A 144,179-nucleotide genomic window follows, 5' to 3' on the forward strand; every position below is an offset into this window, starting at 1 on the left:
CCTTCTCAGAAAATATTTGTGTTTTAAAGCAGTGACCAACAAGTTTCTGTCTCTCAAGTTTCCCATACCTCCAGAATTTTGAATGTCTGATCCCTACTGAATAATTGCACTGCTATGTGTAGTGGGTTGAAGTATTTTCATTTTTCTCAGTGCTTTTAATTGTTGGGAGTTCATTGGTTTATGTTATCCAATGTGATATGTACCTAGAGCAGCTTCCTGTGTATTTATCTGAAGCTGTCTGGAGATTGTATGACCTTGAAAGACGGTTCAGTCTACACAATGAAATCGGAAACCAATGTATTCCTGATAATGTGGTGCAATGTGCTGTGAACGTGTTAGTGACATCTCATGGGTGATACGGATTTAAACAGTTGAGGTGGGACACAAGCCTACTGACGTCATGTGGGCAGGTGAGGTGAGGTGAAATTGGGTTTAACGTCGTGCATGAGAATATTTCGCTCATATGACGACGTGCTTGCATGTGTATGTGTGGCTGCTTGTACTAGCCCAGACTTGAGCTGGTTTTATAGTGCTAGTCCACTGAGATACCATGTCGCAGTGAAGCATGAATACCCCACTCAGACACATTATACTGACTCCGAGCCGACCAGTCCTTGTTGTACCCATTAATGCCGAGCGCCAGGCAGGAACCAACAAGTCACACCACATTTTAACGTGTTTTGGTATGGCGCGGTCGGGGACCGAACCCGCGACCTTCCACTCTCTCGTCATGTTGGCAGGAAACATGATACATCCCACTTCAAACCGTGAGCCAAGGCTTCATCCCTTCTGAGGGGCGGCGGGGTAGCCTAGTGGTTAAAGCTTTCGCTCATCATGCCGAAGACCCGGGTTTGATTGCCCACATGGGAACAATATGTGAAACCCATTTCTGGTGTCCCCGCCGTGATAATGCTGGAATATTGCTAAAAGTGGAGTAAAACCATACCCACTTACTCACTCACTCACTCACTCAATCATCCCTTCTGAATCCTCACCTCTACCTTAGCACTGCATATACAGGGTAGTTACACAAAAACTAATTAACACACATGATAGGGTGAATATTTATATTGGTGCAACATAAGTTTTATTTGGGATAACACTTTCCTAGTAAAGTACAGATTCTAAATTAGTGGGTAAGATAGACTTTGTGTGCTGGTGATAGGTGTTTAGTCTGAGAGTGTGTTTTCAAATCTTGGATGGGACTCAACCCCAAAAAGTACTTGAATCTGTACTTTACTGAGAAGGTATAATCTCAAATATAACATGATGCATTTACTAAATGGCAATGTGAATTCCCATATATTGGTGAACATGTGTAAATTAGATCTCTAAGACAGACGAATTGTTGATTTGTAGAGTTGCGTTTGGTATTAAAACTGTCATGCTGTTGTCAATATGATGACCAGTGAAATACCTCTAGTAAGGGTGTATATTGACATACTTGAGTTACAGAATGACACCTGAAGTTTTTGCAGTCATGATGATTGTGTTTAATGTTAATGACAGATTAATGTTGGGCAGGTAAATACTATCAGATCCTTCATGATAGACAGGTACTGTTAATTAACTATTACAATGGGATGGTATGGGGAAATGGATACAGAATGGAGATACATTGCTTTTGATATTGTATCCTGAGGTCTGAAATAGGCAGGCAGATACCTGCTAGTGGATTTGAATCACGGATTACTGTGATAATGTTTCAAGGCTTGTGAAAACCATATGGTTTGGGGTTTTACTGAAGTGGTAGAATATTCGAGACCTGCGTTACAACCCATGTCAAGCTGGCTTACTGTGACATATCTGAAATACTGTTCAAAATGGCATTACACCAAATTCTGCTCTTTCAGTAAGCATGGGATAAACATATGGACCCATTCTGCTCCAAACTACCATGTTAAAGAACTTAGTAACAGGTTAACTATATATTTTGTTCAGGCAAGAGTGTATATACAAGAAGAATTATGAATATTTATTCATGGCGGAAAAACATTGTGTTTCATTATAGTGTAGTAGGTGAGTAGTTTGACTGACAAACTATATATCAATGTATGAAATAAGGCCCATCCGGCCGCCCGAGACAGGCTAGAATTCTGCCGGACGGTCTAATTTTACAGCTAGCCAGCCCGACGGATGGGTGAAAAAAACATGTTCAGATAACATGTCCGTTGGCACTGTCTATTTAGTATTTAAGATGGACTGGTTAAATCTCTTCTGGGCTGGGTTTTTGAAGTTACCAGCCCAGATGTCTGGCTGGGTTTTTGTCTTATTTCATACACTGTATATATGACATTACATGTCCAGTATAGCATGCAGAATTCATGGCAAAGGAATTTTAATATTTCTTATTTAAAAATAAACAAGTCTGGTTAGACAAGGATATGGTTGGCATTTATTGAGCTTATTTTATCAATTTTTATCCGGTTAACATATTCTACAAAAACTGTTGCCTCCATTAACTGTACTTGGGCTTGTGTCGTGATTGGGGCACAGCTAAATGTTCTGGTCTGGTTGGTCACTTGTATCATGTGTATCTTGTATCCCTTTCCGATGGCATACTCCCAGTAGTCCTCTTTGTACAAGTCTGCTGCTCAACCAGCATGTGTCTCAATACTTGCACAGATGACTTCATAGGGATTGTAGGGGCGGTGGGGTAGCCTAATGGTTAAAGTGTTGGCTCGTCACACCGGAGACCCGGGTTCGAATCCCCACATGGGTACAATGTGTGAAGCCCATTTCTGGTGTTCCCCGCTGTGCTGTTGCTGGAATATTGCTAAAAGCGGCGTAAAACCAAACTCAGTCAGTCAGTCATAGGGATTTGTACTGCTCTGTGACTGAAGTCTCATGACAGTGTTTTATTGGATTGAAAGAAACAGTTGCAAGAGCAACTGATGTCATCAGTGCTCTTGTAACTCAACATTTTTATATCCAAAGGTACAGTCACTTGTCCTGAATCATTTTCAAGGTTAATACAGCTGATGTTGAAATGTGAACCTAAAACTGAACAGTTAGTGGTTAAGCTGATATGGGGATCTTTTTTAAATTAAGGAAAATACTTGGTTATAGAAAATATTAGAAAAATTACATTGGTTTGGAAAAATAAAATAGATACTGAACCAGCTAGGACTGACAGCACAGGTGTAGAGGTTCACAGTGTAGTGCTGTACTGGAGCTGTGGTACCCAGAAACGTTACCTGAAACAGCAGGATACCTGTGTGGAGTTATGGTAGTTCCATCATGTTGGCCTTCATTGTATGGACATTCTGTAAGATGGACTTTCATCCGACTTTTACTGTTTCTTTGTTCTCCAACATGTATATTTTGCTGCGGGGTTAAGTTATGGTTTATATTTATTGATGTACATTTGATTATTTTCAGGCATTGGTTCTTGAGCAATTTCTATGAATAAACCCATCCTTCACAGACTATGTTGTGTTGTAAATATACTCTTAGAAAATAGAGACACAATGTATTGGTGTGAGAAGCAGCTGGACATGTATTGCATCTGAACTCTTCTTGAGTGATGACGAAGCAAGCAGTTGATGCTAGTTCGTGATGAAGATATGTTTTATGTCCAGCATGTATACAGATCATGGTGAATATTAACCCATGTCATTTGTGTATCAAATGCAGTCTTTTGGCTGCCATTCGAATTAAGTTGTTGGCCTCATCCTAACCTGTTCCGTAGTTGTCTTATTCACTTCACATATGACTGGAGTTATTTAGCATCTTGTGGAAGATGAGGTCTACACCTATCTTGGTTCACGACAAGCTCCAGGATGCCCAAATTCAAGACAAGCTTTGGGCCAAGTATATATCGTGCTCAAAGAAAATCTGGAGCTCAGAGCTAAATGCTTGAAACAAGGTCAAAGCCACAAAAGCCATTGCTGTTCCAGTCATTTCCTATTCCTTTGGAGTAGTTGATAGGACATCCAGAGTCTTGACCACCTGACAAGAAGGATCATGTTTGATAACAGCCCACCACCCTCAGTCCTCTCTTAATCGTTTATATATGGGGTTTGATTAATGTGGAGGCTCTTCATGATAGAATTCAGTTATCCTCTGGTGATGCATGTCAAGACTCATGATGAAAGCAAGCAATTCCACAGCTATTTTAAGCGAGCCAAGGTTTTTGGACAGAATCTCGAATTTCCTTCACCAAGTCTGCCCAGAGTCGGTCATTTGTGGAGAAACTTTCAGAGAAACGATCGCATCGTGTGTACATGCAGTGTGTGGAACAGAACAGTTATTCAACCGTGGTGAACACTTGGTGAAGGACTTTATTACTCCCATAGGCCAGTCACTTCCCACTCGCAATCGCCAAAATGTGATTCTTAAAGAAAATATTTATATGAAATGTTGACTGTGCATTGAATTTACAGAGAGTGTCCAATACCTTGTCAGTGGATACCCTTCCTTGGCACAATCCCTTTATCTTAAAATGGCATGGCTCATTACCTCTATTGTCGTTGTGCTGTGCCTATGGCTTTGACTCTGAGGTCCATCCATGGTACGACCGTCTTTGGAATAGGCCCACATACAGCTTAAGAAAGATTCCTGCCAACAAACCTGATCAAATATGCGGACCTCGCCTTTGTCTCTCTTGCATCCCAAGTACACTGTCGCCACTCGCCAGGCTCCCCATTGTTCTCGGTGCCCTTGCTTTGGTACCTCCTGATCTCTTCGCCCAGTTATGAGCACACCTATCACGTAAAGACGGATATGATTCTACTTTCCGTTTGGAAAAAAAATGTATTTCAACAATATCTTTTTGTTCAACCTTTCTCTGTAATTCATAGACAGAGCTCCGAGAAGGCGTGTTCAAACCAATCTCATTGAAATCATAATTGTGAAGGTGTGATTTCGAAGTGAAACATCTGATTTTTAACCACAATAAGTGTCTGTACTCACTATACAGGGAGATTTGTGATGGTCAAATAAACACAACTGCCAACCCCATGCTTTTGCTGTCCTAGGACACCCAAGTGTCGGCCGTTGTCCACAATATAAATCACAGGACCGCTTTGTCCACACTCGGATAGCTACTTGCCGCGATTATCTATGTGGCACATTGCTGAGAGGGTGTAAAACACCAAACATTAAGTCGGGGTTAGAGAGTGGTGCGTGGTATCGTCAGCCCCAATGGCGTGGTTTGTTGGTCATACAATATATTAACAACTGTTCTTCCAATACAGACCCGACCCGTGAAGATCCGGGTTAGAAATGATCTTCAGTAACCCATGCTTGTCGTAAGAGGTGAGAGGTCATGCAGGCTCGTTGACTCGCTTGACACATGTCATCATATCCTAATGGCGTAGATCGATGGTCATGCTGTTGGTCACTGGATTGTCTGGTCCAGACTCGATTATTTATTTGTGGTGCAGGGCTGCTGTTTTAACAGATTTTACTTTTCCCCGTATAAAGTGACGGACGTCAATGTGTCTACCGACGCCTTGGGAAGCGTTATGTCAACGCCATGGGGAGGAATCGTTTTGGGTGTGGTTCCGTGATGATTTAGGGTGCGATAAGTGCACGTCTGAGAACCACTTCACTTCTTGTTCAGGGCAGTTTGACAGGTGTGGGCTACAGAGATCAGATTCTTGGGCCAGGTAATTTCGTCTCTTCAACGTCATGGTCCAGGATTGGCATTCCAGCAGGATAATGCCCGTCCCCACACAGCTAGGGTGGCTACGGCTTTTCGCCAGCAACACAGTGTTCAAGTAATGTCATGGCCTGCAAATTCATCCGATCTTACCCCTATACAGCATGTTTGGGATGAATTGGGGAGACGTCTTCGCCGTGTACCAAGCCAGCCAAATAATGTTCGTGCCTTGGCATCAGAGTTGCAGATAATATGATAAGCAATTCCAAAAGTCATTACGCCCATTTGATAAACTCTGCGGGGCATACCCGTTATTGACTTTCAAGTTTGTGACATTGCTGCTTGACCTGTGACTCGTAACGTCAATGTCATGGACAGAACTTGACTGACTGAGTTTGGTTTTACGCCGCTTTTAGCAATATTCCAGCAACATCACGGCGGGGGGATACCAGAAATGGGCTTCACATATTGTACCCATGTGGGGATTCGAACCCGGGTCTTCGGCGTGACGAACCAACGGTTTAACCACTAGGCTACCCCACCGCCCCTCATGGACATGACGTTCTACCGCCTTCTGATCTCAATACCCACCTGGTAAAGTGTACTTGGAAACTTTTCATTGTTCTTATAATTTTAAATTTGGAAATGATTATTAACAATACACGGTTTCTGTTTTTGTGGCAAGTAGATTGAATACCGTGGTGTAACATAACAACACATAACACAACAACGTATGGTATGGATTTACAACTTCTTTATTATTTTCAACTTACAACTTTTTAAATATTTACAACACGTTTCTGGGCTACAGAATCCGTAGCCAGAAAAGTCCTGTTGTAAATAATAAAGAAGTTGTAAATCCATTCCATACGTTGTTATGTAACATCCAACTTCTAAATCACCATCAAGCATCTGAACCACACTTTCTATTATCTTAAAGATGGGTACATTGTGTATCCAAATAAATGGTTTGTGAAGGATTCCTGATTCCACAAGTGTAGGATCTGCTTGTTGTAAGAGGCGACTAACGGAATCGGGTGATCATAACATAGTTGACACGTCATCGAATCCCAATTGCATTGATCGATGCTTATGATGCCAATCACTGGTTTGTCTGGTCCAGATTCGATTATTTACAGACCAGACCAGACCAGAAACGTCGTCTTTAAATAATACAGAAGTTGCACATCCATTTCAAGTGTCTTGTATCGCCGGCATATAGCTGGAAAATTGCCGAGTGCAGCGATAAACCACAAACAAACAACAACAAGACTTAAATTGTTACTGAACAGCGTTGTCCTTCAGTCTAAATCGAATTGTGGGAACTTATTTCTGAATTGAATTATTCATAATGATGACATAGGTTCTAATTTAATGGTATACGAGTCTGTATTTCAACTTAGCTGTGTGGGATTTTAAAATGTGGAAAGGGCATGTGGTATCAGTCTAATTATTCACATAGCGTGTTCAACATAATGTATTAGAGTATTGCTATCATTTCGAAACTATCTCGAAATAAATATATATGAAATTGAACACAAAACATAACAGTGTGGTTTGAATTTGAATTTCAACATGTTTTCCAATTCCTGAAATATGTTAAAAACACATACAGTTGTCCCCAGAATAATCGGAGATCTTACAATAGAGATAGGTTCAATGTTCGGAATTTATCGAACATACAACTGCGTCAAACCAAATGTTTATTCTTATCTCATGAACACGAGAGGTTCACAAACGAACTTGATGTTCGGGTCAGAGGTCATGGAGGTCAATATTTTCTAGCGGAAAATGAACATTGCTTTGACAGGTCCTTTCTTAACAGTGATTAAATGGAAATAAATAGTTTGACGCCGAGGCAAGTTAAGGAGGGCGTGAAAGTATAGTAGCGTTATTCCTAAAATGGCCATATATAAACTGACCTTATAATGTGAGGCAGTGTTATACGTAATAACGAACAAAACAAAATACACGCCTGGTGATTTAATTTAAAATGTGAAAAAAATAAAATAAAATAAAACACCCTAAAATATGTTGAAAATTGTGTTCTTTCTTCTGTGCGTCAGTTTACATCAGTCTCCGTTAAGTCCTGACACTTCTGTTTCTTGACATATACATCGATGCTGAGCTGGTGATAAAACAACCCCTTAAAAACAATTTACGAAAATAGACTGAATCGCAAACCCCGGATTTAACAGCGAAACAGCCGCGACCAGTCGCTCTGACACCTCGTGTGTTCAATGTCGTCAACGCTCGTATTTATCTGTCTCCAAATTGTTTAACTTCTGTCCGGTACTGGTTAATGTATTGACATTTGGTGAAAGACATTTATTCCACTGAGCAAGGCAATTCCACAAATCTATGCCTTCTCTGTGTAATGGGGGCAGAATTTGTCTGTATGCTCAATCTGTTGACGCTGTTGAAGAACAGAGGTGTCTCTGGTGAAACAATGAAGTGTTTGTTGATGAAAGTTTAAAGCAGAATGTATAATTTACTGTTTTGAGAGCGGATGCGATGTTTGTTTCTCGTTTTAAAATTGCCGTGGTGTAGGAGTGCCTCATTGAGATCTTACACCTTTGTAAGTCTTTATTTACACCATATGCTTAATTTACAAATATACAGCAAAGCATTTGAGTGCGTGTGTGTGTTTGTGTGTGTGTGTGTGTGTGTGAGATAGACAGACAGACTACAGCAAAATGTCGACAACGGACACCTGAATTGTTGGTTGTTTAACGCTGAGCTCTGCAATATTCCAGCTATATTACGGCGGCCTGTAAATAATGGAGCCTGGACCAGCCAATCCTGTGATTGACATCATGAGCATCTATGGATCCGATGTCATGTATCAACCAAGACAGCAACCTCACCGCCCGATCCCGTTAGTCGCTGGTTATGACAAACATGGGTTCCTGAAACCCTATTTTAACCCGAAACAGACAGCGGGTTAGTGAGTGAATGAGTGAGTGTGTTTGTACACCGTTTCCGTAAGATTAGCGCAGATGACACCAATGTGAGTGAGTGTAATTTGAAGTGGTTTCGGCAGCAGATCAGCAATATTGAAGCAGGAAACACCAGATGGTTTTCAGCCGAGATGATATATACATCGTATTTTTAAAAAAGCATGAGATGGGGTATTTATAGCATAAATTGTGATGCCTGTGGTAGAAGTGAGTGGGGATGTTTTGTATGCCCTTTGAGAAAACATTACGACAGGAGATACCAGGGTGAGTGAGGGAGAGTGGTCATTTGTGCCGTTTTAGCACGCTTGGGAGCTTTTACTCCCACTGAAAGAGTTTGGGCAGGTACTCGCGATTGATTCTTCTCAAATGTTGTGGTTTTATATATTACTAGTACTTCGATATACACCAATCAGATTTACCTTATAATAAAATAAGGCCCGAAGACAATGTTCTCATGACAAGTATCTGTCTCAAAGGGCATTTCCCTTCATCTATAAAGATTTAGGAAGAGAAACCAGAAATTTTGGAATTAAGATTCACCAATTTTCCAAAATATATCACGGCTGTTCTAATGTAAGGAGTCGAACAGGGTCCTTGGTGTGAAGAGTGAATGATTCACCCGCTAGACCATCATAACTTATCTTCTTTACCCTTCCTACTGTACTGTACTGTACTGTACTGTGTTGTGCCACCGGAAGTGAAGTTATCTGTCTCATCATCTCATTCTCCCCAAGAACGCTCAGAAATTTCCCCTTTTCGACATATACATGTACTTGCAAGTTGATAGCACGTCGATTTTATGGCGTTGTGTCATTCGAATTAGACTCAACGTATTTCTTATGAAGTATATGCGAAATGAAACAGTGATGCGTTATTGTCCTACATGGCAGAAGAAAGTACCTGTAACTGTAAAATCATTTTAAAGAAAGTCTTCAATTTGGGCATTTTTTAAGAATTGTAACGTCTCAGTTACTGGATGATGTTTCAGATTCGCGGTTATATAAAAAAAAATTGATCTCCTGTAATGTAATGTGGAATCGTCAGAGTTAGCGGAGTCGGGAGAATCTTGCGAAGACGAGGGACAATAAAGAGAACCAAAGTTTACATTATCGAGATGGTGCCCTCTCCACACTATCATCATCTGCTTTGGCATAGTTGCTTAGAATAGTTGCCTAGCAACCTAGTTTGTGGATTGGATGGTCATGATCATTGCCGTGCCATTGCTCATTAAATCAATCACTGGTATGTCTGCTTCATTATATCTAGGCCACCTTTATACAGCTGGAATGTTGCCGAAAGCAGTCTTCAACAAAACTAACAAAACTTAGTGGAGATGGTTCTTGACAATTTCAACTCAGTCATATATATTCAAGTCGCTATTTCAGGTCGAAAAGTTTGAAATCCGGTTCGTATCGGTACCATTTGTACTTTACACATGTGATAGTTGAAAGATAGTACTTCTCCAGTACAACGGACGAAGACTGAAATGTTTCGCGTTATCAGACACAGTTCAATGACAAACCCTCACATCTGAGGGATTCCAGGCGTACGAGCACCTCACCACAGAGAGAAACAGGGGTGGCAAAAAGAACATTCTGGCGAGACAGACTAATTCCAGACAAACCTTTGATCATTTCTAGAAAGTCTAGCTTGGTTTGTACTGCAGGTAAATAGACTGTAGATCTGCAGTGTATGTTTGGGTTTGGACAGCCAACCTAAGTTAAAGGCCCATTCATGTCTTCAGACAGAGCGATTGGCTTATTTAATGCATGCGCTATGTGTGAAAGTAATCTTTATGTAAATTTGTATATGTGTGCAAGTAAGTCTAAGTCACGTGGGATAAACTCGGTGGTCTAAATAGGGACGCTATGGATTACTTAATATTACGCCATTGCAATATGTGGAGGCAAGTCTATCTTTCCTTTCCTCGTTGGATGTGCGAGGGCAAATTTTAATTTTGTTGCGTGGATGTATAATATTATGAAAATGTGCTATCAACTACCAGACCATATATCGGTTTTGCCAGTAGAATCAATTGTTGGGGCCTGGGGACCCAGTCGTGCGCCGTGGATGTACTCATTTGCATCGCATCGACACGACAGACATCTATAATAATGGGTTCGAATCCCTGAGTCGTCCTGACTATGACGATTGTCATCCCTATACCCTTGTCCACACATGAAATGCTGCATCCCATCAGGTATCCCAGCAGCATCCAGCTGGGGGGAGGTAGACTAATGCTTAGTATGAATATATATAATTTTGATAGTAACAAACAAACCTATTTAAATTGAAAAGGAGACCAGAGATTCAGAACCTGGGGAAATCTAGACTTGCTTTATTTAGGGCTTTGCAGAGAGGGCTTGGCAGTAGGGAAAATAGTGTGGTTCAGGGACTGTGAGACAGACTAGGGGTGAGGCTGCATTACTGATATACTGTTCCATGTATATTAACCAAACACACTCAGTAATTATCTGCGTTCATTGTGATCATTAGTTTTCTAAATAGACTGCTTCTCAAGGGAAAGTATACATTTGAAAATTATATATGACAAAAGAAATTATAAACTCGTCAGAGACGATATACCGATATATGGTCACTGATGTCATGAACACGTTTATAGGCTGAACAGTCCGCGAAACACTGCAAACTAATGGTTTACACGTAACTATGAAACTCATGCACATACCTATACAAGAACCATTTTAGTTTATTTATGGCGTTGGTTCGTGGGTGGGTCAGAATTGGTTGGCACCAACAAATGGATCGGAAGATGTTATTTGATCAGTTGGAGATATCAGAAATATATGTGTTTTCAATACTGTATTCAACATTACTCAAGCTTAATGACATAGGACAGTAGGTTATCGAATCTGGCCCAGACAAACCAGTGATGTATTTGATAAGTGTAGGCTGAAAGGACAGAATAGTGTGGAATAGAATATGGGTGATATGTTTGAAATATATATGCTCTTGGGTCAGCAAGAGAGACTAAGGCAATAACGTGGATCAATGTGTTGAGACAGGTCACATGTCGTCCATTTCCGTTTATAGTATACTGAAGTACTGATCTAACAGGGTGAAACCAACCTCACCCACTCACTCACTCACTCAGATGCTGTTGTTAAAGCCCAAAACAGGTTCATCTCAAACTGTAGAGGAATGACCGTAGGATTCTGTGATTATGCAATGAGGATCGAGTAATCGGCAGGGTGACCTGGTTAATCGTGTGCTATCTACTACCCCCACCACACCGAACTTGTTCTCAGTACGTTCTTGAAAAATGTTCGGATCCGGCTCGAACAGCGTGCGAACGGACTGGGCGTAATGACACCTTTTTACAGTCTGTTTAAGAACTTAAACACGGGCTCGTTCGGACTAGGGACCGGGGGGTGCTCCAGAACGTTGAACGTGTCCAACATTCTACCCGTTCTAAAATGGGACGGAGTGACAAGGTACTTAGAACGAGACTGCCGTACTTAGAAACTTCAGTCTTACCGGGGACGTGTGCGGACGTAGTGCAGCCGGGCATCAGTTGCAATATACGTTTGTAGTTTCCACCACGTCCAACCCGTTCGCAGACATACCTAACTCGACCCCATTAAGTCCTTAGTTAGTTGCTATTCTGTGCAAATGTGTTGAAAACAAGATGAATGAATTGTTCTGAAGAAGTTCGTACTACGTTTCTACACGGTTTTTAAAGTTCGCGATGGGTTCTCATTACGTTCTACCCCTTGTTAGTACGTTTATGTAGTTCTCACGCAGTTCTTACTACGTCAACACCGTATGCCGTACGATATGACAGGGTAGGGTATAAATACATGCGTCTTTTACATGCGTCTTTAACAAGTTCGTCATTTGGGATAGAGATTTCTACCCGTGAAACAAGTTTGTAACTGTCAATATGCTGGATGCTGGTTTCCTGTAATTTTTATTGGAAGCAGAGCAAGAGTACGAGTTGGTAGAGCAAGAAAGGAGGAAGAGAACAAGAACTTGTTGGGTGAGAAACTGGCTCAAACCTGAGAGGCGAATAGCTATGGGAACAGGAATGAGAACATGCTGGGTACTTATAGAAATCTGGCCAGGACGTGATTGCTACTACTATTGTGCCTCTGGAAAGGGAGTGAGACATGCTCAACGTTCTGGAGCACCTTCCGTCCCTAGTCCGACCCAGCCGATCCATACAGTTCTTAAACAGACTGTAAACAGGTGTCACTACGTTGTTCGCACACAGTTCGAGCGGGTTGAACATACTGAGAACGAGTTTGGTGTGATGGGGGTATTATGCCTTCACTGTTTTCTCAATCACTGCTCCATGGGTTGAGATGATTATTTACTGTCTGCTGTGACTCCACTGCATGGAGATATATGGACACAATAACGAGAGAAAATACACATTCAAAGTAATAACATCATTTATTCAGAGATTACTTACATCCAAACACTTGCAGATGTATTCATCTTGGAGTTGGACACAGTGCTGCTACTGGCACAGGCATGTATCAAACACAAGACAAAATACAACCAAACAAATAATAGTAGTTAAAAAGTTTATAAATATCTCTATACATAATATTTACTCCAAAGAAGTCAAAGAACGTGTGACTCTTTAACATTACCATGGTAATTAGTAAGTCATGATGAATTTACTATAGAATATGAAGGAATCAGCTGTTCTAAAACTCTGTAGAGTAGCATAACTCTATTCTGTGCTATACAATGTGCTATCTTATAGTAATGCCCAGGAATACCATTTTTTGCTAAAAGATCATACATAATTTTTTTGGTTTCAATGAAATGGATTGTATACATGAGGTTGCAATTTAGACCTATGCCAAACTTGCTTTACTCACTTAAAAGACATTTGTAGTTATAAATAATAAAACCAGCATACCCCAACCTCTTAAAGATCCACTTGAAACTACTGTGTATTGTTCACAAACCCACACAGTTTCTGTGTAAGTCTGCACATGGTAATTCTCAGGGCTTAATGAATGGACGGAATTATGGGATGAAAAAGTGAAAAAATATATACAACTTGTCTATGAAACAATCATACATCAATGTGTAATATAATAAAATACATATATACAACTAAAATTATATATTACAACTGGAATGGAAGGATTTCTGATATCCATGATTATGTTTTAAAGTGAGGACTCACAAATGCAAAACAATTTATTACATAGGCAGTGATCTCTTCACAATGTCATTTATAATTAAATAAGATCAGGGTATGAAGCTCCCAAAAAATTCAGCCTGACCATAGGGCTGGTTAGATGTAAAACTTGCCAGCCCTCACCAAAACTTACCTGCCCACAAAATATATTCATATACATGTCTAAATTTTAACCCGACCGGCTGGCAGGTGAATTTAAGAATCTGGCAGTCTGTGTTGAAAATAACCAGTCCAGGGCGGTCGGGCAGGTAGGTATTTCGAACGCTGATAAAGAGATTAAACTGTCGTTCTACATTCATTATATACTACTCAACTCCGGATAAGGGGTTTATAAGTTTTCATTTCTTCATTCTAAGCATATGATGCCCATACCCATATTAACATCTCATGAGATTTCAAACATTTTTTTCAAACACTGCCTGCGAAGTATGAATTCATGAGAGCATCAAACAATATTACCAGTGTTCAATTATATACATCCTTAAGGTTCATAAATGTTACAATTTTATGTATAACCTCCAAACTAATACACTAACAAAACAATACGCTAACAACGTGATATCCCCCTGATGTCTCGGTGATGCGCTGTCCAGGAACGGGTAGAAGAAGTCGTACGGCACTTTGGCCAGGAAGACAGGCCTCTCTGCTTCGTAGGGGATAGCAGGCTGGGAGACGTCAATGAACGAAACGGAACTAGAGATCTCGATCTTCTGGGTGAGTGTGGACCCGGGCTGGCAGTAGGGTCCCTCACACTGCAGGGCAAATACAGGTCAGATTACAGTGACAGAAGTGAATTGTTTTGAGCGCCACTGCTCACACAGTGGAATTTTCGGAGAGCCCAGAACAATAATGAACAGCCTCTGTGTCCCGCTGGAACTGATGGGACTGTTTTCAGTCTCTGATTTCCCAGAATCACTGTATGCTACTGTCCATTTTGGAGTACACGTTTTGTTTTTGGACTTTAATACCCAAGCAGGATTTACACTATCCCTCAGTGCTTGACCTGATGGCCATTGTCAGCAGGTTTAGCCAAAATTTAAAGCAAACTGTTCTATGACTCAGAGAAAAGTAGTAACATGAGTATTTGTAATAAACATATTGTCAAAAACTGAATAAGCCAAAACAAACTATTTGATGGATTTTTATCCACTACCCCACTACCAAATACAACCCCCTTGCATTATCCTATTGTCTATTAGGGGTGTCACGATACACCAATCTCACGATACGATACTTATCACGATTTTAAAATCACGATACGATACGTATCGCGATACATAATTTTCGAGCCTTTTCATAGCATTACCTTACCGGCAACGTACGTGCTCGCTGATTGGTCCATCAAAATAGTCTAGCCAATCACAAAAGCTGCTAGTTTCCAACCTATTTTTTAAGTAAAGCTAGCTACATCTATTTATCGGAGCGATCTCGTATAATTTTACTATCAAGACTTTGAAGGAGATGGATATAGCATAAAAATTTGAATCGATAAAGTTTTAAAATAGGAATCGATACACGCAAGCATGTATCGCGTATCGTATCGTCGGTAAAAATGTATCGATGCATCGATGCATTCGCGTATCGCGACACCCCTATTGTCTATAGTACCAACAGACATCAAAGGAGACTCAGAACTCACCCTGAAGAACACACTCTGAGGGGCATCATACAGGAAGGAGATGCCAATGATCTTGGGCTGTGGGTTGACAAGGGAGCCGACGTAGGCGTACAACACCTGGATGTGCATCCCCAGAGACAGGAAGCAGTTGGAGCCTGTAGCCTGGGTAGGATCAGTCAAGCATCAGTAGAAGTAACAAACTAGCTTCTTTACCCATGAACATCTGGGTTACGATTGGTCTTTAGTTACCCATGCTTGTTTTAAGTGGTGACTAACAGGTCAGGATTGCTGACCTGATTGACACATGTCATTGTATCCCAAAAAGAATGATGCTCGAGATGTTGATCACTGGAATATCTGGCCCAGACTCGAATATTTACAGATGTCTACCACATAGCTGGAATATTGCTGATTGTGGCGTAAAACTAAAACTTACTCATTCACTATTTGCCCAATCCTACTGATTGTCAAACTTACCTGCAGTTCCTATACATATAGCTTCAGTGGTGTCAGATTCTGGCATGTATGGGAATGGGACATCAACATAAACTGTGTTACAACAACATTCTTTTGTTGCTAAACGCCACAGTCAGCAATATTGCAGCTGCAGGATGCTTGCTTGGAAAAACGTAGAGCCAACAATACAAACACTGATATTATAAGCCATGCACCAACCAAGTCACAATGCCACATTCATTTATTTGCCTCCTATGACCAATACCAGTTCCTTGGGAAATATTTTAATTTATATCCTGGAATCTCCACAGGGTTCCAAGAATACATTAAAATGCCTAGACGCTTGAGGAGTCCCTGAGATGCAAGCAACTTACTGCACTGAGAGTAGGTCGGTTCTGTACCAAGATGGGGGGTCCAGTCACCCACTTTCTTTACGTCTGAGTTGCCGAAGATGGCCACGTAACGGTCAGTGGCGGGGTAGGCGCCTGTAGCAGGGTCATACACCGGCGCCGTGCTGCCCTCCATGGCATTGATGATGGCTTGCTGTATCATCTCACAGTTGTTCGTCACATTCTCCATGGAAATCCTGGAACAAAGAACAGTGTCTGCTAACAGAACACAAGAATTTAATCGGCTTGTATCTTACAAGACACTTTAATTATGAGTTCTCGAGGGATTCTGCAGTCGATGAGACATTTCTTCTTGCCCACAGCTAAACGAAATTGCATTTTGTATTGTTTTGACAGACCAGTAACATTTCAGCGTTTTGGGGTTCTACCTGAGAATCTCAGTGAAATCTATCAACATATTGTGACCAACATACAGCTGTTGTAATTTACTGATATCAAACAAGATTTATCCCATTTCTGATGTTTCATACATTTGTTGCATAGTTAAAAAAGAAATAGTGTACAAAGGCTGATGAGATTTGGGCAATGGTACTTAAATCAATGTCCTACAATATTTAACAAAAACAGTAAGGGCAGCTTTATCTCTACTCCTTTACTGCATCAAGGAATCTCTGAATTAAAGATGCTTATTCTCGTGGATGAAGAATGACTCACTGGATGAAGCATCCCGAACGTGCATCATCCTTGAACTGGACGGAGACCCTGTCCCGACTGGTGTCTGTGATACAGTTGCCGTTTGCTGATGCTCGCACCAAGGTCAGCCACTCGTCACGATTGGAGTTCAGGAGAATTTCCTGTCTAGATCGGTCAAGGTAGGTAACTGGGATGTGACTGATTTAGGGTGCATCTACCTCGCTAAAATTAGCTCATTTACTCTGATGCAATACCTCTGAGGATCTGAGACACATCTGACTTTTGAACCTCAAGAATATATTGTGCAGTTCCAAATGCAAAAACAGAGAAAAATTCCTTGAGATGTTATATTATCCTAGATACTTTCTACATCATGTCATTTCTGAGCACCATGGTACCATAAAGGTTGTACTACTAACAGTCCATTTGTGTTCTATGGCACGTCTTTTGCTTACATCAAAACGTCTGAACCAGTTTGGTAAACTGAAACCAAACTGGTTTAGATGACATCTGATTGACCCATGCATCCTTCATTTTAATGGTGTGGTCAGTGTTTGCTCTGGGTTCACCTGATGCAACTTTCATGTAGATAGGTATTCATGTGAGTAAAAGATGACTTTGTAATTATTAAATTCTCAACCAGACAATTCAGTGATTGATATTATGACTGTCTATCCTTATCTGCTGTTCGGGAGGCAGTGTTATCTGCTGTGCAGCTATTAAGACAATTGGGTGATGTTACCATGTTATGGAGTCTGACGACCTCACCCATTTGATTACAGCGACACTTTGTTATCCCAAGCTTTGGTTTAACTCTGTAATTTTAAGCAACTGCAAACTTATTCTAACTGTACATTATGACTTTAATGATACACAATGTATTTCAAAACCAGGCAAGGATACACCACATTTCCCTCCGTGTCAAGTGTTTCATTCAGCACTCCAGCCATGAGTGGCGCCCCCTGGATATAGCCTGGATTGCCACTCCGGACAAAGGGGGGGGATCGGCTTCACTCAACTGACAAGAAAAGGAAGACATATATCAAGGAACCAAGCTGGAGGTATGAAGTTATGGAATCCAGATATCATTGATCTTTTTGCTCTTGTTTAATGTACTGTAAAATAACATGCAGAGGTGCCATATCACCATCATCATCATCATCATCATCATCGTCATCATCATCAGGACCTATTGAAAACAGGAGTCTCCATGGGAACTTTGATGGAGAAAGCAAGCATTCTTGATCATACCATTAGTACACGTTTTGCTCTGCCTCATGTCACAAATCATGGCACTGTTTACCTACCCCTCTGAAGGAGCTTGAGAAGCGCTGAGTGAAACGCTGGTTTGCAGCGGGAATGTTGGCCAAAGTCAACTGAGCGAAGACAGAAACGATGCCCGATGTTCCATTATGGATGATCCGATAACTGACCTAGAGAAAACAAATACATAGTTAATCTAAAACTGCCAGGATCACTATAAAGTGTTCGGTATCCAGTGTTGCCGGGCACAGGGTTTAAATAAGAAGTGGAACATTTGTTGCCGACAGAAATATGAGAATCTCAGTTACACTAGAATGTAGGTCATGAAAGCCTTTTCACCACATTTCGAGTCTCTCATCCTTGCTATTCCATGTTAAAACCTCAATCACTGTTTGGTGATAAGACATCATTGGATAAGGTATGTAAGAACGAACCCCAGCTACAGTGTTGTTACACTGCAATCCTACTGCATCCCAGGCAGGAACAGGTGGGGTGGTGACACCACAAGGGGAGACAACTCCATCAGGCCCCTCACACAGGACAGGGTCCAGTTCGACTGCCACAGTGTAGGTGTTGTTATACACATCAGTCACCCCGGACAGGTCCACCGCAGCTGGAAGCAGAACAACCTAGGAGGTGAGGTGAGGTGAAGTGAGGGGTCAAGTGAGGTGAGGTGTGAGGTGTGGAGAGGTGAGGTGAGGGGTCAAGTGAGGTGAGATGTGGAGAGGTGAGGTGAGGTAAAGTGTTGAGAAGCAGGGTAAGGTAAGGTGAGGTGAGGTGAGGTACAGTGTTGAGAAGCAGGGTAAGGTAAGGTGAGGTGAGGTACAGTGTTGAGAAGTTGGGTAAGGTAAGGTGAGGTGAGGTGAGGTACAGAGTTGAGAAGCAGGGTAAGGTAAGTTAAGGTGAGGTGCGGTGAGGTGCAGTGAGTTAAGGTGTTGAGAAGCAGGGTAAGGTAAGGTAGGGTGAGGTGAGGTAAAGTGTTGAGAAGCAGGGTAAGGTAAGGTGAGGTGAGGTGAGGTACAGTGTTGAGAAGCAGGGTAAGGTAAGGTGAGGTGAGGTACAGTGTTGAGAAGCAGGGTAAGGTAAGGTAATGTGAGGTGTGGTGAGATGCGGTGAGGTAAGGTGTTGTGAAGCAGGGTAAGGTAAAGTAAGGTGAGGTGAGGTAAAGTGTTGAGAAGAAGGGTAAGGTGAGGTGAGGTGAGGTAGTGTGAAGGGGCATGGTGAGGTGAGGTAAGGTGAGGTACAGTAAAGTGTGAAGGGGTGTGGTGAGGTGAAGATGTGTACACTTGTTAGTGTATGATGACAAGCAGTCGACCATGTGTTGGCCACCGAGTCTGACCACTGTCTTGTTCATTATACAGCAGACACAAAGTACATCTTGAAGAAAATCAGGTTGAAATAAACACAATGAAAGTTATTCCATGGCACTTGATTGGCTAACTAAGCAATGTATTTGTGGGTATGTTTCCATTAAACCCAAAGGAAATAGGCCATGGCAACTAATGGTCAAGTATGTCCAGTTTAACTGACAATATAGTGGGCGGGGCATTCATTTTTTTCATTTATTGTACTAAACCCACAAAAGATGTTGAAGTGAATTCTTAATTAACAGAGACATTTGTCAACAAACACACATACCTGTGTTAAGCGATTGCAGATATATTGTGTCATTCCGGAGGGAATCATTCACTGGGGTGTACCGCTGGAACAAGGCAGGCGTCTGAAATGCAGAACATTGGGATGCTACAGTTGGACATTCAGTTGGACATTCATCATGGAGGCACGATGTCCTGTGTACAGCAAGCTTACAAAACCTGAAGAGTACTCAACACCTATTTACAGGTGATTGAGTAATTTGAAAATTTTAACTATAAATTGTATATTTATATACTTATCCTATCTCACGACTTGCACCTCTCTCTCTTCATTCGACCATGAGTGGAAACGAATTAAAACTTTGCTCCAAGGCCTACCTTGCCCCTCTCCCGTGCTGTGCGTGCCTTCTGTGTCAGTCGTGCTCACTAGTCCATGACAGCACGAGGCATGCGCAGTCCTCACCCACGTGATCACCTCACATACTCATTCTCGATCTTGGAGCCATAAAAGGACAAAACCGGAACGGTGGTAATCTATGTAGTGGGGAGGTAGGGAAGGACTTTATCTCGTGAGATAGGATAAGTATATAAATATACAATTTATAGTTAAAATTTTCAAATTTTTAAACTTATCCTATCTCACGACTTGCACTTATCCCACGGTAGGAAGGTGGGTCATAGATTACCCGAAATTCAAGCGATAACAGCTAAGTGTTATGCCCAAACAACCGTAGGGAAGCAACTACAAGGTAGGCCAATAACTACCAAGTTACTACGCATGAGGGTTAGTTCGAACCCATTGACTTACTAAGCACAATTGCTCCCAGGGACCGGGATTCCGAAAGCAATGTGGTGTTCAGTCACTACCTTCACAAAGTGAAAGGACGAGCTTAACGAAAGTGTAATCAGTCGATCGCCACGATTTCCAAGGTACCCCGTAATAAAAGTCTAACGACTAGTATCGGGCCAGCCCCTGCTTCAAACAACCCCCACAGACACCGCCCCGAGGAGGGTGAAAGAGAAATTGAATCGGTAAAACTCACAATTTTAACGCTCAGTACCACAACATCATCTTATGACTTCCATTACTTACCACAATAAGATCACATAGATGTGTATAGGCACTTAGGAGCATGAACGCCACGGCGTAACACTTCGAAGGACTCACTTCACTGACTTAATTACTCCGTGGAGCAGAGGACAGTAAGTGAGGTGGCGACTCTCTGTAGTCTCAAACAAATGAGAGGAGAAATCTAAATCCCGGAAGACGTAAATCAGAAAAAGTATTTCAGATTTATTCAGATTGTACACAAGCAGAAACGATCGCGACTTGGGATCAACTGCACAGTGGGATCCATATAGCATCGGAGCACAAGGAAGTTCATTATCTGCGATGTTGTGCCGCTGATAACTGCTGGGCAAGGATGAGTGGTCCAAACTGATGAAGGCCTTGAATACCCGTCACCGACACATCTCTGAGGTAATGAGACGAAAAGACTGTGTCAGATCGTCAAAAACAACCCTCCATTATGGCAGTTAACGAGCAGTTGCTATGCAACGCCATAGTAGAAGCCAATGCCCTGGTTTCATGAGGGTTGACTGCCGTAGGTGGTGGCAAACCGGCAAAAGTGTAGGCTCGTAGTATTGTAGCTCGTAGCCAATATGAGAGTGTTGTGCGAGAGACTTCCGCCTTGGAAGCAGTAGACAAGGGTATAAACAGTCTCTTACGCAGACGGCGGCGCTCTTGCGATGCTTTAGGTAACGCTACGAAGTGTAACACTTCGGGAATGACTCACTTCACTGACGTAATTACTCCGTGGAGCAGGGGACAGTAAGTGAGGTGGCGACCCTCCAGCGTCTCAAAAGCAAGACCTGCGATGGTCAGTTCGAACCCATTGACTTACTAACCACAAGTGCTCCAGGGACCGGGATTCCCGAGCAATGTGGTGTTCAGTCACTACCTTCATGCAAGTGAAAGGTTGCAGCTTAACGAGTGTAAACAGTCGCATTACCACGATTTCCAAGGTCTGACGACCAGTATCGGGCCAACCCCTGCTTCGACACAACCCCCACAGACACCGTCCCGTGGAGGGTGAAAGGGTAATTGAATCGGAAACTCACAAGTCCCAGAAGAATCGAAGACACAAATCAGAAATAAAATTCTGAATTTTATTCTGATTGTACACAAAGCAGAAATGATCGCAACTGGTGATCATCTGCGCTGAAAGCTGATGGTTGTCCCGAGTGCCGAACAGGCGATAATGACAATGCTGAATTCCAATTCGTTGTGATGAAGGGCCCTTTCTCCTGATGACCACTGCTAGGCCACTTGATGGAGAAAGTAAGCGCCCCAGCTTGCAAGATGTGCCAACGAATAGGTGTTGAGTCGGTATGAAGGGCACCCTTGAGACTCCAACACAAACATTCCACTTGTTGAGCCACCAACAAAAGACTGAATGTAGTTGAGCGGGAAGACGAATCAACTCCCTGGGGTTGTCGTCCCTGATGTATGGGCACAGAACCATCTGAAGAGGGCAAGCTGCAGCTGGCCCCTGTAAGTCAGCACTTGTGCCGATGCCAACCACCCTAGTAACTTCTGCCACTGGCGAAAAGGTGTGGGTTGGACCAACACTAGTGGTGCGTTGCACTGAATCTTGTCCCACCTCTCCTGGGGCACAAACATCATGACCTGGCGTGTTGAATATTGTCCCAATAAGAAGAAACAGCTGGTCGGTGTTACCCCTGATTGCTCTCGAATTTAGTCGCCATCCTAATTGCGGAGCAACTTGATGATGAACTGTCTGTGGAAGGGAAGGAAGGACGACTGGATCCTGCTGGGCTTAAACTCAGTCGTCGATATTGTTGTCAATTGTCACGCCGACAATGCAGGTAGCTGGTTAACAGAATGGCTATCTGAGTAAAACCCACGGGCTGCGCGATATGCCCATACAGCAGGATCCTCCATTGGTATCAAGGACGCCCCATAAAAGTAAATCGAAGATACTTCCAATAGTCTGGATGTATCCGGATGTGAAGGTAGGCGTCTCACAGGTCGAGGGACTGACTGACTGACTGAGTTTAGTTTTACACCGCCTTTAGCAATAATCCAGCAAAATCACGGCGGGGGGCACCAGAAATGGGCTGAACACATTGTGCCCATGTGGGGATCGAACCGGGGTCTTGGGCGTGACGAGTCAACGCTTTAACCACTAGGCTACCCCACGGCCATCGCAGGTCGAGGGAAATGAGAGGTCTAACCACTCTTGCCTCTGACAAAAAGATATCTCCTGATATAAGAACGTTCAATAAGTCGAGCAACTACGTCAGTTCTGACGGAGTGCTCAATGTAGTATGTTCGGCGCATGGAGATTGTCAGTCAATCTACAGGAACGTTCACATTATAAACAAATTGTAGAAATTCGTAGGATCGGTGACCTCAGGAACGTTTCTTTTGGCCGAACAAAATAATTGTGCGCCAGGTGGAGTGATATAGGTAGTAGATCGCTGCCTGGTGACAATCCTTGCATAATGCAGTGACCTCTGAACTCGGTGCTTGACTAGGCAAACCGTTCATGGGTGTTTCTGTCCGTCACCCTCAATAAGCAGTCTCTCTCGACTGGCTGTCAAAATCCCGACACAGTCACTCTTATCGGAATGGCAGCGTTCGTTGTTACTTGCATTTATAGGCTGGACTTGGTATCCGATTCGTGGGACCAAGAGAATTCTGCAAGGGCACTTCATAGTCACTCTAATCATCAAAATTCCGGTAAACAAACAGTAGTCCGCCATTTGCAAACGTTACACACGAGTGACAGAAAATACGGACAACCTGGTCTTTGGTTAACCGGGCGAGTCGCAACCCATAAATTCCCGGGCTGAGCTATGCTGGCTATTTGACAAAACAGTGCCGGTACCATGCGCAAGAACTTCATCCATTTGTTATCTGTCCAGAAACTTGCTTAACATGTAAAACAAAGGGACGAGCCGTCTGCAACAATTGCACCAAGGGATACACAAACATCTACACCGATAGGGTAGAATCGTTGAACCGAATCATTCATCAAAAGTGAAGATCGGATGGTAGATTAAATCTGGAATGAGATGAGCTCCGGTCACGGAGGACTCTTGAGAACTGGGATCGCCAGGCCGTCAAGTGCCGAGCGTGATATCTCTAGATGACTGCGCTACTAACAACACATGTAAATCAAATCGGCATGGTGAAGCACATAGCTACTACCTCTGTACATTGATCTTGAACGGCCAGGTGAACTGGTTCGACGATAGGGAGCTTTCGACCTGGTGAAACGATACGAGCCGGCTGGTAAATCAGTTCAGGGTGGTGAGCCGGAAAGTTGACGTGATCTGAATCAGTCCGATGTGATCTGAATCGTGACTGATCTGGATCGGTTCGGTAATCCGAACCGGTTAAAATGATCTCAGCTGATGGAGAGATCTAGAACGCTCAGATGAACCAGTGAGGCGAGGTGAAATGTTCCGCCGAGGTGAATCGTTTTCGTTGCTGTGAATTGAATCGATGATGTGAACTGTTTCGGCGATAAGAAACAGTCTTAATATTATGGCAAACTGAGTCAATGTCGTATTCACATACGGCGTGGCGAAATGGTTCGGTCTGGTGAATCCATTCGTGTATGGCGAACCGATTCGGTGTGGCGAATCGGTTCGGTCTGGTGAATCCATTTGGTATGGCGAACCGATTCGGCGTGGTGAACCGGTTTGGCAATGTGATGGTACGGTCTGGTGAAACCATTCGGTATGGCGAGCCGATTGGGTGTGGTGAATCCATTCGGTATGGCGAACCGATTGGGTGTGGTGAATCCCTTCGGTATGGCGAACCGATTGGGTGTGGTGAATCCATTCGGTATGGCTAAACGGGTCGGTCTGGTGAATCCATTCGGTATATGGCGAACCGATTCGGTGTGATTGACGAAGTAGATCGGATGTGTGAGTCAACTGGCAACACAGAGCGTCTTGATGAGGCGAAACCACGAGAAGACATCTAATGATGCGCCCATAAAATTATCACCGTTCGACATGGGAAACTGCGGACGACGAGCAGTTAATACCGGTCGTTAAAAACGGGGGTTTGTCGGGTGATCAACTGTTGAAGTGTAACGAGCTCTGTCTGCCAGCCATCGGGAGCAAGTATGTCTACATGCTCTAAAAACGTCCTTAATAAGGGAGCACATTCCCGACAACGTTTGCTCCAGGAACATGACGATTGGGGATCCGAAGAAGTAAATATTGTTACAGTGTGCGCAAAATTACGCTACTGAGTCTAGACTGACAAGACGGGATATCCTGATTCACCTAAAGTGAATGAGACCGACTTCGAGAATCACTCTGACGAAAACACACCTTACGGCTAGGTGAACCGGTTCGAAATGGCCAACCACCTCGACCAGGCGAGACTGAACGACTACGGGGAATCAAAACGCTGATGGTGTGTCGAACTGAAACCTATGTTGAGGTGAACTGAGTCGGGAATGTGAACCCGTTCGTCCTGGTGAACCCCTTTGAGTACGATAAACAGTACGGCCAGAGGAACCTATTCGACTACGTGAATCAGTTCGATCAACTGAACTCATTCGAGGATGTTCTGGTGAGCCGCCTCGGCCGTGTGAGCCGGTTCGGCAGGGTGAGTCGGTTCGGCATGGTGAGCCGGCTCGGCTGTGTGAGTCGGCTCGGCGATGTGAGTCGGTTCGGCAGGGTGAGCCGGTTCGGTAAGGTGAGCCGGTTCGGCTATGTGAGTCGGCTCGGCTGTGTGAGCCGGCTCGGCGATGTGAGTCGGTTCTGCAGGCTCGGCGGCTCGGGAAAGTGAACGAGACCTAGAACGACTCTTGCCAGCCGTGGAAGAACGCATTCGAACCTTCGCACCAGATGGTGATTCAACTCGTGTGGGTGAATTGTTCCGGTTAGATGAAACCGTGGAATTAGGAGAACGGGTACGTTCCAACCGCGCCGATCCCCGCTTTGACGATGAATGCTTAGAAGTTCTCGAAGTCTGTGATCGTTCCGAAGAAACAGACCTACGAGATAATGTAGATCGCAAACTGGGTGAGGGAACCTCCCCTAAAAGCCGTCTCACGTTCTCAGATAAATAGGAATCTGACGAAGCGTCCATAAAATCTTCGTCAGGCGAGACGGCCGATTGAGAACGGTGAGCAGTGAGGGTGGGGCGATCTAAGCATTGTTTCTTAGCGGGAGATGGACCAGACCCCGCAGAAATAGTCCTAGCCCTATCTGCCAAACGTCTGGCACAAGCACGTTTGTAAGATTTAAACGCCTCAGTAGACAGACCTGAACACTTAGGACAGCGTGTGTCCCAGTCACAAACACCCACACAATCAACACACGATGTGTGAGGGTCCCATGCCCAAAATACTTTATTACAACGGACGCAAAACTTCCGTTTACTGGCCTTAACAGGCTTAACCATTTTGAGCAATTCTCAGACGAAAATTTTTCACGTCCACTCAGTGGAGCGACAAGAAAGAGAATGAGTATGTGAGGTGATCACGTGGGTGAGGACTGCGCATGCCTCGTGCTGTCATGGACTAGTGAGCACGACTGACACAGAAGGCACGCACAGCACGGGAGAGGGGCAAGGTAGGCCTTGGAGCAAAGTTTTAATTCGTTTCCACTCATGGTCGAATGAAGAGAGAGAGGTGCAAGTCGTGAGATAGGATAAGTTTATAAATATAGTGTATATGGAAACCTGTGCAGTACTGATGATGCTAGAGTTACTGTGGTAACTGATATAATAAATACATCCACTTACTGTGACCACCCTGAATCCCTGGTAATAGGTGTTAGCACTCAGTGCCAAGACACTCGTACATTCTGTGGCCAGGTTGGACAGAAGACGCACACAGTCATGGGACTCATCTAGTAGATAGGCTGAAACACAATACAGTCATTTGATCATCTGAAGACTTCTTGAAAATATCTCTACTGATAAATGAACACAATACTCCATTTCACATGAACCAATGAGAATGACCGCATCAGTCATTGAGTCAATAAAAATAGTGTACCTGAATAACTGGACTCCTACAAAAAGGGATGAAATGTGTAAACACAGATCAAATTGAATTTCTACACAGTGTTATGAAACTTAAAAAGCCAGATAAACAAGAGATCACCCTGACATTGTAAGACATGTGACAAAACCCAGAGTTATCTCCCTTGTGGAACTCACCCATTGGGTTGCCATCAGCACAGAACGTTGATGACAGTGACTCCGGCAGTCCTAGCTTCCCCTGCGCCTGGGTTGGAAACACTGTGTAGATTGAATCCCCCGACTGGAACAAAGATATGTCATATACCGTTAAATGAAAATTTTGCACAGGGCCTCTTATAGCTTTAAATCTAGGGTCAAAATGTTACCTAAATTCTAAGAGAAGGCATTAAATGCTTTCATGAAGGGGCTACATGCCATGTATTAGGACCCAAGGGACCCCTTTAATTGACTAACACTCCTCGATATGAAGCATCCTTTCCTTCATCCTCGGACATCAAGGATGTTATACATGTTATACATTCCCCACTGATAAACACCCTTGACATATTTCACATAATAGCTCTTGATGTGTGGGCTACAATGTTATTTCAGTAAAATTACAGTCCATGATTTCTCTTCCGGTTAAGCCAAGAGTTCATCTTATATTTCTTTCATGGTCTTTTTCTATTTTAGTCAAGTTTTGGTAAGGATGTGTTCAAGTGTTACCTGGTAGTAGTCTGGGTAGGATGTTGGAACAGGCGACGCCTGAGGCTGGAAGGTGAAACTTCCGTAGTCGGCCACATACTTGTTGAACGTGGCATCAGTACTGACCAGGGAAGGGTTATAGTAGAAGTTTCGCTGCGCTCCTACAAACACCAACAACAACTTGTACTCCAGTGTAACATGTTATATTTGGGACTAAACTTTCTCAGTAAAGTCCAGATTCTAGTACTTTTAGGTCATTGAGTCCCATCTGGATTTGAAACCACACTTTCAGAGTTAGCCACATAATCACCTGCACACCAGTCACCATTCTTCCACAAAAAGCTATAACTAAAACGTACACCAGGTCGGAGATCTAACCCACTAAGCCACCATTCTTCCACAAAATGCCATAACTAAAACTTACACCAGGTCGGAGATCTAACCCACTAAGCCACCATTCTTCCACAAAATGCCATAACTAAAACTTACACCAGGTCGGAGATCTAACCCACTAAGCCACAATTCTTCCACAAAAAGCTATAACTAAAACGTACACCAGGTCGGAGATCTAACCCACTAAGCCACCATTCTTCCACAAAATGTCATAACTAAAACGTACACCAGGTCGGAGATCTAACCCACTAAGCCACCATTCTTCCACAAAATGCCATAACTAAAACGTACACCAGGTCGGAGATCTAACCCACTAAGCCACCATTCTTCCACAAAATGCCATAACTAAAACGTACACCAGGTCGGAGATCTAACCCACTAAGCCACAATTCTTCCACAAAATGCCATTACTAAAACGTATACAGGAGACTGCAGTCTTTAGTGCACTTATGTCCATTCACTGGTTTGGGGTAAGGCAACATTGAACACTCTTGTGTATCAGCTTGAAGTGGGAGGAAAACATGGTGTTGATATGTACAAAGATATCTGGGAAGAAAACCATGAGTATGGTGATGACACTGACAAATGAGAATGAAGGTGAATCTTTATTTCAAACCACAATCACAGGCTACTGGCATGACTAAGGGAAGAAGTCATCCTTGACAGTGATTTTGCATGAGAAAGAGGTTCTTCTGTTTCATCATCTTCTAAAAGCAATTACTGCATGACAATCAGGCAGTGTCAGGAAATTAACTGAACTGAACCGATAAATGTACTGATACTTACGATTATCAATATATATGCAGAAGAGGTTGTCCGAGGTCACATTTGAGAAATAAGGAGAGTTTTCAAGAAGTATCACTTGTTCTTGAAGGCACAATCGGTCATCAACACTGGAAAGAGATTAATTGATTTTCGTACAACTCAAACAGGCAATGCTCATTATATGGCAGTACGAATATCTATACTAAGAAAATGCTTCCTTCAGAAAGTTTTGATAGTTTACAAACAGGAGCGCCGCTAAGGTAGAAACGTCACCTATTGTGTATTGCACTTCTCACATCCACAGGACACCGAATGTCTTCTCAAACGATTTTATTCAGGACCGTACACACCGCATGCCGCTCGAGAGAGACGCTGTCACAGGAGCAAGAGTGAACTAAGGGACGTAACTATACGTCTCCACAGATGAATAAAGGGACGTAACTCTGTACGTCTTAACTAACAGAATACAATATAGTGCTAATGCACTGGTGGAGGGTTATATACATACTGCAAGGATAAATAACAGTGAGTCACTCGACTTAGAAAACCTCCAGTACAAGACCCCAACAAAGATTTATAGCTGGAATATTGCTGAGTGTGGCGTTAAAACAACAAAGCAACTGACCAACCCAACAAAGATTAAAAGACTGATTCTCTACAGGGGTAATATTAATTATAGAATAGAGATAGAAACGTGATAAATGCTCTGAATCATCAAGAATGAGGTATCATTATTATAATGACAATCATCATTGATTTTGGGCCTTCAGAGAATTTGGTGTATGACAGAATTTTTAAATGTGTGATACAATTTTGATTTTTTTCTTTGCTCAAATTCTATAAATTGGATATGAACCAAAGCTAATAAGATTATAAAGAAAATATACAGGGGTGGAAATAACCCATTGCCCGACGCCCGAGTCCAGTGTTTTTTTTCTGTCGGGCAAGCATATTTGTATATCACACTGTACCAGTGTCCAGTTGACTTTCCAATGTTAATTATGTTGTTTATTTAAAAAATCAACAAGAAAATCGGCGAGTATAGTGGAAAAATTATCAGGGCAAGTGATTTTACTTGTGCCACTGCACCGGAGTACACTAGCAATTTTAAAGTTATTTCCAGCCCTGATATAATGGAATGTTGGAGATGAACAAGGAAGTGTAAGCACTGGTAAGTGAACACAGTGAATTCAAGACAATTCTGCAAAACAAGCAGATCTCTGTCTGTTGAATGATACATATTATTTACCAGGTACGTAATGACTGGTTTCCACTCTACCTGTCTACATTCAAATTAAACTGTAATATGTTCATCATGATTTTCTATGAAACAAGATGGGCAATTAATTGAATTATTATAAATATGTCACTGATCATCATCTTTCACTTTATCTGCAAAATTAACACAGACAATTATTATGATCTTGATCACCTATCACATTCCTGTCTATAGGCGGATCCAGAGGGGGGTGCAGGGGTGCACAACCCCACTTTTGTCCTGAAAGTTTATCAAATGACAATTGAACTCTTGGGAAAATGAAGTGTGCACCCCCCCCTCCCCATACACACACACACTTTCTTAAAAAGGCGTATCCGCCCCTGCTGTTTAAATGCTGAAAAAAATCACTGCTTCCCTTTGATCATTCTCAGATAACATAATGAGTAAGCTGATTGTGAAGATATGTAGGAGTACTAGTATAGGTCCATCTCCTATTCTCACGGTAAACACGTTTTCTGCCGAAATCGCCAATGCGGGACACTTAGTGGTTGTTTACATCACCGACTGGTAACCAGGAAGTGGACTAAGTCTGTGAGTGATCAAAATCTTGCAGTGTCACGAATATTGGGGAGTTTTTACCAACTTGGACATATCATTACTTTTTCCCGCCCTTTCAGGCAGGATTGCTCTTACAAAGTTACATACACTCAAAAACGTTATTTCCTGGTAATACCGCGAGAATGGGAGAAGCCTTGTTTCGTCAATGGCGGATGGCATTGTTTATCACCAGGCTCACGAGTGGTAATTCACCTGATGGATCTGGCAGCTGATAGAAGTAGATGTAAGAGGAGAAGGCCCTTCATTTAAAAACAACAAGCATTAATACGATAAGAATTGTTTGTGTTATTTTTTCAGCCGATATCCGTAAGTACCGCGAGAATAGGAAACGCCTTCCTACCTGTATGAAAAAGGTAGACACTGGCTGAAGGATAGCCTATCATCAGCTGAGCAGTCTGTGTCACAACAACAGTTCACATCACAGGCATTGCCGGTAAGGTCACAAGGACATGTCCCAATATCTGAAAAATCAAGAACTGGTGATGACATGGCCTCATCCAATGGATGACTTCAACTTACAGTTGTTCTCAAGGTTCAACTTTTTGATCTAGGCGGTGTGACATCAGAACATTTGTGGTTTGATTCCCATTACGTGACTGTTATATCTTTTGGGGTATGATATGAAGACTGGACAATATAACTGTATACTGGGTGTAACTTATATAGCAGTAATTGGCCCAGGCAGTCGACTCAGGCTTCACAGATCTTGTGTGCCTCTTCAATAATTCAGATCAGTTGTGTTAGAGCTAGGATAGCCTACCACCAACTCTATCGTTTGCCTTTGGATCCCCTTTCTGCTCATGCACCCCTTTATGATCACATTCTTTCATCAGACTTGGACTTTGGTGGAGCAAACGGTCAAAATGCTCATAAAAGCAAATTATTAAGAGTTGATAACTTGATAAACGAGCACTACATAGTTTTGATTTTTGTTTTGTTCTGGTTCTCCCTTGGACCTGTGTCAGTAAGGTTTAGGTTAATTTGATAAACTCATCTGCTTAGCTTCAATATTAAAATGTTTTATTCCATCATGTCCACACTCATATACTTCATATGCTTAGGGACACCGGCAAATTTACATTCTGGTCATATTATTATACAGTGGGCGCTATGGGAAAAACACCAATACAATAAGTATCAAAGGAGGGTAAAAATAAAACACATAGTGAATGACCTGTGTTTGCCGGTATTTGCGATGGTGGTTGTGTTGGCGCGGGTGTTGTAGTCGTTGTTGGGGCTTGCGTTGTTCCTGGTGTAGAGGTCGGCGGCGTTTCTGATGTGCTTGAATCGTTTGACGTTGTTGCACTAGTAGGCGTGCTCGATTGCGATGTAACCAAAGATACAAAACAAATCAAAGAAACAAATACCACGATAAAACAATTCGTCAGCAACGAGCACCTGCTCGCATTCGAGTGAGCCGCCATGATGTAAACAACAACGGGAAGAATCATGGGAAATACCTGCGCAAATATTTTTTTCAATAAATTAGATATTTCCTATCATATTAAAGATTTTACAAAGACATTACATGATGTGTTTATAAGCATAATATGTTTCACACAAATCCTCATCGGGTATCCGTATGTCACATGCTGTAGCTTCGACGGAATTACCCGAATCGTACAAAACCGGAAAGCGGCAAACAAAGCCACCGGCGTGCTAAGTTTGAGCGTCTCTGTTGTGTGTTTGGTGTGACATGTTCCGCATTACATTTAATAGTTAAAAAGAATATACACTGGCTGGGACATTAAAGGACATATTGTTTGCTTGTTGTTGCTGGGTATGTAACTGCGTAATTGAAATGACTTGCCATGCTTACATTGACGTCTGCTTTGGTTTTCAAATATCGGACCCGACTCAGCACAAAAACATTGTCAGCAGAGCAGTAAAGTCTTCAGTCAGCACATTGACTGTGACAATATGTTTCGTTAAGTTCAGTTACTCCTACAGATTAAATAGATCTCGAATGTTTTGTTCGTTGTTTGTAGCGTTTGGGCTGGTATACATATAGACAAAATCATGGTATGTGTGGAGTTAATTATTATTCATTAGAATGTACATGTTTTCCGGAGATTCATGTCCAGAATGTAAGTTTCAGAGTCCAAATCCACAAGTAACTGTTTGAATGGGAAAAAGGATTGTAGAGTAAAGATTCTGGTTAATTTCTTGATATTCATAAACAGCAGTGAGCATGCTGAATGTGATTTAGTCTTGGGTATTTAAATGTAATTGTGAAATATTATCATTATTCAATACAGAGACGTTTGTCCATATCCCCAATTCATGTACTGGCTAGCGAACAGTTATTGCAGCGTAACAGTTATCGCCAATACATCAGTATCACACATGCGCAGTTCCGGTCACTTACAATTCCGGTATTTTTCCCCACAGTATTTGACAACAATAAAGGACAGCAAAAGAAAATCCTTCATGGCAAGTAACATAAGAGAAAAATTAGAGAAAAACTTATGAAACCTATAAAAACAATTTAACTTAGTCGGGGGGATGTCCCACGACCTATATAATAGCAAGTTCAACTTCAAGTTCACATGTCATTAATTGTTTCATTCCCTATCAACCTACTGTAAAAGAAACACTCAAATAGTCTCACAATCAATTATTTGAGGTTACTGTATGATATCAATATATATTATTTCACGAATGGCATGCGAAATTCTGAATGGCGATAACTGTTACAGTTAGTTGTGAGAAAACAGCTATTTATACTGCCATGATTCCCTTCTGCCGCGTTATGTAAAAACATGATCGGCGGAAGTGAATGGGCTGGACACATCGGTGAATAGCTAATTTAGTATCAGTATTAATTTTGTTTCATTAATGTAACGAACCGCAGAGTAATTTTGAAAATACCACTAAAATATGTCGATAACTGTTCAGTAGCCAGTACAGTATTGGGTAAATGGCTAGTGCTTATTAAAGTGTTTCCCATGTCCTCTTTTAGGCATGGTATTAAGCTTGTAATTGTGTATAGTATGTCCTTTGAAATGTTAATTTCATTTTCAGAATTGATTACTGATTACTAATCCCAGAACAATGCCAGCATCACACTTCGGCTGGTCCAATCGTGCTCAGGTGTTTCAAGTTTTTGGCAATAAACGTAAACATGAGTGGACTGAAGCAGGTGACAGAGAATTGCAGGTAATGTTTCAAGATATCAGGGATTAATTTTGCATTGTGAACAAAATAAGGAGGGAAGCCAGTTTGGAGTACTGCTAATTTGTTCAATGTTATGATGTTTTGAGGCATTTGAACAAACTTATTTTTTCTTATCCTGACTCATGATCTTTTGCTTATCTCCCTTTTCTTTTCGAATGGTAGTGGAAACACTAGACTAAGGCTTAGTCTCTGAATATATATAATTTTGATAGTAACAAACAAGCCCATTTATATTGAAAAGGAGCCCTAGGGAGACCAGAGATTCAGAGACTAAGAACATCTGTATTGGGGCTACATGTGCTGGGGTCATTACCAATTAGAAGTCACATCATACAACCATCAGATAACGCTATAAGTGAAAGGCATATTTATTGGCCCTCCTGTTAAGCCCTGTCCTATCTCCATGCTGTCATCACCTCATGTGGGCCGGTCAAGTGCCCCTACTGCCTAACATTTTACTGTTGGGAAACTTGCAGCCCACAATGTCACTTGGACACTAGATGACCAAGGTGCAAGATCTGTCTGGAACACCAACAGAATTATTTATGAATTGGAACTTATCTCCAAATTCAAAAGTTTCCATTTGTATAATATGCAAAGAGGATATAGATAACCACCTTTTTTTAAACAAACTGTTCAGTGGAAGTGAAAAGGCCAGCGTCTGTCTTACGCTTGAAGATGTTCTGGGTATTTCTAGATACTAGATCATCCTCACTAGATTTCACCTTGCATGCCTCAATCACATCACGAAGGTAAACAGATTTAATTCCGAGATGCTGTGCCTTTTGAATTTGGTTCTTCACGAGAAGGCGACTATATAGCGGAGGTTGGAAAAATAAGATCACAGAAATGACGTTTCGCAGTTCCCATGGGGGGGATACAGGACGTATCTAAGGACAGCTGTTGAATCCACGAAGTGGCTTGACCCACCACCAATCCGTCGGATTCTATAAGCAAAAGATCATGAGTCAGGATAAGAAAAAATATGTAATTTTTCAAGTAAAAAGGTTTTATACTTATCCTGACTCATGACGAGAAGCCCTCCAAACCTCACTGCTGGAAACACTTCGAATTTCACAGCAGATCCAAGTGCATGGGAAGAAAATCAGGAGAGAGTGACAAGTAAGGCTGGTCACATGACTGTTTGCGCGGGAAAGGGCCAAAGGGAGGTAACTCGTGGGTGAGTGTATTTTTACGTCCGCTTCGGGAACTTCAAGGGATTCTGATTCAAGTGTTCCACTACCATTCGAAAAGAAAAGGGAGATAAGCAAAAGATCATGAGTCAGGATAAGTATAAAAATATCAATTTTACTTAAAAAATTACATCTTTTTACATTGCGTCCAACAAAATAATGCAAAATAATTCTTAAATATTTAGGTTTCCTGTTTATTGGTCGTATTACCATTGAAGTACCAGTACAAGTTACGTTTGTCTTAAACCCGTGAAGATCTGGGTTAGAATTGGTCTTCAGTAACCCATGCTTGTCGTAAGAGGTGACTAACGGGATCGGTTGGTCAGGCTTGCTGACTTGGTTGGTATGTGTCATCCTATCCTAATTGTGTATATCGATGCTCATGCTGTTGATCACTGGATTGTCTGGTCCAGACACGATTATTAACAGAGCACCGTCATATACAGTCAGACTTCGTTAATACGAACACTTTGGTTTTTTAAAAAAAACGTTCGGATAGTGAAACGTTCGTACTGCTGAAACCACAGTATATGCACCGAGTTACTTCCCCTTGATATCTTTCCTTACTATTGAGACTCTGAGGTCAGAGATGAAGCCTATATGTTTATGAAGGAAATTATAAGCTTGTAAAACGTTATTGCTACTACATCCCATACACCATTTAAAAGATCTAATCCTACTGTTGATAAATGTGAAGTTTATTTTTATAATGTTATTAAAAAACTATGGCGCTTTTTTTTTTTCCATTTGAGACATGTCATAACATGCCCGTGCCTTTTTTCTTTTTATATTTTCATTTTTACGTCATCAGAAAATTATTATAAAAGATTTCTTAAATAATATGTATGGTCAGCCTATTTCCGATATCTGTGGCTTTCCCGCCGGTAACATGACATAACAACGGAAAATACCTCCGTTTGCCGAGCGTCATTATGAATAACATGGGAGGCGAATCATTTGATGTCGGGTATCGTCAAAGCTCTGAACATCAACAACATCACTGAACCCTTGCCGAGAGTATTTTCACAGTTGTAAGAAGCGATTTTATTGGATAAACATTGGTTTCTAATGACGCTTTTTCGCTACAGTCTGCTATAAGGGTCGTGATTGGTCAAAATCAGACACGTGACCTAAGTAAACGAAAACTTTTAGATTTAGACGAAAGTTTTGGGTAAAATAATGCTATTTTGAACATATTAAGCAAGAAATCGCTACCTATACATAAATTATGGATTTTATTCATTAGTTTATTCAATTTACATCGTTACTTTGCTCTTTGACAATGCTATTGTGGACCCGCTGCCGAAGTATGTGTCCGAGAATCGTTTTCAATAACATTGCGAAAAATAGTTTATAATTTTAATTCGGTACCGAGCATATATTTCTGGATTGAAGTCTTTCCCAAACAGCGTGTTCATCGAAATTTCCCTATCATTTATGATAAAGGGATCAAAGGGATGAGTCGCTAAACAAACAACGTGTCACTTTGGGTGGACCAGTCAGCAGCGCGGTCAACTTCAATCGTTCGGATTAACGCAGCTGTTAACAACTTAATTAGTCCAATCCGTTCCGACTGACCAGCGTTCGGAGGCGGAAGCTGAATCATCGGACTAACGAGGTGTCAATTACATACAATATATAGGGAGATGATTTGGTGCCCGGTGAGTAGCGTTCGGAAGTCGGGGGATTCGGATTAACGAGGACCGGATTACCGCGGCCTGACTGTAGCGGGAATATTGCTCAGTGTGGCATAAAACTCAACTCACTCACTTAAACCATCAACTTCAACAAGAGTCACAAGCTGTTATAACAGCCCATGTATACTACAAGTCACACTTTGCTAAAATTCCCAACTTTACTTAAACATAGATTTATAATTTGAAACTGTATCCATTTAAAACTGGATAAATAATGATATGGTAAATTGGTAACCCTTCTTTAGGCAAACAACTACTTAAATCTATCCTTATGCACTTGATACATGAGTAACCATTAAAATGGTTTTCATGGCACCAATCAACCATTTTGCAAATCATGGAACGAGTCATTGACAAATACACAACACCTCTCAATAGCAGGTATGGGATCCACAAGATGCAGTGACATACTGAAACCTAGGATCCATGCTTACAATAAGCTTAGATATTTAAACCAAATTAGACCCTTCATAGTTTTCTGTTGAATCAATGATTAGATCCTTAGCAAAGTGTGAATAGTATATTTCTAGAAAGAGAGTTGTCTCCTTTACATCTTTACGCTTAGTTGAAACATTTATGATGTACCAGTATGTCATGTTAATCTGTCTTTGAAACAAATATCATCAGTTTGGCATGAGACAATGTAATTTAAGTGAATCAAGGTAACTCAAACTAAAGTTTTGTATCTACTACTTCAGATGGAGGCGTCTTCTAAGCGACAATGTCCTGAACCTACAGAATGTGGAGATGCCATGAATGAAATGTTGGAGATTAATCATAACTCAATCCTGCCCACAGATGCACCTGAACAGGTAATGTACAGGTTTTCTCATTTCAGTCTAAGAAATAACAATGTGACCTGATGAATTGTTTCTTCGTAACTACAAGCTGTAGTTAATGAACAGCTGACAGACATTTTGAAATGACTGCATTATAATGTGTCTTTCTTTGACAGTAAAGAGATGATGCAGAGACTCACTGTCACATGAAGACAAATCATTCTGTAGTATAGTAATGGGACTTACAACAGACAAAGATATTAATACCCATGATTTGCTGGCAGACCAATTAATTTTGAAACAGCAGTATGCAGTGTTTTACCTCGTCTCACAAATATTAGTTTTAGGGGCCCTTGCAGGCAATGTGAGAGTCCTGTGAAGTAACGATGAAGAGAACTGTACGTTTTGATAATTTCTTTAGAGACTGGAATGACTCATTGAGCTTGTGGTCTGGTTTATGAAATGATGCATGTAACTGCTCAGAAAGCAACAGCCAAAACTGTGCAAAGTCATAGATATGTTGTCTGTATGATAAAAGTGTGTGTCACGCAGTGAATTTGTTTTCTGCATCCATACTCTACATTTGTGCGTACTGGACACACATTTATGCGTCACGTAAAACCCTGAGTACGTCATCCTGAGGTTAAAATATTACTTTTATCACTGCATGTGACAATATTGGAGCAGGATACGAATCTGATAAAAATTAAAAGTCACTTAAAACAGCATTTTTAGACCGTATTAATTTTTCCTTATCCTGACTCATGATCATTGCTTATCTCCCTCTTCTATGCGAATGGTAGTGGAACACTTGAATCCTTTGTAGTTCCCTAAAGCGGACGTAAAAGTACACTCGCCCACGAGTTACCTCCCTTTTCCCATGCAAACAGTCATGTGACCAGCCTTACTTGTCACTCTCTCCCTTTTCGCCCAAGCGGATGGTTGGACAAGCACTTGAGTCCCGTATACGGCATATAACCTTTATATTTAGATCCTATTTATCGAAATTACGCTGAGTATGGTATTTGGCTATAACTAACTTGTATTATATGTAAAGAAATTGAAGAAATTGTTTGTATTTTGTGACATATTTTCATTGTTATGTAACTTGTTTACTTTTCATGAAATCTTGCAGTGTTTGCAGGTACCGGCTATCAGTGGCTGATCCTCACCCCCAATGCCCATCGTGCATTAAGCCTTGTTCTTCCACCTTGCGTTGTACTTATTGCAGTGGTTTATCGAATCTACAATTTAATCAATATTTGTCTTAGACGTGCCATGGATCGGGTGAGGAAGTCATCACAAGTCACGGTTGATAAACCTGGAGTAGTTGTCTGTAATGGGGTCGAAAAAGAGGTCTGCTACTAATGAGTTGACGCCCTCTCAGAGTAAGAAGGCTTCTTCATCATCCACCAGAGCTCCAGATAAGATTTAGCTCATGTGGGTACTGTACCCACTGTATCTTTTTGGAGTGGGTATTATGAATGTTGAGTGGGTATTTCATTTTCCGTTACCCACTGCTTTCAAATATGTGCGTATTTCAGTCATTTTACTCACTTAAGTATTATGTCATTGAGTAAGTTTACTAAGCAGGTATGTTCTGCCTCATGTCATTGCTAATCAAAACCAACTTAAATATAATGGAAATGATTTCATAAAAAATCACTCATCCTATACTGACAGTACATCACTAGTTCTATACTAACAGTACAACTTGATAGCAATCGATGTCTTTTTCATTACGCAAGCGATTTTTATAAATATATTCCGTACGCATTTGTTTTAAACTTTTTGCGTATCTAACATTTTAAATGCGTAATTGGTACGCAACAATAATTTTTCAATGCGTAATTGGAAATTTTCTATGCGTATTTTACCCGGATACGCAGCTTATCTGGGCCTCTGATCCACAATGCAGATAAGGGCATCTATAACTAGATCAGCGTAGAAATCAACGCGACCTAGCAAGTCAACTCTTTAGAGGTCATTCAATGAGGAGTTCATCCCACCTCACGAAGCAGAACCACCGTTACTTCTGCCTGAAGTACCTACTAGATCGGCGACGCAGTCGACCTCCTCGACTACTAGATCATCGCTTGCAACTACAACAGCAGGCCAGCTGTTTGACAACCAACCACCAACTTCTCAACGCAGTGAAGTTGAAGCACACAACACCTCAGCGTTCGCGAATGCTTCGTCGACGCCGCATCAGTTCCAGTCTACGCAGAACTTCGATCCAGGCGACTTCATGAGGCAATTTACTACCCAAATGGTGGCCATGATGGAGCGACAGTTGGACGAGGAAGCGAAGGCACGACAAAACCTCATATCAACTGTCAGCGTTCGCAAAACCCTCAGATTTGCGCTAACCAGATACACTTCATAGACTTCTGAAGACAACGTTGGCAAAGATCATCACAGTCTGACGACTCTGTCTTCATGGAGGAAGACGGAAGCTCCGCGAAGACCACTAACTCTATGAGAAATGCGTCTGCGAACCCACAACGTTCGAGAACGCCAAGGAAGCCATCCCCGAGATCCAGCCGTTCCAGATCTAGATCCCATAGCCCTCACAGACGTTCGGAGGAATGTTGAGGAAGAGAAGGTTCGCGAAGGCAAGGTTCGCGGGAAGGAAGTTCACAAAGGCAACGTTCGTGAGACCGGAGTTCGCGAAGGGATGGATCACGAGACAGAGGTTCGAGAAGGGATGGATCACGAGACATAGGTTCAAGAAGGGATGGATCTCGAGATAGAGGTTCACGAAACCAAGGTTCGTGAAAGGAAGGTTCGCAGAAAGAGGATTCGCGAAAGGCATAGCTCTACGGACCAAGAATTATCTGATGAACACGGCGATCACGTCTTCTCAGAAGCGGAGGTTACAGCTTGGATAGCTAATGGACTGAACTTAAGAGTCTCCCTCTGAGGAATTGGATGAAGCTTACACACATAAGATGTGCAAGGAAGACTTCGACTCGGTGACGATCCCTCCTATTGAACCTATATTCAAGGTGCCTTCGAACCTGCGCTCGGCTTTTGAGAAAGCTACTAGATTCCAGAATCAGCATCTGCCATCATTTAATGCGAGGAAATTCCCATTACGTCATATGGACCCCTTTATGCGAGCGCTGGACTTAGATGAGAATATGAAGTTAGCTAGATCTACAAGATGGAGGACAAAAGGTTGGCCCAACTTGATACCGCGACGAGAAGATCCAGAACCCCAGTTCGGAAGAAGATAGAATGATACTATCGGCTCTGCTCACTCAGAAGAAGGACCAATACTTTGTATCGGACCATTTGGCCTCAACGTTGGCAGGTTTCACCTTGATACAGAGACCAGGTCTACTGGCATCATGTTCCTGGAGCGACAGATTTACCCAACTGCTACTTAGAGCTCTTTGGGTGGCGCCCACTGTCTTCGGAGGCAAGATAGATGAAGCAGCTAAGGAAGCTACTCACGATTTAAGGGAAGTTATGATGATCAAATCTATAGACACTCTAGCTAACGTCATTCGTCATACTTCACAGAAGTACAACAGCATGTCGAAATGTTCCGGTATCCAGAAGGCTAAGGAGAAGAAATACTCCAGTTTCAGATCCGGGAAAAGCTCTTTTCGTCGCCCATCCGGAAACTACAGAGGGAACTCAGGGAGAGGACGTACTCCCAGAAGGATCCAGAGGAGCTAGACGCTGAAATTGGGGTTCGGAAACGACTGGATGCTTCCATCCCCAGCCGTTCCTGTAGAACCATCGACAGTGGGTTGACGTCTACAAAGGTACTGGGAAAATTGGGGAATACTGGAGGACGACTAGGTCTCGCAAGTACTACGAGAAGGGTGTAGAGTGCAGCTCAAGGCCACACCACCGTTAACCCTCAGACCGATGGTCTTCAACTATGCCGACGAGCAAGCAGACAAGCTACAAGAAGCCATCAACTCGCTTCTAACCAAGCATGCAGTAGAGAGAATAGATCAACATCATCTCACGCCAGGCTTTTACTCCCCAATTTTCCTAGTACCCAAGAAGAATTCGACACAGAAATTCAGGTTGATTTACAGCATGCGAAAATTCAACCAAGACTATCTACTCAAACCAGAAAGGTTCAGAATGATCCACCTACCTCAACTCAGACTGCTCATCCATCCAGCATATTATATGGCCAGCATTGACCTTCAGGATGCATATCTGCACATCCCAATACATCCGGAATCAAGAAAATATCTACGATTCCTATTCAGAGGTCAGCACTTCCAATGGAACGTCCTACCGTTAGGAATATCGTCGGCTCCGTGGTTATTCACACGAATAACCAAGCCCATAGTCGCCTACCTACATCATCTACGCAGTGCCTTTTACCTGGACTACGGCATACAGGTTAGTCAAAATGCCAATCAACTCAGACATGAGCTGAACTTCACAATCAAGTTGCTCACACAACTAGGATGGCTAGTGAACCTGATGAAGTCAGAGTTGGAACCAAAACAAGATCTTCAATTTCTCGGGATAAGATTCATCATAACGCAGAATCAGATTGTGGTCCCAGAAGATCGTTGGGTCAAGATACAAGCCATGATTCCTCAAGCAATCATCTCTCTGTTAACGCTACGAACATGGCAATGTCTACTCTGTCTACTAACCCTCAGTGCATGACTTGACTTGAACAGGATGATTACAACTACGTCCCTTGCAACGATTCCTGGCAAAACATCTGGACAGCGTCGACCCTATCTCGCTACCAGACAACCTCAAAACGTACCTGCTTTGGTGGACTCGCAGGTCGAATGTTTGCGGAGGGGCCTATTTACAAGAGCTGGCCTTCGACACACATCTTTACATAGATGCATCGCTACAGGGATGGGGTGTGCATCTCAACAGCCAAGTTGCATCAGGGAAGTGGTCGAAAACAGAACAGCATCTTCACATCAATCTGCTGGAAATGAAAGCTGTGATCAACGCCGTAGAACTATAGTCGAGCTTGCTGAACAACAGAATGCTGATGGTCCACACGGACAACTCTACAGTGGCATTCTCCATAAATCGGCAAGGATCAACAAGAACGCCATGCCTACTTTAGCTCCCATTCCAGTTGTTCAACATCACAGAGGATGCAAACATCTGGTTAAAGGCGTGTCACATACCGGGAGCCAAGAACGTACTAGCAGAGGCTGTTTCCCGACCATTTCATCCGTCACCCAGCGAATGGATGCTCCATCCAGAAGCATTCCGGCTCATCATAAGGGAAATAGGACCTGTTCGCCAGGAGGTTCAACAAACAACTACAGACGTTTGTCTCACCAGTACCAGATCCTCAAGCCTGGGCAACAGATGCACTGAGCACATCATGGGCATACGCGTTTCCACCCCCGATATTACTACCGAAAGTACTGTTGAAGATCAAACAGACACAGGCGCTACAACTGACTTTGATCGCGCCCTATTGGCCAGCGAGAGTATGGTCTAGACCTAATAGAAGATTTTGGAAGTCCAACCCTCAAACTACCAGAATGGCCGAACCTACTCAGACATCCGCACACCAAATAAGTACACAGGAACCCAACACTGTTCCAGCTACACGTGTGGACCGTATCAAAACCGAAGATGTCTCTGGCATTCACCAGTTTGGGCCTCTCGTTGTAGCAAAACAACTAACGGTTCCACAAAGGCGTTGAGTTGTAAATCTCACCCTTTATCACGTTGACTTGTTGATAACTTTTACTAGGGAAAAGTATTAGTTTGAAAGTCCATGCGCACAGTCTAGACTAGGCCAGCATGAGTGATTAAAGACCTGTATTAAAACCTGTCTGAAGAAAAGGGATACTCTGTCAGAGCAGCGAAAGCAGTAACCTTAGTGTTACGCAGATCTACTCGTAATTTGTATGATGACAAATGGCAGAAGTTTGAACAATATGCAAGGCGGAAAGGCTTCAAAGCTATGAAAGCTACACCTCCTCAAGTGGCGGAATATCTATGTCATCTTAAATATACAAGCCTTCTGAAAGGTTCGACATTATCCACATATCTGGCAGCAATCAGTACAGTCATCACTATGAAATCAGCCATCAAGTTGACGAAAGTACCAGAACTACTTGCTCTGCTGCAATCTTTTAAACTGGAGGACCAGCAAAAGAAATTCAGAGCACCAGCCTGGGATCTGAATGTAGTTCTACTTCATCTCATGAGTGATGCCTACGAACCTCTAGAACAGACCTTCGAGCGACTCACGCAGAAGACTCTGTTCCTACTTGCCCTAGCCACGGCAGCTCGAATATCTGAGATACATGCGCTGGACTTTGGACGAACAAGATTCGACATGGGGCACCGTGCTGCAGTTAATCTAGGACTTAGATGGGACTTTATTGCAAAGAATCAGCTACCTGGTCAACCAGATAGACAGTTCCATGTACCAGCGTTATCCACAATCCTCAGTCCAGAGGACACCCAGGACTTATCCTCGTGTCCTGTCAGAGCCTTGAAGATATACCTTCAAAAGACTAAAACAAGGATAAGAAAATTCAAGCACCTATTCATCCCCCTGTCGACGGAGACATCAGTGGAAGTCTCAAGAACAACAATATCATTTTGGATGAGAACCGTTATACTAAGAGCTTACAGAGCAGCAGGACTAGAACCTCCAAGAGCTTCCAACCCACATGAAGTCAGAGCGCTGGCGTCAACACTTGCTCTGCATGGAAATTGCTCTATATCATCAATTATGGAGGGCTGCTTCTGGAAGTCCGATATGGTGTTTGCCAACCACTACCTCCGAGACATAGCCACCGAAGATGTCTCTGGCATTCACCAGTTTGGGCCTCTCGTTGTAGCACAACAACTAATGGTTCCACAAAGGTGCTGAGTTGTAAATCTCACCCTTTATCACGTTGACTTGTTGATAACTTTTACTAGGGAAAAGTATTAGTTTTAAAGTCCATGCGCACAGTCTAGACTAGGCCAGCATGAGTGATTAAAGACTGTATGGGTAAAGATCTTACCTGTATGTTAAGGGGTCGCAACTCATTTATGATAAAGATCTTATCATAATCTATGGGTTGTTATAGACAACTAGTAAAAAGAAGATACTAGTATATCTTAAGCCACATGAATCTACAAGATCCGACTTGTCTGAGACTTTAAGTAAGACAAGATAGTCCCCCCCCCCCCCCGAGTTATAAGGGAAGTTGGAAGGGTAGGATCTAGAAAATGCCGTTACGCAGTTCCCATGGGGGGAGATACGGGACGTATCTAAGGTACAGCTGATGAATCCAGGAAGTGGCTTGACCAACCACCGTCGGATTCTATAAGCAGCGATCATGGGTCAGGATAAGGAAAAAATTTAATTTTCTAAGTAAAATTGATATTTTATACTTATCCTGACTCATGAGGAGAAGCCCTCTCAACCTCCCCGCTGGAAACACTTCGGATTTCACAGTAGATCCAGGTGCATGGGCAGAAAAATCAGGAGAGAGTGACAAGTAAGGCTGGTCACATGACTGTTTGCACGGGAAAAGGGAAGTAACTTGTGGGTGAGTGTACTTTTACGTCCGCTTTAGGGAACTACAAAGGATTCAAGTGTTCCACTACCATTCGCATAGAAGAGGGAGATAAGCAATGATCATGAGTCAGGATAAGTATAAAATATCAATTTTACTTTAAAAATTACATTACTGTATAGTGTATAGGGGGGTAGCCAGTGGTTTCAGATATACCTTAAAATCCAATTAGGAGATGAACATGCTATATCTTTAAAGTAGAGCTAGGTTGCCTGTTAATTAAATGATTCTAAACTGAATTTAGAAACAGAAGTGCAGTGTTTCTGGTGTTGGATACTGAGGGTTACAATCAGGATTAAAATCAAGTATTTCCCAAATTCAAATAAAATCAGCTTTTTGAATACTGGCTACAGAGTTTTCCATTAAAGGTCACATGCAACGTAAAACACAACTTTGCAGATTCTGTCACTTTCGGGATGGACTTACCAAAACAAATCATCAAAAATGCAAATTCAACTTAAGTTGAAAAATAACGCGATGAAAAAACCGCACGAAATCGGAGTTCAAATAATTCACTAATTTTCCCCCGACTTTTCGGGGGAAAACTGGTTTCAACAGCTGGGCTGGCTCATAGCACGTGCGCAGTGAAATAGGTTCGTGCAACTTGGAAGCGGGCTGTCCGGTGAATACTCGGTGAAGGCTTTGGTGTGAGCTATTTTCCTAATTTTTTGTTGATATCTCACAGGCGCGAGCTTTTTATATGTTATGGCAGTAAATAAACTGTTTATATAAATTCATTTGTCTATTTCACCACACGTTCTTCTTACCGAGTCACTTTCTCAGTTAGATACTTAAAAGCGATGTCATTATTTACCGTTGACAGAATTTCTAACTGTGATATAGATATGTCGTTGTCACAGACAAAACTCAATGTCTTGTTTTATTGACACCTATGTGTCTGCCTGCCTGTCTGCTAATGACAATATTCAATACACAACTGCGATCACTGACCACATGCAATTTGAACTTAACACCAATCAGGTTATATACCATAAACAAAACGCATTGATTTATGGCCTGAGTTCGGTCTCTGTCAGAGTCACATTATGTAATTACACAGACAGGCAGGTGTGATACTTGAACACATGACATGTTATGATGTCTGTTGATTGCAAAATGTTATACACAAAAAATGAGCATGTATTTACAAAACCCAACATCTCTATATATACACACCAATGAGCTGTGAGGGCATCTGCAAATGAACCAGCCGTTACACTTGAGTGCACACCCACCCGCTCTGACTGGGTTCGGTATCCCGGCTGCTTCGTTTCTTGGGAAGTAAACCCAAGTACACAATATTTAACTTTTGATTTGCGATTGTACGCTTATAATTTTGTTTATATGTTTTTTCATAACCAACAATGTCATGAATAAGTGATAATTGTGTTTTAATTATGTTTGATTTTTTGGTTGCATGTGACCTTTAATGTATAAAGCACAGAACACCTCAGAAATTCAAGGAAATAAGAAGTATTATTATTAGTTGCTGTGGTTTTATGAAAGTACTTGATAAAGCTGGTTTTATGAAAGTACTTGATAGCGGTATCCCTGTCAGTACCTACACCGAAATTGACTATCCATTTCCTTCATGACGCTACTGTTGATCTTCAGGATACAGCACTTACAGAATGTGCAACCTTGAGTCAGGAGCAAATACACCAACTACAGCAGGCCCAACTTCAACAAATTCAAGAGCAGCAACAACAACAGTATATGCAGCAACAACAGCAGCAACATTTTCAGTCACTGCAGATGCAGCAGCAACATCAGGCACAGCAGATGCAGGAAACGTTCAACCCAGAAATACAGCAGGTACATCTGACTGATCAAATCTATTAGCTGTACATGTCATCAACCCATACTTACCGTATATTACCGTCTATAAGCTGAATTTTGAGGATAAAAAAAAGACAGTCTATAGAAGGGGGTCAGCTTATCTATGAGTTACCCTTTCGTAAAACTTTTTTCCAGGGGTAAGAAAACAACATCGTATCACTTTGCGTGAAGAAACAACAGAAGACAACTTTGTCAGTAAAGACGTCAAATTTGCAATTAAACATCACTAGACAAGATCATTTACCTTTTAAGTTCTAAGTTGTTTTTGCTGGGCATTGTATTATTTGCGGGGATTAAGATTACGGTGTGTATTTGAGCCGGAAATACAATCAGCTGTGCACACGTTTCCCCGGCAATCAAGTTCAAACATTCACAATAATATAATGGAATGAATTCTGATGCAGTCATCAGTAAAATATAATACAGAACACTTTAACCCAAAGAAATATATCCTAGCATTGTGTAATTTTAATTACAGTTTTTGTTCTATAAATGTAAAATATATAAAATCAACACTAAGGTTGAAGGAATTCCAGATGAATGCCCTTATTGACTAACATGGAGGGGCAGTGGGGTAGCCTAGTGGTTAAAGCGTTGACTCGTCATGCCATAGACCCGGGTTCGAATCCCCACATGGGTACAATGTGTGAAGCCCATTTCTGGTGTCCCCTGCCGTGATGTTGCTGGAATATTGCTAAAAGCGGCGTAAAACCAAACTCAGGCAATCAGTCAGACTAACATGGACTTATGCTTCAGACTGATTCAGCATTAGTCTTCTGATTTCAAAATGAGGCCCTCAAAGTGTTGGTTTTAATTTGGACTAAAAGCAGACCATGTAAATAGAAGGCTAACGTTCGTTATGAAAAAGTTGTGGAAGGGTAACTTTGCAGGGATCCTCATGTTTCATTCCTCTTTTGCATCAGCAACAGCAGCCTCAGCCGTTAGACCCCCAGTCTAACAACACAATGGTAATGGACCTTTGTGATGAGACATACTCCACCCCACAGTTGGACAGAGAAACACAGTCAATGTACAGCAACATGGACTCCGACTTTGTGCCAAATCTGCAGCAATATGGGTTAGCATTTTGTGGAGACAAGTGTTTGTAAGTTAGTGAGTGTCACGTAACTACATGCTTGTCTTTCTGGTTTTTTTGTCCAAGTTTTACCGGTACATGAGGGTCCACTTGCACAAAACAGTGTATGAATGTATTCATTTGTACTTCAGTATTTTCATAAAACATGGGTAGGTATTTCTCTGCTTGCAATAACAACGTCTGTGTTCCTAAATGCCTGCTTAAATGAGAAAAGAGTTGAGATGCTGTTATCCGAGTAATGTTTCCTTTAAATATTTGTTCCTTTATGGAAAACACATGAAGATCCAGGTTAGAATTGATCTTCAGTAACCCATTCTTGTCGTAATAGTTGACAAACGGGATCGGGTGGTCAGACTCGCTTACTTGGTTGACACATATCATCGTATCCGAATAACATAGATCGATGCTCATTTTGTTGAATAGTCTAGTCCAGACTTGATTATTTACAGACCGCTGCCATATAGTTGAAATATTGCTGAATGCGGCGTAAAACTAAACTCACTCTCACTCTCACTCACTCACTCACTCTTTTATGGAAAGTGTGCAAGGTGTGATGGATAGAGGGTGTCTGGAGTGTGCTGTGATCAGTTCCACTTTTGGTATGGAAAGCACACTATGCATGTTTGCCGACAACTATAGACAGGAGATGAGTTTAAGAAATATGTACCTCCACTGTTGAAGATTTCGACCTTAGTAAAAACTGTGATCTTAAATAGAAATAATCTTACAATAGATAAGATCAATTGGTGAAGGTAGAGTAGGACAATTGTATGGTGATTGTAAAGCTAATTGTAGGTGCCAAAAATTGATTGTAACTAAGATTATTTTGTGCAAGAGGGCCCTTGATAGCTGTGTAAATCAAAATGTTTGATATATAGGGCATAATAGAGTGGTCTTTGAAGTTTGAATCTTGGGATCCCAAAATCGTTTACTTGTTACAGCAATGATAACCTGTTTACCCTAGTTTTAATATAATGAAATCTGATAAATTTGAATGCTGATTAGTGTATTCGTGACAGAGTGTTTGTTTGAATCCTGGATACATATAACATGTTACATTTGACCACTTTCTAAATGGCATTATCTATTTATTGAGTATAACAATTCTTTGTGTTTTATGAAGTAAATGATAGTTATAATAAACTGTTAAATATGTATCCTGAAATTATGTTCAAGATTGTATAATACTGTTTTGTATTCAATTTCATTTTGTTGAAACATGTAGTAGATTGCCATAAATGTCATTACATACAATTCAGTAATATGCAACTGATTCAGGTTGCAGTTTGTTATCACCAGGCAGTAGGACTAAAGCATATTCCTGTTTTATACAGTGGTGGAGAATGGAACCCAGCATCAGGGAGAATCCGGTGCTACTGCAAGCAGTCATGGGAAGGATTGATGGAAATGAGACCCTATGTGTCTGACTACTACTAAACACACCTCACAAGTCACCTATTGTACCTTCAATGTCACGCCAATCTTTGTGTGTTTCACTCAAAACTGTCCACCAAGTGCAAATTTAGGCCAGGCCACTATTTTCACTTGTTCTATTTCATTATTCCTGTCTGCGTGTCACAAAAAGTAACAAGGTTTGAAAAGTAAAGGTTAGAAATGGATAAGATGTTCTACAGATTGCAACATTTCATTTTCATGTCAATGTTCATAGTCTTTTTACCTGATTTAACATGGAAAATGTCTAGTCTCTCTTTGATAGTCTGTTGCATTAATTGATATGGCTGAAATATTGCCGATGTGACGCTAAATATTAACTCACTCACTCACTGTTGCATTAATTGTTAACCTAAAGAATGTACTTTACATATTGTGACCCTTCTGAGGGCAGATAGGTTTAATGTGTTCAATACTGGATATCTTTCAACTGATACAAGTCAATGATGTACAAATAGACAGCTGATAAGTAATGAATCTTCATTAGAGGCACAGTTTATTCATACAAGAGCTGGTTTCACTGTTGTGTCAGCCCATGACAGATACTTGGAAGTATTGAAATAGAAACTTTCATGGAATGACTGATAATTGCCCTGTTTCAAGCATAGAAAATTCAAAGAGTTAAATATTTCGTCATAGAATCTCATACTGAAACAACTTTTGGTTTCAACAAGTTATTTTTGTTGCAATATATTTTACAGTTGGTTAGTTGTACAACTGCAAACTATATGTTTTTGATTCCTCAACAGAATTCACATATTTTTTTCAAGAAAGTCTCAACATATATCACATATTTCTTCAAGAAAGTCGTATTTTGTAAATGTCCTGGTATACAAATTGAATCTTACCAGTATACTATTTCTTCTTTTGAATCTCCATGCACCATTTTTGCATGATTACAAAATGAACAAGTCCATTAATTTTACATATTTTCCACTGACCAATGGGTCATGAATTGACCTGCGTGTTTGCTATTGTTAGCTACATTGTGATCATGTATAGTGTTATGGCTTTCATATCAATGTTAGTGCCTTACTTGTTGACATAATCATAGATCCTTCACAGAACCTGTCATCCCTCTACATCGCCAGGGTTGCATTTCAGTAAACCTACACTAAACCCTGGATTAGACCCTGTAAAGCTCGCAATTTCAAATTACCTGCCCTTGAATTTCATTTACATTATACTGGCCATTCATATTTTGAGATAAAGACAAAGGCAATGTTTTAGGGAGGACTTGGCACCACCAGTTTTAATGAATATGAAGCAGAGGCCCAGATAAGCTGCGTATCTGGGTAAAATATGCATAGAACATTTCCAATTACGCATTGAAAAATAATTGTTGCGTACCAATCACGCATTTAAAATGTTAGATACGCAAAAAGTTTAAAACAAATGCGTACGGAAAATATTTATAAAAATCGCTCGCGTAATGAAAAAGACATCGATTGCTATTAAGTTGTACTTTTAGTATAGGACAAGTGTTGTACTGTCAGTATAGGATGAGTGATTTTTATGAAATCATTTCCATTATATTTAAGTTGGTTTTGATTAGGTATAACATAAGGCAGAACATAACTGCTTAGTAAACTTACACTCAATGACATAATATTTAGGTGAGTAAAATGACTGAAATACGCACATATTTGAAAGCAGTGGGTAACGGAAAATGAAATACCCACTCAACATTCATAATACCCACTCCAAAAAAATACAGTGGCTATAGTACCCACATGAGCTAAATCTTATCTGGAGCTCTGTATGAAGACATGTCTTCCTTCTGAAGTATTTTAGAGGGCTTTGTCTTGTGTGTCAGTTTTTCAGTGTTGAATTTTTTTTAAATTATTGTACTCAGTATGACTGCCTGCAATGGTTTTAATATTGCCAATCAAACGTTGAGGCTGGTTTGTAGCTCACATTTGAGGGGCAGTTGGGTAGCCTAGTGGTTAAAGCATTCGCCAAACACCCGGGTTTGATTCCCCAGATGGGTACAATGTGTGAAGCCTATTTCTGGTGTCCCCTGCTGTGATATTGCTGGAATATTGCTGAAAGCATAGTAAAACTAAACTCACTCACTGTAGCTTGCATTCTGACTGTTAGATTGAGTAGCTATGCACTTCAAATTGACTTATGAAATTCAAGGGCAGATAATAATAGATTGTGAGAGTCATGGGGATGGATCCAGGGACTGGTGTAAGTTTCCTGAAATTAAAGCCTTGAGGATGGGAGTATGTGCAATTGTGTGATTGCGTTTTACAAGGTTCAGATTCAATTTATTTTGTTCTACAATTGCATACGCATTTAACTGTACTCAAAGATTATTTTCAAGGCCCAGTTCCACAAAGTGATCTTATTGCAAATATACTCTTCACTGCTATACTTGTGGTAGAAGTGGTAGTTTGATTACGTTTAACAAGAGGAACAAGGTTACAGAGACATTAGTATTTTTTAAGTGTTTCCTTAAAAGAGTAGTCCAAATGGTTTCGACATAGTCATCAGGGGCCCATCCCACAAAGCAATCTTAGCATTAAGGTGATCATATCTCCAGTGCTTTAATATAGGCTTATGATCATTGTAGCGCTAACATTGTTTTGTTGAGTGGGGCACGGATGTACACTAATAGATATTAAAGGTTAACAAATTACCTTCAATACAGTCATAAAAGTGACATGGTTAAAATGCAAGTATAATTTTTAATGTTTGTATGCAGTGTTTCTAGTGATATGAACAATATACTTGAGAAATGTTGCCTTGAAAATGTGCAGAACTGAATGTTGCCATTTGTCGCGGGTTTGTTTTGTTGTGTGTATATTGTTTATGACTTGTAGAATCCATTATTTATTGAAATCATTGTCTCATAATTTAAATATCACTTCACCAGTCATTGCTTACCCTGATGACATAGTTTCATTTCACAACTATTTGTCCAGTCTGAATTGTCATTTCTTCTACTATTCAATTGGTTGATCACAAATATGTTGTCTTGCCTTACTGATGCGTCACATACTGTGTATGCAGACATGCATGGTATCCACACTGGGAGAGACCCCTCAACTAAGTCAGTTACAGTCATACACTAACACAGTAATCTCAGATGAGACTGCATGGTAATACCAGTATACCACTCTCCACTCTCCAGGGGCGGAGGGGTAGCCTAATGGTTAAAGCGTTGACTCGTCACGCCGAAGATCCGGGTTCGAATCCCTACATGGGCACAATGTGTGAAGCCCATTTCTGGTGTCCCCCGCCGTGATGTTGCTGGAATATTGCTAAAAGCGGCGTAAAAACCAAACTCAGTCAGTCCATGCGGCCAGCCAGCATAGTACCTCTGCCACAGGCCAGAAAGATTCGTCACATCTTGCACCGTCCATTCAATATAATGTACATATTTCTTAACTCTTTTATTTTTGACGAGTCTACACATCTAATTAAACATCTTTGATAGAATGGTTTAGTTTCACTGGGAAAATATCCTAAAACATGTAACACCATTTCGATTTGCGTAGCGATCGTTTGTTTACATAGGTTGTACGGCTCCACGTGCTGCCATTGAAGCCGACGGAGAGCAAACGATGCAGCCAGTTTGATATCTAATATGTACTGTCATAAACCTTACTGTTGAAGTTGTAGAAGAATATATATGTTACAATGTAAAACATTGTGAAGAGCGCACCGAAAAGCTTGTGTAAAGCCAGTCTCTGCTTATTTTAAACATGTGCGTTTGTTTACAAACAAGAGAAAAGTCCAGTCACGTGATATGTAAATTAGCCTGTGGCAGTGATGTTATGCTAAGTCATCGCTGCGCCGGAGTGTGACCAGTATACTAGTTTACTGCAATATGCTTTTCAAATTATACATATCCCCTAAGAACTGGTATGTTGGGTAAAAATGTACATCGAGTTTTTTTATTATCTCCTTGGTTTAAGTTAAAATCTGCCCAGACTTTCATTTACCATTGATGATGTTTGTTTTTTTAAAATTAATTGACAATAATGCTTACTTTATTTGCATTCTATTAATTGTATAACAAAGAAAATTTAATCCCTACCTATCCAACCTAATTCTGAAATTGCTGTTGTCAATACCATGCCATTGATTTTAGGGCCCTTGTATGTAGAAAATGATGTGCCACTACAAATAGTGTCGCTCACTTTCACTCCCACTATATCACAGTGTATATCACAATTTGTATAGAGTTGTAATATATTGATGTACATTTTTTGTCCAATACACGGCCCTAGTCTCAGACGTGTGAAATATTCTCAGTGAGAAAAATTATTCCCCCATCACAGAAAATGTAACTGGTCCCATATTGATAATGGATGCTAATGCCAGGCGTACCAAAGAAAAACAGCTCATAGCAGCTTAACCGTGGAATATGGTCACTCTTTCACTAAAAATGGCTGCACAAGTTACTAAAAATGCACAATCCCCATAACATATGCATGGTAATAAGAACATGGGACGGTTTCAGTGGAGACTGCATGCACACTCTGCATGATTGATTCCATGGAAAATGTGCACGGTTCTTGTCAATACAATTCAATGATTATATGGATTGTGTCTTGCTTGAACATTGTGTGGCTATTCCTATTTAAAGTTTGCACGTATTTAATATTGCTCTCTTCTAGTTTTATCTAGTAAACCTGAGTTTCAATGAGGTTTCTCGCATTGTAATATTTAGCATGCACAGTGATTTCATTCTTTTTCATTGTAATATTTGTGTTTTTCTTCATTATAATCTTTTGCAGTAAGGAGTGATATACTTGTCCAATTTGAGATCTACATTTTGTTGCTACTGTTGTAGTCTCTACCCTTAAGTGCAAGATGAGAGCATATAATATGCTAATATTCATGATTTCACCCTTATGCTTGCAATGGTGCTAATTGCTTTAAATCAATAGAATGATATTAAATTCGCAAGGTCTTAGGTCCAAGACAAATGTCATTGAGAGATAGATTATCATAATAACAAGTACAGTTAAGAAGTGGGGTTAGGTGAAATATGTGTATTGGTTGCATACATAATTTTTGTACGTTAATAGCGATCTGTGTGTCTGTGTATGTGAGTTTTGTCTGTCTGCTTATACTGACCAGGACATCTCTTGTAGTGCTAGCCAACTGAGATGCCATGCCACACGTAAACATGGATACTCCCTTAGTATATACAGACTCAAAGCTGACCAGTCCTTTTATCCCCTTAATGCTGAGCGCCAGGCGGGATAACAAAACGTACCATGTTTAAAAATAATTTCATATGACACCTCTATGGATCAAGCACTGACCTGCTGGCTGCTGTCTTCCCTAGACCAGGGAGTCAGTCTGTAAGGTATGAAGCTGTGTGATTGGAAAACTACCTGAGGGTTTTTTTTGTTGGTGATTAAGTTTTGTCGGTGTTCTATTTTCAACCTAAGGTGTACATTTAGGTTTAAGCCATGTGTGGAATGCCACAAGTATGGATGAGGCAACTTGCAGATAGTGCTCTTGTTTTTGAAATATTTTGTTTTACTTGACAAATTTTGAGATAACATGAATCTGTCATCTGTTAATAGAGTGAATCTTTCTTTCATGTTTTTCTCTTCCATTATACTAAATTCCATCTTTTTATATATATATATCTTAACACATTGAGAAAAAGTTATCTGAAAAGTATGTTGGTTATACTTGATCATTGATTTCATTCATACTTCAAACATTGATATATACATATATCATGACTGGTATATTGATATACAGTTGCAAAGATCATTAAATAGACATAATGTCTTGTATAATGTTAAATGCAATAAGTCAGCAGAGCTGATCATCTATGCAAACATGCATCCTGGAGCCAGTTATCCATGATGGTGTTTTTCAAAAGGTTTATTGCTCTTGTGAATTTGAATGGTTGTATTATGTATCATTGGAAGTAACTGATAAAAGCTTTGAGTTTTAGACTAAAAATTTGTTTCAGGGGAACAAGTCAAGGTCTTGTTGCTGTTAACATTACTTTCATTGTCAGTGATAATTTGCATGTTTTGTTTCCTTTTATACAGTGGGTTACTGTAGAGACTGCGTTCAAAGAAATGGTACAGATTCTTTGTAGGCCACTTCCAAACATCACAATCCAGTTATTCTACTGAAAAACATAAATGACCACCCAATTTATTCATTTTAGTAAAGTTATTCTCTCATGGCATAATAATATGAAAAAAAATCAGGAGGTCCTTAATCCTTTTCTTCTTTTTCAGCTGTATAGTAAACAGTGTAAATGCTGTAATTCAGCACCAAAAACAATGCCTCCAAATTGCAAGGAATATTTGTTCCAGCTTGAAAACGATTTTGCTTTTTAAAAGTATAAAAAATATGCAGTGTCCTTGACCAGTATTGGATAGACCCCATAAATCTTTATTACAATCACAGTGTTCATTATAAAACTAATTTAGAGTTATTCTCAGGTTCTGTCATCAGGATATGTACTCTGCAGCTTCTTGCCCATTGACGTAGAATTTACTGGATGTGTTTTGACACATTGCTGTTTTTGCATGACAAAGACCATATTCATTGCCAACAAACATTTGGTGTACACACGTAATGTGTATGCACACAGGTGAAGTCATGACTTCAATTAAAGTTGTGCTAGTGTGAATGTTTCAATAGTTGTGTTATATGTTTTCGAACACTTATGAACATCCATTGTTTTTATGATTATCGCATAAACAATGGTAAAACATGTCAGTAACTTTGTCCTGAAAAAGCCATCATTCAATTATTTACAATGTCTGTATGATGCAACACCCCTCTTAACAGCCTGAGTGAGCACTGCTGTCTGAAAACGATATTCAAGGTGGACAACAGATGCACTTACTTAGGAACATAATGAGATCATCACACCTGAGCCCAATACAGGAAAATGATCAAACCACCACTTTCTCACCAGGCAGCAATATGTAGGACCTTGCTATGAATGTTGAATTTTGTTACCCTGACAGTTTTTGGCATTTGTTAATTACATATCAGTTTCATTGTTTCTTTATCACAAAATGCCAATAATGGCATCTTGGATTTGTCTGTTGTATCTTAAATATTTCAGTGTTATATTTATGTTATTTGGTATGGCAGACTTCCAGATGTACCCAACCTTTATTTTCACAGGTGTATAGGTGTTTATTAAATACTTTTTAAGCAAATCGGACTTGGTTATATTTTCATGAGTGAGTATGGCTTTATATTTTATCATCAATAGTGCTGCAATACAATTGCAGGAGATCCCCACAAATGGGTTTCTATCAAAGCAGGATCTCTGGCCTAATGAGCAAACAGTTAAATCACAAGTCTACACATTGCCCCATGAAGACTGTGTTTTGTTCATATTCACAGCAGAGCCACTTATCTGTGACTTGTAACATCTGGACCGACAAGCTGTTTCCTCCCAAAATGTTATTAGTTTATAATAACCAATAGTCAGAAATAGCTTCAGACCAGCTAGATATGACTTGTATACCATGGCTGTTTGTCAAGTTTAATGTTTCCATCCATATTTAAGGATGGGATAGTGTCAAAGTACCTAGTGAACAGGTTTTTATGTACATTTAACATGTCATTGTAGTGATGTGGATCTTTGCTTATGATATCAAGCACAGGTCTACCATGTTCACATTGTTTGCTGGATAAGTTCTCAAACGGGGCAGTGGGGTCGACTAGTGGTTAAAGTGTTTGCCCATCATGCCAAAGACCCAGGTTCGATTCCCCACATGGGTACAATGTGTGTAGCCCATTTCTGGTGTCCCCCAGCTGCGGTATTGCTGGAATATTGCTAAAAGCAGTGTTAACCCCAACTCACCCCAAAAGAACACGATTTTTCATTGTGACTAATTCTGCAGTTGTCTGACAGAATATATAAATGTAATAAAAAATAGGATGTTCTTGGATTATTTTGAGTAGTTCAAAACAACTTAATTTTGTGAAAAGCAGCCTCAAACTAAACTCACTTTAAGGCCATATGACTGAACCATCAATTGATATTAGTCATGTTAACAATGGACACAATACCTGTGAAGATCCAGATGAGAATTGGTCTTCAGTAACTCATACTTGTAATGGGATCGAGTGGTCAGATTGGTTATCGTATACATCCCAATTCCGTAGATTGATGCTCATGCTGTTTGTCACTGGATTGTCTGGTCCAGACTTGATTATTTACAGATCGCAAACAATATACCTGGAATACTGCTGAGTGCAGCATTCAACAACAAACAAAACAACGGATAGAAAATCTTTATACACTTTATTGACAGTGTAACTGTAGCAAGCTTTGTTTAATTATGTGAAAGAAAACATTCATATATTGCGTAGGAATGTTGCTTGTTTTTTCTTCACACCTAATACAGCATACATGCTGGCATGAAATGGTTTGATCTGCAAAATATACTGCACAATAAAGTGAAGGAACTTTACCATTTAGAAGGCTGTTACAATACTCACTGGTTATAATAGTTATACATGTACTTGTCATGTGAAAAAACGGATGTTCTTAAACATTCTTTGAGTAGTGTTTTATGTACATGTGTTTATGTATGCAGTTTCCCTCAAATGCAAAAATATTTAAAAAATAAATATACATAAGATTTCATCAATACATATAACTGACACGTCACAGCCATACTAACAAGCACTCTCACAAATGAATCATTCAACAAAACAAACCATAGGAACTCTAGGGTAAAGATTTCTAGCAAATACTGCTACATATATGTTAAGAAGGCAATAATATCACAAAGGTTATTCACTTGATACATATCTTTGAAGGAACCAGGAAATCTGAAGTAGGACATCTTCAGCTAATAGATGTCATGAGTGTGGCTCTTTACATTCGTGGCATATCACAGCTTGATATGTGAGGAAAAACTGCAAAGTGTCACATTGTGGGTATTCATATATGAATATAGGAACATTCAAGGTGACGGGTATGGTACTGACAAAATAAAGTCCAAAATGAGAGTAAACCTGGAACTGGATCATGTCTGAGCATGTATGTCTGGCTGTAGTATTCCGTACTAATACTGGCTTAATAGTCCTAGCCCACTGAGATACCATGAGATATGAGGCTTCAGTTTAACATGGGTACCCAGACTCTGTACACTGATTCGGAGCCAACCAGTCATTGTTTCATACCCTTCTTCATGTCAATCAGGGTCACAACAAGAAACATCTTTCTTTCTCTTTGGGTATTTAAGATTGACTCAACATCCACTAACCAGGCTACAACATGAACTACAGGCTGCACCTTAGACACAACACCTCTACTATGGACTGATGATACAGAAGACGCAAGCCTGCTAGTCTGAAACAAGTGAAATTAAGGAAGGACAAATGACAATTCCTTCCAGTCTATAATGTTTACTATTAGGTATATGGCAAATCCTCAGCTGTGATCATTAACCTACGACTGTTGTAAGTCAATGTTAATGTACACGGACCCTTTCATCAAAGCAATCGTACCGCTAATATAATCGTAACTCCCATACTTTAACCAAGACTTACGACTGTCATAGCACTACAATCACTTTGAGGAACAGGGCCCTGGACCAAGTTTGCTTTGTGCAAGGGAACCACTGGTAGGAAGGAGGGAGGGAGGTAAGATGGAAGGAAACAGTCAGTATTGTTTGTCTTGCATTTTTAAGCAAACAGAACACATATATAGTTTCCACCATGTTTCATAAAGTTTGCATTTTGAAAAGTAAAAAATATAGTGTGTAAACATTGTTCTTGTTTCCCAGTTTTTCAATGATCTGTAATCCAATATATAAGAATCACCTAAATGATAATTGTGACATTTTGAGCATTATACAGATATGCTGCCCTCTCGAAAGTTGGTCTTTCCGATGAGGGCGTTGATGAGCACTGTGTTGCCGGCTCTGTAGTCTTTGAGAGCTCTCTCCAACACTTCCTTGATGTTGTCCTCGTTTGTTCGGTCCAGACGATAGCCCTTCCCTCCATAACCCTCGGCAACCATCTCATAGTCGCAATGCTAAAACAGGAAATAAAGTTACATCATTCCATTTGTCCGCTAATATAATACAGGATATTAACTATCCCCCATATGCATTGGGAGATGAGTCTCGTTTCGTTCATCATATAGAACAATGAATTCTCACATGGCATTGATTTTTGACATGTTTATACAACAGGGAGGAAAGTCATCCTCCAGATTCCAGAGGACATCCCTACCAAGTTAGCTTGCTGAAAGATATATTGCATCTGACTACATTTCATAAGGTCTGTGCTTGGATTCCAATCACTGGACAGGGAATCTTTATGGCCGCTAGATCGGCTCACAAGGTAATAAGCATGTGCATATTCAAATGTGCAAAACATGTCTCAGTACTCTCCTATGGTTGCACAGGACATGCCTTTTGTTGTCTGTACAATGACATGGTTCAAATCCCATTATTGGACGTTTATGGCTGCGACACACAATATTTCTTACCGCCAACTGACAGGCCACACTGCTCCCAAACATAGGCACTTGTTCCCTGGCAATCTGTGTCCAGCCAGCATCATTCCCCACCACTGACAGCACGGGCACCTGCACCATAGAAGCTACTGTATCACACTGAAGACCATCTTTCATTAACATGCACAATTCCATGAGCATACTGACTTCAGTGTAACTGTTTAAACAGTGCTAAAACTAGAACATGGTGACATGTTTCAGAAAAATCTAAATTTTTAAGATTAGTCCAAAGGAACATTGTTAACCTTGTCACCAGTCCTCAGAGCTTGATGCTATTTGATGGTTATTGGCCTGATAATTGTATCCTGCGCAACAATAAATAATAATGCTTTGTAAAGTTTAAAATGACTTAATCCTTAAGTAAATGGTGAATCCCACACTCATCTCTACAGAGCAGCGTCTGTGTACAAAACTGTTCGGTAGAGACATTTCACTTAGTCCTGCTGATGTGATGATTGTGGGTTGTGTACTTTACCTCGAGTGAGTGAGTTTAGTTTTACGCCGCACTCAGCAATATTCCAGCTATATGGCGGCAGTCTGTAAATAATCGTGTCTGGACCAGACAATCCAGTGATCAACACCATGAGCATCGATCTGCGCAATTGGGAATCGATAACGTGTCAACCAAGCCAGCGAGCCTGACCACCCAATCTCATTAGTTGCCTCTTACAACAAGCATGGGTTACTGAAGGCTCATTCTAACCCGGACCTTCACGGGTGCGTTACCTCAAGACTGGAACCTGTACACTAGTACATACCTTATGCCTTGTAAATGTATCGACCTCAGCCACACTGTATCCTAGAGTCCCATCTCCATATATAATCCACACATCACTTTCAGGGCGACACAGCTTGGCCCCCCAGGGCAAACCCTCCACCAACCCCTAGGGTCCCAAATGCTCCGGGGTCAAGCCAGTGCAGCGGGCCACGGGGTCTGAAAGTTGAGGGAACACTCAAAAAGTGTTTGTTGCAAAGTTCAAATACAGGAGATACAGATCTGGCATTGTGAATACTTCATGGGTTTGTATACATTTTATTCCTCATAAGTAGCCATATTTCAACATGGATACTTGTCTCCTCTTCACCACAGAGTGGCCGTACAGATACGTATTCAGGCGGGGATGGCAAAATGAGGCTATAGTATATACTTGTAAAGTACTGATGACAGGGGGAGTGGGAATTACCAAATGATCAGCAAAATGTTGCATGGTATAGATACCAAGGATTGTCACAAGTTGATGGGGTATGATGACACACCAGGACAGCCAGATCACATTTAGGAGGTCAAACCCTCTATATACTTGCAGTAAGATCATGACCATCAGGGCGGAGGTCCACAAAGTGTTACATAAAAGCAAGGGCATTAGGATTGTCAAACTGTGAGTAATGAAGTCTGATTAGACATATCAATAACAGAATACCACCAACTAGTATCCAGGAACAACACGCAGTCATACACAAGACAAATACAATTCCAATACTGAGATCAGTCAATACCTAAAATCAACGGAAAGATACCACCATAAAAAACTTCTTTTCAAACAAGGGACACATCACACATGTTCAGTATTAAAGTGAAGCCACCAACCGGAGGATGTAAGCTGCAGTGGCTACAAAGTCCCCGCCATCTGCTACTAAGATGGCGTCGTCAGAGAGGACCTCTTCCACTGTCATCAAGACCTTCAGAGGGTTGAGGTGGTTGTCTGGGATCTCCTCAGCCTTCTTTCTGTCAGGACAAAAACACATAACTGAATAACTGTTTCCTGTGGCAGACTTTCTTCAGTTGAATAGTTTACAAGAGCCTGTGATGTAAGTATACAGTAAATTGAATTAATCAATAATACACAAGTCTTTCTCTTGAATTAATCAGGGACATGATCTGAGGAATATCTAAACCCTCTGTGATTTATAAATTAAATTGAAAAACCTTCTGAACATGTTTTACAACCAACATGACATATTTTAAGTTAAGCAGAAACTGAGTAGGTTACACCATACAGACAATATCTTCAGTGATATGATGTCTCTTATAATGTATTCTTCATTTGGCTCAGAAAACTTGTGTAAAATCAGAGGTATATTATTTTGAATTGATCACTGTCCAGTTATCAGAAATGAGTGTATCTCAAAGTCATAGGATTTCAAAATTTTAAAAACTGGTAATTGTAATAGATTTCTGATACTTGTTCCTTACATCTGTTAATGGCAAATCTTCCTCTCTGAAAAACTTTTCTCATTTCAAACAAACTATAAATACACCAATGAATCTGTTACTAACCTGTTGGCAATCTCCTTCTCTTCATCCCGATCTCTCAAAGTTTTCACCCAATCAGGATCACACTTGTATCCTCTCATCCCTGCCGCCACATCCACCATGAAGGAACCAATATCCCCCTGGACTGCCAGAGTCGGCTTCCAGAACATGTCCGAGTTCTACACAAAACATAATAACATAATAAGTTATGTTGAAATATAACTAACTACTCAATGAGAAGCTGCAAATAGTTCTTTCAACATGTCTGCATTGGCATTTGTATAATCTGTTGAACAACTACAAGAGTCCTCACTGGAGGGAAATTTCAGAGGCATTGGCTCAGTGGTTTCTGAAATGATGTTGACAGATGCCACGACCAATACTGAAGCTGCTCGACATGCTGGCCTCTAGCTGTGAGTGGGCATTGACTCTTACACTAACAACAGTACTGACTGACTGAGTTTAGTTTTACGCCGCTTTTAGCAATATTCCAGCAATATCACGGCGGGGGACACCAGAAATGGGCTTCACACATTGTGCCCATGTGGGGAATCAAACCCGGGTCTTCGGCGTGACGAGCCAACGCTTTAACCACTAGGCTACCCCACCGCTCCCCCTAACATCAGTAACCTACAAAACAAATCCAGGTTCACCTTGTAGAGTTGATCCTTGCATCTATTCACGGCAATAATCTTTGAACGGCGGCTAAGAACACGTCCGTAGCCCAGACGGAAATCACAGACAGCACCTTCAAATTTGGAAATCATTGTTAGTTTTGACTACAAAATCCTCCAGTTTATTGAAACAAGAATCACAGGAACTTTAAACGCAACATATCACCCTAGCATAACTGTTTATTGGGACTCTTCAACATCCAGTCTCATGACTGAGTTGACCTCCATGAATGATCAGAGTTTTGACCAACAGTATTTGCCTACCTGCCAGGACCACCACGTCAGCTTCCTTGAGGGCATCCTTCCTGCGCTGGCGGACCTGGATGTCACTCGACTTTCCCAGCAGCCCTCGGGACATACCACCCAGGAAACACGGAATCCCCAAACTCTAGAAACATTTCCAATACACATATGATGAAACACATATGCTGAAATGCACATCTGTAACATCCATCCTAAAAACATACAAACTAAAGCATATTTTCTATACAAAAAATATCAACATAATATTTTAATGTAGGGTCTTTCAGAGTTTAAAACACATCTCTTCAAGTTTTAGGTAAGCACCACATTCACATTGATTTATATCAAGGCATACCAGTTCCGATGTTATCACTTTGATGGTACTAATGAGATGCTGACACACCAAGGGTGGAAATTTGGTTCTAAACGGGGGCATTGTAGGTTATATTGTGAAAGCAGTTATCCATCTAGCTGCTGTGCCAATGATGACCATCTTGTACATCCTTCTTTAACCACTGCTCATGTATGACATAACTCAAAATGGATGTCAGCTACAAGTGTGACTTTTCTGCAAATGTGACGTAATAATGATTAGTGCCACACTGAGGTTGCCTTGATTTATCCCTGAACATGTGATAAAGAACAGTTCCTCAACATCCCCCCCTCCCTTCTGAATCTGCTTCCTCCTCACCTCCACAGCCTTCCTGAGGTCCTCTACCGGAGTTGGTGGCAATGTGGCCTGACTTCCCAGCAGAATCACAGGCTTCTTGGCTCTGGACAACATTTCAATACACTGCTGTACTGGAAAAATCATAGTAAGTTTAAGATATACCACAGAATAAGAGCGTGTGAGTGGGCGAGAGAAAGTACACATTTTTCTTAATATTAAAATCAACAAACATGCAATTTGGCTTTGAGAAATGGACAGAACACAAAATAAACTGTAAGTTCGATCATCATTTCTAAAAACTAACTAAAACATGCATGGTTTTGCTACAGGAGGACATTAACTACAGGCAATATATTACCACTTTCTTTAGTACTTTGAAAAGACCCAGTCAGACAGCTACCATTACTGATTAAGACATATCTGAGAACTTACTGAGTGAGTGAGTTGGGGTTTATGACGCTTTTAGCAATATTGCAGCAATATCACAGCGGGGGACACCAGAAATGGACTCCACACATTGTACCCATGTGGGGAATCTTGGGCCTTCGGTGTGACGAGCGGACACTTTAACCATTAGGCTACCCAATTGTCTCCTAAGAACTTAGAGCTTGACATCACACTGTGTACATTTGCTGCAACTTCATACCTCGAACAAAAATATTAAGGGGCAGAGGAGGGGTCGGGTGTCTGTGTGCATGTATGTTGGTTTACCTAGCAATGTTATATATTTGTTCAGAGACCACAACTTACCTTGGGATCTAGAAGCCATGGGTCTCTCCACTTTCAAAGGCGTAAGGTCCCTTTCTTCAAAAGCTCCAGCAAACAGGTTATTGAGATGATTTTGTAAATACCTAAAATGATGACAATAAAACCATACAAGACAAAATGTTGTGTCAACATATTATCACATCCATACGGTACCATTGTTTCAGACATAGATGTTTGCAAAACAAATTAAAAATAAATTACAGTATACTGAAATCTTTCAAATAAGCTGCAAAGTGAATCAGCAATTAAAAGAAAAATTCTACAAAACATGAAAAATTCATTAATTGAAATCTCCATCGATATGTCAACAGGTCGTCAGTTGATAACTAGAAAAGGATTATTTGTTTTTTATAGTATGTTATACTGTTTATTGTTGCAATTAACAACATTACAGCAGGCTTACAATAGTCATTAAAGAACAAAACAGTGATTGATATCAAGAGCAGCGTCACATACTGTCATGGTATCCAGTCAACCAAACTAGTGAACTTGACCATCTGATAAATCTTACAAGTATAGGCTGCTTGGGATCTCACTGACTTGGCACCTGTGAAGATCCGGGTTAGAATTGGTCTTCAGTAACCCATGCTTGTCGTAAGAGGTGACTAACAGGATTGGTGGTCAACCTCGCTGACTTGGTTGACATGTGTCATTGTATGCAAATTTTGTAGGTCGATGCTCATGCTGTTGATCACTGGATTTTCTGGTCCAGATTCAATTATTTACAGAATGCTGCCATATAGATGGAATATTGCTGAGTACGGCATAAAACTGAACTCACTCACTACTGACTTCAGAAAACAAACACAGACAAACAAATCGCACCAGTTAATCAATGTCTGTACAAGTCCACCAGCTTTGTCCTTCATACCGATCTCTCTTTTCACCATGGCATAGGGATACAAGGTGTCGATGGGGAACTCAATAAACACAGGCCCTGAAGGATATTAATATCGAAATCAAGTCTGAAGACATATGAAAGGACACTCCGAAAACATACATATCATTCTCAAAACTGTCGGAGACGATAGCCTGAAGCAATAGCTGTACGATAATAATTCAGAATGGGAACACATTATAACTGCAGTGGACAGCATGACCAACATTGTAGGATGATTAGAATAACATGGGATGTTTCTGGAACAGTGGTGAGTAACAAACCAAATGTTTTTAAAACATTCATTCACTCAACGAGTGTGTATAAGCCTCACAATGTCGATTCCAAATGTGAAAGGAAAAACCTGATGAATATGAATTAATTCATAGATCTTAACGTTTTGGTGAACTCATAAGAAAATGAATGGTACCATTTAATCATGAATATTAAATTTGGATGAAGGTGGGATCAAACTCCTGACCAGAGAACCATGGCAGTAATAAGGGAGACAACTCCTACCTGGAGTCCCAGACTGGGCCACCTGAAGGGCTGTCCGTACAGTGGGAACTATGTCTCGGATCTTGGTTATTGTTGCACAATATTTACACAGAGGTTTAAACAGAGACATCTGGTCTATATCTTGTAGAGCTCCCCGACCCTGAAATTATTAACATACCTAGAATAAGTCTTAAACTAGGCAAAATGAAAGTGTAAAGGTTGATTCAACTACATATTTCAAAAACATTAATTTAAAAGATCACTACTGATCACAACATAAACATACCAAAATTCATTACATTCATTACAAGGATGGGCAAGTTTATCACAATAGCTGCCATACTTGTGTGGTTAAAGTTGCAGTTTCAAAACATGATTGAATATTTAAGTCATGATCTGTGCATGTGTGTGTGTGGCTGCTTGAATTTCTCTAGATTAATGCTGGATTTAGAGTGCTAACCCACTGCAACACCATCCAACAGTTTAATATAGCCCACTGCGACACAACTCGGAGGTGACCAGTCGTTGTTTTCTGCAGTTTTTTTTATTATTTCTTGAATTATTCAGATTTACACTATTTCACTCTTTTATATTAGTTCATTGCTTTATGCAGCTTTATATTATTTTGTTGTTTTATCATTTCATGATACACTGTATCAGAATCCATGTTCACTTCAAAACACAATTTCTGGTGAACAACGAACACCAGTCTGTTTTCCTGTTTCCCAGAACCTGTAGTGGTATGATTTTTCATATAGAATTTTCACTCAAAGTACAAGTACCCAGTATTTGTAGATGAAATGCTTAAGGAGAGGGGTCACTTAGAGACAGAGAGATCCATCACCACACACTGGCAGACGTAGGGGACAATCCTCTATAGTGACATATACAAGAAGTAGCTATATGTAAATAAGGGTACCTTTAAAAGGGTGGCTGCAGCACCACCTATGAGGAGAAGCGGTGACTCAGCCATTTGAGCATTTTTGACAGCAGTCACAGTATTGGTCAGACCTGGAAAACATGGGAATGAGTGATTACTCAGAGAAGTGATTACCCAGACCAGTTATTACTCAAACTGATACATACAAACAACAAAAGTGTTTGTGAAACTTCAATGTCAGGTAGTGGGGGTGTTTTAAAGCAGGGGTGGAAATAACTTTAAAATTGCTAGTGTACTCCGGTACAGTGGCACATGTAAAATCACTTGCCCTGATAATTTTTCCTCTATACCGGCCGTTTTCTTGTTGATTTTTTAAAATAAGCAACATAATTAACATTGGAAAATCAACTGGACACCGGTACAGTGTGATATACAAATTTGCTTGCCCGACAGAAAAAAACACTGGACTGGGACATCAGGCAATGGGTTATTTCTACCCCTGTAAAGGACTAGGACTGACTGACTGACTGAGTTTGGTTTTACGCCGCTTTTTAGCAATATTCCAGCAACATCACGGCGGGGGACACCAGAAATGGGCTTCACACATTGTGCCCATGTGGGGATTCGAACCCGGATCTTCGGCGTGACGAGCCAACGCTTTAACCATTAGGCTACCCAAAGGACTAGGACAGATTTCACTTCAATGAATCATTAACTATCATTATTATTGCCAAAAAAGCATACATTAATGTAGATTAAGACTTTAGTACCTGGTCCTGCTGTTACGGCTGCCACTCCCACTGCTCCTGATAGACGAGCTACAGCGTCAGCTGCAAACACCGCTGTCACCTGACCAATAAAACAATGGCACTGTAAAATATTTCCTCAAATGGCAATATGATCCGATAAATTTGATGATGATTCCTTTATCACAAACATAAAATGCAATTTACAAAAACATATATTTGTATACTGAGGAATAAAGTGTCACCATGGGGTTTTCAATAATTATTGATTCTTTCATGAAAGGTTTAAAGAAGATAGTTCAGCATATTCAACCCTCTCAGTCAGCAGTTCTTGAGCTGCCGGATGACAACATGCCAATAACACCTATTGCACACTAATGATTGTGAGCATGAACACTAATAAAAGCACTGCCATCAACAATCATTAGTAACAGGACATGCTGACAATGTAAAAAACAAGTCATCAAGCCTGACCACTCACACCATCAAAAAGCCTGTTATGACCAGCAGAGACCAGTTCTGACCTGGAACCCCATGGGGTTAATGGTGTAGATCCCTTTTACATCCAGCACTGGGGTGCTGGGGACTTTTACTACCCTCTACTACTTTAAAGCTACAACGGTATGATTGTCAAATGTTTGATACAAACCTCATGTCTTGTATCAACGACTCGTATCCCCAGCCTTTCACAAGCCACCAGTATGGGTGAAATATGACCACCAACCAAAGTAAACACGTACTTGACACCATGCTCCTGGGATAAGCAAATAAAACAAGATAAAGTCACCAGGCTCTGAGACATGATACAGAGAACATGTAACAGAGAAAACAAGACTAATCAACCATAAAAATACAAGTTTTAAAAACAAAATTGATATTTCATAACGGTGTAGGATGAAAATGTCCATATGCCAATGTCATGTCATTTTTCTCCTTACTGTCGAGAGCTAAGAAGGGCAAGAACAGGTTTGATTGTAGTAGATAGTGGGTAGTGGATAGTGGGTAGTAGGTAGTGGTATGATACTATGACGCAACTAGGGATTGGAGCCATGACCTTCTCAATGAGCAGGTGTGGTATCCACCTGACTTTTCTTTACTTGATTAATGGTGACATAATCAGTATTCAAGCTACATTGTAGCACTGGCAGCATATTGATAATGAAACATGACTACCCTTCATATAGTTGCCTCTTATGACAAGACTGACTGACTGAGTTTGTTTTTACGCAGCTTTTAGCAATATTCCAGCAATATCACGGCGGGGGACACCAGAAATGGGCTTCACACATTGTGCCCATGTGGGGATTCGAACCCGGGTCTTCGGCGTGACGAGCCAACACTTTAACCACTAGGCTACCCCACCGCCCCCATATGACAAGAAGTGATTGCTTGGGACCTATATTCTTACCCATAATCCCTATCCATATCGCTAGATCATGGATGTAGTCTGTAGCCTTATTAGTCTATATTTAAGAGTCCTAAATATAGGGGTAAGAATACAGTTCATTGCTTAACACATAGTGTAATATAGTGCAGTGACTGCACATGCTGTAGGTGTATCACAGTGTAGCGATTGTAAACACATACACGGTGTGTGATTGTAACCATGGTAACAGGATCATGTGATTACCTTCAGAACATCTGCTACTATGTCTCCACCATTTCTCTTTGTTTGCGCATCAACCTAAAATACCATTTGATCAGAGTGAGACAAACTTCAATCAGTTCAAAACGATATAATATAAGCATAATACAACTTGACATATTCGTGATGCCACTGAAAAGAAGATAAATAACAGCCGATTATTTCACATTGTTATGGTTAATCTGTGTTGTCATAACAGTTGCTGGAGCCAACCAGGAGACATGGACGCCGGCAGTGACGGTAAGAGTTTCGCCCATAACCCCTGCTTGAAATGTATTCTATTTATTAGGACTGTTTCGAGGGTTTAGGGTTAGGTTTGGGGTAAGATTTTAGGGTTAGGTTTAGGGTTAGGGTTTAGGGTATTTATAAAAAACATAGGTGTATATTCTTAGGCATATAATGATTTTTAAAAATACGGGAGTTACGGGTGGAAATCTTTCTACAGTGTCACTAAGGAAGAATCTTCCCCAGAAGCACAGTTGCGATAAAACTGTAGTTGCTCCAACAAGGCCTTGAAGTCCTTGAAGGAAGTTGCAGGTCACAATGAGGAGGGCCAACAATAAGTTGCACAGCTGCACATGTGTCGACAAACTGACATAGGCAACAACTTGAACAAGTGTTGTCAAGACTTATAACATACATATAACATATGCGGCACATTTAAGAAATTAAACACAGAGTCGGCTTTAGAATGCTAACCACATAATAAAGGGCAAGATACATACAGCATTTGCATTCTCAGATATTTTTATTCAGACAAAACTGGTGACTTTCTGTGTACAAGAGTTCACAGTACTTAGCACTTGTGACCAGTCAGAGACGTAACGTGTACGTTAGACAGCCTATCGTCTCTTGTACGCGAGACGGGAGCACTCCGCGGTACTAACTGAAGCGCTTGACCCTAATTAATTCAATCACCATGGACCAACTGGATTGGGTGCAAACACAGCGCGGGGTGATTAAAGCGTCCCGTAAAATCCCCAAGCGAGGACTTGACAATCGTGAATAAACAGGTTTCTTGTCAAAGCAGAAACACCACGCCCAGGGTCGGTTGTTTACATATGCAAATTACGTAAAAACAATTTCTCGCATTTCTCGTAACTCCTAGTGAAGGGGCCATATATTAAATAAAAATTCATAATATTTGTATTAAACCATCATCAAGACTGTCACATGGTATTTTCAAAAGCAGAAAATGTATATATGCACTCCAAGGAAGACCTCTTCTGAAAAAGAATAATTTATTAGCCCATATTAGCTTTAACCTGACAAAGTACTTTTATCCTTCATGCGGCACTAACTGAAATCTGAAATATAAAATTAAAAAATAAAGTGCCGTTTTCTTCAAATATGATTTGGGTCGGAAAGTTTTGATAAGTGCTGTTTCAGCTGTATCATGTTTATCAGGTTAAAAGAGACCCAAAGTTTTACAAGTGATTTTTTTCTCCCATTATTCTGTTTCGTAATAGTATCGGACCAAAGCAGGAACCTTATGTATAATCTTGTAAGATATAAGAACACACTGCTGTATTCGAAAGGACTTGACAACATGTCTCATTGACAAAGATAGAGCCCCGGGTACAAAGTGCACAATCTGAATGTTAGACCCATAACAATTCTGCGAACGTGCTGTCATGCGTAGCTATGAGAAATACCTTGTGGGACCATTGGTAGAAAATGCCAAAACGTTTCAGCAAGAAGACAACACCAATTGTAGCAGCAGACAAGCTAACAGGAACTGCAAAATTGGTAAAATTCTTCTGCAAGTCTCCGAAGTAGCGATCCCATGACGCCATGTTGAATGAAATGTCCTTGACACTGCGGTACAAAGGTTATTATTTTGAAAATAAATACAAACAGACGTCTTTTTATATATATGATTATATTAATGCTTTTTTTACATAATTAAAAAGACATAAGTATTTAATTCGGTTGCTTTTATATCAGTTCAAAATTCAATATTAGTCTAGGAGCGAATATATTAGGACCGCCGCTATTACTTCCGTTTGATGTGTCGCTGTAACTTGACAACTCAGAATATTGATACTGCGAATCTATTTCGACGATACAGGTAAACACGGCATTAATGTCAACTTGATGTTCGATTCATGGTAACCTAAAGACACCGAGATCATCGTAGTTGGCAAAAAATATACAGTTATCGCCAATGTTTTCAGAAATGTGACATTTTCATTGGTATGATGTCAATCACTTCTGTTTCATTATGTCATATTTGGCTGATTGATACTAGGCTGTCACCCTCTTTGCAGGGGTAGCCTAGTGGTTAAAGCGTTCGCGGAAAGACGAAGACCCGTGTTCCATTTCCCATGTGTGAAGCTCATTTCATGATTTCTGGTGTTCCCCAGGGCGGTGGGGTAGCCTAGTGGTTAAAGCGTTGGCTCGTCACGCCGAAGACCCGGGTTCGAAACCCCACATGGGTACAATGAGTGAAGCCCATTTCTGGTGTCCCCCGCTGTGATATTGCTGGAATATTGCTAAAAGCGGCGTAAAACCAAACTCAGTCAGTCAGTCTGGTGTTCCCTGCCGTGATATTGCTGGAATATTTCTAAAAACGTGGTTTTAAGCGTCTTAAAACTATCCCTCACTCACTCCTTGCGATAGCCAAATAACACTGATGTTTGCTGGCTGCAGTTATAACACAAACTGGCTATGGGTAATGATTCGTTGCATGTTCATTGATTTCGGATGCCTCTTTGTTCCTCAGCGGACTTAAACCTAGATTTGGTTGTTGCCAACTATATTTCGCTGCACCTGTTCCTTTCCATTTTTTAAGGATACCTATCTCAACTTGTTGAATAGATGTTTTTCAATGTAATTTGAGGTTAGTTGTTTCAAATTTTGGAGGGAGAAAATGACAACTAGTGCTTGGCGCTACAATGCCTGTTAAGGTACATCCTGTTTGTTCTCCTATCTACATCAACAAGCATAGGGTTTCAAAATGTATGCCTCAGACTAGTAAAATTCAAGAAAGACTTGCAACTTTTTCTTGTGGACAGCCCGGGTTCGAATCCCCACATGGGTACAATGTGTGAAGCCCATTTCTGGTGTCCCCCGCCGTGATGTTGCTGGAATATTGCTAAAAGAGGCGTAAAACCAAACTCAGTCAGTCAGTCTTGTGGACAGAGACTTGTACCGTTTAGTCTTTGCAGATGATTCTTGTGAACAAAGGGGCGGTGGGGTAGCCTAGTGGTTAAAGCGTTGGCTCGTCACGCCGAAGACCCGGGTTCGAATCCCCACATGGGTACTATGTGTGAAGCCCGTTTCTGGTGTCCCCCGCCGTGATGTTGCTGGAATATTGCTAAAAGCGGCGTAAAACCAAACTCAGTCAGTCAGTCAGTCTTGTGAACAAGTGTGAATAAAACATATTTTCTAACCTGCATATTGATCATATCAAGTTGCATGCTGCCACTGTCTGTGGCTCAGAGGGGGTACGAGGATTCTTGGATCAACACTTGCAATTTCCTCCTTGAATAAGCTGATGTGACTGGAATACTGTTAAACATGTTAAACAACGCTTCAAACCAAACTCACTCACTCTGTGGTTTCCGCTGAAACACATGACATGTATATTAGCAAAGTGACTTTGTCCACAATATGGAAATTGGAACCAGGTGGGTTGAGATGGTATTTAGCTTACCGGTAGGTTGTAACTTGATGGAGACCTGAGAATGGCATTTGAGAACACACTGATCCATTAACTGGGTTAATAATATTAAAGGGATATGAGTAAACCCGCAGACATTGAATAAATATGTACTCAATATGATGGTGACGGTTATTATTATTGTGTCGAGTGGTGATAAACAATATTCCATCTATTCTTCTGTTGCAGGGAACTATGATGAGGGAGAGGGAGGATGAGGAGACTCTCTTTGACCAGGAGACTCTCCTCAGTACAGGATCGGTCAAGTTCGCAGGACGGTCAGATTGGTGCCGCAAATTCACCAAAACCATTGTTCTATCTGGGGCCTTCTTTGCTTTGGTATGTTATGGAATTCAGGATCATATTATTTATGTTTAATTTTCAATTCATTTTCTATGTTTGCAGCTGAGCAATAGGGAGTATTCTGTTTGTGTCAGTTGTTAATTTTGTGTTTTGTTCTGTACATAAATCAGGGAAAGAAATGCTTCTACCCTGTTATTTAAGAAAAGGGGTTCAAGGTACACAGCTCTATAAGGCACTGGGCAAATGCTTAGCCATTAGTCAGTATTTGTTATGATAACAGATAACTTTTTCCTACAGTTTGCGTCAGTGATTGAAAAACCATCGTTCTCAGGCAAGAGGATCTATTAACCTGAATCAGAGTCTAATATTTACCCTGGCCATGTAAAGACTGCTTTCTTTGGCTTTTGGCAGTGGTACCCTGTGTAGTGCAGGAGTTGTGCCCCTTGAAATGTAAATGCATCCAGTCGATTCCTTGTGCTTTTCTTTAAATGACATCACAAAATTATGACTGCCATAGCAGATAACCCAGTTGATCAGATAATAAAACAATTCAAGACTTCTTCCCTGACAGATAAACACAGTAACAGATTTCGAAAGTGAATATACTTATAACTCTTACATCAAGAAGATGGTTGAAAAATCAATCAAATTTTGCCATGCAATTTCTTTTCATTTTTTAAAAAAGGGTCTGTAGGATGATTTCGTCAAAAAGTTTCTCTTGTTTTTCATTATGTTCATTTGACATTTTGTGAAATAAGACAAGAATGGTTATTATATCCATGTAGTGCCGGGGTCATTGAGCATGTATGTTTTGGTTTTTGACAGGTTGGGAAAAACATTATGATTTAATTCTTTTTGTTAGTTTGCTTATGAGTGACAGTCTCATATCTTTCAACAGTCTTATAACTTTCAAGATTATTTTGTCTTCACCTTCTCCTGTTTTAGGGTCAAGTGAATCTGTGACCAAATTATACAGAATGACTAATATCTGTTGCATTGATCATTGGTTCAAGACCCACCATGATTAGTCTCATTGGCTTGCCAGGCATAGATACCCTGCATCACTTCCTGTTTTGTTCCCTACTGAGTTGCCCCTTGATGCTCTGTGGAGTAACTACAATACTGTTCTAGCCAGTTCAACTAACATTATGTTCTTGAGTCATTTGTTGTTCAGTCAGTTGTAGAATTGTAATCCTCTAAAGTTGAGTCACATTAAAAATATTAATTCTAGGAACGAAATTACAATAGGTGGAAGTTGGGGAACTCATTGATGTTGTTTTCCCTTCTCCAGGGTCTCTGTATAGCAATACCTGGTCCAACTCTCCTTGACCTTGGTGCAAGGGTCAATACCGACACAGAACACATTTCGCTCATCTTCACTGCCCGATCACTCGGTTACCTCATCGGGTCAGTCATTGGAGGGTTCCTGTTTGACCACTTTGACCAGCAGATCCTGCTCTTCTACTCACTGTTCCTGACGGCGATCGCAACGGCAGTGGCCCCATGGTGCGTCTCGCTCTCAGCACTGGCTATCATGATCTCATTCCAAGGTATCTCCATGGGTGTGCTTGACACAGGTGAGTCGGTGAATCCACAAGTCTTACGTTCCTCAAAAACCACATCTTATAGCCAGGGTTGTTTATAAAACCATAGACCAGGAGTACATTTTTCATCAGAAATAAAGCAGACATGAGCAGAGTTATTTCAAACATTGCCAAAACTAGAGCTTTGTCTATTAAAGTTACTGAGCAGTTACATACTCCCTTTTAATTGCTTTCTGTAAAGAAATTCTAGAATAAAGAAAACAAGAAATACTGACAGTCATGTCGACATGGTTAATGTTCTGTCTTACGAGGGAGCCTTTGTAAATAATACCATGCTTACGGACTGGTATAAAAGTAGATAGGGGAGCTTATTACAGTAGAGCACTTATTACAGTGATAAGGGTAATAACCAGGGTGTGAAATAGCCACTGGCCCGCTAGCCTGTGGCTAGTAAAAATTCAGTCAGGACAGTAAATCTCCACAGTCACTGGCCTGACTGCCTAGTGAATGTTCATTGGGGTCATTTTGTAAATATATCACTCTCTCCGACTTGTTCAGGTATAATACACTTTTAAATCATGCAAGATTATGGCCTGATAAAAAATGTTCATCATATTAACAAATTTTGAGCTAGTGACTTATTTGTGGACTATTAACTTTCAGGCATAACTTGCCCGACTGGCTAGCAAATTGGGAAACTGTTTCCTCTCACTGGTAATAACCATATTGTCTTGTGAATGGCATTGTGTCTTGATAATAACCCAGCTGTGTAGAGGGGTAGATTGGGAGGAAAACATATAATTGCTGATTGCTATTTTGAGGTTAGTTTGAGACAAATACACTAGTACTATAAATCTCTATCTAAGTCGATGTCTATCAGAACAAGAGATATGATCATTTGAATGGTAAACATTGTAAATTGTTGTGATGTTTTATATAAAATTTCAATTTTACCAACTTAGTTTGTGTTCCTAGGTGACTGAATTTGCCCCAAATTTTCTGTGCGTAATACTGAAAATATTCCCAAGTACTGAATCCCTTACAGGGACGTGTCCATTATTATTTGGTGTGCACTATAATCAAGAAAATACAGTAGGCCAGATCTGTTCCTTTTCTTGTTGTACAGCGTTGTGTTTGTTGCAGATAAGTTATATAAGTGAAGACAGGATAAGGACCAAATTTTGGAAATGTAGAAATTTATTGACCTTTTACATATGACTGACAACCAGCATTTTTCCCTTTGAATGCCATTATTTCAAAATGAAATTTCCTGGCATTGAATATTAAATATAACCCACAAATCTGAAAACATATTATCTCCTAATTCTAACTGCAATGCTTTCAGGTGGCAATGTCTTCTGTATCAAGATATGGGGGAGAAAGAGTGGCCCCTACATGCAGGTCGTACACTTCGCATTTGGCATGGGAGCCTTTGTGGCGCCACTTCTCGCACGACCATTCCTCATCAATCAGGACCTTTTGGCAGAAACTAACCGCACAATCCCCAACAATGGACTGCCTTTGTTAACTAACCTGCCCCATACGTCACTACTTCGGGCTGACCTGGAGAATCCACATGATAGATATCTACGAGATCTGTCTGCCAGTATGAATGTATCAGAATCAACTCAGAGTTCAACAATGGTGACGCCACTTTCTGAAATATTGGCCTTCAACACTTCTTTATCACCTACGACCACCCAGGAGACCCAGAAGCCTAAGAAACCTAAGATTATTAATTCAGGGGCGTTTAAGAAAGACAATGCTGATGGTGATAACCTGAAGGATGTGAATAAAGCGGGTGCAGTTGTTGGTCCTGGTGATCCTCCAGAGGCTGGTAAAACTGTCAATCCAGTATCAGACACACCCCCGGGTGTTGTCAGTCTAACATCTAATATTTCAGCTAATGGTACAGGTGGAGGTCAGAATGAAACTGATATTCCGGGGTCATCGACAACTTTTACAGCAGTCTCTACGTCATTAGTCCCGCCAGTGACCTCAAATGAGAACGGGACACTATCTAATACTACAACAAAGACCACCACCTCAACCACCACGACACCAGTGCCTACTACTACTGCTGCCACTACGACTATAAGTTCTACCACTACTACAACAACAACCACAACTACAACTACCACCACCACCACCACCACTACTACAACTACTCCAACTATCCCAGCTTCAAAAGCTCCAGCATCCTCGTCACCTTCTGAAGGTTCAAAAACAAATCCTGAAAGTACTCATACTAAATCTAATCCTCTAACCACTACACCCACTGCAGAAACTACTAATATAAATGAGACGCAAGCGGAATCTACAGTAACTATGACAACAGACAAACCAAAGAAGCCCTTGACATTTGGCAGCAAAGTTGGGTCTGCCTTGAAGTCGTTGGTCAACATGTCCAAGATTCAGTTTGCGTACTTGATCATTGGAGTCCTTCTGGTAGTGATTGCAATTATGTTCCTTATTCTGTACTGCCAGGATCGGAACCGACCATCCATATTCACACGTGACGAAGAACAAGATGGGAATTATGGAAAGGAATCTCGAGGTTACAGACTTACGATGCTCCTCCTCCTCTTCATCTTCTTCTTCATCTACGTTGGCATGGAGGTCACATTCGGAGGTCTTTTGTCTACGTTTTCATTTGAAAAAATGCATTGGGACAAACCGAAGAGTGCTGTGTTGACTTCCATTTTCTGGGGCTCCCTAGCTGCTGGTAGAGGATTTGCCATCTTTATTGCACGGTATTTCAAACCACCCTGTATGCTTGTAACAAACCTGGTATTTTTGTTAATTGGTTCTGTAATCTTAAGTTTTGGCATTGGGCATGTCCCTTACAATCTGTGGATCGGAACTCTGATACTCGGATTCGGAATGTCCTCTATTTTTCCAACCGGGGTGTCCTGGGCCGATCAGTACTTCCCTCTAACTGGAAAATCTACGGCAGTGTTCGTTGTTGGCTCTGCTCTTGGAGAAATGCTGATCCCAGTTTTAACAGGGTTGTTGTATGAGAAGAAGGAGAAGATGATGCTGATGTACATGATGCTGGTGTTGGGTGTCATGCTCGGCGTCATTTATGTTGTCATGCAGTGTTTTGCGACAAGGCGATGCAAGTTTACAGCGACTGCTCGCAACGGTTTTGTGCCTTTGCAAGATGATGAAAATATTTCCATGGACACACTTGAGGAGCAGAACTTTGAGGGATCCGGACTCCTCGAGACGTCACGACACCGTCCTGCACGAAAACATCCCAAACCTGCAAACATGGAACTAGAGTACAGTCGACTTGTTGATATTGATGACTGATCTGTTTGTCATATTGTCCTAATTTTGAAGTGATATGAACCTGCATATATACAAATATTACAGATTTATGAGCATGTATGTTGGGAGAGAATGAAGCTTGGAACACGTGTCCTGTGGAAAAGTGTCAAGTGATTCTTAATGGTCATGTATTGACTAAGAGATGACTTAGTTACCGGTGGTAATGTTGCAGAATAGTTTATCGGAAATATCAAGAGTTTCATGAAAATGTTTGTCATTTAGAGATTATGTTTTACCTCTCAAGCCCGATCAATGTACCTTTTGGTTTTACTGGTTTCTTTCCTGGTAATTTGCCAAGTGTTTGGACAAAAAATCATATTTATATCTAAAGAAACTTTAGAGTAGGCTTATTTGTAAACATGAAATATATAATCTGGTTTTGAAATCGAAAGAAAAATGAAACTTGCATTTCTGCTCAGCTTTTGAAGACCCACATGTCATTAGTTCACAGAATGTGATACAAGATTTTGGCACCAGTCTAACAGTTTATTTCTGCATTCTGCAACTTGTATTGTGCACATTTACTGTTACAATTTTTCCACAACAGAACTGACCTCAGGAGTATTTCAAGTGAACATCATTTATTGAAAGCATTTGTTTGAATGGAAATGGAAGAGTGTTTCATGTCTTTTTTTGCTGTAACCATGGTTACAATTACAAATATCAAATGATTATAATCTCAAACATGTTTTACCATTCATCATATGTTTAACCAAATTTGGCACTGGTGTGAGATGATATTGGTTTTTTTTGTGAGTTGTAGACCATACTAATGTGGTGAATTTTGTTAGAGGAATGTACTTAATGATGGTATCATCATGATAATCTACCCACCGATTCTTGGGTTAAATTAGTGCTGGTATTTTGCGTGTTAAAAATTGTGTGCATACTAGTGCTTGACTAGTTCTACATCAAAGCAATCATTTATATAGTTTTGAACTTAGGGTTGATGGTAGTCCCTATGTCAATCTTTTAAGTATTAGAAGCCTAAGTTTGCCATGTCTACGCAGGAGGTCTTAAACATTTTAGGCCACATACCCCAAATCACTTTTTGAAAACATACGTTGGAAATTGAGTTTTTAAAATGTATCATGCATTTCAGTAATACAACAACTCCAGTCTCAATGCATAATTGTAAAGTGTAGAATGGTTTCGAGGACAAGCTCCCAAAAATGTGTAACTTTGGAACAAAAAGACCTAACGGTCTAGCTAGATCTAAAACATGAACCTGATCTGGAAGTAGAACCATGTAGCTTGCAGAATAATATGAAATACTTTGGGATTAAGCTGATTCTAATGACCACTTCGTGATAAAAGACGAAGATCTGTTTATGTTGCCTACATGTTAGTGATTATTTTTGTGTGTATTTTTGTGATACTTGCAACGTCTGCAGGCAAAGAATATTAATTTGGAATTATAGCATTCCTTATGTCAAGTACTTTGACAAATACTTGAACACTGATAAAGTTGTCATTGGCATGTCCAAGTTTGATGGAGCTGGAATATATGTTCATGTTACATTTGTTTTTGACTGGAACTGAATGTCATTGCCAATGGAGAATGTGACATCCCAGCATCGATCTAATTAAGATAAAGTCATAATCAATCAAGATAATGCACTCCAATATCTTGAGGAAACAAGGATTTCCAATCACAATCAAAAAGATGGATGCATGGACAATTAAATTGAAATTCTCTCTAACAACTCGATTTAGAAATAGCCACCACAGTATAAAAGCACAGACTTTGTTATTTCCATTTGAAACTGACATGTTTGTTCATTTTCGAGATGCTGAAATCTGATGAGCTCCACTGAATATTTTCTCACTTGTTCTTGGAATTTAGAAGTTTTGACAATATTTGACTGATTATAAAGCTCATAAGATATGAACAGTTTGTCAGAGAGGTATCATATTAAAGTAAAGTTTATATATTTAAGAGATTGTCTAAATCAAGTTTTGAGTTTCATCAACCATTTGACAAGATTGTTGAGCTGTTAAGTATCACGTAGTGCCATATTGCTGGAAGACACAGTGTATGTATGTACGTTGCTTGTGCCATGCTGTTTGTGTTCCTCATCCCAAGCAGATTCCTAAACTTCCATCTTGCTCAGAAATGAAACAAAGGGTTTCATGTCAACCCATTTGTCTTGTGTATATGTCATCATGCCCTACTTTATCATTTCATAAAAGATAACCAAGCCCATATTAGCTTTATACCTGTCAAAATATTCTGAAAGGGGAAGTAACTCTACTTTTTGTCATTTTTCCTCTGTTAAGCTCTTTGATTTTTAAAATGCTTTCAGACTCTATATGCTTTCCCCATAACACAATATTTCTCCTTTGAGTTGTGCATTCTGTTGGAAAGGTTTCTTTTTAATAGTGTTGAACTTTGCTGCCAAGCCATTCTGATCAGTATTGTGACTCATATGTTGTTCTTTTTGTATGTTACTTTCTCACCTGTATTTTCAATCCAAAATATTTTGTTGTTGCTTTACCTTCTTTGATTTCTTCATATTTCCTGATATTTCACCATCAATGAAGCAGGGTAAATCTCCATTCTTTCATGATGAATACTTAGGACCCATTTAAATACAATATGGTCATTTGAGCCAGATTGAAAACACTGGAACCTAAAGAAGCCATCCAATAGAATTTACCCGTAATCATGTATGTGACGACAGATGCTTATGGCAGTTCTGAAGTCAACCAGTAACCAATAGGTCATGTGTATTTGTCATAGCAGAGATATTATACCCTTGAACACCGAGGATGATGCTCCTTCAGAAATTGCGCATTGAGATAAGAAACAACATGGAGTGAACTAGTCATAGTCTGCCATAATATTGTTTACAGAGGCCCAGATAAGCTGCGTATCCAGGTAAAATATGCATAGAATGACGCATTGAAAAATAATTGTTGCGTACCAATTACGCATTTAAAATGTTAGATACACAAAAAGTTTAAAACAAATGTGTACGGAATATATTTATAAAAATCGCTTGTGTAATGAAAAAGACATCGATTGCTATCAAGTTGTACTGTTAGTATAGGACAAGTGTTGTACTGTCAGTATAGGATGAGTGATTTTTTATGAAGTAATTTCCATTATATTTAAGTTGGTTTTGACTAGGTATGACATAAGGCAGAACATACCTGCTTAGTAAACTTACTCAATGACGTAACACTTAGGTGAGTAAAGTGACTGAAATACGCACATATTTGAAAGCAGTGGGTAACGGAAAATAAAATACCCACCCAACATTCATAATACCCACTCCAAAAAAATACAGTGGGTACAGTACCCACATGAGCTAAATCTTATCTGGAGCTCTGTTGTTTATGATTTTGCCGGAATGGAGTGGAAGATTTTTGTGCTCAGTTCGATCATGAACTGTATGTATTGTACTCATTGTGCTTGTTGTACTCATTGTACTTATTGTACTCATTGTACTCATCCCATATCTGTGATGTTTTTCTTATGAAAGATATTTTCATATTGAGATTACTATTTTCACCAACATATTGTATTGAATATGTTCGCTATTTTGTGTAGTCAAAACTTTGTGAATGTACAGAATTGTATCTTAAATAGAAATATATATCATGTATGCATAATATGTACAGTAATACAATTTTGTATTTAGCTTTTATTGATATGAATGTTTGAGATTTGACCATTGTTGGTACTTAATGGGTTTGTATACAATTGGGTTCCTGCCATACCCCTGTGAATACATACAACAGAATACAGTAGTTGCTGTCTTCAACAAGGAAATCAAATCACAACAGGAAGCTAGTGCTTAGTCCAGTCATGCTGAGAAGACATGACACAAATCATGTAACATGCCTCCTACTCCTAGTGAGGGGCGGAGGGGTAGCCTAATTCGTTGCTCGTCACGCCGAAGACCTGGGTTCGATTCTCCACATGGGTACAATGTGTGAAGCCCATTTCTGGTGTCCCCCGCCCTGATATTGCCCGGAATATTGCTAAAAGCGGCAGTAAACAATAAACTCACTCACCCTACAACATTGTGATCATGCACTTTAAACTTTTCTCCTGTATGAGGTGACGATAGGGTTCATACAAAAATCATGCACAGTGTATGGCTCATTTGACTCCGTGAGGAGAATGTCCGCAGTTCCGTTCATCATGATATTAACAGCCATATGTAGTCACAGATGGTAGAGGACTATACAAACCCAGGAAGTACTGACATGATCACATCCCACAAACCCCGTCAGTTGTTGACACTGAGATGTGACAAGATGTGTTATTTGTTTTGTGTTGGCACTGCAGTTTAAAGTAACTTGATTGACAGTTTTACCAGTGAAGAGTTATATATACAGAATATACACCTGGAAAAATAATCAAGCGCCATTTACTTTAGTGAGTGAGTAAGTTTACTTGTACGATTTTTCTGGAATATTTCAACTAGGAATAGGACTAGGGCTAGGACTTAGCATCATCTGATGTGACCCAGTACTTACGGCAGATTTGATCAGTATGCAGTATTCATGTACCGACTACCCAAGGATCAATGGTATTTTAACCATTTCTAAATATTTAACCACTGTCATATGTTGATTCCCCCCAAAATGCAAACGATATGGATATTTAAATATGAAAAATGATGGTGCTTTTCTTTTCTCCAGAGTGTAATAATGCTTACTGATGTGAACTGAATATTTGTTTCGCTTCATATTGTGTTCAGGACATACTCAAGTTTATATTGTCTCATGAAAATGTTTATTTTGGTATTAGTATACTAGTAGTTTAGATTTAGACAGAGTATTATGATTCTGGTTAATTTGTTTAGGGATAAAATGATGTGATGAGTTTTGTTTTGGAGTTTTGTTTTATAGACTCATTTGTATGATTTTCCAACACTGACCAGAATGGTACACAATCTAGATATTCTGGGAACAAAATATTGCATTAGTATTAGAATACCTTTTTCACAGCTATTCATCAAAGATCTGTAGATGTCTGAATTGCATATGACATGCATTTTAGATCTACTTTCATAAAGCAGGTTAATTAGAGTGAGAAATCTTTGAAATGGGAAAGTGTGAAATTGACACTTTTTTGTTGGCCTCAAGGAGACACTTGTTTTTGTGTGTTTTTTGTGAGCTGAATGTGTATATAGTTAAAATCAAAATGTTGAAACTTTAAAACTGATGATTTTTTGAACTCGATGGGAACATTGGTTGAACATTGGTTGAACATTGGTTGTAAAATGTCAGATGAATTATTACAGGATGTTGAATGTTATATTAGAGGGTGAGGAACATGTGAATATAATTTGAGAGGGTGTGGAACATGTAAATTAAATATTAGAGGGTGGGGAACATGTGGATGTAATACATTAATTTGGGGAACCTACAAATGTAATATATTAATGTGGGGAATGTGTGAATTTATATTTGACAGTGTGGGGAACAAGTGAATGTAATATGAGAGGGTTGGGAACATGTATTTGAGAAATATTAAGGTGGGGAACATGGGAGTGAGTGTAATATCACAGGGTACAGAATGTAAATGTAATATTAGAGTATGGGGAACATGTGAATGTAATATTAGTGTATGGGGAACATGTGAATGTAATATTAGAGTATGGGGAAAATGCGAATGTAATATTAGAATATGGGGTACATGTGAAAGTAATATGAGAGTATGGGGAACATGTGAATGTAATATTAGAGTTACGGGAACATGTGAATGTAATATTGGAGTATGGGGAACATGTGAATGTAATATTAGAGTTAGGGGAACATGTGAATGTAATATTGGAGTATGGGGAACATGTGAATGTAATATTAGAGTATGGGGAACATGTGAATGTAATATTGGAGTATGGGGTACATGTGAATGTAATATTAGAGTATGGGGAACATGTGAATGTAATATTAGAGTATGGGGAACATGTGAATGTAATATTGGAGTATGGGGTACATGTGAATGTAATATTAGAGTTACGGGAACATGTGAATGTAATATTAGAGTATGGGGAACATGTGAATGTAATAGTGGAGTATGGGGAACATGTGAATGTAATATTAGAGTTACGGGGAACATGTGAATGTAATATTAGAGTATGGGGAACATGTGAATGTAATATTAGAGTATGGGGAACATGTGAATGTAATATTAGAGTATGGGGAACATGTGAATGTATTTTAAGTGTAAGGGGAACATGTAAGCTTAGTGAGTGGGGAACACTGGATTATATCATTAGGGAGGGGAACATGTTGATGTAAGATTAGGGTGTGTGAAAAATTGAATATACAGGATTATAATATTAGAGGATGTTGGTAAGATTAGGGTGTGTGAAAAATTGAATATAATATAATATTAGAGGATGGGAAACATGAATATAAAATTTGTGGCTGAAAAACATAAACACTATAATAGAAGAGTAAGGACTGTTAAAATATTTAGAGGGAACAAGTCTGACAAGTGACCTTGAAATGATCATTAATTGTTTATATGTACATTCTTACATGATGATGTCTGTGATTTTTCTAGATAAAACAGTGCCATTGTTCTCCTTGAAATTAAATTCAAAACATGTGAGGGTATTTTGGCTTGATCTTGATGGTTGTACTCCATTGTCCGATTCGTTTTATTTTTTTATATATTGAGTATAAATACTATAGTAACCCCTCATTTGAAACATTTGTTTGACTTATGTCTTCAAATCCTCAACTTACTTCTGTGAATTTGTCTAAATACATATATTTTGCTTTGAAATTGTATGAATCACTCCATTTGTAATCACAATATTGAAATGTTTTGTACTGTGGGCCTGTTGCCTAGAAAAACGTAAATAAAACGACTCTAGCACTCTATTATCATGGACATTGCTAAACCATATTTTGTACAAATGTTGAAATATCACTGACATTTTTGCTTACTTCTGTCATGTTGTAGTGTTTCATTGGCTGGATCTGCTTACCAACATGTATTGAAATCCCACCAACAATGTTATTTCCATATTAGACTGGCTTTGTTTGGTATGTGTTTTCCGACTTTCCCAACATTTTCCCAAGCTCCAGCAAAGTAGTGTCATCTAAACAATGTATCTGGAATTGAAATCCATAGGATACTATTTACTTGGTCAGTGGATCCATCTATGGAATATTTTAAATGAGTAATATTGCAATCTTTTCTCTGTTTCATAGCTCAGATTTCAGTATTTCTAAACACTTCAAAATGTAGATCGCTAAAATAGATTTGAACACATTTGTTTTACAAGTGCAAATAGACACTTATGCTTGACAGTGGATCTCATTGAATATTATGTTATAAAGATTAAATATGAATATATAACTGTGTGTATACATACATGTATATATAATTTAAAGGTATACCTCATTTTGTATCCATTACCTATGAATCAAATTTTGTATGAATAGGTACCATAGAAATATACACCCACCGATGAACAAAAGCTGTTGCTATTCTACCACCCACTGAAGAGTATGTATGCTTATAATTTGTTATCAGAATGTAGACTGTAAACCCATTACAAAGAGAAGTTTAGGACAGATCATTACCCAACATAAGACAAGTACACACAGTTTGAAATTTGAGTCCATTTTCTCTCAGATTGTGATTTGAAATTTAGTTATTGAAACATCTTGATAACAATGCACACTGCTATTTTTTCAAATGCTGTTTATTATTGTGAACATTATTCAGGGAGTGGTTATGTGTTATAATGATAATAATAATAATGAGAAGTCTTATAATGCGCTAATCTCCACGCAACAAAGCATGCCCAAAGCGCTAACACCCTGATTATTATTACCCCGGATAACCCAAGCTGCCTGTTAGGCCCTAGAATAATATAGTCACATGACTTTATCCAACCGGGTACCCATTTTCTGCTGGGTGAACAACAGGTGTCAACACAAAATGAAGATGTGTCCGTAAATATGATGCAGTCTTTAAAAACATCCCACCGCCGAAATTTAACAACTTTGACAAACACGTTGAGAAAGTTTAATTATAAAGCTGTAGTAAAGTGCTCACAAGAAAGTGCCAATATACATGTATTCATTTATGTACTTACACATATCATTGTAGTCACAAAGTTCACTAGTTTTATGAGATGTATTATTCAACAATTATTGGTTGCCATGTTTTACGTATGAATGAGGAAAGTCTTATTTTTCAGCCTGCTTTGTACAAAATGTAAAGCAACTTGAAGTAAACAATATGTTGACAATGAATTGTTTGTGCTTTGTGGTTGGTTATGTAGCACCATGTAAGCAGGGATGCGTTGCCTTTTTGTCAACATTTAAAGGCACTATATCACACCACACTTCTCAAAAACTAAATAATGCATTTATCTCAATAATACTAACTATCATCCTTCATGGAAGCTACCATATAATATATATTCCCCCCCCAATTATTTATTTAGATTACAATATTAAATTGAACAGTTCGAATGAATTAATGCAACGTTGCATTAAATCAACTCTTGCGCCCTCTACCTGGCGAACATTATTTCAAGCAAACCCCACAGAGTTATGTGCCTTGAGGGCTCTTTACGAATATCCCATGCACAACTTATGATTGAAACCAGTTCGGCAAACACTGACAACACTGCGTGCAACAGTTTTCGATGTACAGAGCAATTGTTTACATTCCATACATGGCAAGTGTTCTCTGTTTGGAAGCTGTTCGCCTAGAAGTTTCAATTATCGATTTCAGGCAAGTCGTAAGGGATAATAAGTGTTTTATTGCATCAATAGGAAGCTAAAGCGAGTGCATATGCCCCAATATATAAAACAGAGGCCAAAATATTGTCGAAATGTGTGACATTGTGCCATTCACTTTGTGTTTGAAACAACCCAGCACTTGGACATTTTGGGCGTCATGTTGCAAATTTTAGTCATCATATATATGTGGCCTGTGAGAAGTGTCTGACACATTGATCAGACATGTTAAGGGTCACAGTCAACATCAAAGATATACCTGAAGAAATTTGTCGAACAACTTCAAGGATTCACTTTAAGTCATTGAAACTTGGTAATGCCCCCCATGTAGGGATTTATACTAATGAAAAAAGTAACTGTGCATAATATATAATTGCATACAAAAGTTATACAAATAACCCTAAATATACATGTAGCAAAGCACCTGGCATGAAATTTGATGTCAGGTATAGCGTGTGGCATGTGTACTTTGTGCACAATGAACTTGCTGACTTTTTGCATGTCTTTCGACACCTGAAGTTCACACACCTGATGTTGAATATTGAAGAACGGTCGATTATTCTCTCACCTCTGAATGTTGTGGAAAACATGTTAATTTCAACCTAAACTGCATGTACGTTGTGCCACAGCTTGCAGAAATTAAACGTCTCCTCGCCGTGTGTTCGCTGGAGGCTGGAATGGCCCCGATGTCACGTCAACAAGACAACCACATTAGGCTGACTCACCTAAGGAATCGATTCCAGACTGCCAGTTTGACAGCTCGGACCATTCTTGGCTTACATCCACTCAGTTCAAGGACTGCACGGAACCGACTGAGGGAGCACAACATCCAACCCTGACGGCCTGCAATATGTCCACTTTTGCTCCAGTGTCACCGACAGGCACGTCTTGCCTGGTGCAGACAGCATCTAAGGTACAGGAGACAAGATTAGGATGGTGTCTTATTCACGGACAGGTCAGATGGTTGGGCAGAGGTGTACAGACAGCAAGGTGAATCGTATGCTGAGGAGTGCATTGTTCAACATCAACATTTTGGTGGCAGTAGCATTATGATATGGGGTGACATCACATCCCATGGTCGGACACAACTTATCATTGTCAATACAAGGATGAGATCACTGGACCTTATGTACAGCTGTTCATTCAAGGACAGAGATGCTTCAGCAAGATAATGTGTTGTGACAGATTTCCTAAGACAGCAGAACATTCTGGTACTCCCCTGGCCAGCTGTTCCTCCGGACCTGTCCTCTATTGAGGACGCTTGGGATGAAATGGAGTGACATTTACGTCAAGCCCAGAATCAGCCATTGACGTTAACTGATTTGGGACAAACATTGGTTCAGACATGGAACAACATTCCCCAAGCTTTCTTCAATCGCTTAGTGTCGTCTATGCGTTGTCGTTGTCAAGCCTGCATCAATGCCAATGGTAGACACACACATGATACTGAATTTGTGAACTGACTTTTGACACATATCTTTAAGGGCACCGCCATATCGCTGGAATATTGCTGAGTGCGGCGTATAACTAATCTCATTCACTCTTCAGGGGCATGTCACGATGCCTAGTGTCAAATAATACAGATTTTGATATCATCCTGTCAACAGTTAAACAGTGATTACGGAAAACACCAAAACTCATGTAATCTTTTTGCATTAAAAATTTGCATAACATCAAATAATGACAGTTACTTTATTCCAGTATTACATATTGGTTGTGATCGACCTGAATAGTTTTTCTCACAATGGTGGTCATTTGCACAGTGTGTTTGTCATTTCCACAAAAGTATCGTTAATCTCCAGATGTTTTTGAAATGTGTGTATATTGTTAATATACTCATGTATGATAAACATGATAATCTTATATTAGATCAAGGTGACCTATTTTCTATGTGCAACATTGTTTTTGAAGCTTTAATGTCCCAGATATCACGTCATTCAATCATGTTACATTATGTCTGGTCAAGGACTCAGGGTGTTTCCAATAATTATTGCAATCTCTGCTTTCCACAGAGAATTACAAATCACGCTGCTACAGTGTTGTGGACATATATACACATTATCTCCTACAAAGTAGCTATTTGTTGACTGGTGACTTGATGTTCATTCTATACTCAGGGATGGCAACAGGAAAATCTATTTTCAGCGGAAAACTTAATATTGTGTCATCGAATGGGGGTTTCTCAATGCATTTAGACGATACACAATTGAACAATTTGAAATAAAATCTGCGGATCAGCGGAAAATTGCCATCCCTGTATGCCAATGAGAAGGTCGCCATGAAAGTTATATTATCTACATGTGAACACAATGTGAACTCTGTGTTGCCTACCACAACTACAAATGTTGTTAAAATCAACAAACATGACAAGCTGCGGCAAAAGCCTGTGGGCCTCCTGGTTCAAATTTGTCTCCAGATGCCAAAGGCCACAAAGTGGATCAGATGGTTTCATTACTTAGTGGATTGAATGTCATTGTACCCCAATAACATGGATAGTTGATCACAATCACTGGACCTTCTGAACCAGACTTGATGTTTACACGTTGACATACAGGTTGACAAAAGAAAGACCTGCAGAAAGGATCAGAACATCGTCACAGTGTTCATATTGTTTTATTTTCACAGTAGACTGAGATATGAAGCTCACATAAAAGGCATTCCTAAAATGTTCACATGTGGACGTTAAACTATTTTGTTACAAATTTATTCATAAATAATATATAAATAGTAACCTTGGTAACACATGAAAAGTGTAAACATATAATAATGCAGTAAACATATGGACGGAATAATCAAACCGAGATGAAACAGTAAGAGAAATGCAAAAGCATCTAAACAAAATTTATAAGAGCAAAGGTAAGATCTATTTCGTCTCTACAAGAAATAATTTATAGTGCAATAAAAATCTCAAATAATAAATGGGTTTCTTTGGATGTGGAATATTTCTACCTGTAGACTTTATTTTCAGCGACTTTTACAGAAGTTCATGGTGATAATTAAAGTTATTTAGAAAATTATGCAAAATTCATCTGATGAAAAATTATCTAGAAAACCGAATTATCTCAATATTTTTGCAACTTGTGAAATAAATCTTTTCTTCGCAAATTAATTCACTCAAAACATAAAATAACATTGACAAACAAAACACACAGCAATACACTATCAAATACATAATAGCAGCAATACATCCAAGTCTACTATGTATGTCTCAAGAATGCAAATAATACTTAGTCATTGTCAACACCAACCATCAAGGTAAAGACGATATTATGACAGCGCAAAGAATATGCAATGCAAACAAACATCTTGGGATGTCTGAACTATACATTAACCACAAGAAAAGTGGGCTTCTGTCTAGTGGTTTAAGAAACACAATGTGTATGCTTTTGTGTTTTAGAATATTAAAGAAATCCTGATAAAGAAAATAATATTGTTTACTGACAATGTGAATAGTGCAAGTAAAACATCAATGATAACTCACTGATCACATAACACCTAGTCAACAAAAAACTCATAGCACTGTGAAATGTACATGCAGAATGTTATTTGTACATGTGTCAATCACGTTTTCGATAACCGAACGTTATTCATACATGTGTCAATCGAAATGTCAATAACAGAATATTATTCCACGTGTCAGTAAAGTTGTCTATAACATACTGTTATTCAGCATGACAGCTATCCTGAATGTATCAACACAATTAATAATATTTTATAAATAGGTAATTATTTCACATATATTACTGAAATGGTTTAACCTTCCATTTCTCCCCCTTCCACAGAATTACATACATATGCACAGCGTTGATAACATGTGCCTTGTGTAGGACAAATAAATATACTAAAATAAGGAAATCTCTTGAGTGATGGTAAAAAAGCTTGAAAAATAAATATTTTGCATACAAATGGAATGACTAATGAGAAATTAATTAGGTTGAGCGACGTAACTAGCTAATTTTGTGAAGGATTTGATTTGAACACACACAACTGTTACTACCGTTTCACTGAAAAATTCTAGTGAAGACCTTTAAACAGTGTGTGGAAAGAGAGCTAGAATATGAAACACATATTTGCACTGAGGCATTGATTATAATGCTTGTGAATGGTGCAAATTTATAACTGTTTACCATGAAGAAACATTCTTCACAGATTTAATGTGCTTAACACTGATAATCATTGTACATCAAATATCCACAAAATTTACATCACTGACAAGATACTCCTGAGCTAATATGTACACGTAGCCATGACAACAAGTGCAGGCAACTCTGGATATTACCAATCCATGGTATTGTGGAGTTCATATCATATACGATACTCACAATATAACCCCCCAGGCCATTTACAATAGGGCAATCTGTTGCTGTGACCTATATACATTTTGTAACTATTAACGGGTATGTTTTAGCCAAGGTTGAATGCAACAAATATTTCTGGCAATTATATCTAAGCAGCTCAGCAACACTGAAAGTAGGACATTTTGAGAACATGTTGAAGAATCACTAACCTTTACACTAACTTCCACTGAGGTAGGGTCACATTATGCTTGTGTTACACCTGTTATCTTTAAGCAAATAAACATTCCAATCAACAGGTCTACAAAGAAGACTATGGCATCCAATCAATTCACTAATTAGACTGATCTTGAAAGAAATGACAAAAAGATGTTTTTCATTTCTTATAAGCTTATGTTATTAGTGCCATGTTCATTTAGCGCTGTGTCAACAGTTTTGTGGAATTGGAGTTGTGAAATGAGAGTTTCTTTTCCCTTTTGTACTTTATAAAACAAGTTGACAGATATATCATCATTGGCCATTTCGTATAGTCACATCACATTAGTCACAAACAGTTTGTTCAGCCATAATGTAACATCAGTCATTGAACAAAACATTAATTGCTGATCCTATTTATGTTATAAAATTAAATATCAGGGCATTTACAAACAAAAGTATGACATATTTTAAACATAACATTTCTACCCACTGAAATGTAACACAGAAAACTTGGCTGTACCCAAAACATGAAAATAACCCGTTGGTTTTGTAGTAGTCTGATTGATGCTTCACTAACTGCTGATATGAGTGTAACTTGAAACCATGTCTAAGACTCTCCTGCTAACTCACCACCATGAATACATGACTGACAGATTTGGATTATATTCATAGAAATTATTGTCTAAATGGAGTCATATTCAACTATCTATAACTATTTGTTACGGCATGTATTCCTATCACCTTCATACATGATCGAGACAAATACTACCACGAGTAACGCCACTTTTAGCAATATTCCAGCAATATCACAGCGGGGAACACCAGAAATAGGCTTCCCAAATTGTACCCATGTAGGACTCGAACCCGGGTCTTCGGCGTGACGACTGGACGGTTTAACCGCTAGGCTACCCCACCACCCCATTACTACCATGATTGGTTCTTGTGATATGTCAGGAACTATTCAAATGTTGCTCTGCTTTCAACCATAAGATAATTGGTGCCACTGGGAGGATTCAACCTCTCCCGTTCAAGTTCTGTTCCTCAATGCCCCATCCCTGCATTTTACTGGGTTTTCAAAAGAACTAGAAACATGAAACAGTTTCATCTCAGAACAAGATCAAACTACATGATTACATCCAGAATTTAAGTATGTCAATGACAATAGTCCTGTTTACAAATACATCACTGGCACAGATCTACTAGGAAGGGGAAATGCATAAAAAGTAATGATTTTGCACCAATATCTTCAGAAGCTAGGCTGATTAAATTGCAAATGCTAGAATAAAGACCATGCTGTCTTACAATGATGAATCACATGGCTGACTTGTGGAGGAGAAAGAGTAGAGAGTGTACAGCTCACTCAAAGACTAGAATACGGAGTTCTGATGCTACTTCTGAAAGTGGTACAGAGAGGCATTCTCACAAACGGAATTGGTAATATGTCAGCTGGAATTGTAGAAAGAACAGTTATGGTTGATCTGCACTGAAGTCATCATTTAGGAACCAGACCTCTGGAAGTTGGATATTTCGGGTCACTGATGCCAAGCTTCTTGGCTGTGCGTGGTCTGAAACAAAACAAAAATCTGTGAGAGTGGAGATTGCATTTTGTTTTCAGTCATCCCACATGGCGCTCAAACAATCAGTGAACGAGTTGTATGATCCTCAGGGAGTTGAGATTGAAAATACGATGTGCCATTCGAGTTTGACATCCAATGATCAAGGGAAAATCAAAGCGCCCTTGAGCAGCTGAGCTGGATATCGGTGCTATACAAATGTTAGCATAATAATAGTTACATCAGTTCTCCAATAAATGATAAAACGTGGACTAATTATTGTACAAAATCGGATTGAAGAAAATGTCAGTAATATTAAACAAACGAACATCATTACTCCACATGATGAAAAACTCGTGGAAAGTATGAGAAATGTTCAGCAGCAACTCACCTTGCAACAGTCTTTTCTCTCCTCTTGCCTGACTTGGGACGAGAACTGAAGATACTTGGACTGGAGGAGAAAACGGTGGAATTATCACCTTTGTCAACATCAATCTCTATCATTCCCTTAATCAACAAAACATCACCCCGCTGCTGTGGCCTAATATTTTCTATACAGTTTAACACATCTCTAAACAGTCTGATCTTCCTGCCCATGTGTTGTTAGCACTGACCTTCCATCTATGTCCAGGTCATCCTCGTCCTGCAGGGCGGCATCCAGGGCAGCCTGGACCCGCGGGGCCACTGTCGGGCCTTCGTAGTCACGGGTCGTCCTGTTGGGCATGTCCATCTCAATCTCCAGAATATTTTCTCCCTGAAGCAAATTCAGGGGTTTAATATTGAACATGGCCATGTGTGAAGGAGACAAGTTAAAATGGACTCACTGTGTTTAAATTAACACATGTAGCATACGGTTTAGGTGGTCTACTGTGCATGTCATGTATGGCATGGCGTGACAACTTAATGCAGGAGGAAATCCAGAACTGGTTCTCATCCTTAATGTTGACCACTTTGGTGATGCCGACAAACATAAAACTAGGGTCCGATTATGTCTGGGATTAATATTCTGATCCATGATATTTTCAAGGGACACAACTCGGTATATCAATTATGGTGCCTATGGCAACTAGGCCAGGGGTGTTCCCTGACAGTTCAAGGAGAAAAGACTTGACCTATTCTGCTTATGTAGAACCTCTTTGTAAATGTGTGAGATCATGTAGTCATGTGGAAATGATATGTTATAAAGATTTTGTGGGAATCTGCAGAGTGTAAATGCTACATTTATTTCTGAAGTTGTTAGGATTTGATGAGTTAGACATATCATAGGTAGATAATCCTTGTATGGTGAATGGAAGCACAAGGACATGTTACAAACAAACATCTATTAATTTATAGCACACAATCGTGTTACCTTGAATCGTGGGTTGCCTTTCATCGCTGCAGAAACTTTGGCAAAGTCTGAAACTGGTCGTCTGTTGCCGAGAGCTGAGACTGGACGTTTTGCCATTGACTGGGCACTGCAAGAGATTTAAAACACATACTAACTTGAAGAAATAACGTAGTACCTGCTTCGATACAAAGAAGTTACGAGTCTTGGCTAAATCTTGCATGAAAATATATTTGCCACATTCAATGTTGGGACAAAATCTACTCAACTCACCACCAGCAACTGTTTCATGATGCAAATACACAGCAATAGATGACATGGAGAAATAAACAGAACATCAATTTACACATATATTTTATTAATCAAATTACAGATAGTACTTATTCTGAACTATAAACCAGCAAGAGAAAGCAGTTTTGTGGCGTTATGGCTTTGCAGAGTTGACTATTATTTTACTAACAACATGACCAATGTAGAGGAAAAGGCTTTAACACTCTGCTTAACATACTGAACAAAATAACACTATGTCCCAATTTGACTTCAAAGGGAGCTTAGTTTGGAATTCTGACCGGGAGCAAGTCTGCCAGAAAACCCCACTGGGGTTAACCACCATCAGGAAGTGACATACACCTACTTCTTGTTGGTGATGGGTTTCAGATGCCACGAGTCGTCATCCTCGTCAAAATAAGCTCTGTTGAGGACCTTGTTCTTCTCCTCATGTGGGATGAAGTTCTCAATAATCAGCAGTCTGTAACATGGCAAATCACATAATTCAATCATACTCACTTGCCGTGGAACCGCATGTGTGTTTTTGTTAATGCTGCATTTGGAATATTCCAGCTATTTGGCTGTGACCTGTAATTAATCCAATTTGGACCAGACAATCCTGATGTTTGTCCAGGATGAATCCATGCGGTCAGTCCATTTATATCGCATCAAATTCCATTCCCCTAGTCCACACTAAATCTCGCGGCCTTATGAATTCAAGCAAGTTGAAACTGCGGAAACTTAAAAAACTTGTTAAATCTTACTTGAGTTTGAGTTCTCTGGTGAGTTCCATCTGTGTCTGTTCCAGTTCCTGGCGTTCCTTGACATGTTCCTCTTGCATGTCTTGGATCTCCTGCTTGGTCTGCTGCAGCTTGCCGAACAGCTGCAGGAACACAAGAGGTGAACTGATGTTAACGACTTATGATGTAACGAGGGTTTACAATGCTAGCACATGTGTTATATAGGCAGAGTGCTGGGGATTGATATTGCTCAACAATCAGTCAGTGTGACACAGACACTAGCAAATGAATCCTGACCTTCTTCAGCTTCTTTGTCTTGACATCGACCTCTTGCTGCAGGGAGGCATAAGTGCCCTTGATCTCCTCGGCCGACTCCTCCTTCTCCTCCAACTTCTGCTGGATCTCACGCTCCACTTTCTGTGTAAGATCCAAACAGTTCTTTCAACATTCTTGCTTGTTTTTCACCACACTCAACCATATTCTAGCTATAAGATTTAAAATATTACAGTCTAAACCTGACTATACACAGATGCTATAAGATATAAGTAATGTCCCATGTCAACAAGGAATCAACCAAATAACAAATCTTGACCACCTAAGCCTGAGCAGCTTAGGAACAACCCAGAATCCCCACTGACTATAGGCTCAAGCAGATGAGAGATGACAGATTGACAGATGATAAACATCTTTCAAGAAAACTACCAAGTCATCAAAGTCAGCTGTTATTCAGTGTGTTGTTTCTCCTGCCTTTGTCAATTATTACACCAAAATTATTGTTTAAATATTAAACATTAGTTGTGTCTATAACTGTTCAAAGACCCAAATTACCCTGATCTATGTTTCTAGGTTGACTAGCACCATGACCATGCCCCTATAACTGTAAACATCCAAGAACTGCATCACTGTGGGCATTATTCCCATGTTAAGCAGACTGTGTTGTGATACAACTGAAATAATGTTCAGAGAGTCATTAACCTAATCTCATTCCCACTGATACCAATACGCCTTTATCATGTAACCCGCTAAAAACTTCACAACGAGGCTCGGTATTCAAACAGAAATGGCGCAACACTGCTGTGTGCCGACCTGCAGTAACGTCTCCCGCTATCCGTCTGGAAGCAACCTGTCATTCCATAATATCCCAAATGATCAAGACCTACGCAAACACTGGATAATAAGAATCAGACGCAACGAAGGTCCATTATTCAAGGTAAGTTAGACATGAAATGATATGACAGTCGCCTTGAGTTAAAGGTGCTCGATTTTCAATGTCGGAAGATTCGACAGCTGGTAGAGATTTCAGACTTCTTGTCCACTGTGGCAGTGACGGGCCGTAAGATGACATTTCTCTAGCAGACGATGGATTTGCGGGGCGGAAATACCGGAAGTAAACATTGTGTATACTGAGCCTCGTTTTCGCGAGTTATGGCCGACGCGTGAGAAAGGAGTATGACTGACCTTTCTGTCAGCTATCTCCTGTCTCCTCTGCTCCAGTGCTCTCTGCTGCTCGTTGGTGTGGTCAACAATGTTCTTCCCTCCCATCAACAACTTGCTCTCCATAGCCTGGGGGGCATAAATGTTTTTAGTAGTAATTTGACATGATGAGACAAAACTCCCAAAACAAACTGAAACTGAAACCTTAATTTGATAAATCAACAGAAATCATTGAAAGAAAACACTATTTCAGTGGAATTTCTTCTATCTCTTCTATGTACAGTTGAAACTGAAACTTGATGGTTTTGAAAAGAACCATGATGAATTTCAATTAAATTCCAGAAAATGTTGAATGTTTTAAGAGTTTGCTATTCTGCTACCTACCTTTGTATCAACATCAGTATATACCAGCTGAATATTGATGTTGTCATTTCCAAAACAGTATTTAGAATGTTCAAGAAAATAAAACTTCATAAAAAAATGTTGGCTTCTGGCTTGTGAACCACTTTGAGAATGATTCAAGTAGAAGCCTGGGCATTGTCCATGTAACTAAGTCCAGCCTTACCTTGATCTTGCCAGCGAGGGCGTCAGTCTGGTCCTTCTCTTGTTTCAGTATCTCCTCCTTTGCCATCATCTCTTGCAGTATTCTCTCTTTCTCCTACAAGCAAATATCATGACTCATGTCTCAGGGATATCTATCAGCGTCCTAGCAACAAAATGCCTCAATTCTTTTCATTCTACTAATAGCCCCTATCCAATATGTGCCCCTGACCAACCTCTGAACCAATGTACAAGTAATCAAGTGCCCTGTACAAAGCTCCAAATTTCTTAGAAAATATTCAGGCTTAATTTTGTTTTATTTATTCCATATTTATGCAATTTCATTCGGCAGTTGAAAACAAACTGACTTACTTGTTCAGCTGCTTCTTTGTATGCAGTGTTTCAATAAGTGAGTGTTCTGAGTGTGCAAATACATGTACGAGAAAATATATTACACATGCCATTATTTGGCAGACCAGTGTATGAATTATGTCCACAGTATCCAAGCAGGATGGCAGCAACGAGCAAAATCCAACATCCAGTTAGTTTTGTTCTTATGACCAGCAATAAAATACTGACTTACTAAAACCCCTGGTCACCACAACATTTTCACCACATACCTCTGCCATGATGCTCTGATCGTTGAGGATAGCCTTCTTTTCCGACTCCAGTTTCTCTTGTTGTGCATTCATGTATGTCTCCACATCGTCCTCCTCGTCACCTCCATCCTCATCTTCATCTTCACTCCCTTCTATTATTTCTCCATTTCTGTCTCTTTTCACTTTCCTTTTCTTTCTCTTCTTTGGTCCTCCCTTTGAGTCCAGCTGGTTCTTCAATCTGAAGTAGAGGAACACCTTTGGTATATGCAGGGTCACAGTAGTTAAAGTGAGTGAGTGAGTGTGAGTGAGTGAGTGAGTGAGTGTGAGTGAGTGAGTGAGTGAGTGAGTGAGTGAGTGAGTGAGTGAGTGAGTGAGTGAGTGAGTGAGTGAGTGAGTGAGTGAGTGAGTGAGTGAGTGAGTGAGTGTGAGTGAGTGAGTGAGTGAGTGAGTGAGTGAGTGAGTGAGTGAGTGAGTGAGTGAGTGAGTGAGTGAGTGAGTGAGTATGGTTTTACACTGCTTTTAGCATTATTTCAGGAATTTCATGGCAGGGTACCGCAGAAATTGGCTTCACACAATGTATCCATGTGGGAACCGAGTGGAAACCGAGAATGGAACCCGAGTTTTCAGCTTGACAAGCAGATGCTTTGACCATTAGGCTACCCCACCGCCCCGAGTACTTAAAGTGTTTGATTGTCATGCTGAGCACCATGGGGTATTTTCAATAATCTACAAGTTAAACTTCTGCCAGCCTTTACCTCCTCTGCCTGCATACCTGATGACCAGTTTCTGACTGAATACAGCAATCACAAGCATGAACACATGTATTTTGTCCACCTCAGTACCTACCTGGCAATCTCCTCCTGAAACTCCCTCAGTAGTGCATCCTTCGGGTCTTCGTTGATCTTGGGGATGTTTTTAATGTTCTTTGCCCTGTTGGCATACCTGTCAAAAACAAAACGTGTCAGTCAAACAGCGACTACACACATGTGTACAAACTGCATCTGCGATTCAGAAATATCTGAACTAGAAAATAATTCATGCATAATTACATCTTTTCAGGGCTACTTTATGTCTCTATAATATTTTGTTGGAACAGTCACCATGGTTACACATGATCTCAAAGGCAGGCTATAGGGTATGGGCTTCATCATTACCAGTTTATGGTGACTTGAAATGCTCTAAACAGAGTATCATAGTGCGAGTGAATGAGTTAAGATTTATCATCACATTGATATTTCAGCAATATCGTAACAAGTATCATGTTGCGATTTCATGCAGCCCCAAAGAGAGAGGTGTTAACAGATTACCAGGACATAGTATCTTGTTGCTGCAAAACACTTTCTCCTGATTTTATCTACAACACTTCAAGTACATTATCTTAATATTAGTCAACTGATGTTCAGGATTACATTAGTGATAGATTCACATGGTTATATTACACACCTGAGGGTAGTGCTAGATTCACATGGTATATTACACACCTGAGGGTAGTGCTAGATTCACATGGTATATTACACACCTGAGGGTAGTGATAGATTCATCATAGTTGTAGCTGGCTGGACCAATGTTGGCCACCATTACAGTGCGTGCATTGCCTCCGAGGGAATCTGAAATGATAGCAGACGGTCAAGTCATTTCTAATAGCACTTTTGCCTAATGAGTTGAGTCCGACTGAATCCTGCTAGATACAGTCTTTAAGTTGTCATGGTGAGTCTGTTTGATGTAGGAAGAAAGCTTGAAGAGATTAAGGTTAGTTTTGCCACTTTAATCAGTAGGTGTAAGGTGGTGACAAGCTAGAAGCATCATCAGATGGTTAACTGTGGCACACTTTTGACAACTGAGCCTTCTGGTGATCATGGTATCTCCACCTACCCTGCAACAATCTGGTCAGCTTGGAATCTCTGTAGGGGATATGAGAACACTTCCCATCTACCAAAGCCGAGATGACGTTGCCCAGAGCGGACAGGGACAGGTTGATTTTGGTGGCCTCCTTTAACCGATCTCCCTGACAAAATATCAGGCTACAGTTCAACATCTTCATCAAGTTAAGAGCACATATTGGTTACATGACAAAGTAGGATTAATTGGATTCCAACATGTAACAATCTGTGGATCAGGGCAACAATAGAAAGCAACTCTTCATAGTGATGTGATCACAAGGTCCGAGTTCTGTTGTCAGTCAACACTGCACTCAGCTATATTCCAGTTACATGATGGCAGCCTGTGTTGACAAGACCAAAAGGATACGAGGACAATCAACCTTGTCTTCAAGCCTGATAACTCATGCCATTGAGTAAAATGACAAGGTAGTTTGCTAAGGACCAGTTCTAACCCAGGATCCCTACAGACAACACAAAGACTACCACATGTACTTACTGTTGCTCCAGTCTTGGCCTGACGTTCACTGCCTGCTAAATCCACCATGTTCAACTTGCCAACACGGATATGGTTCTCGCCATCAACTCCCAACTGAAAACAAAAACATGGAGGAGATTTTTTATGTTAAGACTTTAAACACAAGATTGTGCTTTAGCTTTTATTCATATTACATATACATAGATTTCAGAACCAGTAGAAAGTTATGAACAGAAATGTGACATACAGTTACATTCGTAACTACTCCTGTCATCCCGGCAAGCCGGACGGCGTCTTGTACCCCTCTTGTGGATGTGTACGACTAGGTCCTGTCTAAGCACAAACGGGCACGGAGATGAAAATAGTCTAGTGCTAGTACTAAGGAAAGATAACTCAAATTTTCCAAACATGGCTACTCCCAAGAATATCCTATAGCTATATCCCTTGGACAATACAACTATACATTCATTCCCTTTGTAAGTATGTTTCAGTGTTGAAAGTTGCTGATCCTTTAGCTCAAAGTTTATGTTTGAATTGTGCTTTGCATAGTTAGCTAAGTTTCAAAGTTAAACGGGGCCTCCATCTTCATGCTTCGAAATGCGTATTACTACGTGCGATTTAATTGGTTTGCCCCGATTCTTGGCAATAATGGCGTACGATAGGGGTACGAGTCTTTTTGTAGGTCACGGAAAGAGGCGAGTAGTTACGAATGATACAGCTGAAGTTTAAGTGATATGTAAGCAGCTGGCATGATTGACTGACTGAGTTTAGTTTTACGCCGCTTTTAGCAATATTCCAGCAATATCACAGCGGGGGGACACCAGAAATGGGCTTCACACATTGTATCCATGTGGGGAATCGAACCCGGGTCTTCGGCATGAAAGCCTGGACAAAAGGTTAATTATCAATAAATGACAGCAGATAGATTAGTGATGATTTGTTTGTTATTTTCGCATAACTTCATAAAAGCAAATCTTTTAACAATTAGCATTTGATTTTGAAGGGGCACAGTTACTTCATAATGATTCAGATGTTACACTTATTATGTAAAGATGCTACAGACATCAATGGGAGAGCCCCGAAGTTTACTGTTGAGGGAGTTGACCATACAGGAAGCTAGGTATATCTTACATACTGGCACATCTATCAGTTATGTAACACAAACACAAAATACAAGATGATCCAACTGAAGAACTCGTCAAACACAAAACCTACTTGTGATAAGACTTACAATAACCAGACAATCTAATTCACTTGTGACATACCTCACTGCATTCAACAGTGACAATAAAGATGGCGTGAGATCGGGAACTGTGTTCATTCATATTGGTTGCACTGAAATCACAAATATCATTCATCAATCAAAATGATTCCATGCTTTCAGGGTGTATAATGTATGTCATATGTCTCTAACTCTAAAAACAGATCTGACTTGTCGATTGGCTGTTTGGCTTGTTGTTCAACGCCACACTCAGCAATATTCAAGCTATATGGCGGCAGTCTGTAAATCTATGCAATTGGGATACGATGACATGTGTCAACCAAGTCAGCGATTCTGACCACCCAATCCTGTTAGTCCCCTCTTACAACAAGCATGGGTTACTGAAGACCAATTCTAACCTTGATCTTCACGGTAGTCTGACCTGTCGAATACCTTATAACACAACCAAAGCACTCAGCAAATATTCTACCACTATGACGGTGGGCTGTTAAAAAGACATTCTGTTGCTTGATATTATGAGCCATGATCAATTATTTTTCTTCGAGCCATGCTGAGTAACACTCCAGTTAGATCATGTCAGCCCGTAAATAATCAAGCCTTGTTTACACATCCCAGTGGATGATATTAAGGACAACGGTCCACGTCATCAGGGTCAGAAGATGTCCACCAAGTCACTGAACTCTCTTGTGATCAGCAAATATTACAAGGGACGTATTACCAACATTTATCCTCATGCGAGTTCAGTAACTGATGTGACTGTCTTAAGACAAAGAGTAAAAATCTCATCTTACAGATCTAGTCTGGTTTCCAATATTCATCATACAGGGCTCCAGATAACTTTTGGGGGTGCAAATGTACTTACACATCATATTGCAAGTGGAGGTGTACTGAGAATTTTGAAGGAGTACTGACAAGTGTCTTGTGTGAGCGAATTGATGTGGTTTGTCTGGACGATTCATCGATCACTAGTTTTTAGCCAATCGAAAAATAGTGACGTATATCATTGCATGGCAACGCAAGGGATTCCTACTGTCGGGGTTTCCTCATGTGTCAAATCGTGTTTCGCAAAAGACACTTAACAAGTATTTATCCAAAATAGATTTCCATTTGCACAATACGCACGGAAATTAAATGTTAGACATACGAAGGTATTTATGTGCATACATGATACGTTTAAAATCATATATTGTGTAGTACTTAATTGATTTTGAGGCGTACATTACGCCTGTACGCCCCTTATCTGTAGCCCTGAGCATACATCACTTAGTGAAAAACAGAAAAGGATACAAGGCAAAGAACATCAAGTCTCACCCAACAGATCTATTTTGGTTCCCAACATTCATCACATGTTCAATTTCCTTAACACTCTTCGTGACAAAGGAAGATAGGTCCTGAAATAGACAGTAAATATGCATTGTTCACCTAGAATATGCCCGAAAGACTGTTCTGTATGTTGGGAACACATGGTGCATCATGTCATTGCCCAGATATACCTGGAGTCACTGTCAATATCAAAACAAGTTTCTATTATCAGGAATTTTGGTCTTAAAAGCAAGCCTGTGCCATAATTTACCCGAGATTCCAAACTTATTACCTTTTCGCAGCAAATTTGTGAAAAAATTGTTGTGTTGTTTCACATCAGCTTTTCTATTATTCTTATTTTTTGTATTTATTTTGTGTCATTTACTGCAGAGTTTGGGCTGAATAATTGGCCTCAGGGCAGGTTTTGCTTCACAGTTTTATATCTACTGTAGTATCTGAGTTAATGGAGGGGGGTGATACATCTTCAGGCAAACAAGTATCATTTAGAGTAAAAAATTTCATTTATTTCAATAAGAGAGTGATCAGATACATTTTTATAAGATGGATAAAGTCATCATTCCATGTTCACTGTTTAGCCCATCTACCTCAGTGCATAGGAAGAATGTCTCAACATTTTTTTATCTTAGATACATAGATCATTTTCACTCACCTTAACATAAACACCAGTATCAGGCCTCTCCTTGAGATCCAGGCGTTTAGACTGATCCTTGGACAACAAGTCCCGTACTTCCTCCTGCACACACAAGCAGTTTCAGTCAGAGAGCGGTTTACACAGCCCACTGTACAATGTCTACAGAGAGTTGTCAGTACTTCACAGGCAACTTGGGAAAAATTCGAACAAACCTGTAGAGGTTGCTGATTTCTTTATGAGAGTCCTCCTTGGGGTACATATAAGCATTAAAATGTCCATTTTAATCCCTACGACAGTTGTAACTATAATTTGAATAAAATATTTACAAAACAAAAAAGAACGTTTTTGTCTTGTTCGACCACCCCTACGGACCCCAGAATGGACCCGTCCACCAAGAACAGGTAACTCTAGGCGCTAACCTCGTACCTCACTTTCCATGCTGAACGTATCAGACAGAATGTGGGGAGGTGGGTGGCCATACCCCAAGGAGGACTCTCATCAAAGAATCAGCAACCTCTACAGGTTTGTTCGATTCTTTTTTCATGAGAGATCCTCCTTGGGGTACATATAAGCATAAGACAAACTCCCAAAGACAAGAGTCCTGGGAGTGGTATTCTGTCTGATAAACTAAGCCCCCGACAAGTGGAATTTTCCAACTATAAAAAGAAAAAGGAACAGCTCACTTACCTGGCCACGTGACCTCTTAAGCCAATCAGGCGTGTGCGTGGTCCAGGGTCAGGGGTAATATATTCTGCTCATATGCAAATGAGACAGTGAACTACGCATGTAGTAAACAATCGTGTCCCACCCCCATCCCGAGTTTCATATATACCTAGGGAGGGAGAGACATTAAATCCCATGAAACCACAGCCAAGCCTAGATTTCTAAGGAATATATGTGCAAAATAGATATACGGGGAGAACAAACCATCTCCATAAAAAAACCAACACCAAGTAAGGGTAAAAAGGGAAGGAAAGTTGACCGCAAACCCGCCACCAGTAAAAAACAGATAAAGTCGTAAATCTAAAGCTCAATCTGTCAAGTTGATAATGCCCGCATGAAAGTACTCGGCCGGCTCCAGATAGCCGCGGAGCAGACCTCCTCAATAGGCAAAGCCGCAGCATAAGCCTTAGATGTGGCTACTGCTCTAACCGAATGAGCTTTTAACCCAGAAGGTGGTGTTAACCCTTTCTGTGTATAGCTCGTACAAATGGCAGAGACAAGCCACCTAGATATGGTCCACCATAACAGCAAAACAATTGGTTATCTCTCCGGAAGCCAATGTCCGCTTGATACAAGCCTTGAGGGTCTTATGCACATCTAAGACGTGAGGCCCTTGAAGATCCAGGGTAGAATTGGTCTTCAGCAACCCACACTTGCCACAAAAGGCAACTATGCTTGTCGTAAGAGGCGACTAACGGGATCGGGTGGTCAGGCTCGCTGACTTGGTTGACACATGTCATCGGTTCCCAATTGCGCAGATCGATGCTGATGCTGTTGATCACTGGATTTTCTGGTCCAGACTCGATTATTTACAGACCGCCGCCATATAGCTGGAATATTGCTGAGTGCGGCGTAAAACTAAACTCACTCACTCACTCACTCTAAGACGTGAGCACGCCGAAGAGAGGTACCCGGTGGGGAAGGCTGAGTGAAAGCAGGAAGCTCAATAGGTGCCGTGACATGAAAGGCGCTGTCTCTCTTAGGATGGTAAGTATCCGGCAAGCTAACGCTAACTCTGTCATTATGAAAAACAGTTAGCTGAGGGTCAGCCGACATTGCATGAATGTCGCCTACTTGCCTGCCGGAGGTTACCGCCACAAGAAAAGCTGCCTTCCACGTCAACAGCTGGAGGGATAGAGCCGACAGATCGTAAAAAGAGAGGACCGGACAGCCAATCAAGAACGATTGACAAGTCCCATGGGGGACTGACCCGCCGGACAGCCGGACGGATTCTGTCCACACCTGCTAAAAAACGCTGTACAAGAGGGTGCTGCCCCAAGAGTGCACTGTCGACAGGTATATGAAATGCTGAAATAGCCGTAACTTCGAACAGTTGAAGCGGCTAGCCCCGCTTCCAACCGAGACTGGAGGAACTCAAGCACCGTGACTAGATCTGCAGAAAAGGGATCAAGAATCCCCCTGCCGACACACCAGCGCGTATAGCAGGCCCATCTATCCTCATATTGAACGCTTGTCGAATCCTCCGCGAATCCAGAATTGTGTTTGCAACTGATGCAAGAATTCCGCTCACCTGGAGGCGATTCCAGACAGTGGCCATGCCACCCACTGAATCCTGGGATTCGGGTGTGGCGCTTCCGTTCTGGGATAGAAAGTCCGGTCAAAAGGGTAATTGTACAGGAGGCTGAGCCAGAAACCTGAGAATTACCGGAAACCAGTTTTGAGCTGACCAAAGAGGTGCAAGGAGCACTAACAGTTGAGCTGGTTGGGTGGCCCACTGCGATAGGACCTTGGATATCAGTGGTATCGGTGGGAACGCCCACAGTACCCTGTCCGTCCAGTTGAGTTGGAAGGCATCGTTGGCTATCGCTCTCGGATCCGGTATCCAAGAGCAAAACACTGGTATCTGGTTCGTCGCCCCAGAGGCAAACAGATCCACTTGGAACGACCAGTACAACTGGGAGATAATCCCGAATATCCCCCGGTCTAGCAGCCACTCGTGTGGAGCTAGTATACAACGGGAGAGCGCGTCCGCCTGAACGTTGTCTACCCCCGGGGGATAGACTGGCATCACCCGTATGTTGTACTGGTCGCACCATAGCAGAAACTGCCACGCCTCCTGCAGCAGGGACGCTGATACCATGCTGCCTTGCTTCAGGATATACGTCATGGCCGTCTGGTTGTCCATCTCTAGATGAACCACTTGGCCACAAACCTGATCCACAAAGCTCTCGAACACCCGTCAGACTGCTCTCAATTCTTGCACATTGATATGCATACTGATCTCGTGCTCCGCCCAAAGGCCCGAGACTGACCTGTCGCCCAGAACACTCCCCTAACCTGAGAGGGAGGCATCTGTCTGAATTGAGAGCATGGGCACTGGATAAGTTCCCGGCGTCTGTCCACTACCGCAAGTGAGGGGTTAACCAGTCGGGCCTCACGACAACCTTCTCGTAGCTCTCCGAATAGGACCACAGCTGAGCCAGTGCCTGCTGTATAGGTCTCATCCTCAGACGCGCACGCCACACCACATCCACGGTCCCCGCCATGTTGCCTAGCAACTGGAGCCATGCCCGAGCTGAAACCGTGGGAGTCCGAAGAAACTGAAAACAGTTCTCTGAACTTTGGCAATGCGGTCCTGAGATGGGGAAACAATCCCCATCTCTGTATTGAATCTCACTCCCAGGAAAACCAGATCCTATGTCGGATTGAGTTCTGATTTCTTGAGATTGATGATCCATCCCAGCCGTGTGAGAATATCCAACACGTGATGTGTGGTATTCCTGCTCAACTGCTGGCCTAACGTCCGGAGCAGCCAGTCGTCGAGGTACGGGTGACAAAACCTGCCCTCTGACCTGGCTAACTGAGCTGGGATTAACATGAGTTTGGTGAACACCCTTGGCGCCGTGGAGATGCTGAAGGGGAGCACACGAAACTGGTAGCACTTCCCGTCGAAGGAGAACCGAAGGTACTTCTTGAAGTCTGGGTGCATTTGGTACATGTAGGTAAGCGTCTTTGAGATCGATTGACGTGAGCCAATCCCCTGTCTCGACGGAGGAGATCACTGAGCGCAGTGTCTCCATCCTGAAAGACGGCACTTCTATCATTTTGTTCAGCCCTTTTAGATCGAGTATGGGTCTGAACCCTCCGTCCTTCTTGGTCACTATGAAATACGTGGAGTAAAATCCCTCGTTTTCGTGACCTTCCGGAACCATCTTGATGGCTGCCTTGTCCAGCTTTTTCCTGGGAGATGGGAACAGGAGTGTGCTGCACCCCGATGAATGGTGGCGGACCTCGCTTCCACTGTGGCATATGGCCATCCCTGAGTGGTGACAGGACCCAGGGATTGAAGTGGCTTTCACCCATTCCTGGAGGAAGAGTGTAAGCCGGCCGCCTACAGGGATGTGTGGCATGAGGCAGTGCACTCCCACAGTCGGCAAGTCTCCGCTTGCGTGTGTGGGAGGCAACAAGGGCGTCCGAGGGAGATTTAACGGGGAGCCGGGGCTGACATCATCCCCACATGCTCCCTGATCTACCAGTTCCCCCTGCAATGCAAATAGGTATGCTGAGTATTGAGCTAGGTATTCAGAGCTGGGGCGTTGGCAGGGAATGGCAGCAGTCGCCGGCCCTGCCTGGCCGAGGCCAGGGAGGAAGAGGAACCACCAAGTGTGACAGACGTAAAGATGCACTCATCTACCACCGGCGGCTCAAACAGTGCCTCCTCTCTCAACGGGTACCGCCTGCTAAGCTCTGGTAGATCGAAACGAGAGCGAGTACCCGAGAGGAGAGGATTAATCACTTCGGCAACCAGTGATGGGAGAATACGGAGTTAAGCCTCAGCCACTCGCGTAGGTCCGGAAGGCGCAAAAGCATCCCCCGGAAGGCGAAATTCCGAGGGGTCAGGCCCAAGCACAGGACCAGTAACCTGAGGCAGCGCTTGTGCAATGCGTTTGCGCACCTGCCTCAACTCTCTGTAAAGAGAGACGGCTCCGTGGGCACCGTTGACATAGAACACGAAGGGCTCAAGGAAGAGATCATAAGGTAGGAAGCAGGCCGCCCAGTGTGCCCAGCCAAGCCTCTGGGTGCTGAGGGACCTGGTTGCCCAGGTATGCTCAGGCGCCCATCGGCGGTAGACGAAGCCTGCGCCCGGGTCGGCACTAGGAACAGCAGACAGACCATCCCCCGAGCCGAGACTCGGGGTAGGTTGCTCAGGGATAGGTGCACTCACCGGGCCGCCGTCCCCAGCAGAGACACCTGGACCATCGAGATTTACACATTGCGAGCCGTTGGAAGATTTTTTCTTATGTGATCTCTTGGAAGGGGGGTCCTGACCCCAGATTTCACCCCCCGCCCGCATGAGATTGGAGAAAAACAAATAGTCGGCATGTCTCGACTTTTGGGTCTTGGGTGAAAACGCCTGGCAGGGAACACACCCCGACGAATCGTGCGACGCCTCCACTAGACATCTTAGACACGATGCATGACCATCCTTTACGGGGATAGATGACTTGCACGTAGCGCAGGTTTTAAACTGCAACAAACGGCAAGTCTGACAGAGAACGTATAAATTGTAACCACAATGGGCGATTAATAAATATAAATATTAACCATACTAGCATATAGACTGTACTTAAATAAGAACAAGTGCATGCTAGCCCAACTCCATAACATGGAGCCCATAAAGCAACATATATGACGTGAATACAACTATTTAGAGTAAATCACGTAATATAAATAATCCACCTGAAAAGAGATAAATATCTACAAATTCAGTAAGACATCACACAAACCTACACAAGAAAGCTACAGGCTAACCTGCAAAAGCAAGCGTGTATGCGCCTCCTGTCCGCCATCTTGACAAGCACATGGCAAGCCGACAGGGACTATGACTAAAGTTACAACAAATGATGAATGAAAACTTTCAAAAACATTTATCAATTATCGCCCATGCGAATAAGAGTAGCTTTACATACAGCAGCTGTTTCTGAAGAACTCATCTTGTCAGTCGAAAGGGAGAATCAACTTGTAAGCTGAAGGACACGTCGATACCGACGAACGACAGCATGGAAAGTGAGGTACGAGGTTAGCGCCTAGAGTTACCTGTTCTTGGCAGACGGGTCCATTCTTGGGTCCGTAGGGATGGTCGTACAAGACAAAAACGTTGTTTTTTGTTTTGTAAATATTTTATTCAAAATATAGTTATAACTGTCGTAGGGATTAAAAATGGACATTTTAATGCTTATATGTACCCCAAGGTGGATCTCTCATGGAAAAGAATGTTTGTTTGTTTTCAAACTGAGACATTGTGACTTTGTTATGGTATATTGATACTACGTATTCAGAAAGACAAACTGAAAAGAAACGCTGCTTTGGAAGTCCCAGTAATTTTCCAGTGATATCCTATTGGCATCTTAAACTGACATTTACCTGATATATTTCTAAATATGAAGCTCGGACGAGGTACTGTTGATTCTGTGAGCGGGAAATATGCTGGAATATGTGTTCAAAAGAGTTGGGGATCACACCTCGTAACTCTGGATCGTTCTTGACACCTGATTAAAACAAACAGCCTTAAGGACAGACTCGATGAAAAACCATTATTAGAACAAATAATAACAGTTCAATTATCCCAAGACAAGTCCCATTAAAGGGAAACCAACATATCTTGGGGATAATGTGAGTGAGTGAGCTAGGTTTAACACCACTCTGAACAGTATTCAAGGAATATCACGATGCATCAGCTTAATGTGGGAGGGAAGTCATGATATCACGTTGCCATGGTTTCTGACACGTACAACTTTGGTGAAACCCACGAGCACTGTTATGGTGCTGACAAGCCTTGAAACATAATCGGTATGAACTTGTATTCAAACTCGCAATCATTGGTTTCTGGTGTGCCCAGGGGATGCAACAGCCCAGCAACTGTGACAACTGGGCTACATTGAAGGGATTCATCTTTGAAAATGCAAATCAGTTGACCTTACATGCCCTGTGCCCTTTGTGACATTTGACAGGGCATGGAATTGGCTGGATCATGGCTTGTTAGAAAGTCCGATATGGACAAACTTTATGGACGAACAACTTCTTTATTCAGGAGATGTATGTTTCGATACAGATTCTTGTATTGTTGTCAAGCAAGTATTTTGATACGGATTCTTGTATGGTTGTCAAGCAAACATCACATCTCTTGATAAAGAAGTTGTTTATCCATAAAATTTGTCCTTATCTGACTCTCCAACTTCTAAAAATGCCACTTAAAGAGATGTTGGAAAGTTGTTTGCCCTACCTTGCATTGTGAATGTTTTCCCTGTTCCAGTTTGTCCATAGGCAAAGATTGTACCATTGAACCCCCTGCAGGACCGACTCCACCAGGTCATGGAACGTCTCATCATACAGATCTCTCTGCTTGGAACTGTAATCAACACAAAGCTGAGGGAGTCAGTTTGAGCTTCATGATGCTTTGTGTGAGTGAGTGAGAATGGTTTTACGCCACTTTTAGCAATATTCAGGCTTCACACATTGAACCCACTAGGGGAATCGAACCCGGGTCTTCAGCTTTACAAGCCCATACTTTAATCATTAGGCTACCCCATTGCACCCATGATCTATTGAACAGTATTCATACTATAGTGTCAGCATATTGTGGTAAGAAACACGTAGGTGCTGATACTACCGGAAACCATATATCGGTAACACTCATGTCAGCGCTATATACTATCAGAGATCACATATCGGTAACACTCATGTCAGCGCTATATACTATCAGAGATCATATATCGTTGTATATGGTCCCTGATACTATATAGCGCTAACATCCAAGAAACAACCAGAGAAAACCAGGATTCAAACCATGTTTTATACTTGTATACATATTCTCACAGGGGGCTTGAAATGCAAAAAAAAATAGCATCAAGGTATATATTGTCAATGAAGGGGTCTGAATTATTGTATATTGCCCAAAGACCAAATACATTGATGCCATTTTTGTGTGTTTCAAGCCGCCATGCTTATCCTGCATTACTCCTTAGTAGATTTACTGCACATATTTTGACAGAAAGAACAAAGCTGTAAGAAGTCCAGATGAAAAAGAAGTTGCTCCAGCTGATTATGATAAATGAGAATAGTTTTACGCTGCTTTTAGCAAGATTCCAGCAATATCGTGGTGTGGGACAGGTGAAATGGACTTCAAACATGGCACCCATGTGGGGAATCAAACCCAGGGCTTCGGTGTAAGATGCCAACATTTTAACCAATGGGCTACCCAACCATCCCCCTTCCCTAAACTGGTTCTAGGGCAGACCTCCTCACAGCCTTATGTGACTGGAAGGATGACATTACGCATCTTCAAACTACTGCTTGATGGGGAGGAAAGCCTGAGATGGGCGAGTCCTCAAACAAAGCAATGCAAGATTAAAAATATTCAGATTTTACCAAGTTATTTCATATTATTCCTGAATGCATTTGAATCAGACTGTAGGAGGTTGGCTGAGTAATGCAGGACAAGCCCAAAAATGGATGTAAAACTGTCACTTCTAAGTGATGCAGCTCTATACAGCCAATAGTAGCACCTTAACTGATCACCCCCTATACAAGTACAGGGAGAGAGAGGATGTGGCTATTAATGTCAGAAATGATTTAACCAAAAATTGGGAATAATTTTAGGAAACAAAATAAAAACCACATTTTCTTGCTGTTATATGCCACTGCCAGAAATATTCCAGCTATGTGACGGTCATCTGTGAATATATGAGTCTGAAACAACTAATCCGGTGTTCAAATTTTGTGAGCAGCGATCCATATCGTAAATTATCAATCAAGTCAGTGTCTGTCAACCTAAACCATTTGCCTGCCACTTATGACCAGCGTAGGGTGTAGGAAACCATTTCTGCCCAGAATCTGCATGTGTCAAAAGCTTCAAATAATAGAAAAATGTAGGGCTGGCTATGGACAGAGGTTAGGTGAAATTGGGTTTTACGTCGTGCTTGAGAATATTTCGCTCATATGACGACGTGCACTCGTGTGTATGTGTATGTGCGGCTGCTTGTACTACCCCAGACTGAAGCTGGTTTTATAGTGCTAGCCCACTGAGATACCATGCAGCAGTGAAGCATGAATACCCCACTCAACCACATTATTCTGACTCTGAGCCGACCAGTCCTTGTTGTACCCATTAATGCCGATCGCCAGGCAGGGACCAACAAGTACCATATTTTAACGTCTTTTGTTATGACGCGGTCGGGGATCGAACCCGCGACCTTCCGCTCTCTGTGCGGACGCTCTAACCACTACACCACGGAAGCAGAGATCATAGAGATACACAATCATTAACTGAATATCGATCAGATATCAGGGATGTGACTGAGCACAAATGCCAAACATGTCTGAAATAAATAAATGTACTTCACATCCATGGTCAGTGATGACATATTTGGGTTTGCATTACTAATAAAACACCGTCATGAACATAATTTGGAAGCACGAAATAAATAAGGACCGAACTTTGTGTATTGTCAGAGTAAATTAAAACTTTATGTCATCACAATAGTTTATGCATGACACAATATTCATATTTTCAATGATTAATAATTTCCCATCCACAATTTATCTGATTATCAACCTTTTTAGCCAGCCCTAGAAAAATGATACAACACAATAATACATGATTCATTAGCTTAATAGTAACCTGAGTGTTCCTCTGTGAAGGAAAGAATAGTCCAAAATTTGGAGGAAGGTGGAAATATATATTGCATTTGTACCCAATTAACTGTCCTTTTGGACAATGTTCCAGTGAACTTAGACTTACTTCCAGTCATACACGGAATCAAATGTAAAGGTTTTAGGTTGCTCTGTCGACGGGCCTTTGGAATTGTTGATGTCTATCACGCCTCTGTTCACATCCATTTTTACCACTCTGAAAACACAAAGTAACACCATATCTCATTTATCTGCTCCAGATCAACTAGGGTGTAAAAATAGTTTGGACAAATATGCTGGTCCACTTCAATTGCCATAAATCATAACATGTAAGTTTTAGTGAGTGAGTTTAGTTTTACGCCGCTTTTAGCAATATTCCAGCAATATCACGGCTGGGGACACCAGAAATGGGCTTAACACATTGTACCCGCGTGGGGAATCGAACCCGGGTCTTCGGCGTGACGAGCGAATGCTTTAACCACTAGGCAACCCCACCGCCCCACATGTAAGTTTTAAACTGAGCTGGCACAAGTGTTAAGTGAAACGTGTTTTCTCATTCCTCATAGAATGAAATGGAGCAAAGCCAGGCATCAGGGCTCACAATTCCTTGTATTAGAGCATGACTTAATCTTTATCATGATCATGACACACTTAATTTATTCTGTTGCCTGAACAAGATGAATGGAAATAAGTTTTACAAGAATACTTCGCGATGATGTTTATACTATGAAGCCAATGATAAATATACTTTGCACCAGCAGACTGAGTGGTAATTGTCTTGGGAATGAACATATGAACACATTTAATGTCCACTAGGAATTGTAAATGAACCTGACAATTCCTGAATTAATATTATCAATCTCAGCATGCACAAATAAATGAATAGGGCAACTTTCTAAACAATGTTCTTTGTTTGCTAAATGGTCAAGATGGATCAAACATATTTATTCTTGTCACACTAATATTCAAACTTGCAATTAGTTTTTCTTTTTAACATTGGTGATGTAAAGTTAGCATTAGAACTAAAAATGAGGATGGATTATTGCAAAAGGTAGCAAATAGAACTGGACTACTTCAGAATACAATCAGGAATTGACACATGGTTGGCCAATAATGTATTGCATCATAATGCATTACCATGTTTGCTAAAAGTTACGAAAATGGGTGCCAGTTAAAAAGTAGTTAAAAAAGAGTTGGACATTTCTTGGACTACTGTTTTTAGTCTTACATATGTAACAGCTAACTATGAGGTTAGTTGAACATGATGATTACAAATACTGACCTTGAAAACCCACTGGCCGTTTCTTTTTCATTCATTGGCCGACATCTCACCACCACCTTCACACATTCCCCACCTTTATTTGACTTGCTCTGAAAACAATGGTGACAAAATGATAGGGCTGTGCAATATAACCGGTTTACCGGTTCAGACATGAAAACGATACGTATTGCGATACGCTGATCGAAAACCGGTATTTTGACATGCATTCGGAAAACTTCGTAACGCTCGGAAATCTTCGAATATTTCCGTTTTTTTAATTGTTCTTTTCCCTGTTTCATTAGTGCCAAATGTTACTTAAATTTTTATTTTGTCATGATTAAGAGTTTTTATAAAAGGTTAATCAATCATAGTGATTTTGTTGTGTTTTTGCTTTATAATCAAGCATTAACTCGATTATAAGTAGTTTTTGTTAAAAAAATTATCCTTGCAATATATCGCAATATGAAAATTCTCTGCAATACCCACCCCTACAAAATGATAGTCAATCACAATGTCAACATCACTGCAAGATATATGATCCTGTGAAATGCAATCTACTTTGGTGCCAAGTATACAAATATCACATTAGTACCATTTTGTCTTTTTGATGTATCTGTCTTCCAAATGATCCTCAACACATGAAAATCAGCAGCATTTTCATCAGTTCTGAAAAGACAAATAAACATAATTATTTGAAAATGTTGTTGATTTACTTAGTTATAAATATTGTTAATGTCATCAACATTATTACAGCTTAGTTTTCCAGTGGGGCTGGGATGAGAACAAATTAACTGACAAGTTGTACCACACTCATCTGCTGAATGTACAAAATATCAGATTGAAAAACTGTTATGAAAGTCCTGGCAAAAGTTAATAAGCTATAAGTTAAAAATGATATGGTCATGCCCACAGCAAAGACGATAGAAGGTTGATCTTTAATTGAACATATAAAAGTCAAAAATGATACATCAGGGCTACAGATAAGGAGCGTACAGGCGTAATGTACGCCTCAAAATCAATTAAGTACGACACAATATAAGATTTCAAGCGTATCGTGTACGCACATAAATACCTTCGTACGTCTAACATTTAATTTCCGTGCGTATCGTGCAAATGGAAATCTATTTTGGATAAATACTTGTTAAGTTTCTTTTGCGAAACACGATTTGACACATAAGGAAACCCCGACAGTAGGAATCACTTGCGTTGCCATGCAACGATATGCGTCACTATTTTTCGATTGTCTAAAAACTAACTGTTCATATTTATATCCAGTCGGACCTGACATTTCGCGCATCACACAGTCGCTCAGTTATTTCTCTCGCATCCTCAAAAACAAATACATGTTTGGAAATAGTGATCGATGAATCGTCCACACAAACCACATCAACTCGCTCACACAAAAACATGTCAGTACTCCTTCAAAATTCTTAGTACACCTCCACTTGCAATATGATGTATAAGTACACTCACACCCCCAAAAGTTATCTGGAGCCCTGTACATGGATAGTCAGGCAGACATGCAAACATTAGCGACTTAAGAGAAACCATGCATATTTTTGTCTGTTACACAATATATCATGTGATCAACCATCAGAGGGGAGATAACTGTGGATATTGGCATCCCATACGGGAACGTCCTATCCTGAGTGTCTACATTACTAGGGCTGCAATGAATACACTATGAGGTGAATTTGATATATTTAACAAAGGGAATAGTAATGATTACAACATTATTCATGAATACTGTATGTTTAGTATCAAGAAATGACTGACTGAGTTTAGTTTTACGCCGCTTTTAGCAATATTCCAGCAATATCACGGCAGGGGACACCAGAAATGGGATCAAGAAATGAAAAGAATAAACATGTCATATAATTCCAAAAGTTGACACATTTCAGTGGTATTTTCTATAATGAAAAAAATGCAATATATTACAAATAATGCCCCTCATAGCCTAATGACAGTGTTCCCATAAGGAGCCCTGGCAGAACACAAGTTCCTTCACTGTGTGGCTTAGACATTCCATTTTGCATATCTCACGACAAAACAACAAACTAGTTCAAAGTTAAAACACTTTCTAAAAGATATTTGCAAATATTTGATTCTAGTGACCACAAATAATGACTTGAATTCATGAAGTGATATTGTTTAATTCACTGAATACTCAAGTGAATTGTAACAGGACTACACATTATTAACATCCTATCATGCAGTTTGAGAATAACCTACAAACAATTACCAGTTATAGATGATCTATCCTGAGTGAATTAACTTTGTAATGTTACCCTCAACATTGGTGTATTCTAAATGCTGGTAAGTTGTAATATTTTTCAGCACAATTCCTTTTCTGAGAAATTTTACATTTGATCAGTAAATAATCATCTGTAAAGAAACATGTACAGGAATGCCTGATAAAAAGAATACAATGGGCAATAAGAGTTTTACCTATACATGGGTTTACTTAAAACGACTATGTAAGTTTGTAACCATCTCCAAATCATCTGGTTTATAATAATGATATATTTTCATCATTTTACATGGCATAAAAAGTTTACCTGAAATCAGTTCGTCTTTCAGAAAGTAATGGCAGGAAGTTTGTGTTCTGCGAAACACTGCATCACATATGACATTCTGTGGAATGCCATGTTAAGATGAGTCACAACTAAGAATAGAAGAATTTCTGGAACTTGACCAAATTCACCCATATTCCAATATAGATACTGTATTTTGGTTTAGTGTTGCCTCTATTGTGTGTTACGTAACCTGACACAGCCTGGATGTATTTGGATTCCACCATAATAATGACTACTTTCCCACAAGTTTGTTGTTTTCATGAAATGACAGATAAACTATGATACATCAAAGCAAAGGATACATACCATCAGTATAGATCTATGTGTTGAAATGTGATTACTCAGTGTGTCTGTGTAAACGCCCAAATAAATAATATAATATACTTCTGATATGAGACACACTATCTTTTACCATCCATCTTCTGAATCAGTTTTCTACAAAACTGAAAAAGTGTATAGATACATCTCGATTCCAACGCTCGCTAATAATACGATTAGAATATCCATTCATAATGAGACTTGTTAAAATTTCAATGCACACATCCGCAGTTTACTGTTTAAGATGATTTGAGAAAATGAATACGAAAGAATTCGACTCCTTAATTACCATGCCGACTGTCAAAACATCACCGTCGCTGACTCTTGTCAAATCCATGCAGACCAAACACAAGTATTTGGCATGCGCTCTCACAACTTCCTGTTTATGCAAGGGACATAACTCCATTCTAATGGTCGGCTTTGAATGCGTAAAGCGTTCGTAAAATATTCCAAACGCTGACAAGAATAAGATTTATCCATCCACATGCCTTATTTTCTAGACCACAGGCCCCCACTGCGGGTCAGAAAATCGATAAACTAGTTGTAGTCGGGGGTGTTGATACTAAACCGGGACCTAGTTTATCGATCCTACTATATAATACATATGTATTATATAGTAGGGGGTGTTGATACTAAACCGGGGCCTAGTTTATCGATTTTCTGACCCGCAGTGGGGGCCTGTGTTCTAGACCAAACTCCTTCCCCGCTGCTGTGCTTTTTCGTTTGGGTGAGTTTTTCTTCTTCTTCTTTTCTTCTTCTTCATCTTTCTCTCTCAAGTTCACTTGTGACGTCACATCAAGCACGGCCGATCGATTTATTGACATAGTACATGAGACAATGAAATTCACTTGACATCAAGTCCATTGTTTTCACAGTTTATTATTTTTTAAAGGCGAAAGTGAAAGGGGTCGCCTTAAATATGCCGCATCTGCAGTTGGGTTGTCTGAAAGACAACTGAAACATTTATTTATTGAGGCAACTTGCAACAGAGTCAGGCACAACTGAGGGGGTCGTATCAAAATCTAGCTGTAATAAAGAATAGGTTCATTTACAGGTTACATTTGATAATATTACTAGTAGTAGTAGTAGTACTACTAGAAAAGAGTACTTTATGTTTGTGTTGTCATTAGCATACATAAAAACCGAGGCTTTTTAGGCCATTAGGGAATGCGACAAGTTAAAATCCATGGGTAGAATACTGTATTAATACTGTAGTGCATTTATCTTATCCGTTTATAGTGCTTCTCCAATACAGAGAGGGAATACATTCACAAAGCGATAAATATTACAGATGTCCGATAGTGGTATATCAATGTCTATGAAAGGTTAATACCATTGCGCCATTACCTGATACATTCCTAGTACTGTATCATGCAACATTGAAATAAATATCACATATGTCAAGTAGTGGTAGCAGGTATATCAAAGGTTATCAAAGGTCAATACAGTGATGGCTACCTGATAGATTTATAGTACTGTTCAAGTGCAGGAAAAGAAAGTCTGTCTACACTACTTCTTCGAGTGGCATTTCAGAAGTTGGGAAGTACAATATAGAACAAACTTTATGGATAACAACTTCTTTTATTCGTGAGTGCGACGTTTCGATACAGATTCTTGTGTGGTTGTCAAGCAGGAATGGAACATAAAGAGGGGGATGTATATATATTAGTGTTGGGAATTGGTTAAAATCTCATAATTGATGATTGGTTCATTACAACCGATCAATCATCGAAAATAATTGGTTAGCGTCATTTATGAAATCTGTTAATGCACACAAAAATAAGGAAAAAAACATGTAGTTCTTTGGTGATTTTTTTTGCAAAGTTTCACATCTTTAATGGATGACTATTATGGAGGAACATAAATTTCTTAGAGTCTTTAAGATAAATTCAATCATTACTTGGAACGAGCTTGTAGTGCTTATGAAATGTAACACACAAAACCAACCTAGTGAAAAATACTGTTGATGAAAACAAGTGTTCTAGAATTGTTTGTGTTCGATTATGAGAAAACAAGATCGATTGCTTGGTCGTTTAGTCACTGCAACCAATCTTCGATTATTTCAATTAATCGATCAACCACTAATATAAACTATCCCAAAAAAGTAGGGGATATTCCATTTCACATGCATTGTTCTAGTAAATACAAATAATTATCATGGAAAGTATTATTTTTCCTTTGAGAGTAATCATTTTGCGTAAAAATTATCTCCTAAACACAGCACTGACATGCCCACAATATGCACGTGCATAACTGTGATGATCATGGGGGTTGAACCTGACATTTGCACGACGTTAGATGTGACGTTTCTCGTCATTAACAGAGGAAATTGGAATGTGCAAACATCAATTTAGTTGCTTTAGAACTCTGTTAACAACTTTGAGACATGCGCATACTTTCTCGAGATGAAAGATTACGTGCCCTTGGCATGCTGCAGGTCCGCACAACACAGACCCTTGTGCCACGAAGTTTGAACGTTTCAGGCCGTCAGCCGTAAATTATGGTCCAGATACCGTGACACACAATCTGTCAACGACAGACAACGCTCAGGTAGACCAGGGGCGACAACTGCGGCTCAAAATAGATTTATCCATACCACAGCCTTAAGAAATCGTGTCACAACAGCCAATCAGATTAGAGATAGACTGCAAGCAGGTGCTGGCGCCGGCGGCAGTGTGAGTGACCAGACCATCAGATATCGACTGCACAGTTGTCAATTACACGCACGGCGTCCTCGTGTCATTCCCTGCTTGAGAGATGGTCACGTTAGGGCAAGACGTCTTTGGTGTTTAGAACGCCAACGCTGGGATTATCGACGGTGGAACAATGTAATGTTCTCTGATGAGTGCAGATTCGTGTTAGACTGCGTTGATAGACGTAACAGGGTTCGGCGTAGACGTAACGAACGTTTTCACGATGTCAACGTCATTAGGCATGATCGTTTTGGAGGGGGGTCTGTAATTGTGTGGGGTGCCATCACTGCAGCTGGAAGAACAGACTTACATGTTGTTGCTGGACGTGTCACAGGTCAGTACTACAGGGACAACATCCAGGCAGCCCACGTTGAGCCATTTGCTCGACGCCATGGCCGCCGTTTCATCTTCCAAGATAACAACGCCAGATGTCACAGGGCTAGGATTGTCACTGAATACCTCCAACAGCAGAATATCGCCAGGCTACCATGGCCAGCCTTAAGTCCAGACCTTTCGCCCATCGAGCATGTCTGGGACATCCTTGGACAGCGCTTACGGCAACGTCAACAACGGCCCACTACTCTCCAAGAACTTGCTGCTGCATTGCAAGAAGAGTGGAATAATGTCAATCAAAATGACTTGCAACGCCTCATAAGGAGTATGCCACGTCGGATCCGTGCTTGTTTGGCCAACAGAGGGGGATTTACCCATTATTGACTTGGTTTTTACCGTATGGTAAATTTGCAGATTGACCCTTGGTGCAGTTTGGCCCACACCACAGATTGTCCTTGTTTCTTTGGCATTATCAAATGTATGGAAAAAAATTCCATATGGTCCCTTAACAGTTCTTCATTATTTGTTCCGTGCTCGTTTTCACACGTTGCCTCACATCAGCCATCAAAGTCCGATATCCCCTACCTTTTTTGGATAGAATATATACTGAATGTAACAAAGAAAACAACATAATTAACATAATTGGCTAGGCAGTAAGATGATGAAGCGAGTTTGACAAAGGGAAGCCAATGGAAGCCAATGGTGTACAAGTTATGAGATGTATATACAGTAGAGTTTATAAGTAGAATTGGGCTTGGTGGAGGATAGCATCGTAAGCGGATGGAATGAAATATCCTTCGTCTCGGTTGATGATGGGCTTTTGGCGTTTGATCTGTCACCACGTCCGACAGCAAATCAGCAAATCTGACCACATCAAAGCAAGCCCCAATCATCAAATAGAGTGGTCTGACATCACCGTTCTCGCTAACAATCAAACAGACTTCACTGAACGCAAGCTCACCGAAGCCATCACATCAAACGCCAAGAGCCCACCATCAACCGAGACCGAGGATACTTCATGTACTTGAGTGTTTTCATAAAGAGTTAGTAAGAGATGCTATCAGAAGACTCTATAGCAAAAATAAATTCCTTTCCTTACGCATTTTGCAAAAACACATGGAGACAGAACTTTCTGTCCAAATATCAGTTATGGAACTTTTGCATAACTTTAAGTTTCGTTACAAAAAGGTAAGTGGGGAAAACAGGCGGGTGCTGTTCGCACAAGTCCGTAGGTTCGAGCAGGTCCGTAGGTTTGTGCACGGTGTCAGTAGATGAGAGGCTTCGCCGAGCCTTCGCTTCTTCCTCGAACCTCCGTTCCATCATAGCCATCATCTGGTTGGTGAATTGTCTCATAATTTCACCCAGATCAAGTTCTGCGTTGATTGAAGCTGCTGCGGTGTAGAAGAAGCGTTCGCGACCGCTGATGAGTTGTGTGCCTCAACTTCACTCCGTTGAGAAGTTGGTGGTTAGTCGTCAAACACCTGGCCTGCTGTGACCGTTGCAGGAGACGACCTAGTAGTCGTGGAAGTCGATTGCGTCGCCGATCTCAAAGGTACTTTGGGTAGAAGTAACGGGGGATCATCAAAAAACGTCTACTTCATGCGGAGGTAATATCTCTTCGTTGAACGATTTCTGATGCGTTGACTTACTAGGCCGCGTAGATTTACCCTCCGATCTGGTAACAGATGCTTTCTTCTGTGACGTAGAAGAAGACGTCGTCTTTTTCTTAGCTTGAGTCGGAGTCAACTGCGTTGTAGCCGATCTCTTCTTGGCCCCCGTACCAGCAGACTGCCCCTGCAACGTACTCATCATAGCACCAGTATTATGAATCTGCGCAGTAGCAATCAACACATGGTTTGCAGGCTGATCTCCTGTTTTATCAACCGTGACTTGACATGACTTCCTCACCCGATCCATGGCACGAATATAGATATAAGACAAATATTGATTAAATTGAAGATTTGATAAATCAACACAATAAGTACAGCGCAAGCTGGAAGAACATAGTTTTATGCATGAAGGCACTGGGGGTGAGTATCAGCCACGGATAACCTGTGCCTGCAAACACTGCAAGATTTCATTAAATGTAAACAAAGTTACATAACGATGAAATTATGACACACACACAAATAAGTTCTTTACATATAATACATAGTATTTATTGCCAAATCTATACACAGCGTAAATTTGAAGAATAGGACCTAAATAAAAAGGATATAATGCCGTATACGGGACTCCAGTGCTCGCCCAACCATCCGCTTGGGCGAAAAGGGACAGAGTGACAAGTAAGGCTGGTCACATGACTGTTTGCGCGGGAAAAGGGAGGTAACTCGTGGGTGAGTGTATTTTTACGTCCGCTTCTCCGGGGTAGAATAGGTCTTCTGCAACCCGTGCTAGCCACAAAAGGCGATTATGCTTGTCGTAAGAGGCGACTAACGGAGTCGGGTGGTCAGGCCCCCTGACTTGGTTGACACATGTGGTTGACACAATTGCGCAGATCGATGCTCATGCTGTAGATCACTGAATTGTCTGGTCCAGACTCGATTATTTACAGACCGCCGCCATATAGCTGGAATATTGCTGAGTGCGGCGTAAAACTAAACTTTGTCACTCACTTAATTTTTGACCGTCAATAATTAGGAGAGTATATTCATGACAAAGACCGACAAATAACGTTTATATCAGACGAACGTACCGTGGTCAAAGAGCCTCTCAGATTGGAGATGAGCTTCACAGAGCTTCTGTTGTTAGAGTGAGTGGACAGACGACTCGGCTTCGGAGATGAACTCTTGCATGCCCCAGGTAGGAGACGTCCTCGTGTTTTTCCACGATTGACACATGACTACAACGTGTCGTCATGAGCGGCTGCACTGGACCAATCGTCGTTGACCAAAAGTTGAGTTTTCATAGGAATCAAGGTATACTTTGGACATCCTGACCAGGCGTAGACGGAATGAGCGTATTCATGCCCTTAACGTTAGACAGAACGATCGTTTTGGGGTTGGCTTGGTAATGGTGTGGGGTGGGATCACTATGAACGCAAACCACCCGACAGAACACCTTTACATGTTACCTACCACTGGGCAGTACTATAGTACTGTCGGAAATAGAAAAAAACCATATTTTTTCACATTTATCTCTACAATGTATGCAGTTGATATGTGAAAGTGTGAAATGTCTGTTAAACTAAGTTCGGCCTAACTACAGTTCCAGTGGTAGGGACATAGGAAAGTAGAAAAGGACCTTATGAGGAGAGATTAGTGTAGAAATGAGCAATACGTCCAAAGCGACGTATTTGAACAGACCATGGCTTTATGCAAATTAGTGTGCGATGATATTTATTACAAAGGACAATTTTTAAATGTCCATTTTGAAATTAGACTAAGCTTCATTATAAACAATAGCTGGCGTAAAAAATAATAACTTTCATGCTGAAACTATTAAGGGTGTAGCTACCATGGAGTCTCACTATCACTATAAAAAGAAACAGGTAGGAGGGGTCGTCTCAAAAGCAAAACCAGGACGGGTGTAGCAGACAATGATTGGGGTCGGGCTGGGGGGTAGAGATATCAGCTAATATATGATAATCCCTGAAGGGAATTAAACTGTGGAAGTACACGGCATGTCATAACAATTTACAAATAATATCCAGTCCTGTCAACCTTCGGGTGGTCATGCCACCTATATGTTTTGAGACATTTAAAACGATGCTTTTGTGTGGGTATCAGGTATCATACTCTTTTACATATCTCAACATAAACTTTATGACAGAAAGACAAGTAAGATGTTAATCAATAGATGAGACATATTCAACAGACATGAAAAAGCACAAAATATCTTTGAGATGGCCCATAGTGCCTTTTGGCAGCACATGCATTTCATGCCAGGTGAGTCGACGATCCGTCGTCATACCTGGCCGAACGACCTAATTGCCATCTATAGTCTGATCTATTGGTTTCAGCAGCTATTCGTATTGTTTCTAAGGTTTGCCCGATTTTACGAGTACACATGCTGTTCTGGATATCCTCTTACGAATCCCACTGAATGCCCAGTTAGGCCGAAGTGAGTTATTTTGAAATATCCCATTTGCAGTTGTGTAAATTTTAAGGATACAGAGTAACAGCCTGAAAATAGTGTTTTTATATTTCCGACAGTACTTGGTTGGAGAACCACGTGAAGCTATTTGCTGTGTTGAGTTTCAGGACAACAACACAAGATCACACAGGGCTCGTATTGTTATTGGGGATTCTTGGCTTACATAACCACCTCGCCATGTCTAGCACTTAGTCCAGACGTGTCAGACAACCACCAACCACTCTCTTCGGCCTTGGCTCTGTTGTCTAGGAAGAATGGGATAGACTGACCCAAGTTGATATTGTAGATTATGCCATGTCGAATCCGGGACTGTAATGAGAATGGAGACGTAGTCAATCGTTTTCATGGTAGATGAGGTGATGGCCAGTAGGGCGATTTGGTCATTGGTTTAACAAAATCTGTGGTCATCTGACGTTCAACGACTAGTGTAAATCTAGGTCAGATGCCCCTGTTACACTATTTAACTCTATATATCATTAACGTATATCCCCTACTTTGCTTTAATGGTATATTTTAGAATCCAATGCTTACGCATAGATTCGTTGATGTTTGAAAAGAATTAAATCTGAGATTGGTCTTACGTATTTTTCCCCCCGAAACTATATTTGGACTCGACCATGTTCAGTACTTGCCGAGGTGGCAAATATCACCGCTTATCAATAAATGCATTATAAATGAATTTATTACTTATATATTTAATCTTATGGTAGCAATACAGCCGTGCAATACTGACCTGAAACGACTAATACATTTTTGGTCTTAATGTTTAGGACAAGAACACGTGCTCAGTTGTTTTTAAAATAAAAAAATGAAAAAATAGATTAATAGATAAATAAATAAATGAATAAATTAATAAAATAAATACTGTATCCTTTCAACAAATCTACCTGTTTTTCAGCCCCGAGTTCCGCCCACCTCCCAACAACCACTGCCTTCAAGACTAACATTGAAGAGCCCGTGATACAGGGTGAATGCTGGTAAATTGACCATCCCTGGGGATTCTTGGTTTTTATTGGTCCCACGCACGCCTCATTATGGCAGTATTGTGTGGGTTTCACGTAGCCACCACAATATAATATTGTTTCGTAAGGTCGGTCGGTTTGATATAAATAAAATATGATCACTATAAAATTTGCAGCTTTGACTCTGCATTTTCGGGAAATAAAAAATATATACAGCAATATCACGTGTCACATTTGCGGATTTTGAATCCACAACACAGGTTACACTGCAAGCAAAACTACCTGAGAACAACAAAGAAGAGCACCAGAGACTATAAAAATGTTACCTCGGTCACTGAAAGGTATCTTTACTCTTTAGTATATGAAAGTGCATGAATGAATTAAATGTAAAAATATAACTACGAGCAGCGATATGGGCTCCTTGCCTTGGCATTAATAAAATCTAGCCATTTGTATCTGTCACTTAGTTGTTGAAAGTAGTAATGGCTTCAGTTAATATGGGTCATATCACTGCTAGTCGAATGCTCTTCAACTGGTAGTACTGGAAGTTTTGTAAGTTTAGATCAATTCACTACAAAACTTTTTTCGTAGATTTAAAAATATGACTTGGGAAACATGAATTGCAAAGCAGATGAAACCTTTGTTCAATCAGTCAGAAAAAACCCAGAAAATTTGGTGGCCTTAACTGCAATAAGTTCAAGGCTCACTGTGATTCACATTATGTGAATTTAAACGTACGTCTTACAATTAACAACTAAACATACTTTTCCAGTGATCAAATATCAATATCATTGTTATATTTTCCCCAAGATCCTTGTCCATTGAAATGCAGTTAATGTGAACATTTCAGATATTTTGTGGATGGTCTCTTATATTAAGTATTGTATGGTGGCTGTCGCTTTCTCGTCTCGTGCTATCGCTTTCTCGTCTCGTGTTATCGCTTTCTCGTCTCGTGATATCGCTTTCTCGCCTCCGAATTTTAAGGCGAGAAAGCGATGGCCCTAATCAGCCACCATAGTATTGAATATCAGCGCAAAAGTATACTCAATCTCGACCATCTTCAGAAACAGATTCCATTTGGTGTGAAGAGAAAATTTATGTGAAAATTATATGTAATGGATCATTGAAAATCTGTGGTGACACCAGGTGAACAAAAATGTGGGAATGCAGACTTATCCGTCTTTGGCACCAACTCGAGGAAAGTCAGTTTGAGTGTCACATGGAGACGTGTGGTGGCGCTGAAGTCAATACCTCGTGTGACCACCGTTGGCATCCAGAACTGCACGGCATCGCCTCGGCATCGAACGAATAAGTCTCAGAATCTCGTGTTGCCCAATCGCAGCCCACTCTGCCTGTAGTGCCTGTGCGAGTTGCTGAAGTGTCTAGGGCTGAGGGTTACGGCGTTTCACCTGTCTGTCCAGGGCATCCCACAGATGTTCGCTCGGGTTTAAGTCCTGTGATCTTGAGGGCCAGGGGAGCACATTGATGTTGTGGTTCTGGAGGAAGTCTCTAGTGTGACGTGCTGTGTGGGGACTGGCATTGTCCTGTTGGAACAACTCCCTCTGGCGATCAATGATTGGAAAGAGGTGTGGGCGTTCGATTTCGTCACAGTACCGTTGAGCTGTCAGGTTGCCCTGGATCATCACCAAATCACTTCTCCTACGGCAGGTGATCGCTCCCCACATCATACCACTGTCACGACCGAATCCGTCCACCTGGGGAATGCAAGCGTCGGCGAAACGTTCACGTCGACGTCTGTACACCCGCATTCTTCCATCGCGTCGTTCCAATAGAAATCGTGATTCATCACTGAACCAGATTCTACGCCAATTCGGTAGGTTCCAGGCCTGAACGTTGGTGCACCATTGAACTCGATGTCGACGATGTTGTTGTCGAAGCACAGGGCCCAAATAAGGTATTCTCGCACGTAAACCAGCCTCTCTCAACATGTTCCTGACGGTCTGTGCAGAAAGCCACCTCAATCCGGGTATTTGTCGAGCGGTACTGGTCGCCGTAGCTGTTCGATGACGCAGGTGATGTATGCCGCGATCCTGCGCCGCAGTGGTCGCTCGAGGTCGCCCACTACGAGGGGCATCTTTTACCGCATTCTGCCGGCGATATCTCTCCCAGAGCCGTGAAATGGTGCTTTGGTGAACATTCATGCGTCGGGCAACTGCACGTTGAGACTGGACAGCTTCAAGCAAACCAATGGCGATATGACGGTTGGCTTCACTTAGACGTGGCATTTTGCGTTCGTCAATAATATTCCACATACAGTGAATAATCGACAGACAGCGATCAACCTTTTATACCCATCATTGAGACTATCTGATCCCCAACTTTCACGTGCATTACATGTGAATTGTGTTTTCTGTGACACTACACGCCGAAATTGAAAATCATGCTGTTGAATACGGGTATTTTACGGATGGTGCGTTTTGTTGTGATGTTTCAAAGCATAAACACCATAGGACTCATAAACAGAGCAAAACCTTTTGTAAACTGAATCACGTGTTAATTCATTGCTACATGAAATTGCTATTTTCATGATGCGTTTCTTTTTTGGGAGAGTATATCTTATTGTCGTCAGTAGGATATTGTTTATGGAGGTAATTCTATTTGCCCATTTGACATCGACAGCTGTTGCCGGGAGATGCTATGGTTTGGGACAGTCATAACATGATGTGATGTCGGTGCCGAGAAAGCCCACCGTCGTAATGCCTATGCAGACTGTTGAGACAATTTTCTTGTGATTGAAGAAAACATTTGTCACTGAGGTCTGTGCCAAAAATGATATTGTTATACTCTTAATCGGCCATACACACCGATACATGTAGCTGAGTAGTCGTGATTCACATTTAACTGTTGGTAAACACAGCTATTGTGCCATTTGAGTGAAAGAATGACATTGTTATACTCTTTATCATGATGATGCAGTCCAACCGATAGAGGGACCTGGCGAGTCGTGATGCACATTTTAATGCACTGCCGGTAGGCACAATTTCCATTTGAATATGAACAGCAGCAAAACTGAAATGTTGACACGAAACGCACGTGCTCAATATTTCTATTGCGGGTATTTATATCCATAACGCTCTTTCTCTCACGCTGTCGCAACTGAACTTTTGAAGTCACAGCAAGTAAGGCACCTCTGTAGTCTGTATCAGTATCCAGTACACTGTTACTCTCGGGCTGTCGCAACTCAACTTGTGAATCGAGAGCAAGTACATATACTCGAGGTACACCTTACACCTGGATACAGGTGCATATGAAGTTTAGGAAATCCATATACAACAGCAGAAGACCCAATTGTTACAAAAAGGGCATTGCTCTTTTGGTTTTGGAAAGCCAGCGATCGGGGGTTGTTGGTAGATTCTCATGGCGCTTCCTTCATCTAGCTCAATTGCCGCTAGCAAAAGATATGTATCTAGTCACCAAACACTTTTAACATGCACCATGAACAAAATATAATCAGCAAACGTTTGAGATACATATTGCAAACTTTCATTGCGTTCTGTATAGAACCAATGAAGATGGCAACTTTTGTGAACAAAATAGAATTTTGCTTATTCCCCAGTTGTCTTTGAGGCTGTATTACTGTAATTGGTATGTATAATTGGGGCTCATAGCCTACACATACAGGCCAATTTCGGTAAAAAGCAGATGACTGGTTTCAGACTTACAGGTGTTTAAAGTGTATTTCAGAGCTAGAAATCGTCAAAAACACACACAGAACACGTTTTTGACACGAACGGATCGTTAAAATGCAGCCGGGGTCGCAGGGTCATGTCCTTTCAAATAGTTCAGGAGATGAAAAAGTTCCCTCTTTAAGAGTCCGTAGCTCCGCTGTCCTTGTGTCTACAATCTAAACGACTAGTGGTCTGGAATCGGCATGATCTCAGCTATCCGATGCAGACAAACGCCTACCCATCAAAAACGTCATTTCCTTCAATCCAACATGGCGGCCAAACGGTGCCTCAGTTGAAATTGAAGGTAATCAGATTCCAGAGCTGTCCCAGAAATTTGGTAGTGATTGGACATGTAGTTTCGGAGATTATTGCTTGGGAAATTGAAATTGGTGAATTAATTTTGAATTATCTGCCCTTTGCTATTGGGCCTAAGGTCCTGAGTTTTTGGCGCAATCAACTTCAGCGTTGTGGGCACCCTGGTGATTTTTGGGAAGCGATTCTGAGCTCTGGTTTAGGAGCTATATTTGGTACAAAATACGGCGGAAAAATAAACAATAATAATCCGAACGATTTCAATAGGTCTCATGCCTGGAGGCAAGGAGCCCCAAAAAGGATGTTATATACCCAGTGCTCAGCCTTTGTACAACCCCAATATATAAAATCAAGACAATATATAAAAACTAACGCAATATGTAAAAAGTTAACGCTAAGCGTAACAATTCACGCAAAATGTAAACAAAATGTCTTTAACTCAAAAAGTACAACACCTAACGCAAAATGTAAAACCAATTTTGGTTAATGTAAACATTAACGCACTATGTAATATCCAGTTTTAGGTTTGAATATTAGGGGTGACCATCAAAATCGTAATATATAATCTTGTTATTAAGGCTAACATACCTGCAGGTTACAGAACTGATCACTCGATTGTTGATATCACTATTTCTTTTAAAGACTGTACAAGACAAAATACATATTGGAAATCTAATACATCTCTCTTAAAGAGAAAGTATATGTAGATTTCATAAAAGAAACTATATCGAAGGTTAAATCCCAATATGTAAAGAAGAACGATGATTCTACTAGAATGGAAGAAATCTCTAGCAGAGAGCTAGAATTCGTCATAAATGATCAGCTATTTTTTGAAGTATTGATTCTGGAAATAAGAAGGAAAACTGTTTCATACTATAGCTTTAAGAAGAAAAAGACTCTTGAGAGAGAAAATAACTTGATTTGTCAGACTGAGGTTCTTGAAAACTTTGAAGATTTAGATGATAAAAGAAAAGAATTAGACGAAATCAGAAAACAAAAAATGACTGGTATAGCAATTAGATCTAGAATTAGATAGATTATGGAGGGTGAAAAGGTTAGCAGCCTTTTTTGTAATTTAGAAAATAAGAATTTTGTTAGTAAATCAATGACTCATTTGGAACTAAGTGATGACAATCTACTTACAGATTCTAATGACATCATTTTACAGTTTTTATGAGAATATATATAGAAGTAAAGAACATATGGTTGTCTAAATTCTATTTTAGGCCGAAAATATTTCCGATCTTTGAATGACAGTGAGATTGAAGAGAAGGAAAATATATTGACTCTAAATGAACTAGCGAAAGCCCTCAAGAAAATGCCAAACAATAAGAGTCCTGGTTCAGATGGATTCCCTTCTGAGTTTTATAAGTGTTTCTGGAAAGACATTGGGCACCTTTACTGCGCTCAATCAACTATGGGTTTACACCAGGAGAACTTTCAGTCACACAAACACAAGGAGTTATTGTATGAATTCCAAAAGGGGATAAACTTAATCGTGTTTTGACCAACTGGAGGCCCATATCACTTCTGACTATCTCTTATAAATTGGCCTCTTCATGTATAGCAAATAGGATCAAAATTGCCCATCATCATTAATGAAGATCAGACTGGTTTCATGGCAGGTCGGTATATTGGCGATAATATTCGCCTGATTTATGATGCCATCTCTTATAAAGAAAAGCAAAGTATTCCCTGTATGCTGCTGCTCATTGCTTTTGAGAAGGCGTTTGACTCTGTTGCCTGGTCATTATTGACAAGTGTCTTACTTTTTGGGGATTTGGAGAAAGCATTAGCAAATTTATTTCTGTCTTCTATACAAATTTAAAACGTTGTTTGTCTAGAAATGGTCAAATGTCATCGTGGTTTAATGTTCAGCGCGGCTGCCGACAATGAGACCCCTTGTCACCTTACATATTCATCTTGTGTGCAGAGGTGCTAGCTAATATGGTACGTTTCAACAGAGACATAAGAGGTATCCAGGTAGATAATCTTGACTATTTATTGAGTCACTATGTTGACGATACTGAATTGTTACTTGATGGTAGTCAGTCCTCATTTGAATCATGTATGAAGACTCTGGATCTTTTTGCAGACATATCTGGGCTCAGAATAAATTATAATGAAACTCAAGTGGTCTGGATAGGATCGAAGAAAGGTTGTAAGCTGAAATTTATACATAAATATCCCATTAGTTGGAACCCAGAAGTCTTTAGAAATCTGGAGATAAGATTTTGTACCAACTTGGAGAATATCACTCAGCTGAATTTTAAGGACACATTATTTGGACTGAAACAGATTATTAATAGATGGATGAAAATGATTGTTACGCCAAAATTGGAAAGGTTGCAATTATTATGTCACTACGCGTGTCTAAACTACCATTGCCCGACCCCTCTTCTGACTTTCTTGTGTCCCTTAATGATATGCTGTTTAAATTTGTATGGTGTGTCAAAAGAGATCAAGTAAAGCGACTCAAGGTGTGTCAGCCAGTGAAACAGGGAGGACTGGGAATGGTTAATATATTCTTATATGTGAAATCCCTGAAAACTATTTGGCTAAGGAAGTTTTTGACAACAGATAATCCAAAGTGGAAGCTCTTGTTTAAGTCTGCGTATTCTCACATGAGTAATTTAGATGAATTTGGTGCCTCCTGTTTTGAGAACAACTTACCCACGGTCAACACTGTATTTTGGAAAAATTGTTTTCAGTCACATATCGATTTTTATAAGAAAATCAAGTCTGAACTGTTTAGCGGCTTTCTGACTGAGCCTATTTTTCATGATCCTAACATTAAAGTTAATAAGACGCCACATTTTTTAAACATTGGTACCAAAAGGATATAACACAGATTATAGATTTAGTTGATGAAAATAAAGAGTTTTTGACTTATGAAGAATTCAGAGAAATTCATTGTATCGGTTCATCATTCCTGGAATTGTATGGTGTAATATAAACAGTATTAAACAGTATCTTGCAACTCTTAAGTTAACCACATGTACATTAGACTGTGTTGAAGAACATCTTTGTACTATACAAAAGTTTTGCAGTGTGCGTTCAGGTTCTAAACATGGTTATTTCACCCGTGTAGCATCAGAAATAAACACAAAAGGTCAGGAAAATCGGAACAAAATATTGGACAGCTTGCTTGAAATGATATTTGTGCTAAGGTGTTTAGTACAATATTGACTTGTGCACAACATACTTACAACAAATTCCTTTTATTAAAACTAAAATAGGTTTAGAATGATCTTCTTTCCTTTTGTCAGAGTCAGAAGAAAACTATCGTCCATTTATTTTGGGATTGGATGTTACAAAGAATTTTTGGGATAATTTTTTTAAATGGATAGACCAGTGTGGTCATGTATGCAATATGAAGCTAAGTGCTGAACTTATACTATTTGGAGTTCAGAAAACATAATAACAGACAATATGTTTTATTTCATTTTGCTTTTCGCAAAAAATAAATAAATTTACAAATGTAAATTTCAAAATTCAAAACTTATTTTTAGTAGATTTGTAAAGGAAATGAAGATTAGGTACAAAACAGAAAATGACATAGCTTTAGAAACAGTGATGAGGATACGTTCCACCAGGCTTGGATGTTGTATCATATACGTTTTGCATCACTGGAGCTGCACATAGAATATATATTTAACATGTAGTACGAGACCAGCAGACATTTATCCAGCGGTGTGTGAATGAGGTTTGTAAGTGTGTTAATGAGTGTTTGTGCTAATGGAAGAAACCGTTCTTTCTCTGTACATCCTTTCAACACCCATGGACACACACCACTACATGTGCATCATGCTGTGGAACTCACGTAACTCCCATATGTAACAGGTAAGGGGGAAATAAAATATGTAAAACCAAAATATTTTTCACAGATTTGGCAAAATTGACCTTATTTACAAAAACTAAGATCTCAAATGTTTCTGACTGAATAAACTTCATATTACCTTTTTTGTTACAAAACTTTATCTCGTTGTTCAGTATACATGAAATATGGTCGATAAACATATAATTTACTTGTATATAGAGATATTTTAATCGATCTTATAGTCTATTTTCAAAAAATTTAAAGGGGTAGCTTTATTCTTCAAACTCTGTGTACATAAATGGTATTTTGGGGTTATATTCATTAAGTCTTATTAAAAAAGGATTGACCTTTTGGGTTTGACTCCTTCAAACTGTCCAGTCTGTTGTTGATAATGTGTGATTACCGAACTGGGGTTTAAAAGAAAACCACTTTTTTTAATCGGTTTGAAATAACATGCATGTTGTAGTAATACATTGTATTTCCAAGTTTAATGAAACAATTATAATTTGACTATGTATATGAAACAACGATGGACGGTTTAAGAGAATACTGGAATGGTTCCTAAATACGTGCATTTTAACCTGCCATAGCTTCAAATGCGGGTGGGAAACAACTTCAAGTAAACCAACTGAGAATATGAAAGAAGATGTGTACTTTTATTAAATGACGTTTTAATGATATAAAGGTATGAGTAAGGACATCTGTAAAAAGTACTAAAAAGGAGAATAAACTAATAAATAATATGTCTGTTCTGTTCCTTGCCAACTGATATAAAATAGTTTAACTAAGTAACTAACTCTGTCTATTTTTTCTTCCATGCTGTGTCCTTCACTGTGTACCATCCATATGACAGAAGGGAAATGAGCTAGTACACAAAGTCAATACGCTGCATATGATGTAGGTGATTGTAACTGTATTCATATTTATACTTTAAATTCATACCAAGCTTCACTTTCAATATCACAATAAAACATTTCACAAGCACATTACAACTTTTGATTTCACTGTATATACATGTATTTACACGCACGTATTTACAGACTCGTTATCATCTCTCACGCTTATTTGATATGTGCATTTCCGTTGGGAATGGGAGGAAGTGGCGCGTGGTCCTGTGCTTAAAGCTCAGGTCACAAATCGGTGAAGTTAAGCAGCGTCGAGCTCGGAGAGTCCTTGGATGGGTGACCGTGTTTGGCAGCTTGACTCCTGAGAGTTTCTAGGACTTGAGTCCTGCCCCACAACGAAGCACATGTGATACATGTGGTCTCACCTTAGGCAAGTGAGTTTGTTCAAAATTGTCTCTGTTCACCCAGCAGGAAAATGGGTACCCGGTGGAAAAAAAGTCATATGACTATAACCTTCTAGCGCCTAACAGGCAGCTTGGGTTATCCGGGGTAATAAATGGCCTTGATTGTTAGCGCTATGAGCATACCTAGTGTGGAGTTTGGCGCTATATAAATGGACACATTATTATTATTATTATTATTCTAGTAGCGAAAAATAAAAAAAAGGCAAATTTGGATTATTTCAAATGAACAGAGGCGTATTGTTTTGTGACAGGACCTACACAAAACCACTATATATCCGATCCACATGATGGGATGTCATGTGTAAAATTGTGAGTGAGTTAGTTAATAAGGTTAAACACCTATTCAGTAATTGAGGTTAAAAAAGCTATTCAAGACGTTAATTACACTGAGATGTCTTCATTTATATAAACAGTAGAAAAACTGGTTCCATTTGTAATAATACTTGATACTACGTCAAATCATCACATGAATGTCACAGAATACACAACGAATGGCAATCTATGTGATTAAATGGTGAATTACGACTATAATTTCTTAGGCGTGGTTTGTGATTTTGCAATTCTATGCAGTTATCATTGATCTTGGCATTGGCATTTTTGATGGATTTAGTTTTTTGAAACCTTGAAAAGCGAGTCCTATTACCCATTTACATTAATATTCCATATTACTTAAATTGCATCAAATACAATTTTAACTTTATTTCATTAAATTTGATCAACATCGGGAACCAATCTCAAATATTTTTGGTATTAATCGATTTCATTGGCAGCAATATTAGCAATGACTTGATTGAAGGTGCGGGTGAGTGGGTATAGTTTTACGCCGCTTTTAGCAATATTCCGGCAATATCACGGGAAATCACAGAAATAGGCTTCACACATTGTACCCATGTTGGGAATTAAACCCGGTTCTTCAGCATGAAGCGCGAACGCTTTAAATAACCACAAGGCTACCCCACTGCCCCGGATACTGTCAAACACAGATAATGATTTCTAAGATGCTTCGGTGAAAGATCAAAGGCGCCGACACTACTTTATCAGGCGATAATGTGCACTTTTTGCATTACGTCACAATATGTTGGCGTCACTGCGCCATTCTAGTCTGTCCCCCTCGTAATAGAGCACTTTTGCATTACGTCATAATGTAACCGACGTCACGATGCATGTCAGTTGTTATCGCTTCGTACAGCCTCCTACATTGTAAACCAAAAGCCATTGTGTTCTTTAATCTGATTGGTTGAATAACGTGATCAAATGATATTAGATTCCCAGAAATTCGCTGCGTATTAATACATACAAACATCGCTCACACCATTGTATTGTTACGTCGTCAGCTGTGATGACGTCATTAAAATCATATTGTGACGTAAAGTCCAAAGGACGTCACAAATGAGCAGTTCCTGAAGCTACCATGGGAGACAGCCGAAACGGCCGTCTGATGACATTTCACTGCTGTACCCGTACTCTATGTCAATGAGTGCAGACACAAAAACGTGTGTGGACCTTCTGGTTTACTTTTGTGTTTACAATGTCGATAAACATCATGTGCTGGCCAATTTCCAGGTGTTATTGAGTATTTGAAGCACGGGAATATTTCCAGGTGTTATTGAGTATTTGAAGCACGGGAATATTTCCCGTGCTTCAAATACTCAATAACAACCGGAAATTGGCCAACACATGATGTTTATCTCCTAAGTAAACTACTCCGTTGCATCCCGTTTCTTGGTTTGCAGTTGCGTCACTCAGCTAACATCACTGGTGGAAACATTACATTTATGTTTTCTCGACAGATAAAGTGTCTCATAGGTCGACTTAGTCAGCTTACCTTGATAGTAGAAATTTGACGTTCATATTGCTCCTCGTATCGTTTACTTTAATCACAGATGTAATTAAAATAATTTAGAGAGGATATTTAATACTCGTCAATAGATCAGCGCGTCAGTTAGCCCTGTGCGAGGATTCTTAAGGCCACCCACACCGTCGTTTGTTTTCTGCCCTTAGATTAATCGAAATTATCCTTAGAAAGTATTAAATTTGGCATCTTAGAAAAGAAATACTGTTCACTCTACCACCATGTATTGTGTAATAAAGCACACTTTCGCCCTGAACTATTATAATGTTAAAGCACTCGGACGCACTCCCGGCCTGACACCGTTTAGACATGCTTTTGTTGTAGACAAACCCCTTACATTTCAGTTCCATTATACAAGCTTGGACGCACTTCAGCCCAAGTCTACGACAGTGATTCTCATCATAACTTAAAACCACCGTCAACATCCCGCTTTGTTGGAGACAAATCCTTCACATTTCCATTCATTCTTTTAATGTTCATCAACAAAGAAACAGAATGTGGAATACAGAATGTTCAAAGATTTTAAAACCCACCAAAAACAAATGCAAATGCAAGTCACTTAGCAACAGTGATAATATCAATGACGTCAGTGATGACAAAATCCATGACAATAAATCGAGAGGTTGTCTTCTGAAATACATGAACAAATGATACATGATTCCTCTCCTCCCTGCACGCCTGCTTGGACATCAACAACCCAGCTGAAGCTTAGCTTTACAACTTGCTATCAGTCTCTGAATTAATGTCGATTGAGACGCTTGACTTCGGAAAAAAAACTTAGTACGGAAAACTGAAGTAATATCAAGATTACACATGTTTAGTTGGAGTAACATCAAAGCATAAAATTCCACATCACCTAAGAAAACGGAGATAGGATCCCCCAACAGCGGAGAAAACGGAGATAAGAAAATGGGTTTTTTTACTTTTCGTGGGAATGAAAATCCAAGGCAGCGCGAGTTGAGAAACGCGAAAAATACGGACAGTTATATACCACACAGATGGTTTTGTTACACATGAAATATTAATTATTCATAACAGTTAGCATATATACCCTGGATATCTGCATAGTGGTGGAGAATTATTGACTGCTTGTTAGACGAGTCTGCACGCACTTTAATGAACAATGAAGACTTTGGACTACGTATTTTGTGTTTCAGGTGTCCTAATGCTACTACTGCCCGCGAAAGGTGAGTGTAATTTAGTAACTGTGTGCCACAATATGTAAATAAGCCAATTTTCGGCAGCCTATCATATTTGAGGATGAAATCTATTCTCCACCTAGTCAGCTATGGTCAGCTATGTGCTCATAGTACAATAGACATAATTTATATTTCCATGAATTATTATTCAACAACACGCCAGAAGAAGCCTTCTATATCTATTTTAGCCTTCCACTTGTGTGTTGATATACGTTGCAGTACCCTATTTTGACTTTTACCTGAGGTTGTTTTTTTTGCAGGTGTTTTATGACAGACATGACACAAATGACACAAATAATGTCCGGAAACAATTTCCTGTTTTGCCTTTTACCAGATGTTTGAAAATTGTTACATATAAACAATTGCTTAGCCTCTGCATGTGTTTATGACCGGTGCAACCGTTGGGGCTCGTAACGATAACCTTGTCATAACACCTGGCCCCGATTTCTCGAAACAAACTCAAGTCTGAGTTTTTACTCAAATTTGACAAAACGCAGGAAATGCATTTCCCAGAATATACTGAAAACATTATTACACCCAAACATAATAGACAATTTGAGTTTGGTGGATAGATTACTTAAGTTGTTTGGGCTTTCTTCATCTTAAAAATGTAGTTGAATTAACAATTCAGCTGTTTCAAATCGTGAAACTCAGTTTGTAATTTGAGTAAAAGCTTAAGCTTGTTTCGAGAAAGATGTACGGCGCTAACGGGTCCCCCCTGGCAGCACCCCGACCTATTTTAAAAGGAGTTGACGCAAATCCATTTACCAAGACTCTCGATTCAATATCATTATAGAATGTTTCTATCCAATCTGAGATACTGGGTCCAAAACTGAAAAAACCTTTAATACCTTGCTGAGGTAGTGTCTATCTACTGAATCGAAGGCTTTTTCAAAATCAGTGAGAAGAATTAGGCCAGGTATCTGGCAAGTTTCGGTGTACATGTATTCCATATATAAATCTAGTTACCTCTCCAATATATCTTCCCGTGACAAAACCCTTTTGGTTTTCATTAATAACACTAGGTAATACCTTTTCCATTCTGTTTGCGAGCGCTGCGGCTCCAACTTTGTATGAGGTATTTAGAAGGGAGCAGGATACGAAACAACAAAAATATAAACGGGATTAAACTTGATAGTATAGCATATCTTCTATCACAGTTCGCAGATGATACACCACTTACAATAGACGGATCAGAGAAACGCCTCTACACAGTTTTGAATACTTTAGAAATATTTGCCCGTTTTTCTGGATTGAAAATCAACGTAGATAAAACTAAACTAATATGGATAGGCTCCAAAAAGAGATCCCGATATAAGATGTGTAAAGAATAGAATTTTGACTGGTCACAAACAGACTTCGCGCTTTTGAGTGAGTGAGTTACAATTTTACGTCACATCGGCAATTTTTCGGCCATATAGTGACGAGAAACATTTGGTTTAACTATCAGAAATATCTGTCGCAAAGGACAGTAAAACATTAGCAAGTTATCACAATTTGAATCTAAAAACTAACCATTTCAATTGATGAAAGACTTTATTCAACACAAAGATCAATATTACATGTAATACCAATAAAATACAAGCTATATACCACCAGTCACCAAAGTCAGCGCACCTTAAAATTACTGGAGATCATGGGGACTTACAGTACTTTGTCTTGCTGCATGAACCCCAGCAGGATTTAAGCCATAACTTTGACCGCTGGCAGTCGTAGGCAAGATAGCCATACATTGGAACATGTCCAAATATATGAGCATAAAATACTGGTTATCTGCAAATTACCACAATATCATTTAGACTAACATGCTATCATGAAACGACAATCTTTTTACAATACCTCAACCCCTTTAAATAACACTGCTATAATAATATGAGTTATCAATTGCATAAACCATAGTTAAAATACATTCATTCAAAAGCCATTGTACAATCATTTTTCTTAAAAAAACCTTAGAATTAAATGAGAATTTACGTTGCTAAAAAGATCTTGTAAGTTTGAAGCTTTGTAATAAGTATCCCTTATGAGAGAAAATTCTACACAGTGAAGCAAATTGTGCTTAACTGTGATTCTCTCATCACAAGGGATACAGAATGGAAGATCCTCCCCCTTCAACAAATACTCATTGGTAAAACGAGTATGACCAATTCGACATCGTCTCATTACAACTTCATCATGTCTGGATTGACATCCTAAGTAGGCATATCCTAAAGTCTGTTTAATTTCATGAAGTTTGTTTGTACCTACCTGGGCGTTCCACTTTGTTTGCATTAAATGTTTAATATACTATATCATATAAGGTTTAAAATCAGAATATGGTATCAAGAGTGGAAAAACACTTTTCAAGAGCTGCTTTAGCTGCAGCATCTGCTTTTCTATTGCCAACATGACTCGGTAACCAACAAAAAACGATGTCGAACTGGGCAGTTGAAAGATCATTATATAACTCTAAAATATCAAGAACATGTGGATGACTATAAGATACATTTTTCAGTGCCTGAAGGCATGACAATGAATCAGAAAAGATAATAAATTGTTTACTATTTGATTGATGTTCTATATACGCCAAGGCTGTCAGAATAGCCTTAGCTTCTGCAGTGAAAATTGAGCTATTATCAGGTATTCTTAAAGATCTGGTTTTTGATCCAATGACAGCGGCACTTGAATCCTTGCCACCATCCTTGGATCCATCCGTAAATACAGAACGATGAGAATCATATTTCATTCTCAATTGTTGATATTCTTGCTTATAAACCAATTGATTTGTGTCTGATTTTTAAAATTGAGTTAGAGTTAGGTGCACGTTTGGCCTGATTAACTGCCAAGGAGGAGTAGGTAACAGCTGAAATGGCGCAATTATATCAAGGTTAAGATTAGCAGCTGAAATGTGTGGTTTGAGCCGTATACCGAGTGGAGGAACTAGATTAGTATTTTTCTGAAATAGTGCTTCATACTGTGCTTTAATTTGATGGATTCGAACGTAATTTAGCAATATACTGAAGAGATAATTTGGTACGGTGCAGTTGGAGAGAAGGTTCATCAGCTTCCACATACACTGTCAATTGGAGAGGTCCTGAAAGCTCCTATACAGAGTCTCAGGCCTTGGTGATGTATTGGATCTAATATTTCCAAATGACGTTTACATGCTCCACCATATATGATGGAGCCATAATCCAGCTTCGAGCGAATGAGGGACCTGTATAAGTGAAGGTTAGTAGACTGATCCCCTCCCCACTTGGAATTTGACACGACTTTTAATAAATCCAGTGCCTTGAGACACTTAGATTTAAGATATTTAATGTGTTGCTTAAAGGTAAGGTGGCGATCAAAGATGACACCCAAGAACTTGGCTTCTTCTACTACATTAATGGGAGTACCAGCCAGATATAGCTGGGGGTCACTATGCGGTTTATATTTCCGGCAGAATTTCATGCTTTGGGGAATACATTTCGATATTGATCTAGATAATATGGTTCAAATAAACTACAACGAAAACTAACTCAGATTGAAAGGCAAATGAACATTTGGTCAGCTCGTACCTTAACCCCGTACGGAAGAAATACCGTTCTTAAATCACTTCTATTAAACTTCACCTAAACTTAACCACCTATTCTCATCTCTACCAAATCCTCAAAATGTGTCATTGAATGACTTTAAAAAAGAGTTTTAATTTCATACGGAAAAATTAACCTGATACGATTAGGAGAGATGTAATGATGTTAAACCCAGAGCATGGGGGAATAAAAACTCCAAATATTAGAAAAATGAAATCTTCACAAAAACTAAAACGGATAAAAAGAATAAACGGTCCTGACTTCAAGTGGACGTTTCTCTACACCAGTCAATTTAATATCAGGACTCAATTGTTACTAACCAGGGCCGTAGTTAACTTTGCGTAATAAGGGGGGCACTATCAATGTTAAAAGAGTGTTATATAAATACTTTGATGCATAAAAAGTAATCTGTAAAACAAAATCTAGGGGGCAGCTGCCGGCTGCCGCCTGCCGCCTGCCACCACCCCTCCCGGTCTAACTTCGGCCCTGCTAACGGATAGTTACTATATACAAAATGCAATAATTCCCTCTTCAACTAATTCCTTTTGGAAAGACATACTTTTGGAATGGTCGAACTTTATAACCATGCGTAAAAGAGAAATTGTAAATGAAGAGATACAATGTCAATCCTTATGGAATAACGACAACATTAATAGAATTGATATTCCCCCTTTTCTGTATCCTGAGTGGCACAAAAGAGGTGTTGTTTTTGTTAACGATTTGCTGCATGAAGGAGGCAGACTGTTCACATATGAAGAATTTTCCAATAAGTTTTCCATAAAAACTAATTTTTTAACGTGCGAATCGGTGAAAAGAGAGCCATTATAACATATACTCGAACATTGAATATAGAGCAATTTAAATATAAATTATGCAAACCAATTTATCCTTTTAATGTCTCAACAATTGACACCATAATTGGGAGTAAAAAACTATACGCCTCTCTCTTGAACTAAAAATTTGTCCGTTTGCCAAGCTTTTCAAAATGGGAGAGAGTTCTACAGAGTGATTTTACTGAAAATGACTGGAAAGTTTTTAACATTATTGCAAATAAATGTTCGCGAATCATAAATTTGAAATGGTTGCGATATAGAATTATTCATAATATTCTCCCAAAAAGACAATTACTTTATAAAACGGGATAACATCTTAAAACAGAAAGAGAAACTATCAACCATATGTTATGGGAATGTGAATCGGTTTTTAAATTATGGATGAGTGAGTGAGTATAGTTTTACGCCGCACTCAGCAATATTCCAGCTATATGGCGGCGGTCTGTAAATAATCGAGTTTGGACCAGACAATCCAGTGATCAACAGCATGAGCATCGATCTGCGCAATTGGGAACCGATGACATATGTCAACCAAGTCAGCGAGCCTAACCACCCGATCCCGTTGGTCGCCTCTTACGACAAGCATAGTCGCCTTTTGTGGCAAGCATGGGTTGCTGAAGACCTATTCTACCCCGGATCTTCACGGGTCTTTGAAATTATGGAAAGAAATAGAATCATGGTTGAACTCAGTACAGCTACAACTGAACCTGGGGCGGTGGGGTAGCCTAGTGGTTAAAGCGTTGGCTCGTCACGGCGAAGACCCGGGTTCGAATCCCCACATGGGTACAATGTGTGAAGCCCATTTCTGGTGTCCCCAGCCGTGATGTTGCTGGAATATTGCTAAAAACTCAGTCAGTCAGTACAACTGAAACTCACCAATAGAATCGTTATATTGGGAATGAAAGGAAAGAACAATAATCCAATTAATGAAATCATTTCAGTAGTCAAACAGTATATCTACAGATGCAGCATAAATTAGAATTAAAAAAAAAAATGAAATTGTCCGTCACTATATGTCAAGATATGTTTACCTATCAACGCGAACTGAGCAATTGTTTTTTCAATATTGGTCAAATCTACATTTATTACTTGGAAAATAATCCTGCCCATTTTCAGTCCTTTGTAAACTTTTATACATGTATGCATATATCATGTTTTTTCATGAAATTGTTTATACATGTTTGCCTGTACCATGAAATATAGAATAAAAAAATTAAAAAATTAAAGACCTCTTTTTAGAACCTCGAATGAAGAATGGAATGTTCGGTTCTGTATTTACAGGACTTTGCTGTTCCTTCCAAATTGGCGGAGAATGCTACGTGATCTCCACAGAGAAGAGGCGCTTTGACGAAGCTAAGGGAATATGTGAAAATATGAATGGTAAGTTGGTACAGCTCCACGACCAGGAAGTGTTCAAGACTGTCACTGGCATGATCGTCACTCCCAAAAAACAACAATACTGGGTGGGCCTCACCAAAGAGAAAAGGGTTAATAGTAAGTACATTTTACATTTTAGTTATTATATCTATATATCAGGTGTAAACCTCTCAGCACCCATAGCGATTCCAACTGAGAATTAATTGTGGGTTTAGTCCCATTTGGGATTCGAACCCACACTTTCAGAATCAGGTGTCTAATTTCCAGAACACAAAATCAGCGCGATCTAACACATTCTGAGAATGTCGGTTGGAATCATTCATGTATTTGTACTGGGGCAATGTATATCACGTGCTTTAACACTGGGAACGTCTCGCAAGTGGTCAGAGAGTGGCTTGTGTTTTCAGGTCCCTAGAAACATAAACGCAAATAGATGCTTCGTTAACAAATTAATTGTCATATAATTACCTGCAATTTATATGAATATTATATATTATTACTTGTCTCCTGTGTTTTAGTTTCGTAGAAACATAAACCCAAAACAAATGCTCCGTTAACAAATGAAATGTCACACAATCACCTGCAATCTATAGATTTAAATATTAATACTTAAAACTGTGGTTTTAGGTTTATGGAAACATTGGTGCAACAAAAATATGCCCTGTTAACCAATGGAATGCCACATAATCACCTACAATCTTATATATTTGACTATTATTACCTGGGAAGAAACAGAGAAACATAAAGTCAGCCATCTCTCATACTAATCTCATACATATTTAAACCCATGTGTTCATGCCACAAAACCCACAGGACCCGGGTTCGATTCCCCACATGGTGCAATATGTGAAGCACATTTCTGGAATACTGCTAAAAACCATACACACTCACTCACTCACAACGTTGCAGGTGTTGACGCGATAAGAATTGTCATCTGTCTCTGGACACAGACATGAAGTATACGTTAATAGTTCCATAATCACATGTTCACCTTAAGCTGAGGGAAGGGAGCTTGAGGTGTGGAATGGTTCGAGTGATTAAACCAATTTATACTAAAACTTAAATTTGACATATTTCTCGTGAGATTCTTGATAGCTTCACGATAGTTGTACAGATAATAAAATATAAAGGATAATAAAAGCATAAGCAAACCGTTTTGAATTTTGATTATGTATACTTTTGTTTTTAAAGAGAAGTGACGGCAGTGCAAAAGAATAGTCAATAATGTACACCTACAATACTTATGAGGAATCCATTTGGGACAGGGGCGTAGCTACCATTATTAAAAAAAGCCCGGGCTAGGTAGGCTAGCCCTCAATACCATCAAAATATAAAGCTTTGCTAACTATCAGGCTTACACGAAAAATTGACTTGCTACGCGCCTGATTTGGGGGTGCATTATGACCCATCTATTACCACTAGTGACTTTTAGGTTTTTGACAGAAACCCGCAGTAACAAGAAAATACTTGAAGGAACGGGACAAAACTGAAGTAACGAGGAAATAATTGAAATAACGAGAAACTACTCCCCCAAACCGACAAAGAAATCAAAGCAAGGAAAAGTTTTGCTGAAATGCTGAATGTTTACAT

General features: G+C 40.1%; 5 protein-coding genes and 1 long non-coding RNA gene across 7 annotated transcripts; 3 read left to right on the forward strand and 3 right to left on the reverse strand.

Moving 5' to 3' along the window:
* Positions 1–12,965: 12,965 nt before the first annotated feature.
* LOC124257311 (tectonic-3-like) lies at positions 12,966–31,965 on the reverse strand. The gene is made up of 14 exons (XM_046691345.1): positions 31,618–31,965; positions 30,784–30,904; positions 28,628–28,734; positions 27,470–27,609; positions 26,942–27,044; positions 26,522–26,640; positions 19,766–19,847; positions 18,562–18,740; positions 18,172–18,297; positions 17,806–17,882; positions 16,886–17,029; positions 16,131–16,407; positions 15,387–15,527; positions 12,966–14,499 (listed from the first exon to the last, which is right to left on the reverse strand). Exons 1-14 carry the CDS (start codon positions 31,892–31,894, stop codon positions 14,245–14,247), a joined length of 2,148 nt encoding a protein of 715 aa, XP_046547301.1. The 5' UTR covers positions 31,895–31,965; the 3' UTR covers positions 12,966–14,244.
* A 94-nt stretch (positions 31,966–32,059) lies between these two features.
* On the forward strand, positions 32,060–50,577 carry LOC124257319 (forkhead box protein P2-like). 2 transcript variants are annotated; one of them, XM_046691355.1, is made up of 6 exons: positions 32,060–32,223; positions 33,468–33,602; positions 37,209–37,322; positions 46,451–46,651; positions 47,599–47,788; positions 49,106–50,577. In XM_046691355.1, the coding sequence occupies exons 2-5, from the start codon at positions 33,498–33,500 to the stop codon at positions 47,782–47,784; spliced, it is 606 nt and encodes a 201-aa protein (XP_046547311.1). In that variant the 5' UTR covers positions 32,060–32,223; positions 33,468–33,497; the 3' UTR covers positions 47,785–47,788; positions 49,106–50,577. The 2 variants fall into 2 exon arrangements, with proteins under 2 accessions (XP_046547311.1, XP_046547310.1); XM_046691354.1 differs by having other exon boundaries at positions 32,061–32,223; positions 47,599–47,753.
* Positions 50,578–57,475: 6,898 nt separating this feature from the next.
* On the reverse strand, positions 57,476–70,779 carry LOC124257318 (2-hydroxyacyl-CoA lyase 2-like). Its single transcript, XM_046691353.1, is given in 17 exon segments — positions 57,476–59,232; positions 59,692–59,790; positions 60,477–60,578; positions 60,580–60,652; positions 61,307–61,444; positions 61,997–62,151; positions 62,626–62,720; positions 62,911–63,034; positions 63,581–63,690; positions 64,310–64,410; positions 65,153–65,264; positions 65,724–65,862; positions 66,622–66,713; positions 67,353–67,431; positions 67,978–68,082; positions 68,959–69,012; positions 70,629–70,779. Coding segments are annotated over 17 exon segments (1,905 nt in total). The 5' UTR covers positions 70,770–70,779; the 3' UTR covers positions 57,476–59,046.
* Positions 70,780–70,968: 189 nt separating this feature from the next.
* LOC124257317 (sodium-dependent glucose transporter 1-like) lies at positions 70,969–80,621 on the forward strand. Its single transcript, XM_046691352.1, has 4 exons — positions 70,969–71,044; positions 72,827–72,976; positions 74,232–74,517; positions 75,830–80,621. The coding sequence occupies exons 2-4, from the start codon at positions 72,833–72,835 to the stop codon at positions 77,797–77,799; spliced, it is 2,400 nt and encodes a 799-aa protein (XP_046547308.1). The 5' UTR covers positions 70,969–71,044; positions 72,827–72,832; the 3' UTR covers positions 77,800–80,621.
* Positions 80,622–81,030: 409 nt separating this feature from the next.
* LOC124257307 lies at positions 81,031–115,565 on the forward strand. The gene is made up of 3 exons (XR_006893234.1): positions 81,031–82,908; positions 100,347–100,354; positions 115,555–115,565. It is a non-coding gene; the product is annotated as an uncharacterized LOC124257307 (long non-coding RNA).
* On the reverse strand, positions 89,142–116,933 carry LOC124257306 (kinesin-II 95 kDa subunit-like). Its single transcript, XM_046691341.1, is given in 24 exon segments — positions 89,142–92,605; positions 92,985–93,044; positions 93,208–93,347; positions 93,945–94,050; positions 94,555–94,668; positions 94,952–95,070; positions 95,225–95,344; positions 96,386–96,490; positions 96,927–97,019; positions 97,522–97,738; positions 98,347–98,442; positions 99,020–99,107; positions 99,373–99,505; positions 99,877–99,969; positions 101,121–101,190; positions 102,389–102,468; positions 103,050–103,133; positions 109,140–109,264; positions 109,999–110,062; positions 110,064–110,124; positions 112,516–112,623; positions 113,689–113,777; positions 114,260–114,333; positions 116,851–116,933. Coding segments are annotated over 23 exon segments (2,241 nt in total). The 5' UTR covers positions 114,263–114,333; positions 116,851–116,933; the 3' UTR covers positions 89,142–92,532.
* Positions 116,934–144,179: the final 27,246 nt, after the last annotated feature.

This window comes from Haliotis rubra, unplaced genomic scaffold, assembly GCF_003918875.1.
Source record: "Haliotis rubra isolate DU_JTF1 unplaced genomic scaffold, ASM391887v1 Scf658, whole genome shotgun sequence".
NCBI classification, from domain to species: domain Eukaryota; kingdom Metazoa; phylum Mollusca; class Gastropoda; order Lepetellida; family Haliotidae; genus Haliotis; species Haliotis rubra.

What these genes read in the sequence shown, in the direction of transcription:
- LOC124257317 (XM_046691352.1), top strand. Translation starts at nt 72,833, where the DNA reads ATGATGAGGGAGAGGGAGGATGAGGAGACTCTCTTTGACCAGGAGACT. An exon ending in CTGGGGCCTTCTTTGCTTTG is followed by an intron (nt 72,977 to 74,231) that starts GTATGTTATGGA and finishes TCCCTTCTCCAG; the next exon opens with GGTCTCTGTATAGCAATACC. An exon ending in CATGGGTGTGCTTGACACAG is followed by an intron (nt 74,518 to 75,829) that starts GTGAGTCGGTGA and finishes CAATGCTTTCAG; the next exon opens with GTGGCAATGTCTTCTGTATC.
- LOC124257311 (XM_046691345.1), bottom strand. Translation starts at nt 31,894, where the DNA reads ATGATTCTTCCCGTTGTTGTTTACATCATGGCGGCTCACTCGAATGCG. An exon ending in CTGCATATATATTGATAATC is followed by an intron (nt 27,610 to 28,627) that starts GTAAGTATCAGT and finishes TGGTGTTTGTAG; the next exon opens with GAGCGCAGCGAAACTTCTAC. An exon ending in CTCAGAGTGTGTTCTTCAGG is followed by an intron (nt 14,500 to 15,386) that starts GTGAGTTCTGAG and finishes TTTGCCCTGCAG; the next exon opens with TGTGAGGGACCCTACTGCCA.
- LOC124257319 (XM_046691354.1), top strand. Translation starts at nt 33,498, where the DNA reads ATGCCAGCATCACACTTCGGCTGGTCCAATCGTGCTCAGGTGTTTCAA. An exon ending in CAGGTGACAGAGAATTGCAG is followed by an intron (nt 33,603 to 37,208) that starts GTAATGTTTCAA and finishes CTACTACTTCAG; the next exon opens with ATGGAGGCGTCTTCTAAGCG. An exon ending in CCAAATCTGCAGCAATATGG is followed by an intron (nt 47,754 to 49,105) that starts GTTAGCATTTTG and finishes TGTTTTATACAG; the next exon opens with TGGTGGAGAATGGAACCCAG.